Source organism: Pleurodeles waltl, chromosome 4_2 (genome assembly GCF_031143425.1).
Source record: "Pleurodeles waltl isolate 20211129_DDA chromosome 4_2, aPleWal1.hap1.20221129, whole genome shotgun sequence".
NCBI classification, from domain to species: Eukaryota; Metazoa; Chordata; class Amphibia; order Caudata; family Salamandridae; genus Pleurodeles; species Pleurodeles waltl.
In genome coordinates this window covers 197,726,440-197,870,618 of record NC_090443.1, presented here as the reverse complement: position 1 = coordinate 197,870,618, position 144,179 = coordinate 197,726,440, and positions in this window count along the sequence as shown.

Genomic DNA, 144,179 nt, shown 5'->3' with positions numbered 1-144,179 from the left:
TATACATCAGGCTTAATCATGTGATTACTGAGTTTCTTCAAATTATCGATTCCATTAAAGCAACAGTCAAGCAGAACAGAGGCTTCAAGTTATTCCCTGAAGAAATATCATCATAGTTTTGTGACCACTTACTGCATACTCAAATCTGATTGCTTAGCCCGGGAAAATACTGAGTAGATTCTATTCACTATTGCCAGAAGGCAAAGCTTTGATGGAGTCTAGACAAGAAGATACTACTCAGTTATCAAGTAGTGAGTGGTTGTTCAATTTAGCATTTTTCAACAGATCTGACAAAAAAATTTAATGTCTTGAACTGTAAGTTACAAGGAAAAAACAAGACAATCACCAACATGATTAGTTCTGTCAAAACATTCAAATCCAAACGTGACCTTTACATACAGCATGTGGCAAAATGGAAGCTGCAGTACTTTCCTTCTGTGCTTCAAATCCTTTAAAAAAACAAAGCTGAAACTAAGCTCCTGGACATTGAGAAAAACAGTAGCCTGCTGATGAGAGTTAATCAAAAGTTCAATAATAGATTTAGCAATTTGAGCAACTGGATCCCTGTGTGATATTTACTTTAAGCTTTTAGGGCAGTGGATATTAATGACATTTCTGAACAAATTAGTGTGCTGCTTAACTTTAACTCTGCCACTATGGAAATGGAGATTGTCAATCTTCAGAATGACACTGAATTTAAAGCAAGGCAATGCAACATTATTTTTTGGGGTCTAGAGGATGCTGAAAAGTACAAGAATATCCACCCAGCTGTGATGAAACTATTGTACCTGTTTGGATCTCCTTATCTTTGTGAATCAGCCTTCTTTGATATGAACTTTGTAAAACCCAAGTTTAGAAAACATCTGATTGACGAACATTTGAATGAGTACATCATAGTTGCCCTCCTAGACTATACCCCAGATAACATTGGTTTTGTCGATGTCAGGCTGTGTCAGGTTTCTCACTGATATGGTAGGTCTGTTTTTTTCAATACATCTTTGAAATATGTGTATGGGTTGAACAAGGGCAAAACACTGTTTACTCACTGACTCTAAGAAAAAAAGTAGCTGGAGAGACGAACATTCAGCATCATTCAACGTTTTGCATTAGTTGAACAAGAATAAAGCAATGCTTGCTGACCCCAAGAAAAACATAGCTGGAGGGAAGAATCTTCAGCATCATTTAAACTTTTGTATTAGTTGAATAAGAAAAAAGCAATGCTTACTAACACCAAGACAAAAGTAAAAGGAGCAATGAGAATATAATTACCAACATAACTGGTGCCATAACTTTAAAGGGAAATTTGTACCTTTTCAAAGACTGCAGAGTAGATGGGAGATGTAACACTTTTCTTCTTGCACTAAATAGCTGCATACAACAACTCTGAATTTGAGCTCAGCTGGACAATAACAAACAGAGGCGGTCATTACAACATTGGCGGTAAAAGCCGCTTACCGCCGTGCAGAAGACCGCCAACACACCGCAGCGGAAATCCGCCACAGCTATTATGACCCACATCTCGGAATCTGCCAAAAGTCAGACACCCACACAAGTCCGCCACACCAAAGGTCAGTGATAAACTGGCGAAAACAAAACCGACATCGCCACGCCAACAGAAATACACCCACACTATCACAACACACGAATCCACACGTCCACGAGTCTTTCAACCGCGGTATTCCATTGGCGGTACACACCGCCGCGCTTAAAATACACACACTCTTACAAAACACAGCCAAAACACAGCCACATTGGACAATTCCAAATACACACACCTGATACACATACACACACCACTCCCACACACCCTTTACAATATAAAACACACACCCACATCACCCACAAACCCCCACGACAAAAAATTCTGAAAGAAGGCCAGAGAGAGACACCACCAGCAAGAACAACAGCATCCACAGGCACACAACACCATCACCCACACAACTTCCACGCACCTCACACAACACACCACTACATATCACTACACTTATCACCACACACTCCACCCCACATATCACCTACACCACCCCATGGCAAAGACACCCTAGGTTCTGGGAGGAGGAGCTCATGGTCATGGTGGAGGAAATCGTCCGGGTAGAGCCACAGCTATTCGGATCACAGGTTCAGCACACCTCCATGGCTAGAAAGATGGAGCTATGGTGAAGAATAGTGGACAGGGTCAACGCAGTGGGACAGCACCCAAGAAATCGGGAGGACATCAGGAAGAGGTGGAACGACCTACGGGGGAAGGTGCGTTCCGTGGTCTCAAGACACCACCTGGCAGTTCAGCGGACTGGCGGCGGACCCCCACTTCCTCCCCCACAACTAACAACATAGGAGGAGCAGGTCTTGGCGATTCTGCATCCTGAGGGCCTCGCAGGAGTAGGTGGAGGAATGGACTCTGGTAAGTCAAAGCTTTACTATTACATCCCCCACCCTACCTGCATGCTATCACATACCCCCACCCTCAACCTCACCCCCAGCACCCAACTCCTCACATATGTCCCAACATCACAAACTACACATCCCAACACCAAGCCTCCATGCAACAACAAAGCATGGACACCCATCACCAAAGCATGGCCACTGCATATTTCCATACACCCCCTTAAACCATCATCACACAAGCTCCCACACAGGAATGCTAGCACTGGGGTACACAGTCACCCACCCATTGCACACCATTACACACACAGATTTAATAACCATCCTTTTATACCCCTGCAGGACCTCTACCCAACGTCACCGGACAGGAGGGTCCACACATGTCCACACCACCAACAGAAGAGGCCCACAGTGATGACAGCACCTCTGTCCAACTGGATCTAGATGACCAGCCCGGACCATCGGGGACCTCTGGACAGTTGGTTCCCCTCACACAGGCACAGGCCACCACAGACCTTCCCCCCTCTGGAAACACCAGCACAGCACCCACCCAGCGGGCCCATACCTCCGTCCCCAGGACACATCAATCAGCAGTGTGTCCACCACTACAGGGAATCCAGGATAACCCACCACCCCAACAACAACAGGGACCTGGGGAGAGTGGTAGTGGGCACATGGTCCAGGGGACGGAGGCCCAGGAACACAGGGGAACTGGGAGGGCTGCTGTGCGACAGGGGGCAGACAGGCCAAGGGAACCCACTCTCCATGAGGCCCTCTCCTCCATCATGGGAGCCTACCACCACTCCCAGGAGACGATGGCAACGGTACTGGCCATGTTTCAGGAGACCCAACACATGCAGGAGGAACAGTATATGGACTTCAGGGAGGAATTCAGAACCATCAGCTCCACCCTGGGCACCATCGTAGGGGTGCTGAAGGAACTACTCAACACCAGGAGGGACACTGTGGCACAACAAGGGGCCCCTGACACTAGCATGGCCGATGAACTGCCCACCTCCTCCGCCGGCGCTAGTGGACAGGATGACCCGCCACAGGACCACCACACCAGCACCCCACACCCTGCAAACGGTCCCTGAGATCCAGGACAAAGACAGAGCACGATGCCAAGACCCCCGTCAAGAAATGAGACCACCCTGATTGTCATCCTATTGTCCCACTTTGTCACCCTGTCCATAATTAAACTGCCCCAGCTCCACTTCCTATGCCAATATGGGCAATGCACCTGTGAGACTAATAGACTGGACTCTGCCATGGACACTCCTCCGCCATCACCCCTCACCATTTCACTACCCCCTCCAATATTGAGCATTTAAATAAACACACCTAAAGCACAAAACGATCTGGAGTCTGTCTGTGATTTCGAAATAGTGTTTTAGCAATTACAGTGCAAAATGTTTTTTAAATAGTAATGTCAACATACCTATGTCACACGGCTCTAGTCCATGAGGAATCTAAGCAGATGTCACACAGTGGGACCCACATCTGTGAAATCGTAATGGAAAGTGACAACTCAGTGACCATACACTGGGTGAAAATGACAGACAGTAGAGAGGTAGTAGTGTCAAAGTACATGTAGTAGGCAGGTTTGGATTCCTACCTGTGTCTCACTGGAAATATTGCAGGATCACTGAGTCCCTGTTGTGCATGTCTTCTTCCTCTGCTTCCTCCTCATCACTGTCCATAGGCTCCACAGCTGCCACAACACCGCCATCTGGACCATCCTCCTGCAGAAAAGGCACCTGTCGTCGCAAAGCCAAGTTGTGAAGCATACAGCAGGCCACGATGATCTGGCACACCTTCTTTGGTGAGTAGAATAGGGATCCACTTGTCATATGGAGGCACCTGAACCTGGCCTTCAGGAGGCCGAAGGTCCGCTCGATCATCCTCCTAGTTCGCCTATGGGCCTCATTGTAGCGTTCCTCTGCCCTTGTCCTGGGATTCCTCACTGGGGTCAGTAGCCATGACAGGTTGGGGTAACCAGAGTCACCTGCAAATGGCGAGGGACAACTGTTAGATACACAATAACCTGTAGGGATAACCCCAGACCCAGACAACCATTCCCAATGACTTGCTTCCAGGTGCTCACCTAATAGCCACACACTGTGCCTCTGGAGTTGACCCATCACATAAGGGATGCTGCTATTCTGCAGGATGTAGGCGTCATGCACTGAGCCAGAGAACATGGCATTCACATGGGAGATGTACTGGTCTGCCAAACATACCATCTGTACATTCATAGAATGATAACTCTTCCGGTTTTTGTACACCTGTTCACTCCTGTGGGGTGGACCAAAGCCACATGGGTCCCATCAATGGCACCTATGATGTTGGGGATATGTTCCTGGGCATAGAAATCACCTTTCAATCAGTCAATCAATCACTGCATTTGTAAAGCGCGCTACATACTCGCGAGGGTCTCAAGGCGCTGGTGAGGGGGGGTGGTACTGGTCGAAGAGCCAGGTCTTGAGGAGTCTTCTGAAGGCCAGCAGGTCCTGGGTCTGTCGTAGGATGGTGGGGAGAGTGTTCCAGGTCTTGGCGGCGAGGTAGGAGAAGGATCTGCCACCTGCGGTGGTTTTTCGGATGCGGGGGACTGTTGACGAGGGCGAGGTTGGCTGAGCGGAGGCTTCGGGTGAGGGTGTGGAAGCTGAGTCGGTTGTTGAGGTAGGTGGGTCCGGTGTTGTGCAGTGCTTTGTGTGCATGGATCAGGAGCTTGAAGGTGATCCTTTTGTAGACGGGGAGCCAGTGCAGGCCTCTCAGGTGGAGTGTGATGTGGCTGCAGCGGGGAACATCGAGGATGAGTCGGGCCGAGGCGTTCTGGATGCGTTGGAGTCGTCTCAGGAGCTTGTTTGTAGTTCCTGAGTAGAGGGCGTTCCTGTAGTCGAGTCTGTTGGTGATGAGGGCCTGGGTAATGGTTTTTCTCGTGACAAGGGGGATCCATTTGAAGATCCTGCGGAGCATACGGAGGGTGTTGAAGCAGGACGCGGAGACGGCGTTGACTTGCCTGCTCATGGAGAGAATGGAGTCGAGGATGACCCCCAGGTTGCGTGCGTGGTCCGTGGGTTCCGGGGCTGTGCCTAGTGATGTGGGCCACCAAGAGTCGTCCCAGGCTGATGGGGTGGGTCCGAGAATGAGGACCTCCGTCTTGTCTGAGTTCAGCTTCAGTCTGCTGTCCTTCATCCAGTCGGCTACAGCCTTCATTCCTCGGTGGAGGTTAGCTTTGGCGGTGTGGGGATCTTCGGTGAGGGATATGATCAGCTGGGTGTCGTTGGTGTAGGAGATGATGTTGAGGTTGTGTTGTCATGCGACGTGGGCGAGGGGGGCCATGTAGATATTGAACAGTGTCGGGCTGAGGGAGGATCCCTGTGGGACGCCGCAGATGATCTCAGTGGTTTTGGAGCGGAAGGGTGGGAGGCGGACGCTCTGGGTTCTGCCGGAGAGGAAGGATGTGGTCCAGGCCAGGGCCTTCTCTTGGATACCGGCGTCATGGAGGCGTGCTGATAGGGTGCGGTGGCAGACCGTGTCAAAGGCTACTGATAGGTCCAGGAGGATGAGGGCGGCTGTTTCTCCTTTGTCCATCAGGGTTTGGATGTCGTCAGTGGCGGCGATGAGGGCGGTCTCGGTGCTGTGGTTACTGCGAAAGCCGGATTGGGAAGGGTCCAGGATGTTGTTGACTTCGAGGTAGCGGGTCAACTGTTTGTTGACAATCTTCTCGGTCACTTTTGTCAGGAAAGGGAGCAGGGAGATGGGCCGGAAGCTCTTGAGGTCCTTGGGGTCTGCCTTGGGCTTCTTCAGAAGGGCGTTTATCTCTGCGTGCTTCCAGCTTTCTGGGAAGGTTGCTGTTTCGAAGGAACAGTTGATTGTTTTCCGGAGGTGGGGCGCGATGGCTGCGCTGGCTTTGTTGAAGACGTGGTGAGGGCAGGGGTCCGATGGGGATCCGGAGTGGATGGAGTTAATGGTTTTGATGGTGTCTTCATCGCTGACGCTGGACCAGACGGCCAGGTGATTGGTGCGAGTGGTAGTCACAGGGGTGGTGGACTCGGTGGTGGGTGCGGGGGGTTCGGGGTTGCAGCTGTCGTGGATGTCGGTGATCTTGCGGTGGAAGAAGGTGGCCAGGGAGTCGCACAGGTCTTGAGATGGCGAGATGTCGTTGGTGATGGAGCTGGGGGTTGGAGAATTCTTTCACGATGCTGAAGAGCTCTTTGGTGTTGTGTGCGTTGTTGTCTAGGCGGTCCTTGAAGGCGGTCTTCTTGGCGGTCCTGATGAGTTGGTGGTGTCTGCGGGTGGCGCTCTTGTGGGCTGTGTGGTTGTCTGGTGTTCGGTCGTGGAGCCATTTCTTCTCCAGCTTCGGACAGGTTTGCTTGGAGATCCGGAGGTCCTCGGTGAACCAGGCGGCTTTCTTGTTGGTGTGGTTGGTTGTAAAGGTCTTGAGAGGGGGGAGGGTGTTGGCGCAGTCGTTGATCCACTGTGTGAGGTTGGTCGCGGCGGTGTCTGGGTCGGTGGGTGGTCTCAGGGCGAGGGCAGTAGTCAGTTGGTCCTCGGTGACCTTGCCCCAGCAGCGGCGTGGTAGCTGTTGGGTGCGGTGGTGAGTGGTGGGTTTTCTGAAGGTGAAGTGGACGCATCTGTAGTCAGTCCAGTGGGGTTTGGTGGTGTGGTTGAAGGAGACGTGGGGGCTTGCGGAGAAGATGGGGTCGAGCGTGTGTCCAGCGGCGTGAGTGGGTGTCATTACGAGCTGTTTGAGTCCGAGGTTGTCGATCAGGGCGGTGGAGTTGTTGTTCTTGAGGTGGAAGTTCAGGTCCCCGAGGAGGATATAGTCCGTGGAAGAGAGGGCGTGGGTGCTGATGAGGTCGGCGATGGTGTCACTGAACTGTGGGCGGGGTCTGGGAGGTCTGTAGATGAGAGTTCCTCTGAGGGTGGTGTTGGGGTCGGTGTGGATCTGGAAGTGCATGTGCTCGGCGGTGGTGAGGGTGTCATCGGTGTTCGTTGAGATTTTGATGGAGTCTTTGTGGATGATGGCGATTCCTCCTCCCACTCCGTTGGTGCGGTCTCTGTGGGAGATCTTGTAGCCTTGTGGGATGGCTATGGCGATGTCTGGTGCTGAGGTGGCGTTCAGCCAGGTCTCCGTCAGGAAGGCGACGTCGGGGCGGTGGAGTCTAGGAGGTCCCAAAGTTCGATGGTGTGCTTGCGAGCGGAGCGGGTGTTGAGGAGGATGCAGCGGAGGTGGTTGGGTTCTCTGGCTGGTGGTGTGGAGGGTTGGATGCTGGTGAATCTGCAGTTCCGGCAGGTGAAAGGCCCCTGGGTGCGTTTCGGGGTGGCCCGGTAGCAGGGGTGGTCTAGTCTGGTGTTGAGTGCGTGGAGTGTGCTTGCATCATAGTGCAGTCTGGCATTGCGGGGGTGCGGGTTCCAGGGGTTCTGGTGCTGGGTGCGGTCCAGGCACGGACGGGCGCAGACAGGCTTTGCGGCCTCCATATGAGGGCAGAGGGAGGGAGGAGCAGCTGGGAGGTGGGAGCGGGCGGCCAATGGGAGTGAAGGGGGCGGGGCAGCAGGGGCTCAGCGGAGAGGGAAAAACCCGGGGAAAACAGCAGGAAAAGACGGTGGGAGAGGGACAACAGAGCACAGGGGTACAGAAGGCAAAACACAGGGGCACAGAATGAAAAAATGAAGTGGCACAGAAGCCAAGCGCAGGGGTACAGAAAAAAGGGAGCGAGTATTCAGGCGGCAAAAGCGGCAAAGGGAGGTTCAACCCACAGGGGGCTGCGTAGCAGATGGGGGGAGCGTCCTGCCTGGTGACATGGTCAAAGGCTGCTGTAGGCAAATCCTCCACCTGAGGGAAAACGATGTAGCAAATCCTGTAGGCAAATCCTCCACCTGAGGGAAAACCATGTAGCTCCGCATGTGTTTCAGAAGGGCAGACAACACTCTGGACAATACGTTGGAAAACATAGGCTGGGACATCCCTGATGCCATGGCCACAGTTGTTTGAAAAGAGCCACTTGCAAGGAAATGGAGCACTGACAGCACCTGCACTTGAGGGGGGATTCCTGTGGGATGGCGGATTGCTGACATCAGGTCTGGCTCCAACTAGGTACACAGTTCCTGGATTGTGGCACGGTCAAGCCTGTAGGTTATTATCAAATGTCGCTCCTCCATTGTCGACAGGTCCACCAATGGTCGGTACACCGGAGGATGCCGCCATCTCCTCACATGTCCCAGCGGACGGTGCCTATGAAGGACAACAGCGAGCACAGAGTCAACCAACTCAGAAGTACGTACCCACAGTTTACACAGAACACCATCCATACACAAAAGGTGGCCTGTATGTGTGTTGAGTCTAGGCCTGACCTCTAAAGTGGCACAATGGGATGTGAGGTAACTGCGCTGGCATTGTACACCGTCGCGGTAGGCGTTCCAAGACCGCGGCGCAAAGCTGCATTGGTTAACATTGGACCCTATGGGTCCCAGGAGCCAATGACGATGTACGCCGGCGGTGATGGTACGCACCGCCGCGGATGTGACCGCCATTTTCTATCTGTTCAATCACTCGATACCTGATCTTCAACAGGAGAGGACCTACACTGCAAGTGCTGCTGTGACCTCGGTCTGGAAGAGACAATGGCTCATGCGTCTGGGGAAAGGGCCCCTGCCTTCACTGCTCAGGAGTTTAGAAACTCGTGGGCGGGGTCCTCCCCCAGTACAACCTACTCTATGGTCCTCCAGACAAACAGGTGAGTACACAGGGAGCATGTTGTATGGGCTATGCCTGTGTGGAGAGGGCTGGATGTAAGAAGGAAGGGGACAGGGTGCTGCGTGCATGAAAGACGGTGAATGCATGTGCCACATGGCAAGGGTAGGGATGGGGGCCAATCACTTTGACGGTGCAGTTGGTAATGACTTCTCTTTTTCCCCTGTACATTTCATGTAGGTCAGCGCCCACCAGAAGAAAGATATTTGGCGTGCCATCGCCAAGGACGTCCGGACCCTGGGGTCTACCACAGACGGAGCACCCACTGCCGGAAAAGATGGGAGGACATTCGCAGCTGAAGCAAGAAGACGCGGAGGCTCAGCTGGGGATGGCCTCCCAACTTGGGAGGGGTGCCCGTCGCACCATGACCCCCCTGATGTTCAGGATCCTGGCGGTGGCCTACCAGGAGTTGGATGGGCGCTTGAGGGCATCACATCAGACACAAGGGGGTGAGTACACTCTCATTCTGCTGACTTTGCGCGCAGTGGAGGTGTCTGGGCGGGGGAGGAGGGCTGTGGGTTTCCCTAGGCCAGGGCGAGTTCCATAGACAAGGCCCCTCCGTAAGGCAGGGCATGTGGCACCCCACCCCACCTCTGTAGAGTGCCAAGTACAGCTATTCATGCCCCTGTGTCATCTATGTGTGCAGATGTCGTCCATAGCCTTCTAGGCCATTTCCCAGGAATTTAACAGTGGAGCCCAAGAGTGCGGCGTAGTGCAGGGGGCTTTTGTGTCTGTTGTGTCCGCCAACGGTAGCAGTAATCCATGCACTCAACATGTCTTTCTTCTGTCGTCCCCCCCTTTTTGTGGCCTCCCTATTCTTGTGTGCATTAGCATCACCAGACGGAGGAGCAGTGGCACCGAAGCACGAGGGAGCTGCATCCCACATGGCCCTGGAGGGCGAGACTACGGACTCGGAATTCACCACTGTGACGGAGGGCGAGGGGAGCTCCACGGCGGGGATAGGAGCTGACACCAGCGACACGGACTCGCCCTCTGATGGGAGCTCCCTTGTGGTGGCGGCAACATCTGTGCCCCCCGCATCTACAGGTACAGCCACCACCCCCCTACCAGCACCGCCCTCCCATCAGCCCCTCAGCCTTCGCCCCGTGCCCGCTCACCCAGGAGGATGGGCATCACCTCCGCCCCAGGCACCTCAGGCCCTGCCCCAGTCACCCATGCTGCCCTCAGTGAGGAGGCCATTGACCTCCTCAGGTCCCTCACTGTTGGGCAGTCTACCATTTTGAATGCCATCCAGGGTGTAGAAAGGCAGTTACAACAAACTAATGCATTCCTGGAGGGCATTCATTCTGGTCAGGCGGCCCTTCACTGAGCTTTTCAGACTCTGGCCTCAGCACTGATGGCAGCCATTGTCCCCGTCTCTAGCCTCCCCCCTCCAACTTCCTCCACCCAGACCCAATCCCCTGTACCTCTGCCTATCCCAAGCACACCATCAGACCAGCCTGCACAAACCTCAACACACAAGGGAAGCTCAGGCAAACATAAGCACCACACATACCACAGGCACTCACGCAAGCAACACACACATGCTGACACACCAACATCCACTGCCTCCACTGTGTCCCCCTCCTCATCGTCTCCCTCCTCCCTCCCAGTCTCGTCTACACTCACACCTGCATGCACTACCTCTACAGCCACTACGTCCCTCACCAGCAAACCCACCAGCACACCCCTCTCACATGCAGTCACCACCCCCACTACCATTCACACGTCCCCTGTGTCCTCTCCCAGTGTGTCTGTGACGCTCCCTCCCAAGATACACAAACGCAGGCACACACCCACCCAACAGCCACCCACATCACGACAGCGTCCAGCGCATGCACCTTCACCCAAAGTCACCAAATGTACACCTCCTACTACCACCACCTCTTCCTCCACTCCCGAACCCCCTCCAGCTACCCGTCCCAGTGTGTCCAAAAAACTTTTCCTGTCCACCCTTGACCTTTTTCCCACACCTCCCCCACCCCGTCCATCTCATAGGTCCCGAAGTTGCACCTCAGCCACAACATCTCTGGGACCAGTGGTGCCTGTAGTCACTGGTATGTGGAGTGCACTGGCCACCAGGACAGCCAGTGTGGCACGGAGCCACAGCACAGACAGTCCCCCACCTGTGAAGCATCAGAAGTTGTCCAGTGCCCGGCGGGAGAGGGGGAAGACTCTAGCCACCAAAGCCGCCCAGGGGTCCCGTTGGGAGTGTGGAGTCAGCTGTGACACCTTCCAAGGTGGGGAAGGGCCACAAGAAACCCGGCAAGTCTGGGAAGAGCAGCACGGCGGAGAAGACCGCCATCATCCCCGCGGCCCAGGAGGCCACCGCCAGCCCCAGCCCAGCTGCCCAGGAGGCCATTGCCAGCCCCAGCCCAGCTGCCCAGGAGGCCACCGCCAGCCCCAGCCCAGCTGCCCAGGAGGCCACCGCCAGCACCAGCCCCGCTGGGCCATGAAGGACCGCCAGCACAAGCCCCGCTGGGCCATGAAGGACTGCCAGCACAAGCCCCGCTAGGCCATGAAGGACCGCCAGCACAAGCCCCGCTGAACAGGGCACCGCCATCTCAAGCCCCGCTGAACAGGGCACCGACATCTCAAGCACCGCTGAACAGGGCACCGACATCTCAAGCACCGCTAGCCCATGAGCAGCAGGGGCACTGACGCAACTGGGTCTTTCACGGGGTGAGTGATGCACTCTGGGCACCAGTCCCCCTCCAGAACCAGTGGAGACTGTCATCCACTACCTCTGTCCTCAACAGGATGAAGCACTCTGGGCACCAGTCCCCCTCCAGAACCAGTGGAGAGATCCATCCACTACCTCTGTCCTTCACAGGATGAAGCACTCTGGGCACCACTACCTCTGTCCTTCACAGGATGAAGCACTCTGGGCACCAGTCCCCCTCCAGAACCAATGGAGACTGTCATCCACTTGAGAGACTGTGGCTTTGCACTCCCCAGGATTGAACAGTGGGCAAGCCACCCACTGTAGAGACTTGAGAGACTGTGGCTTTGCACTCCCCAGGATTGAACAGTGGGCAAGCCACCCACTGTAGAGACTTGTGAGACTGTGGCTTTGCACTCCCCAGGATTGAACAGTGGGTATGTGGCCCCCTCGTGGATTTGGTGTTGTGCACTCAAGCGGCTGAGGTCCCCCCCCTTTCCTTCCCCCTGAGGTGTCTGTTTTCTTGCTGTCTGATGCCCCTGCAGTGTTCCCTACGTCATGGTCGGGGATCTTGTGTGGGCCTCGCCCATACCGTGTGGTCCCAGTGTTCCACTGACTTTCTTTGTGCAGTACCTGGACTACTATGCCTGGTATTTATTTTGTACATTGTGTATATATATATATTTCTGCCTACTTGTTTTTAATATATTCCGATGGTTACACTCATTTTCTTTGGTCTTTGCATTCTTCCGTGGGGGTTTGGGGGCTGTAACTGTGATGTATTGATATGCATTAGTGTGTGTGCTGTGGTGGGTGGGGAGGGTGTTGCGTGTGTGTGTCCCTGTTTTTTGCCTCCCCTGTGTCGTAGGTGCTGTACTCACCGTGGTCTTCGCCGCCGGCATTCGTGCTCCTGGTAGAGGAGCAGGAAGACTATCACAGGTAAAATTTGGAGTTCCAGGTCCATGGTGTCCTCGTTCCTTGTGGAGTATGTAGAGGTGAGCGTTTTCCCTTCGAAATTCCAGTTTCCGCTGTGTTTTTATCCGCTGTGAATCCGCCCCGGAAAAGGTGGCGGATTGGTGGGTTGTAATAGTGTGGGCGGTACATTGTCTCCCACCTGTCTGTTGGCGGTGACCGCCGCGCTGTTTGTTTGTAACGCTGTGGCGGTCTGAGTGTTAAAGTGGCTGTCTTTGTTGGCGGTGTTCACCACAGTCGTAATTGCAATTTTTTTAGCGCCGGCCTGTTGGCTGTCTTACTGCCACTTTAACACCGTCCGCCAGGTTGTAATGACCACCAGAGTGTTCTTGTCAGAGCTGTAGTAGAAGAGTAATATTTATTTGAATCCATATACTTGTGATTCAGCACAGTTTTGCACCAGCATGACTGCTGCGTGCTTTGACTACTAATAGCTTCTTCAGAATTGCCCTTTCAAACTAGCAAATTACTCGGAATTTAAGGACAATTGTTTACTACCACATTGAAGGTAAAATTGATTTTCCAATATGTTTTTAATTGAGCTGCATTATAATTATTTCTATGAAATATGTTATCCTAAAGGTCGTGAAGTATAGTGACATCCCAAATCCAGTGTCATTCTTATGATTGTTTGAAGTCAGGGAAGGCTAAGTATTTTGTTCAAAAATAGTATCTGGCTCCATAGGCGTAGAGTCAATAAAGCTGGGTGTGAGGGTCTCTGGGAACAGTATGTGAGTTGCTTGGCCCTTAGTAACTCACAATGAATTTCACTGATAAGAAGTAGCTCCATTACAGAAAAGATTGGAGGCCTGATATAAAGACTGTTCCTTATGGGAGCTCCAGAAGACACCATAAAACCTCTTTGCAACTACAGTTGTCCAAAATCATGGATCACTCCAAAACTATAGGCTGTCTGAATACATTGTCACATTCAAATTTTTGAACATGCTATTGTCAATGCAACTAACTCTGCCTTTTTCTGGTTATATTCAGCAGATGTGTTGCTTCAGGGATTTCAGACATGGAACATGCTGGGTAGGAAGGCTTTAATGTTAATGGCTGGTCTCTTAAACTGGAGCCATCAACAGGCACAGTCAAATCCTCCATTTCAAGAAGATGTCCTCTTATATCTGGTCTTGGTTTGGCACATAGGCCCTCATTTCAACCCTGGCAGTCAGTGTTAAAGCGGCGGTAATACCGCCAACAGACCGACGATAAAAAAACTGGGATCACGACCACGGCGGAAACCGCCAACACAGACAGCCACTTTAACACTCCATGGCGGTAGTAACAAACTCAGCGGTGGTCACCGCCAACAGACAGGCGGAGGACAATGTACCGCCCACCACATCACAACCCGCCTATTAGCCAGCTTTTCTCGGGCGGTACCAATGCCATCAAAAGCACAGCGGAAACAGTACACAGAAGGGAAACCACTCACCTCTCGACACTCAACGAAGAACCAGGACGCCATGGAGCCTGAGCTGCAGGTCCTGCCGATGCTGGTCTACCTCCTCATCTACCAGGAATACCAAAGGTGACGCCGACAACCACGTGAGTGCTGCACCTAGCACATAGGGGAGGGGGGAGGAAAAAGAGAGTGACACACACACGAAATACGCAACACCCCCACCCTCACCTACAACACCATACACACAAACACATGCATCAACATTACTGTTACACCCCATAACCCCCTGGAAGTACGCAAGGACAAAAGGAATGGAGTTAAATCAGTGATATATGAGAAATAGGCAGATATACATAATAAATAGAAAAACAGTATTTACAAAAATATACAATATGTACATAAGGCCGTACATTTTCCATGCTAAATGTCCGTGGGCCACTGGGCCACAAATCCATGGGCCAAGTCCACACTTGACTCCTGCCTCAATACGGAGAGAACACTGCAGGGGCATCAGGTCGTAAACACACAGGCACCTCAGGGGGACGGGGAAGGGGGGGCACCTCACCCAGAAGATGGAAGAATGCCACTGCTCCTCGAGGGGGCTCCATGCCCACAGCGATGTCCTGGGGAGTGCAAAGACACAGTCTCACAAGTGTCTCTAGTGGGTGGTCTACCCACTGCTTGGTCCTGGGGAGTGCAAGCCACAGTCTCTCTAGTGGATGCCTTTCTCCACTGGTTCTGGAGGGGGCCTTGTGCCCAGTGTGCTTCATCCTGCCAAGGATTGGGTGGGTGGATGCCTTACTCCACTGGTTCTGGAGGGGGCCTTGTGCCCAGTGTGCTTCATCCTGCCAAGGATTGGCTGAGAGGATGCCTTTCTCCACTGGTTCTGGAGGGGGCTTTGTGCCCTGTGTGCTTCATCCTGCCAAGGATTGGGTGAGTGGATACATAACTCCACTGGTTCTGGAGGGGGCCTTGTGCCCAGTGATGCAGCACTTGGGGTGTGGCAGTTCACAGTCCCTCACCTGGGTGTCTGGGGCACGAGAATTGCAGGGAACAGGCTGCATTATAGTCCATGGAGGCAGGGCTGGATTCCATCCGGCAGCGGCTACGGCTGCAAACAGGTGGTAGTGCCGGTGCTGGTGGGGGTGCTGCCAGTGGTGGAGGGTGGCTTCAGCCCTTCTCCTGCAGCCTCGGACGGCTGCCCACCTCGGCTGCTGCTGCTGACAGTCGTGGGGCTAGCGGCGGTGCTTGCGGACGGGCTGCTGGTGGTGCTGGCCGCCGTACAGGTGGCAGGGCTGGCGGTTGTGCTGGTAGCCACCAGGCACTCAACTGCAGCCTCCGATGGATAATGTACCTTGCCTGGTATTTTCTGCCCCTTCCTCACCTTGGCAGATGGTGTTGTGTCCTTGGCTCTGGCAGCTGGAGTTTTGGAGGAGGCCTTGCTGGGTGGTTCGTGCTCCTTGGCCTTTCTGCATGCTGGCCCCTTCTTCACCTTGGCAGGTGGTGGAATGCTTTTGTCCTTTGCAGGGGTTGGAGGCGCACTGGCTGGGCTGACGGGTGCCCCCTTTGAGCCTCTGTGATTTGCAGGTACCACAGCGGACAGCAACTTGGTGGCTGAGGTGCTGGCATGGGTTCTGGACACCCTGGCCTGAGGGGAAGGATGGGGGGGAGGGGTAGGGAAGAGGTCAATGTTTGCCAGGAAAAGCTTCTTAGACACACTGGGGTGGGAAGAGGGAGAGGGTTTGGGAGTGGAGGAGGAGGGAGTGGTAGGAGGGGTTTGTCTGCTGAGTTTGGGTGCAGGTGCATGGGCTGGATACTGTTGTCAGGTGGATGGCTGTTGGGTGGGTGGGTGCTTGCGTTTGTGTACTTTGGGAGGAGGGGTCACAGACACACTGGGAGAGGCCACAGGGGACGTGTGCATGGTTGTCGGGGTAGTGACTGCTCATGAGGGGTGTGTTGTGATGGGCGTGCTGGTGATGGACGTAGTGGATGAGGATGTAGTGCATGCAGGTGTGAGTGGAGAAGCAACTGGGAGGGAGGTGGACGAAGAGGAGGAGGGGGACACAGTGGAGGAAGTTGATGTTGGTGGGTCTGCATGGATATGGTGCTTGTGTGAGTGCCTGTGACATGAAGTGTGGTGCTTGTGTTTGCCTGAGCCACTTTTGTGTGTTGATTTGGGTGAATGCTGGTCTGAAGGTGTGCTTGGGATAGGCTGGGGTTGGGGGAATTGGGACTGGGTAGAGGAAGTGGGAGGGGTGAAGCTAGAGACAGGGACAATGGCTGCCATCAGTGCGGAGGCCACAGCCTGAAATGCTCTCTTTTGGGCCGCCACGCCAGAGTGAATGCCCTCCAGGTATGCATTTGTTTGTTGCAAATGCTTCTCAGCACCCCGGATGGCATTCAGAATGGTTGACTGCCCAACAGTGAGGGATCTCAGGAGGTCAATAGCCTCCTCACTGAGGGCAGCGGGGCTGACTTGGGCACTGCCTGAGGTGCCTGGGACGAAGGAGATGCCCACCCTACTGGGTAAGCGGGCACAGGAAACACTCTGAGGGGCTGCTGGGAGGGCAGTGCTGGTAAGGGGGTGGTGGCTGTACCTGTTGTTGGTGTGGGAACCAAGGTGTCCGCCACTGCCAGGGAGCTTCCATCGGAGGAGGAGTCGCTGTCTGTGGTCTCCCCTCCTGTCCCCGTCGTGGTGCTCCCCTGGCCCTCCGTCCCACTGGTGCCCTCTCCCTCTGTGGGATTCGGCCTCCAGGCCGTTGTGGGATGCAGCTCCTTCAGTCGCTGGTGCCTCTGCTCCTCCACCAGATGATGCTAATGCACACAAGGACAGGGTGACAAACTAAAAAGGGGGGGAGAGACAGAGGATACATTTGGTCAATGCCAGCAACATCGCTACTGTTGGCGTACACAACACACAGGGAGCAGCCCTATGCACTAGGCCATGCACTACCAGTTACTAAGATAGTCACCAGCCCATGGGGTACATTGCCTAACACCATTAGCTGCACACCTGAAACCCACTGGACCCTCCCCAGTAGTAGATGGCCACTAACACAATTGGGGTAGGAGTGCTTCAGAGCCTGCCCAACAAGGGACCTACCCTCCCATCTGTGCCCTGGCCTAGGGGCACCCATAGCCCACATCCCCCACCCAGGTAGCTGTTAACACGCGCAAAGACTGGATTCAGAATATGTACTCACCCTCTTGTGGCTGCTGTGATGCCCTCAATCGCCCATCCAACTCCAGATAGGCCACCGCCAGGATGAGGAACATCAGGTGGGTCATGGTGCGACGGGAACCCCTTCCTCACTGGGAGGCCAGCCCCAGCTGGGCCTCTGCCGTCTTCTTTGCCCAGCGGTGCAGGTCTTCCCACCTTTTGCGGCAGTGGGTACTCCGCCTGTCAAAGACCCCCAGGGTCTGCACCTCCTTGGGGATGGCACGCCAAATATCCTTTTTTTCGTGGGCGCTGACCTGCATGGAAAAGACAGAACAAAAGTGAATTAGTCAACCGTCCAGATCGTCAAACTCATGGCCCACCAGATCCCTCCCATCCCCTCATGCACATACATTGACCACCTTACATGCTGCACTCTGGCCAAGATGCCTCTGCCCCCCCCCCCAACATGTGGCTTACACACACAGCACTCCATACATTCATGGCCCACGCATCATGCTCACAGTGTACTCACCTGTTTGGCTGGAGGACCGTAGAATAACGTGTACTGGGGTAGGACCCCATCCACCAGTTCCTCCAACTCCTCCGCAGTGAAGGCGGGGGCCCTTTCCCCAGACACATGAGCCACTGTCACTTCCAGACACAGGTAACAGCAGCACTTGCAGTGTAGGTCCTCTCCTATTGAAGGTCAGGTAGCAAGTGAAATACAACAAAAATTGTTTGATCTGTTGGAACATTGGCACTCTCATCACATGCTATCTAGCTCTGAAAAAACTTCTCTTTTTCTTCAATTCCCAACTATTCTGACCCTGTATCTTCTTCCCAAAATTCACAAAACAGGACACCCACCAAAGGGTAGACCAATTATTTCAGGAGTAAATTCTATATGTTCTAAATTGGGTTCCCTCATTGACAGAGAGCTTCAACCATTTATGACAAATCTATTTTCATATGTCAAAGACACTAAAGACATCTTGCAAAAACTTCAAGACATAGAGTGGCAACCAGATTTTTTTCTTGCAACCATTGATGTTGTTAGTCTTTATACGTCTATCAAACACAATGATGGTCTTGAAGCAGTGAACAAATGCTTATCCACTAGATCAGTGAAATTTTTGACACGGAATACTATGATTTTGGATTTTCTCAAATTCAGTCTTGAAAATAACTACTTTCTCTTTGATGGCAATTTCTATTTACAGCTACAAGGTACTGCGATGGGGGCAAAATTTGCTCCATCCTACGCATGCATCCTGATGGGAGCTGTGGAAAATTATTGGCTCTGGTCAGATCGCTCAGAACGTTTCATCAAACACATTATATTTTGGGGGCGATATATTGACGATATCCTGCTCATCTGGCAAGGCTCAGAAGCGTTTCTTCAACAATTCATTCAATCTCTTAAACCAAACCCCTGGGAAATTGATGTAACCTATCATATTTCTAACTCTTCAATTGAGTATCTTGACCTTTTGATCTATGTTGATGATAACAAACTTCAGACAAAGTTTTTTCGCAAAATGACATCAGCTAATTCAATTCTCCATGCCACTAGCTGCCACTCCTCCAGTACCATTAGAAACATACCAAAAGGAGAATTTACGAGCAAGGCTTAACTGTACCAACACTTTTGACTATGACAATACGTCCTCTGAAATGACCAAAAGATTAATATCTAGGGGGTACAAAAAGGCCTCCCTAGATACCATCAGAGATGAAGTAAGAAATATGGACCGGAACATACTGTTGAACACACCCAAAAAAACCAATAAGAACAATTTTATTCGTTTTATTACCACCTTTCATAATGGTCATAATTATATTCGCAAATCACTCAGAAAATTCTGGTTTTTACTTTTGAACAACTCTTCGATTAACCAACACATTACTAACTACCCCCAAATAGGCTTCAGGAGGGCACCTAACCTTCGGAATAAACTCTGCCCTTCTTTTCTTCAACAAAGACCTTCTACTACTTTTTTACCTTCAAAACCAAAAGGTTTCTTTACTTGCAGTAAATGCTCTGTATGTAAATTGGGTCGCTCCAAAACTACATCAGTCAATATCAACAATTACACTCATCGAATTTCTGACTTTATTAATTGTGCCAGCACCTATGTTATCTATGCCATTTGGTGTCCTTGCAACTTAACCTATATTGGCAGTACGACTCGCCCACTAAAAGTTAGAATTCAGGAACATTTTCGGAACATACAAAAATCTGACATTCAAGCACCACTGGTTGAACATTTTAATAACTGTCAGTCACAACAATGTACCTTCACTTTCAGTGGTCTACAACGCATTTCACCTTCTCCACGAGGTGGTAACAGGCCATTGCGACTACGTCAAGAAGAAAGTCGTCTTATTATCAAATATGATACAGTAAACAAGGGTCTCAATAAGGATTATGAATGGCATTTCTGGTTACTGTAGAAAAAATGACTTTTTCTTTTCATAATTATATATTGTCCCATTTTCAGTTCTTAGTAATTACTATGTACACAAAACAGTCTGTGTTCTAATCTTATCAGACATATGTTCCATTAAGCTTAATGTATGTTCTAATATTGTTTCTGATATAATCTTTTTAGCTATTCTTTCTCATTTCATTCATTTTTATTCTTTCTATTTTTCACTTTTACTTTTTCTTTTTCTGTTTCTCATATTTATAAGTTGGCCATCAGTCCCCATTCAGACTCACTCATTATGTATTTGTCGTTTTGAACCATAGTTCTAGTTTGATTTTCCTTTTCATCTTGTTTTATATTCTCTTTTCTCTCTTTTTACTTTAACTTTGTCCTATTTTTTACGTTTACTTATTTCACGTGGTGTGCTTGCTACTAAATATGGCATAGTAATTATGTATATACTCTCTGTGCTCACAAAAGATGTCCTAATGTCTGGTTTCTCGATCGTCTGTACCGTGACAAAATGGCGGTTACCGTTTTCCTCTTCTTCTTTATGTCTAAAATGATAACAGTCCGTCGTTTGTTTCTATTTGAAACTGAACGACGCTAGGAATTCCCTAGCCGATAAAGGTTTGCTCATTACGAGCGCGACGCTTAATGCGCCCGTCTCGGCTCTTTATGACTTTCCGCCTATATCAGTTGGCATTTCCGACACTAAATACAATCTCAAGGTAAGATAAAAGAGCGGCCCTTGCTATACACGGAGACTGTCTTTTTGATTTAGCGTACTATTTTAGTTAATTAATAAAACTTACCTCATTGTCATTAAGGTAGTACTTGCGACCAATGAGCCCCGTAAACATCGAAGATATGCTCTGATGGCTTAAATATAAAATGTGTGTGCTCACTCAAATTAACTATATTACAATTCACATTATGAGTATTATGACTACTTTTTCTAATATTAGAAAGGTTTCAAGAACTGTCAGTAATAGTTGTCACAAAAAGTAATTGACCTATATCACAAATGTATGTTTATGCTTACGATATGCCTTGTTTGGTTTAATTATTCCTTCACTTGTGTCTCATCAACTAACTTCACTTATATTTCTCAAAACCAACGGTTCTAGCACTGGTTCATTTTCTTTTCACTCTGGGATTTAAGCATTAGTTGCTTCACCACTATTTTATCATTGTTTTTGTATACCCCTTTGGTACTTACTAATTAATCAAGTGACCATGAAATCACTCGCAAAACGACTGCGTTTCTATATCGGTGTCATCTGTTGCACAATATCGGTGATCCTTTCCGCAGAGCATTCTGCTCTTTTGCTCACACTTCGGTGGCTTTTGGAGGCTTCTTGATATCTTTCTTTATTTTATCAATACTATCAACAAGTTTTTTTATTTTTCTTTCAGCCTTGAGAAAGCCCCGGCTTATAATGCCAGAGGGGTCGAAACACGTGTTGGCTGTTTCTTTTCTTCCTCTTGTGCCATTATTTTGGATGTTGCTTTCACTAAAGGAAATGAAGTGTCTTTCTTTGAACGTTTGGAAGTAAAATAATGATTGAAGAAATAATGCAATAAACCTTGAATTTGACTGCTCCAAGAATTTTGTGTGGGACCTTACCTCTCTTCTACGCAGGTAGCAAGTGAGTTAACAGGGAGAAAATGGCAGTGATGTCCGCAGCGGTGCATACCGTCACCGTTGGCGTACATTACCATTGGCTCCTGGAACCCATAAGGCCCAATGATAACCAATGCGAAGTTGTCCGGCGGTCATCGACCGCCTATGGCGACTGTGCACAAGGCCAGCAGAATTACCTCATTTCCACTTGTCCCTCCTCGCAGGTCAGGCAGCCGCCATTTCAGGGAGGCACAGGCCATGGCACCTAACTGCGTCACAGCAGACATTGGCACATCAACTGTTCACATACTGGTTCTGTAAAGGAAAAAAATCATTATCATCACCTACAGACTTGATCATGCCACAATCCAAGAACTGTGTGCCCAATTGGAGCCAGACCTGATGTCAGCTATCCGCCAGCTCACAGGTATTCCCCGTCTAGTGCAGGTCCTGTCAGTGCTCCATTTCAAGGCAAGTGGTTCCTTCCAAACAACAGTAGCCATGGCATCAGGGATGTCTCAGCCAATGTTCTCCAACGTGTTGACCAGAGTGTTGTCTGCCCTGCTAAAACACATGCGCAGCTACATCGTATTCCCCTAGGTGGAGGATTTGGTGACAGTGAAAGCTGACTTTTATGCCCTGGGACATATCCCCAACATCATTGGTGCCATTGATGGTACACATGTGGCATTTGTCCCACCCCCACCCCCCGGAGAAATTAACAAGTGTTCATGAATAGAAAAAGCTATCGCTCTATGAATGTGCAGATGGTGTATTTGGCAGAACAGTATATGTGAATGCCAAATACCGTGGCTCTGTGCATGACGCCTTTATCGTGAGGAATAGCAGCATCCTATATGTGATGGGCCAACTCCAAAGGCACCTGGTGTGGCTAATAGATGAGCCCAAGGTCCCCACACAGTATAACTTAGTGTCTGGGTGTGGGGTTGTCCCTAAGGGTTAGTAGGTGTCTAACAGTTGTCCCTCGATATTTGCAGGTGACTCTGGTTACCCGAACCTCTCATGGCTACTGACCTCAGTGAGGAATGCCAGGACAAGGGCAGTGGAACGTTACAATGAGGCACATGGGCGTACAAGGAGGATAATTGAGTGGACCTTCGGCCTCCTGAAGGCCAGGTTCCGGTGCCTCTATCTGACAGGTGGATCCCTGTACTACTCACCCAAAAAGGTGTGCCAGATCACAGTAGCATGTTACAAGTTGCACAACCTGTCCTTGACATGCCAAGTGCCTATTCTGCAGGAAAATGAGCCTGGAGATGGTCTTGTGGAAGCGGTGGAGCCTGTGGACAGTGAGGAAGAGGAGGCAGAGGAAGAAGATGTTGACAACAAAAGCAACATAATACAACAGTACTTCCAGTGACACACAGGTAAGACACTGTATCTTAACTTAACTTATCAGTTTTCTGTTGGACATTGTACATGGCAGCCTGATTTCCCTATGTCTATGGCCACTTACTGTACCCTTTGGCATCTCTATTGTCAGATCCCTGTGCCACACTCTGGCTCCTGTTATGTGTACTGCTGCCCACCAAAGGTCATTTCAAAGTATATTTGACTGTACATTTGACTTGCAATGCTTTGATAATGTTGAACTAATACATATTTGAATCATTTGACAGACTCCAGATTTGTATTTGTTCCCAGGGTGTTTATTTACGTGTTTATAAGTTGAGGGGGATGTGCAATGGGCTGGGCTGATGGTGGAGCAAAGTCCAGGGTAGGGTCCAGTCTATTTGTATCACAGGTGCATTGTCCTATGGAACATAGGAAGGGGAGCGATGGCAGTTCAAGATGGACAGGGTGACAGAGTGGGACAGAAGGGTGACAATCAGGAGTGTCCTATTTACTGGCAGGGGTCTTGGCAATGTTCTCTGGCTTCTGCCTGGATCACAGGGACCGTTTGCAGGGTGGTTCTCCTTCTGCAGGGGGTAGGGTGCTGGTGGCCTGATGTTCCTGTGGCAGGGCCTCCTGTCCACTAGCGCAGGCGAAGGTGGAAGGTTGTTCATCAGTTTGGCTAACATCAGGGGCCCGTTGGTGGGCCACTGCCTCCCTCAATGGTGTTGGCTATGTCACACAGCACCCCTGCAATGGTGACCAGGATGGTGTAGATGAGTTTGAGGTCCTCCATGATCCCCAGGTACTGTCCCTCCTGCAGCTGCTGGGTCTTCTGCAACTTGGCCAGTATCTGGCCCATCGTCTCCTGGGAATGATGGTATGCTCCCAGGATGTTGGTGAGTGCCTTGTGGAGAGTGGGTTTCCTGGGCCTGTCCTCCCCCTGTCATACAGCAGTCCTCCCAGCTTCCCTGTTGTCCTGTGCCTCTGTCTCCTGAACCATGTGCCCACTGCCACTGACCCCAGGACCCTGATCGTCCTGGGTTTGTGGGGTTGCCTGGGGTTCCTGTAGTGGTGGACACACTGCTGATTGACATGTCCTGGGGACAGTGGCATGGGCCTGCTGGGTGGGTGCTGTGCTGGTGTTTCCTGAGGCGGGAGGCTCTGTGGTGGGTTGGGACTGTGGCAGGGTAACCGACTGTTCAGATGTCCTTGATGGGCCAGGTTGGTCATCCTTATCCAGTCGTGCAGAGCTGCTGTCGTCACTGTGGGCCTCTTCCGGGGGTGACTGGATGTAGCTGGCACCTCCTCTCCGGTGAAATTGAGTAGGGCTCCTTTGGGGATGCAAATGCAGTGTTAGTGAATCTGCGTGTGCCATCTTGTGCATGGGTGTGTTTCCCTGTATGGTTGTGATTTCCCTGTCAGCTTTGCCTTGTGTGCATGGTGATTTTGTGGTCTGGGTGAACCTCTCTACTGGGCATGCTGTGGTGATGGGTGTCCATGCAGGTCTGCGATGGGTGTCCATGCATTGGTGTTGCATGCAGGGCTTGGTATTGGGATGGGTGGATTGTGATAGTGGGGTATATGTGAGGTGGTGGAGTGATGGGGGTAAGGGTAGGGTTAGGAGTTTGTGATGGCATGCAGGTAGGGTGGGGGATATAATAGTAAATAAATATTTGAGTTACCAGAGTCCAGTCCTCCTGCTACTTCTGCGAGGCCCTCAGGATGCATGATCGCCAAGACTTGCTCCTCCCATGTTGTTAGTTGTGGGGGAATGGGTGGGGGTCCACCGCCAGTCCTCTGTACTGCTACCTGGTGTCTTGCAACCACAGAACGCAACTTCCCCAGTAGGTCGGTCCACCTCTTCCTGATGTCATCCCTTGTTCTGGGGAGCTGTCCCACGGCATTGACCCTGTCCACAATTCTCCGCCATAGCTCCATCTTCCTTGCAATGGACGTCTGCTGCACCTGTGATCCGAATACCTGTGGCTCTACCCGGATGATTTCCTCCACCGTGACCCATAGCTCCTCCTCTGAAAACCTGGGGTGTCTTTGGGGTGCCATGAATGTGGTGTGAGTGATATGTGTGAGGATGTGTGGGGTGATGTGTGGGGTGATGTGTTGGGGTGTGTGGTGTGAGGTGCGTGGATGGTGTATGGGTGATGGTGTTCTGTAGCTCAGATTGAGTGGGTGCTCCTGGCTTGTGTCTCTCTTAGTTGACAATCTTTTTTTCCACTGTAAGGGGTTGTGGGTAATGTGGGTGTGTATTTTATAGTGGTGTGGGTGTGGTGTGTGCATGTGTGTCAGGTGTGTGTGGTTTGAATGTCCAATGTGGTGTAGTTTTGTAAGTGTGTGTGTATTTTGAGCGCAGTGGTGTGTACCGCCAAAGGTTTACCGTGGTTGAAAGACCGCCGCGGTGATTCGTGGGTCATGATACTGTGGGCGTATTCCTGTTTGCGAAACGGTGTGGGTTTTGCTATTGCCACTTTATCACTGACCTTTGGTGTGGCGGACTTTTGTGGGTGTCTGTATAGTGGCGGATTTCTCTGTGTGGGGCATAATACCCTTAGCAGATTACCGCAGCGGTCACGGTATGTTGACGGCCGTCAGCACGGCGGTAGGCAGCATTTACCGCCACAGTTGTAATGAGGGCCATAATTCTCTAACCTTGAAGCAGTCATGTTCATTAACGTCATCATCACCATCTCTGTTCTTGTTTTTATTAGGTGTGGGCAGAACTTGCAGAGTTTCACTGTGTGGAATTCCACAGAATTACATGAAAACTCTGCGAGCTTCCTCAGAGTTCAGTGAATGGAGGCAAATCGGCATGTTTTCTTAGCACCAGGAGCTCATTCCGTACTGAAAAATCAGCACAAATGGCACCACGCAGCAGGCCAGAGGGCGTTGCTGCTCAAGTAGATTTTGCTGCCGTTCTGGAGCAGCAGCTTTATCACTGTGAACAGTTGTGATCATCCGTGTGGAAATATCTCCCCGGGTGCCCTCCTTCTACGTGAAAATCGTGCAACAAGACACCAATTCTTGCTCGTACTTGCCAACTTACCATAGGTGAGCTGCACACACAAAAAACTCTGCCACAGGCAGTTGGTGGAATTTGGCCAGAACCCTGTATTAAAAGTGTAAAGTGGAGTGGCCAAAGTTCTGCCAACTCTGCAGGCAAAGCAAAATGTATTGCCCACTCCTAGTTTTCATACCTTTTGTTTGAAATAGGAAGCAATGTTGCTGGATTTAATGAAGTAGATATTCTGATTGAGATGTTTTCAGCTACCAGGTTGAAGTGTTCTTATCAGGCCAGATGACTGTTTATCATACACTGCGTTTGTGTACATCTAGGCAAAATCTCAACGGAATGTGGAACAAATACTATGAATGTATGTCCTGTGATCATCACAATCCCTTCACTTTTTTTAAATTGCAATGCAAAAAGCTGCAACTGATTTCAAACAACCAGGAAGGCTTACAGTCATCGGATCAGTCGACAAAATGCCTCATGATTCCTCCATGTCTTTGTGTGAGTATTGAAAGAGCATACACACCTTTTTCATGACTATAGAAATTCTAATTGCAACTTGGAATTCCAAGGGCGAGTGCTTTCACACAAACATTCTCGCAATACACAGAGAGGCTCTGAACATTCTTCTTCAAATGGTGCAAGATATTTTATATCACTATGGGTCAACCTCACTAAAGGGTTTGCAATCACAGAAACATTTAGAATCCACTTAAGAGAGTAGCCAACAATTCCAAGGAATAGAATCACCTCCCTTTGCGTGGTAGCAGCATTTATTTTCAGAACTGTAGAAATGTGTTATTTTGAGACTGTCCTTGTTCCCTTTTCAATATGATGACCAAAATAAATCACCTCCTTTTTACAGTACTGCATTTTTGTTGAGAAACCTTATGATCACTGTCAGCTAAATGATTTAACAAGGCAATTATTTCAAATTTACAATGTACTTTTGTGTTAGACAATCACCGCATCAATCAACGTAACGCGCCAACACTAACATACAATCTCAAACTTTGTAGGTTTTTCTTTAGGATACAACTGAAAATTGAAGGAATTTCATTACACTGTTGTGGAATCCTACTTGAATCAAGAACTTTATTTTGAAATTGAAATGCACATAAAACTGACTCTCATCATGGAGAGGAATAGCGAAAAAACTTGGCATAAGTCAATGACTGTATACAATTCTGTATCTAATAGAATTTCCAACAAGATTACTGCTGGATTCAGTACCACTGGACAACAAGGGGTTAGTATTGTATTTATTTTTCTTAAACCTGCAGTATTCTCCATTTACCACATGATCTCCTAAATCCCATCACAAGAGAGTTGCTGGGGTTACAAAGCCCTTCCTAAAGAATTTCCTGCTCAATCATTTTTTTCAATAACAGGTTTCATTTCTTCTTCTGCTTCTCCTGGAGGTCTATATTGTTTAATCAAGGGAAAAACAGCAATTGGATTTACAGTGATATTTACCAGCTTAGCTCTCTTTATTAGTCCTATCTTTTTAACAAAGATGTCATCAGTGATGTCATCAATGATGCCATGAATAATATAATGGAACATGTTATGAGTGATGTCAACTGTGAGGTCATAAGCATTAACAGAGGGATGCAAGTTATAGTTAGTGTTACTAACTATAACTGGTGAATTTCTTTGTTTTTTTAGTTCAAAACTTTAATGTTGTCACTGAGAGATTCACCTAACTATAATGTTACTTAACTTTTGTTTTTTCCAGTGAGTTACTTATATCTCAAACAGATATAAAGTTACTATAACCCTTGGTTTTTTTGTGAATGACTGTCAATCAATCGAACATTAGGGTCTCGGGGCGCTGGAGCTGTATGCTGCTGTGTGGAGGTATGATCATTCGAACATCGAGTTCTTTAGTTCTCTTAAGAATCGTCGGTGTGACGGTGCAGGGGAGGTTGTTCCAAGCCTTGGCTGCTAGGTGTGAGCAAGAGTGTACTCCGCTGCTGGCTCAACGGATCCGTGGGGTGTCTGTTGGTGGAAGGTCAGGCATTTGTTGATGTATGCCGGTCCTTCGTTGTGAAGAGCCTTCTATGTGTGTGTCAGCATCTTGAACTGGCATTTCTTATGAATCTGGAGCCAGTGTAGTTTCTTGAGCTGGGCTGTGATGTGGGTCCTTCTGGGGAGGTTGAGTACGAGTCTTGCTGCTGAGTTCTGTATTGTTGTATAGTCTTTTCAGGAGGCGTGCTATGATTCCCTCGTAGAGCATGTTCCCATAGTCCAGTCTGCTGCTGATGAGGGCCTGCGTGACGGTCCTTCTGATGTTTGCTGGGAGCCACCTGAAGATCTTGCAGACCATGTGAAGGGTGTGGAAGCAGGTGAATGAAACTGCATCAACTTGTTTCTTCATGGATCCCTTGTTATCCAGGATGATGCAGAGGTTACGGACATGGGCCCATATTTATACTTTTTTAGCGCAGTATTAGCGTCATTTTTTTACGCAAAAGCGGCACAAACTTGCAAAATACAATTGTATTTTGGAGGTTTGCGCCGTTTTTGCATCAAAAAGCGGCGCAAATGCGGCGCTAAAAAAGTATAAATATGGGCCATGGTCTGTTGGGGTGGGAGTTGTGCCGCGGTCTGCGTGCCACCATGTATCAGTCCAATGGCGAGGTGTTGTTCCCAAAGATGAGTGAGATCTTCAGTTTTTTTGGGTGTCAAGTTTGAGACAGCTGTCCTTCATCCAGTCCGCTACGTTCAACATGCATCTGTGGAAGTTAGCTTTTGTGGTGGAGGGATCTTTGGACACTGAGAAGATGAGCTGTATGTCGTAAATGTATATGTTACTCAGAGGTCATTTCTTTTCTTTCTGCGCCAGTCAGCACAGCTCCAGAGAGAGCTACCCTTAGTCTTTTTGACTGACGTTTTTCTAGACTTTTGTTGAGGCCCTTTTTTGAGATTTTCAAATTTTGTAGATATTTAGATCATGAGGGTTAATGGTTTTATTGTGGTGTTTTGTTTTTTCAGCCAACTTTTATTGGAAGCATAGTTCCCTTTTAGGACAGGTCAGCATGGAAGGGGCATGCTTCTCTTCCATATTGGAGCTTGGACACAGTGGTGTATATTTGAGCAGCTCTCATTATTTAGTGGTGGTCTTGATTTTGTTCGAGTATTTTTCCGCATTGTGCACTGTTCCTCTGACTGTGATGTTTTGCATGTTGCTCACATTGGCTTGGATTTCAGATATATTTGCATGTATATTACATGAAGAATTAGGTTACTTGGTGATTACACTAATTAGTTTAGTATGAAACCATGTGGTTTCAACACTATTAATCTTGTTTTAGATCACATTCAGGACCTATTGCATTAAACAGTACCCACATGGGTTTCAACGTCCCATATATTATATGACACAGTGGGTTATTGAGTATGCATCATTTTGCATATAATCAGGAATTTGCTTCATTCATTTACCTATTTAAGTCCTTTTCCGATTACTATTTTGGGAACTGTGCCCCATAGAGAATGTTAAGTGCCATGTTACACCAATTAACTATTGTTTCTAATATATTTGGGGTAATTACAAGATGGCACAGATGGATTTGGAATATCCACGGTACCTGATGCCTTCCACCCGGGCTGGCACTGTACAATGCTTTGTGAACACTGCACTTAGCTTTAAAGGTTACACTCCGCTGTACAGGAAGCCAGTGAAAGTCAATCAATCTACTTGAGACTGATACATTTTGGGGGATATCTAATTTTAGCCCATTCGCTGCATTTTGTACAAGTTGCAGTTTGGTCAGAGCCATCTTATTACCATCAAAGGTGCTTACAACAGTCAATCATGGAGGAAATAAGTGCTAAGGCTATCAGCTTATGAATAGAGGAGAAGATAAATGGCAAATTCTTCAGTAAGCTTTTAGTAATCCAAAAGCAGGTTGCCACAGTGCTATTGAACTGAAGATCCAAAGACAGATCACTGTCTAGGATAACTTTTAGATTTTTAGCTGAGTTTCTAGGGGTATGCAGCATCCCCAGACTGTCTGGCCACCAGTTCTTGTTCCAAATTGGTGGTTGGCTACTGAACATTAGCAGCTCCGTTTTCTCGCCAATCAAATTCATCCACATGGCCACTGCCTTCATCCAGTTACTGAAGTTGGCCGCCATGGCATCTGTGTCTTTTGAGATGAACACAATAATCTATGTATCATCCACATACGACTAGGCCTGTAGCCTGAAGGAAATAATACGCTTTGGCCAGGGGGAGACATATAGGTTAAACAATATAGGGCTCAGTGAGGAACCCCACATGGCAAGGAGAAAGGATCAGATTTAAATTAATTTATAATTTTCTAGGATCTATCCATAGGGAAAGAAATTTGAAGTTTTGAAGTCATATCTCTTATCCGCAGAGCCTGTAGTTGTTTAATAAGTATGGTAGGGGAGATGGTGTCAACGGCCACAGACAGATCCAGAAGGATCAGAGTTGCGGCCTGCCCTGTGTCAACTAGACACCTAATGCTGTCTCTTGCAGATACCAGAGTAGTTTCTTTTCCATGGTGGCATCTGAACCTTAACTGTGAAATATCCAACAATCCCTGTTCATGTGCCATGAAATAGTGAATAAGATGTTTCTCCAAGATCTTCACTGGATTAGGAGCTGCAAAATGGAATGATAGGGCTTCAAGTCATTAGGGTCAAGATTAGGTTTCTTGAGAAGAGGCCTGACCGCTGCCTCTTTCTACAACCATGGGTATCTCCCAAAACTAATTGCTCTGTTCATAATGGCAGTTAGCTTCCAGGTGGAGAACTTTAGGGGGACAAGGTTCCAGTGGAGATCCCTATTTTATATTCAGCAGATGTGTCTCAGTTTGATCAAGAGTTAGAAGAGGAAACCGACGCAAAATTGTGGTATGACTCTCCTCTGCCTCAGTAGTAACTAAGAGGCTCTGCCGCCGTAGGGCTGTGAGGAGGGAATCTGCGTTCTCTTCCTGATCACAGGATGTTGAGCCATCTATTTCAGAGGGGACTTGGGGAAACACAAGGTGATGAATAACTTTGAAAAGATCTTTAGAGGAGTTTGCAGATTCAATTTTATTAGTACACAAGTGAAATTTCTCTTCTCTAATAGCTCTTTTGTATTCTCTGATAGCATTTTTCTATAGAATTTTCTCCTGCTCTTCATAGTGTTTCCTTCAACTGTGTTCCAGCCAGCATCAGGCCTGTCTCAGTAGTCTTAGCCTTTTGGTGAACTATGGTGCTGTGACAACCTTTCTGCCAGTTCTAATTGCCCTAATGAATGCAACCATATATGAAGCTGAGCTCAGCCAAGCTGCAAATTCACCAGCTCCCATGTCCGCATCCTCTAACTGAGTGTACTCTTTACTTTTTAGGACAATAAAAAAATGATTCTGCTGAGAACCCCTTCCAGTTCCTTTGAAGTGCCATAGTGGTATCAAGTGTTCAACATGTTCAACTGACTCTTGGAGTTCACCTCTTCTGGTTGGGGCTCAGTGACAAAATTTCATTGAGCAGGGAACCACAGGCACAATCCTCTCTTTGGTAGCCCAGGAGAAACAGGTGCAATCCAGTCTTTGGCGCAGCCTCTCTTTGCCAGATCCAGGGGACAGCAGGGCATTCCTTCTTTGGCCCTCTCTCCAGGACAGATGTGACCTGAGGATTGGGTGCCAGGGGGGCCACTTTTTTGCTCACTACTTGCCCTGTGGGATGTGATAACTAGTAGCCAATAGGCTACCAAGTCTCCTCCTCCTGATGATGTTTTCCTGCAATGTGTCTAGCTAATCCCAGAGAGCATTATTCTTCCTGCTCCAAGATGGCAGAAACATTCTCTCAGTGTGTGAGGCATAGTAGCCTACCGCAGAGTTGTGGCTACCTATGGGCTACACAGCCTGTGGAAAACTGGTTTGGCAACTGTTCTCCCATCTCTGTCCCCAATGCCAACGTGTCTACCTGGACAGAGGAGGAGTCCTCTCATGTGTGTTCACCATTTGCCCTTCAAGGGCTGTTTCCCCTTTGAAGCTCGCCTTTTTGCTCACATTCCACATAGCTTCCTGCCCGGGAGAGGTAGCACCTCTTCCAACAGCAGGCTGGTGTGTCCTTTACTGGGAGTTCTGGGAAACTTCTTCCAGGTAGGATAGAAGGATGTATTGAGGCCAACATCTGCAAATGGCCACTGTAAAATGTGAGCAACAGAGTGGCAACTTTCTAAAGTTTGTATAAATTAAGTGTGCAGTTCTGATAAAAAATGAGAAGCCTAGCTGGCCATACTAAGGCTCATAGCGCTTCTTACTAGTCACAGAGTATCCTTCTCAGGATGCACAAGCCTCACTCATGAAGGTGGCATGCTTCATCATCGTGCTGTGCTTTTTATTGTGTGAATGCTGTATTGCCCAATGGGCCCCTCAGAGTGTCTCTTTGCTGGGGACCTTTTCTCCTTAAGTTTGCAAGACAGTGAATCCTCAACCAACAAATGTATGTCTTCTAGAGTTCTCTGGGCACAATGAAAGTAGATTGGAGAGGTAAATATTTAAAAATAAAAATTAACTAAATTCATAAAAATTCATTTTAATATCTCTGAATCTCCTTGTTAAGGTTGAAAACAAATGATTGTACCGAGCTGGCAATAATGTTCCTTGAGTTCAATATGAAGATGACCTGTTTCTTTTGTGAGAGTCCCATCTAGGATCAATGACAATTTATCAGAACCTTAAATGCTACTACTAATCTCTTTGCCGAGACTCCTGCACACTTCTAATGGTGCTCACCCACAGAGTTATTTATTTCAGACAATATGCCCAATTAGGTAAACACACATTACTTGCATGAGCTACTGATATTCCCAAATAGGGACCTTGTGAAAAAGAGAAATTAAGCAGGTGACCTGAAAATATAAATAACGGATAAAAGTAACTTTTATACACAGTAAGAAAATTAATTATGCATTGTTAGTAAATTGTTTGTGATAGTAGTCAGCAACCCTGCACCCTTCTTGTTGAGCATGCATCTGCGTGCCTTGTGTGGTCATACAGCACACAAACCGCACCAACACAAAAGTGACTTCAATCTTCTGAGCGTAATGTCATAGTTAGGATGTCAGACTTACCTGAAACCCTTGTGAATCAAGCCCATTGGGTAATCAAGGAATTGCAATATTCATTGATTAGGCATATGGTAGATAAATATGTCCATGGATTAGGACAGTAATATCAAGTATAGAGGGCCCACTGGAAAAGGAAATATGATACAGATCCACTTACTTGCCATTTTAGGGAAAGTGCTGAGACCTACTCGTGTCTACAACTCCAGAAGTAAAGGGCCTGCCCATGAGCTGCGGTACATATAGGCCAAGACAAAGGCATGCTTTGAGTCTCCATGTTACGTCATCACTTGTGCATGTAAATTACACATCAACACATTTGCGCAACTTGCTTCTCAGTGCTCCTACTTCATGAACACCACTGAAGGCCCAATGCAGTCACCATATTAGAGGAAAGGAAAGGAACATTCAGTCACGTTAAGATTACACAGAATCATGGTGAAGTGGTCATCTTAAGACCTGAGAAAAACCTGCAAGCCACATAACGGGTATTGTGGATAGCCCAACTCATCTGATATTTATTCATTTATGATTAAGTATAGTAATATATAAACATGAAGGTAATTAACTAATAAAAGTATGTTGAATGTATTTATTGTTTCTCATAAGAGGCATTAATTTTTAGGACAAAATGGAACAAGGGCCCATTTAGACTTTTTGATGCAAAATTTCACCGGCGCAGTTTTCCAACAAAAATATTAACGCCGGCTAACGCCATTTCGGTGCGCTGTGCGGGCGTCAAATTTATACTTTGACACACGGCGGCGCAAACCACAGGTGTAAGTCTTTTTTTTTTACGCACACTGCAGCGTCAAGTCGTAAAGCAAAATGAAATTAACACGGCGGAAAAGACTGTGGGTCGATTTACGACCCCGCACACTGGATATGTGGCGTTTTTGACCCAATAGCGTCAAAATTCCCTGCAAACACAGCCATTTCAGCAGAGGAGAGCCAAAATGGATCCCAGATGCCTGTACAGACCCCAGGAAGATGACAACAGACCAGGAACCAGCCAGGAGGACCCACACAAGACCCAGGACTGTTTGAAGAAGGAAAGAAAGTGTCGCTTCAGTGCAGAGGAAGAGGAAATTCTGGTTAAAGAGGTGACGGAACACCAGCACCAACTGTTTGTCACCTCAAAGTTGCCAATCAGTAGGAGAGAGGCAATATGGCAACAGATTGTTGACAAGATTAACAGTGTGGCAGAAGTACGCAGAACAGTCATCGAGTGCAAAAAACGCTGGCATGACTGCAAGCGCATGACCAAGGAAAAAATGGCCAGGAACAGGAAGGCAGCACTGCAGACTGGAGGTGGGAGTCCAACACAACAGGAGGACCTGGACCACATGGAGGAGATGGTCGCAGCCGTCATCCCTGAGGAGATCGTCACAGGGATTCAAATACAGGACAGCGCAGACTACCAGGAGACAACGCACATGCAGGGTAAGTCACATGGGGAATATAAATGCACTAATGTCAACTGTAAGCAGGGGGAGGGATACCGACCACAAAATGCATGGAAGTCATCATATAAATGGAGTGGCATGGGTAAAGGGGTGTGGCATGGGGGCATGGCCTGTACAGAGAGAAGTTGGGGCACACCATAACACTACACCAACAACAGTCCCATGGGGGCATGCTGCCATGCCACTGATGGAGCAAAGGTAAAACCACACCAGGAGGGAAGGGCACAACGTCAAACTGACATCCCGGCACACATCAGCCACTATACCCCCACATTAACTAGGGCCCAAATAACAACCTCTAGCCATACCGACAACTGGAATGTAACAGTGACAACAGTTGCCACTACCACCTCTGCTCTGTGTGCAGCTCAAGTTGCCAATGGCAGTAACGTCCCCATGGATCATACACACCTAAAGTAGTGGGTTGAGGATGACAACTTTAACAATCCCCTAAAACAAGACAAATGCTCCAGTCCTTGCAATTGTGAATGCCCATAGTTGCCGCAAACATCAGCCAATGTCATCAACATTAGGAGCTACACAGCACTAAGGACACACCCATGCTACATATGCCAGGGTCCATCCTGTGCCTGGGTCACAATGCAACATCCCAAATGTCATACTGCTCAGACAACAGCATTGAGGGGGAGGACACATGTAACTGGTCACTGAAATACACCTGCACAGTCAGAGGAGGAAATAGGACACTGCTACGATCAGGGCAATCCAATCTCCACACATTCCCAACATCAGCTGTACACATTACCAATGCTAACATCCATATTGTGCCATAACAATGCTATGCATAGGATATGCTACATGTCAACTACATATAAGTGGATGTGAAAGATCAGAGACTGAGGCAGGTCCAGATTGTTAAGTGTGCTGCTAGTGCCATAAGAACACCCACAGCCAGTGAAAGGCCTAGCCATTAGAATGGATGTAGATGGAGGGTTGAGTAGGACAAGAAGGTGGCAATTCACTATTTGGCCTAAAACAACACTACAGGAGATGATGCCGACAAGTCTAATAACGTACCACAATACATGTGACATGCAGGTGAGCCATAGGCCTGGGAGAATGCCCATCTGAAAGACAGGAGCAATGAACAGGAAACAAGATCACAATGTGAAAACATCACAAGGCAGGCATGTCACATCACAAATGCCACAACACAGACACACTAATTGTACCCTATTTCATTGCAGAGGATGATGGATCTCCTGTGGAAATGCCTGTTCAGGAATACCCTGATGACATGGATGACGAGCTGACAAACATCAGCCACCAGACCCTCCAAGATGTCCTTGGAACCCTCCAGACCCCACCTTCTGTCACAAGAAGGAGCTCAGAACAAGCAGCCATCACAGAGGACCCACCCACAACACCAATTGTAAGACCTGCCAGCTTCAATACAGCTGAGGACATGGATGACACAGGTACCAGCTTTGAGAGAACTGTAGTCGGAGTACAGCGGGAGCTGGCCATGGAGGTGCGGGTGGGGATGCAAACTATGGCAGCCAGCCTAGAGGGGGTGTGTTCGTGCATGATGTCATCTGCAGATCAGGCAGCAGCCATGCAAGTGCTAAAAACTGTCAAGGAATTCACCACTGCTGTAAGGGAGTTGCCACAACACCTCGCACCCCAAACCTTCCACTGCATGCACGAATGCAATCATGACCCCCTCAGGACTGACCTGGCTGCCTACCATTGTGATGTGGCTGCTATTCTTAAGAATCAGCAGATCCACCTTGCAGCAGAACTGCCCTTAAGATCTTCACAGGTAGCAGCGACTGGGATGTCTGACTCCACGTCGTCTAACACTGAGATGTGTGTTCCCCCTTCACAACCACCACCAACAAGGACAGAGGAGGCAACACACACATCAGAAGAAGAAGATATGGAATAGATCACCTTCACACGGAAAAGTACCCGGAAGCACTAGTCCCTGCCACATGGCCATCTGTTACCAAGGTCCTGCACTTTGTCACATGCCAGTCTTACAACAACTGTACTCAGTGACTGTTCTGCAAATCACTGTTTATCTTGTCATCCTGCCCAGTGATTGTCTCTCACTTACTCATTGGCAAATCCTGTCCCTCTGCACTGTCTGATACATCACCCCAGCATGTCAAATGCATTTTCCTTTACCACTTGTGTAGGTCACTATAATGGTCTCACAATCATATGTACATATACCACTACAGCACTTTTCAATAAATGGCACTTAAACAACCACTTTGTCTCTGTGTAATGTGACACATCAACTGTGCAGTAGAAAACTGAAATGTGCCTCTTGTCAAATTACATAGCTTGTCAATACAACTGTCCTGAAATTGTGTAGTCTGATAACTATGCACAGTGGCCTGGATTGCACCATACTCTGCCCTTCCTGAGGGTAATGTCTGATGAAAAGAGAAACCATACACCTTCATGCTGTGTTGGACAGAATAATACTTCTTCAAGGGATACCTAAGCCATCAAATAGTGGCAGCAAAATGTTTCCACCATGCAATACTAACACATATAACAGTGCCCACAAATCTAAGCAAACAGTCAACAAACTGCATTGATGAAGGTGTCTGAGTTTACATCCAAATAAGTAATCATGCTGAACAGTGTCACAAAGGATGTCTGTGAGTCATGAACACGATACTACAAGAATGCTTACGAGCACTCAGCTAATAAGGGTTTCCTTGAACATCACACTGCAGTCAGACATAAAACAGTTTCCCCAATACCAAATCTGGAAGCACTGTTTGTGACTTTGAAAACATACGCAATGAATAAAAGACGTTGGGATCCATAGTAACTGTGATTGGTGGTTCCTATGAATGGTGGAATCTTTGCAAGGTAGCTCTGGGGTAGCTGTCAATCTTACAGCTCAGTTGGGATTTGTTCGCAGCATAGGACACAAATGTAATAGAACAAAATTAATGTACACTTATGCCAAGGCCCTGATCAACAAGCATTTGACACATACTGTAAAGGGTTCACTACATATTTATTAACGTTAATAACAGAAGAGGAAACTCGGGGAAAAGTCTTACCTACCCTAATCTACCCTAACTACTCATTACCAACAACTGTCCCTAACTAACCTAAGCTACACTTACTTATCACATGTAACAAAGCGTTCTAAACATCAACCCCCCTAATGAGACGGGACACATGGAGGACAACAGATACTAACCTAAACACATACTATCCTACACTAAACAAATATATATATATTTTTTTATTTTTGGTTTTCTTTTAATATATATATTTTTTTCTAAACACACAAGAACCCCAACATAGCCCCCCACCCACCCACACACTCAAAAATAAAAAATTGAAATAATCAGGACCCCAACCCCCCACCCACTAACACTAACTAAACTAACAACCTATACTAACCTAACACTAAGCCCCCTAAGCCCACTAAGTATAAGAACAAGGAAAGAGGAGGGAGGGGAGGGAATCATGCCCATTAACAAAGTCTAGAGGTTGGCCCTCCGGAGGGTCCGCTTAATGGACTGCACATGCCTGTTCATATGGCGAACATCCCGGCTCAGGTGACTAATTTTCCGGAGGACACGGTCCATTTTGCGCTGCATGTCCTGAAAAGCAGCAGGGTCAATTGTTGCAGCTGGGATGGTCTGGGTACCAGCTGAGGACGTGTGTGGTTGTGTATTGTCAATGCCTGTGGGCTGCCCTGAAGGTGGTCCACTGCTAGGGCCTGGAGCTCTTGCAGACGTTGTTGGGACAACAGTCCCAGCTGTGGGTGGTGCGTGGGTGGTGCCATCTGGGTGGAAGTGGTGGTCGTGCTGGTGGTGGCTGTGGTGGGCAAAGTAGGGCCACCCTGTGGGAAAGCCCTCAAGGCTCCGGAGGCACGTTCGGTCCTGTATCTTCGGGCCATCCGTCTGTACCCCGACTCTACCAGCAGGATATGCTGGTAACGCATTGCCCGCCTCTGGAACTCACACACCTGGATGGGTGTCATGTTAGCAGCTGTGAAGACAAAGGCAAAACATTACATTAGGAACTGCATTGTGTGAAATGGCACAAGAGGTAAATCAGACAGTACATCTACTGTACTTGTAACAGCTCCTATTTTCATACAGATCATTGAATGTCCCTGAGGAAGTACATGGCAGGTCAGCCTACAAAGGTTGTATCACACATAGCACATCCAAACCCTACAAGATGGGTAACAACTGGCATGAATTTGGCATCAAAGTTCTGCCAGTTGTCAGCTAACAATCATGCAGCACATCCTCCGCCAATGACAGGGCTACAAATGTCAGTGTACGGGATGGAAATCAAGGGCCACATGATCTGCCAGTTGTAAATGGACTTGCTAGTATAGTACTCATGTGCTATACCTGAGTGTGTATACTAGGTTCCAACCAAAGATTCACTGATTTACATGTCTGTGTAACATACTTATATCATCTGTCCTAGGTACACTATTCACAAACCCATGCCTGTGTGTGAGGGTGGGGGGGGGTGGAGAAACAACTAACAATTTCAAACAACATGGACACCCAGGAAGCTTAGGAAAGCTGGACATGTGTTTGGCTCTACACAAACACCACAGGTAAGGTGTATCTACAAATAGGAGACAGCAAACCCTTGACCAATCCCAGTGCCACACATGTCTGGAAATGCAGACCTTTGTCCACATCATATACTTCCAGTAAGGCATGACTTACAACAGACACAGAGTTGCAAGAACACCCCTGGCTATGATTTGCATGCACACCTAGGCCATTGCACTCAAGTGCCACATACTTGTAGCACTACATGTGGAGCTACATGCTGCTAGGAAGTTCAGCCTACAGTTTCATTAGTACATTAGTGAATAGGGAAGCAGAAGTCCGTGGGTAAGCATTTTGCAGCCCCATTCTAGGAGATTGTGTGTCTGACAGGCAGACTAAATCTGAGATTAGGTCCAGTGCGACTTGTTAATACAAGTGTTATCCACATGTCTCACCCCAATTCACATTGCGGGGCCTACAGGAATGATCTAGAATCCCTAGATAAGACAATAGGATAAGCATTGGCAAACTCCAAAATGCTGAGATAATGAAATCCCACTCATGGAACAAGACAAATGATGGGCCAGCGCATCACACCTTGCTATGTGTTTAACACACAGGAGTCCGTCACACATCACCAGCAACCACAACACATAACAGACATATCAACACTTACTGGAGTTGTCGGGGTCCTCAAATGAAGCCACCTCGCCCACAGTGTAGGGTGCAGGTCCACTTGTAAGGCATGAAAGGAAGAAATGGGCTCAAACTCTGTGCACTGACCAACAATTCCAAAGACAAAAACTATGTGTAAGATGACATAAGTAAGTAAAGCCACTCAGACATGATGATACTGCATCCGATATAGCACGGCTAACATGTACATAGCATGGGTCTCCTGTGACAATTACACACATATCTGCACACATCCAGTGACCCTAACTATCATGTGGTGGCAAACATGCTCCTTCATTAGTGAGCAGACATAATAATGGCGTGTATTTGTCTCATCATGTGCATCCAAGAGAGACATCCAAAGCCTGTTTACTTGAGAAGTGCATTACCAGTCAAACAGCCATTGTGGCCATCACAAATTTATGACACATAGGTACAATGAACAGAGGGGCAGGGACATTTGTAAGCCCTCATGTTGTTACAGTTTATTAATTTGATGTGGCCCAGCTATGGTGATTTGCACCAACCATAAAAAACAAAGACAATATAATACTGGACAATAGTACACAATACACACTCAGACAGTATACAACAACAAATTTAGATAACAAACTAACAAGTAATGGAGCACACAGGAGACAAAAGCACAATTTCACTGGACAAAACTCATAACACAGCCACACAGTCTAGAAGAATCACAGACTTCAATGTGAAAGTGAAAGTACCCTCACTGTACATATTCTTTAAACAGGATATCCTATTACATCACTTCCTGGATAAAATGGCCGCCGTTTTTATCGTTATGCATCATAATTTTTGACACATACATTACGTGTGTCATTTTTTCGGTGCACAGGAGTAAAAATTAGGCCGCATCCATATATTTGGAAATAGTCTTAACAGTTAACCAATTTTAAGGGCATAATGCGTCGTTTTTCAGGCATGAGCGTCATTTTTTGATGCATGTGCGTCATTTTTTGACGCGTATGCGTCAAAATTTCAGGGCATTAACTGGGTTTGGGTAATTTTGCCATTTTAATGTAATGTTACATTTGTGACACAACTGAGATAGGCTGATTGCACCCACTTTGGTGTTGACGGTGTATGGTCACATGTGAGACATCATACTGCTGCAGACCATGATCCGCTATTTCCTTAACAGGATTCTCACGCTTGGCTGACTCACTAGATGGCCATATGTGTGGCCTACATATATACATTGCCCAAATTGGCCATGTCTGGCATCAGGAGAGGATAGCAAGGTGACGCACATAAGTACAATACCTCAATGCCTATGGCTCAATGTGTGTGCATTGGCTACTAATATAGTTGTCGACCCATTGTGTGTGCATCACAAGATGCATTATTGAAAATATGCTTGTATGAATGTGAAGTCAATGTGTCCAAACCTTAGATGCAAGTCAGTGTGGAAATGAGAGAGGACATGTGCTAGTCATACATGTAGCAACATCTGTTGTGTGCACTTCCAGGATTTTGGGTAACGTAGACACCACAAATGACAAAGCATGCACCGGATAGATGGCAGATGCTTGTTCATGTCAATGGTCCACAAGTTGCCCATCCCATGTCCTAGAAATTTGGTAACTGCTTCCTAGGCACTTGTTGGTGAACCCACCATGAATCTGGCACATGTACAGACTAAGTGGGTACCATGTTATTGGCACAGACAGCCAAAGGTGACCCCCAACTGTTATATCACGCCACAGTTGTGGTCATATGACTGAGCCACAACTCTCCAGTGGCAGTGGTGGACCAGCAGACGAGGCAGCACATGGCCACATATTTCCTGTGGCCAATTGCACAGAGGTGTCTGGTTCATGTATGTGGTCCAATGTTGATCCAGTATATTTTTAGGGGGGTATGTTGTCACAGTTACGTCCAGGTCTAATCATGAGTCAGTTGCTCCTATTCCTGTATCTACTGAGCTACCTTCGGAGATCAATGTGAGTAAAGTTGATGAGGACATGAGAACCTACATGGGGATGGTCCCGCCCTGTCACTGCAGACGTGTTATGAGACTGTCAACAGGGCAACCTTGGTGTGCTGAGTGAGATCATATGTCAGGAGTCATGTTCCGGCAGGTGTCCTTACAACATTTGTACACAGGTTGGCCTGTAAAGTTCCCACTGCATCTGGGAACATCATAGCCTCTGTGCTGATTAATTTTGCAGCTATTCACCACGCACAGCCCATCAAAATGTTGTGAGCAATGTGATTCTGCGTGTGAACTGTCGGGGTCCTAACATGTGTGGACTTTTCATGCACATTATCAGAGGTAGCTGGTTCTGCTGGAGGCACCGTACCCAATCCCTGCATACGGCCCTGGTACACTGTCACACCTTGTAGTTCATGAATACAAGAGACCCAGAGAAGGGATAGGTCATGATATTGGTATTCAAAGACAATTTTACTAATATGGTACAATAAAAAATCAGATGATGTTATAGAATGTATTTGGGTATGCAATGAGGAAGCACCTGACAAAATACCCCCTGAGGAATGTGAGGTTTAGTAACGCAAGTGTGGTACATATGTAGCCACAAGGGACCTTTATGGTAACGCACAGACAGGTGCCAGTCAGGCTGACAGGCTGCAGGGTCAATCAGGATACTGCAGTTTCACAAGGTACATACTCAGTGGTCTGACTAAGAATGGTCGGAGGAAGAACAATACAGTTGACAAGGAAAACTGTGTATGTCCTGTGTTCTTGAAGGTGACACATAAACCCAAGGACTGTGTCACACGGCTTAAATACTAGCAAAGCATAACAGTGTATTTGACTAAATGTCAAATTCTATGCTGTTCCAACCATCTGCATGGGCAGTGCATGTTGAAATGGGTGGTGTGCATGGAGGTGATCACAGGTGTGTGCTGCATCAGTTTCTCAGAAGTCCTGTAGGTGAGATCCGAGTTCAAATGGCCAATAGTACCTTTCACACAGGAAGCAATCTACAGGTGATAACAGGGCTTAGAAACTACAAGCCAGTGTATTAATTGACCGGACGTCCATGCAGTCAGGTGTACTATGACAATGGCATAACATAGGAAAGGGTGTAGCACACTGGATGATTATTGTTTGTGTGTGTAGAGGAGGGAATATCGGGGTACACACATTACCATTCCAGGGACCTCTTCAGACAGGTGGGTTGAGACAAGGGGCATGGGTGTGTCAGGAGTTAGGAAATGGGCTGACATGTACATGGAATGTCATGTGAGCAATGCTTGTCATAGGTGTGGCACTTGTGCTGTCTATGTTCTGCTTCTATGGAACTCTAGTCACAGGTAGTCCTTGCAAAGATAGGTGCTGTACGACTTACTGCTGTGAAGGGTCTGGTCACACATTCCTGTTACCAATGCAATTTCACATCCACTGCGTCATGTATTAGGCATTTTTTCCCTTAGTGACTGATGGTGTCTTAGTTGTGTGCCATATGCTGCGATGAACCATGTTGCCAACATGTATGTGTGAAATAGGTGTGGTCCTCTGCTATTGCCCTTCAAAGGTGAAACGTACAGGACATATGTCATTTACATTGTGTGTGTATGTGACTGTTGTATGATACGTATCACAATAGCTCAGGAAATTTCTGTGTCATGATCGGTATCTCAGCAATGCTCCATGAGGCTACACTATTATTCTGATAGTTGGAGATAAAGGAGAGCAAAAATGACTAGCCAGACCATGATATGGTAATTATTAACGGTGTTTATTTACATTAGTTAATACAGTGGTGATGGTGAGTTGGTTTGAAAGAAATTGTTCACAATATGTTGGCGCCTACGCACTCCAGCAGCTGTGTTTTGTTGTTCCCCCTCATGTTGCAGGCCAGCATCCTCCTCTTCCTCCTCTTCAGGCATGTGTGGCTCTGGTTCTAAGAGGGGAATGTTCCTTTGTATGCAAATGTTGTGCAGGATGGCACATGTTAGAATGATCTTACAGACCAGTTCTGGGGAATATAGGAGGCTGCCACCAGTGATGTCGATGCACCTGAATCTCAACTTGAGGATGCCGAAGGTCCTCTCCACTATGCTGCGTGTCCTCCTATGTGCATCATTGTAGGCACGCTCTGCTGCAGTGCTTGGGTTGCCAAATGATGTCATAATCCATGGCTGGATCCCACACCCCTGATCAGCTGAAAAAGAAAATGAATGGGATCATGTTGATGTAGCTTGCCACATTGATATCAGCTTGCATGGCAGTAGTTGTCTTATGTTGTCTGTGACTCTTTTGTATTATTGTGTTCCTTCCTAGGCTTGTAGGATGTACCATCTGCATTGGGTTGTTTCCTTGGCTGAACAAGTGTTTGCCTGCTGACCGGTTGTCAGCAGTATGGGTATTTGCAGGAGTGTGCACTCCCTAGCATTGTGACTTGTGATACAGGTGTCCCTGTGTCTTCACTGGGGGTGAGATGATAGTTCCATACACAGATTCATTTTGACAGTGGTGGTAACACGTTAGCATCTATGTACCCTGGACATCCCATACCTTTAGACTTATGCAATGGATGAATTTAAACATCAGTGAGCCGCTTACATTTTGCAAGGTGACAATTGGCCAAACCTCTCCATACGTTGTGATCATTGACGTCTTAACATTAGACTGTACACTAATTTCAGATCTGTGACAGGTTCACTGCAGACCTATGAAACATGGCTAGTGATGTCACGACCTCAGTGTGTTCCTGTCCACATGTTGCTGTCGTGGTGTATGTGTTGTGTGTCCTAGAGGGTTGCTGTGCAGTGTGTATATAAGTAGGTTTCTGTACTTACCAACAAGTAGTCAATTGCCATATCGTCCATCCTGGAAGTGTTGATTGATGGTAGTGATGGAAGATGAATGAGGCATGGACACTCCCAGGATACTTTGCCACAAAGTTGGTGAACAATCCTTGGTGATTAACAATGGCCTGCACATTGATGGAATGTGTGTGCTTCCTGTTGCGGTAGAGGTGTTCAGTTGCAGCAGGTGGCACAAGGCATACATGTGTGCAGTCGATGGCACAAAGGACGTGTGGGAAGTCACTAATGAGGTAAAACCCCTGTTTTGTCTCCTGCTGCTTCTGCAGTGTGTTTGGGAAGCAGATGTGGCGGGTGTGAGTCCAATGATGGCATCCAGTACTTTGGGCAAGAAGGGAGAAAATGATGGCTGTGATATTCCGGCAACCAGGATGCCAGTGCTTTGAAAGGAGCCACTTGCCAGCATGTGAAGTACAGCTAGCAGGCTGGTTTCTGTTGGGATGGTGCAGGGTGTCAGCAAGGTGGGTGCCAACTGTGGCTCTATGTTGCGCAGCAGCTGCTAAATGGCCGGCCAGTTCAACCTGTACCTCTGGATTATGTCATGTTCCCTGAGGCCATGAAGGGTTGTTCTGGTGCGGAATATTCTCTGCTGCCTTTGGGGTCCCTGCTGGTGTTGTGGTAGCTGCTGTTGTTGTTGCTGGCCTCTGCATGCACGCTGAATGTCTCCCTTTTGCTGCTCTGCTGTTGCTTCTGTGTGTCCTGATTAAATACAGGTGTGTTTGCCCCATTTTAACACCTGCCCTGACCCAGGTGTTAATTTGTGACGCAAATCAGGCTGTGCGTCATTTTCCAGCTCCGCCTCCCGGCCGTGCAGCATTTTTGCCCGGAAGCATAAATACGACGCACCGCCGTTTAAGTCATTTTTTGGATGGGAACGCCTACCTTGTATATGATTAACGCAAGGCGGGTTCCCGCATCCCAAAAATGATGCACACGGTGGGATTTTGACGTCAGCGGGCTCCGGCGTCAAAGTTTAAATATGGGGCAAGGTTTGCGCTGTATAAATATGCCTCAAGATCTTTTAAGTCCACCCTATTGAGAACATAGGTGTTACTATCATGAATGTGCTTTATCAGTGCTCCCATAGTATATTGTGATAAAGTAACTTTGTACTTGACATGATGATGTTTCTTTGATATTATGTGCTTTCTCCCCAAATAACAGCACAGAATTACTTCTAGTTGTTTTTAAATAAGGTCACATCCTAGAAAAATAGGGAATATCTGGTAATTCTCTGTCATCAAATTTATGATAATTTCTACATTTTTAATAGTTGTTGGAGTAATTTATTGAGAGAGTGCTGGGTAGTGAATGTGAGGAAAGAGACTCCTAAGAGTTGGTGATGAAGAATTAATTCAAATGTTGTTTACTACCTCGATCTTCATGCATTGTGTTTTCTTTCTCATTACCAAAGCCCAAGGGATTTCCTCATTCAGGCCAATTTCATGAGTGTGTGTACTACAAACTTCATCTAGGACAATCCATGTGATGTTGTCAGGTTTGTGATTTTTTTTCTACAAAATAATTTGTGTCTTTGGTCGGAGTACATCTACATTGGATGGTACTTCTGTGCTAATTAATCCTGGTCTTGACAGGTTTAATAGTCATCCCGGTGTATCGTGAATTTCAGGGGCACCACATACGGTATATGCAGTTCTTAGTGTTGAAGTTGGTGTAACCCTGAGTGCTCTGTTCAGGTTTATGTCCTTCACTGTTGTTGTTAGATGGCAAATATTGCAGTTGCAGCATGCGTAGTGACTTCTTATTCTTGGTAAACCCCAGCATGTGGTAGTTGGTTCTGGCTTCTTTTCTTTCATAGATCGTGTATTGATCAACTGATCTTGTAAATTTACATGCAAACTAGGCCTGGGTGGAACTAACAGAGTTTCACTCTGCAGAATTCCGTAGAGTTACATAAAACTCCATGAGATTCAGTGGAGTTCTACACATAGGTGGAATTTGGGTATGTTTTGCTGCTTGCGCTGATTTTTAGCACTGGGAGCTTGTTCTGCTCTGTAAAATCAGCACAAACCTCACCACGTGTCATGCCAGTGGGCACTGTTTCTTTCTGCTGCTCAAGTACATTTTCTACTCGAGCTGCAGCTTTCTCAACACGAACTATCAGGACCTTCCGAGCATACCCTCATTGAGAAATGTCACTGGGGAGGACCGTTCTGGCCCCTGAAAATCACGCTAGAGGATGCAAAGTCTTGCTCACCAACTCAACGGTGGTGAGCCACGCATAACAAAAACTCCACCACATGACGGTTGCTGGAGTTTTGCTGAGCAAAACTCCACAAACTCCGCTAGTGGAGCATTACTTTTCACCCCCCCCTTAATGCATACACTGATTTCTGTAAAGACAACTTGATGTATTCAGAATGTTCAATTTCTTACAAATGATCTTCTTAATATTATTGGAACTTGGTGTGTATGCCATAACACAAGTCAGTTTCTTGTCTTCTGTTTTAGTGAAGGTTTCTTAAAGGGCATCTCTGTTATTAACTCTGACTCTTCGGATGGTTTGTTCTGGACACTTTTTGTTCTGAAGTTTCTGAGAGAGATCTTGTGCTTGGATGTTGTATTCAGTGATATCACTACAGTTACAGCGCAGCCTTAACAATTAGTCATATGGTATGTTCACACATAAGGCCCTAGGATGGTAACTGTTGTAATTTAACAAATTATTTTGATCCTTTTCTTAAATGAGGCTTAGGTTTTAGTTAGCCCTCTTCTTTCTTAATGATGAGGTCCAGCAATGTAACTTCGGTTTCCGAGATTGTATGTGAAAACCATAAAAAGGAGTCCCGATTGTTGATCTGTTCCAAAAAAACATGAGTTACATGTTTGTTCCTTTTCATATGACTAGAATATCGTCAATGTATCTCCGTCATCTCTGGATGGTTCTTCTAAAAGGATTGCTTTCACAAAAGATGTGTTTTTTTGCAAAATATTGCATATGTAAGCCTGCTGCACAAGGGGTGCCTTAGGTGCTACCCATTGAAGTTCTCCTTCAAGGCTACGGTGGCATATTCATCACAAAATGTATGGGTGTAATTGAATCCCTTTCAATTGTACATTGTATAACCTCCAGAGTGGCATCCTGAGGGATGCTAGTATATAGTATCTTCACATCTAGGGCAATAAGGAAATTATTGGGACCTTCATCATTGATGTTGTTGACCAGGTTCATCACTTCTTTAGTGTCTTTCAAAAAGGAAGATGTATTCTCCACCAGGGGTCCTAAGAACAAATTGCACACTATCAAAAGAGGCTCTAGAAGGGAGCCTTTTCCAGCTAGTATATGACTTCCTGGAAGTGGACTTATGTCTTTATGAATTTTGGAAAGATATAAAAATATGGAGTAATGGGATGTTGGTTCAGTAACAAGACTACCTCATTTTCCAGAACCCATCCCTGATTTTCAGCTTCTTCCACAATAATAGAAATCCTCTTACTCAAATCCATAGTGGGATCTTCTGTAATCCTCCTGTAACTTGCTGTGTCATTCAAAAGTTGAAGGCATTCTTGTTTGTAGTCCTCTGTTCACTTGATTTCACCTTCTCCACCTTTGTCGGCTGGCTTGATAATAATAGTCTCATCTTTGGAGAGGGTCCAAACAGGCTCTTTTTTGTTCCACAGTGTATTCTGGTAATAAATGTTAGGTTTCAAGTTCTGGATCTCCTTAAAAATGTCCTGCTCAAAAGTAGAGATTACATTAGGTTTTGTTGACAAATGGGGGGTTGAACTTCGATGGATGCTTTTGTCTTGTGTTGATCGATATCTCTCCCAAGTCCTTGTAATTGAATAATGCTTGAATTCTTATTTTACAAAAAAAAATTGAAAACTTGCATTGTAATTTGAAAGTGTCTTATTTTGGTGTATGTACAAACCGGAGTCCATTATTCAAAATCATTTCCTCTGCATCAGTCAGAATTCTATCAAGAGGTTGACAATACATTGTTTTTATTTGTTTCCTTCCCCTTGCTCCTTGTCACCATTTGTGATTCCTCTGCTGACCACTGCACTTGTTGTTTGCCTCATGTTTTTTGCCAGCTTCTTCCTCTTCCCTAGTCTCTTCCTTGTAAAGGTTAGTAGAATGGTGGTGGTGGCCTTGGAGAAAAGGCATCCATCACTGGAATACATATTGGTTGTTAATACTGAAATGCAAATGGCTGATATCGACGTTGCATGTCTTTAGAGGCAGCTCCTAAGTATAAAACTAACCTGCTTGGTACAAGCGTTTCAGTTGTGTGGAAGTAAATACAAGCATAAGTCATACTGAATCGAGCACGCTGCGTCCCATACAGAGAAAGGGTAAGACGTTAACCTAAGAGAGTTTCTGGACAGGGTGGCTATTATCATGCATGATATACAAGATAACTTGGTATTGAGTGAGAATTCACTACATAAGTTGACTAAGCCTGGAATCACATCAGAAGATACTTGGATAGAGATGCTTTATACCATCTTATGCATTTGAGAATTTAAAGAGGAATGACGGTATACTAGTCACATTTCATAGTCAACTTGAATGGTGGCTTACGCGCAATCAGGAAACACAACAACTATTTATTTATTGAAGAATTAAGTCAGAACACTGACAGATGTTTGGTATAGAGCTATCCATTCACCAGTTTGAAAATTAAGATAGTTATTTGATGGCAGGTGAGCGCTTCTTCAAATTTAACAAGTGTGTTGTGGACAAATATAATAGACATATCTATGATAGAGATTGATTGAATGATGGATTTGTGACACTTTCTTTTCATCAACACTTTTATTCAAGTAAGTACAGAGTGGCCACTAACATATATGTGAGAAACAGGTGAATCAGCAGTCATTTTTGTTTTGTGTGCTGATCCATGACATGTGAAGGTTTGATTTGATTTGATTATTTCTGGAACTTGTTGCTTCTTAGTTTAATGTTGGCGACCCCCTGAAGAAGGACCAGAGTGGTCCAAAATGCAATGCGTTAAGAAATTGTAACAGGCCACTTCCTATAGACTTTGATTTTGAGAGCTGAAGGGAGTCTTGTGGTACCCATGACAAATTATTAGAAATGCCCACAAGTAAGTATGAGTATTATTTTACCAACTCTAATTTTCCCCCTTCAGAAACCAATATCTATGAGGCTTAGGGCCTCATTTAGAAGAAACTGTTGAATCGTGATCGAGGTACCGGTTTTCTTGCGTTGCCCTACACCCCCCTAACGATGCCATGGGAGCACTGTATTCACAGTGCAGTGCTCCATGTGTACAGTGTTCACAGCTGCGTCAGAAATTCTGAAGCAGTTGAGGCGCTAAACTGTAGCCTTGTCAGACTATCATCAAAATGTTGGCGCTAGTCCAGCAATGCTGGGGGGGGCATTAAAAACAGCACGGCGTCACTTTAACAAGTGCCCTGGGCAGGCGTTAAAAAATGACAGTGATGGCGCAGTGAAACCTTGTAAATTTCACTGCACCATTTCTGCAGCCCTTTTTGCAGGGGAATGCCTACCTTGCACACATTATACTGGCTCAAGTGCAGTTGCAAGCCAACTGGAAGATCTGAATGTAGAGAGCAGCTTAAATATTGTTAATGGCAACACTAGCTCTGATTTACTCCCGCAGCTGACCTTTAAAAGAGGTCTTGTGAAAACCACATTGATTATCTTGTGGTGGATCAGAATATAGGACCTTCCTTGGCCAACATGGCTGTAATCTCTAGAGTAGATAGCAACCACAATGCTTTAAGTGCTGCATTTGTTCCTGCCATGTTCACAAAATGTAATTTATCTCCATTTTACAACATGTGTCTGTTAGAAACAGTCAATAGTAGGAGGAATGTTAAAAGGGTAGAGGCTTTGGATGTCCAAATCGAAATTTATGAGCATTTTGTGAATAATCTAGTTGAGGTAACAGATTTGAGGGGATATAAGCCTGACGTGGTCTTGGTGCATTGCCAGTTAATCGTGCTGTTAGAAATGGGGTCTTTGATTGGCAGTCGAGTTACCCTCTGTCCAAGCAAGGACCCTCACTCTAGTCAGAGTAAAGGAGAATCACCCTTGGTTAACCCCCGCTCTCCCCTTTGGTAGCTTGGAACGAGCAGGCAGGCTTAACTTCAGAAGCAATGTGTAAAGTATTTGTACCAACACATACAGTAATTCAGTGACAACACTACAAAATGACACAACACAGGTTTAGAAAAATAGGTAATATTTATCTAAAAAAAACAAGAACAAAACGACAAAAATCCAACATCAACAAGACAAGGTATACATTTTTAAAGAACAAGAGTCTTAATCCCTAGAAAACAGCGAGAATGCTCATTTTTCACAAAACTTACTGTGTAGCGTCAAAATAAAGCCGCACGGGCGAGTGTGCGTCGAAAGAGGCCAACGATGCGTCGATTTCTCAATCGCAAGCGAGACCGTGCATCGTTCCTTCTCCGGTCAGGTCGGCATGCAACATTTCTTCTCTTCCACAAGAAAGCAATGCGTCGATCTGGACAGGCACCTCGGGTCCGGGCAGGCTTTGCGTTGATTTTTCACTCCCAGTGATATTGTATTGAAAATCCTGTAGCACGGTATCACAAAGCCGCACTGCGTGGGGTTTGCGTCGTGGAGTGTTGCGTGTCGTTTCTCCAGACGCAATGCAGGTGAAGCATTTATTTCAGCCGCTAAGCCGGCGGCGCATCGTTTAACAGCCGCATCACGGAAGGTGCGTTGAAAATTTCCCTGCATTGTGTGAGGGAAGGCACAGCCCTTTCAGGGGTGAGTGACCACTCCTCCCCTCCCTCCCAGCACAGATGGCTCATCAAGATATGCAGGCTACACCCCAGCTCCCTTTGTGTCACTGTCTAGAGAGTGGTGCAAACAGCCCAACTGTCAAATTGACCCGGACAGGGAATCCCCAAACAAGCAGAGTAACAGAATGGTTTTAGCAAGAAAATGCCTACTTTCTAAAAGTGGCATTTTCAAACACACAATCTAAAAACCTACTTCATTAAAAGATGTATTTTTAAATTGTGAGTTCAGAGACCCCAAACTCCACATGTCTATCTGCTCCCAAAGTGTACACTTGCCAAGTCAAATTGGCAGTTTAAAACTGCACACACAGACACTGCAGAGGCAGGTCTGAGCCATGTTTACAGAGCTACTAATGTGGGTGGCACAACCAGTGCTGCAGGCCCACTAGTAGCATTTGATTCACAGGCCCTGGACATCTCTAGTGCACTGTGCTGGGGACTTACTAGTAAATCAAATATGCCAATCATGGAAAGTCAATTTACACATGCAGCTCACTTATGCACTTAAGAGTAAGAACATGAAGGCTTTCTGGAAATTAGTTGCATCTAGCTCAAAGATAATAGACAATCACCTAGAAACGGTAGTGCAACCTGGTAGCTGGGTTGAACATTTCAGGGCCTTGTATAGTGAGAGGGGGCAAGAACATGTTGGGAGTGCAGTTGAGGAGTATTCTGAGGGGGATAGCTTGGTATGACCAGTGGCCATTCTTAACTCCCTTGAGGTGGTGGGGAATGAATGGATAGAGTGCCCATATTTATCCCTCACCAAAACTAGGACAGTTTGAAAGCAAATGAAGAAGGAAAAGGCCCCGGGGCTGGAAGGCATCCCTGGCAACCTTTTCCTATCGCAGCCAAATGTGTGGATTCATTATCTTAATGCACTGAGTAATGCTTTTTTGAGAGGTAAGAAAGTCCTGCCTACTTAGCTGGAAGGAAGAAGGGACTTACCCTCTAACTACAGACTTATTCGTTTGTTGGATAACTCCCAAATATTTTTTGTAGACAGGTCTTGGCGAATTTACAATCCTTGGCTACGGATAATCACATTTTTGAGGATGCTCAAACAGGCTTTAAGTGTAACACCAGCACCCTTGACCAAATCTTCAGATTCAAGTTGTTGTGCTGGAAGTATGTTACCCTGAAGAGGTATCATTTGTGTGTTGCCTTTACAGACCTTAGGGCGGCCTTTGACCTGGTCCCAAGGGATAGCTTGTGGAAGACTCTAGAAACTTATGGGGTCCCGCATGAACTAATATGGATCCTAAGAGTTCTCCACACATGCTAAAGTGAGTGGAACATGAGTGGGAACTTAACAGTCTCAATTCCCATTTGTCGGGGGTAAAGCAACGCTGCATACTGGCCCCAACACTTTTTATCTTCTATATCAATGGGGCAGACAAATGGCTAGCCCAATGTATGCATGATGCTCGTGAGTTAGCTGGAATGCACCTCCGATACTAATGGTTGCTGACAACATCTTGCTTATTTCTAGAACTACTATGGGACTTCAGGCAGAATTGGACTCCTTCTCTGCCTTTTGTAAGATGATAGGTCTTGAAATTAACCAGATGAAAACTAGATTCATTGGGATAAATACCCACAAGTTGTTTAGGGGGAGAATGACAACTGATGGCTCCAAAATTGATCAGGTCAAACACTTTGACTATCTAGAAGTCCGCTTGTCCGATACATTGACCTGGGCCCATCAGATGGAGAAGAGTAAAAATCTTCTCAAACAGAGAGCATATCAAATTAGAAGAAACAGAAGGTAGCTGGTAGAGGTGTAGTGTCCCCGGTCCTCCAGATTTATAAAGCTACTGCGTTATTGGCAGCCACCTACAGGGCAGAGATATGAGGTTTTGCTGATGCCACTGCCCTTGCAGTGGTAGAAAATTATTCCATCAAGGGTTTGCTCAAGTTACCAAAGGGCACCCACCTGGTCCCATTGAGGCTGGATCTAGCACTCAACCCTATAAATGTGGTGGTGGCGCTGAAACCCTTATTGTATTGGGTGAGGCTGTGGTCAACTGAGGAGCTGGCACCTTAGAGGGACTCTCTAACTGATCTCATCTCCTGTGATTCGACAGTAGACTCGTCCTGGGTGAAAAATATCAAAAGAAATTGAAAATGGTAGATCTCTGGAATTCGCCAGCAGTGGCTGCCAAGGGTGCCAGACAGATAGTGAAGAGAGCTTATTGAGACTATGATCTGGAACAGATCTGGTCGAACAGTGATCCTAAGAATCTGAGAGGGCAATATTTAAATGTTAAATGTTCTCCATCCTATGAAGATTTTATGGATGAAATCTATCCTCCCACTGCTAAGCAGCTGTGCCTTAAATTTAGGTATGGGTCTCTACCATTAAGACCCCTAACGGCTAAATGGGATTAGCTAGGCTCCTCAACCGTTTGCTATTTTTGCCTTCGAATAAAAGAAACTGAAGAGCACTTTCTTTTTTCTGCCCCCAGTACTCACAGCCACACAGGAAATTGATAATTGCTGTTAATAAGCTTTTGGGTGTTAGGCACTACTGGGGGGTTCTCAGAATCCTTAAATTTGTCTCAAAGGCGGTGATAGTTTTTGCAGTAGCACAATACCTTGAGCAAGCATGGCACATTAGACAAAGGGGTATGTCCCAAAGCAAAGCTTAATTAAGATGTCACACTGGCTGTTCAGGTTGTGATCCTAGGGATTACAGGGTTGCAACCCACATATATATATATAAAACTCCTCTTAATGAATGCTCCCTTGATTTTGTGACTCACATTGATAGGGCTGGGATTGGCCATGTGACACCTTGTATATTAATTTTAAAAAGAGCACTTTAATTGGAGTACATTGGGTAAAGGATATTACAATTTCCATTAACTGCCTCCCTGCTTGATGCTCCCTGAGACGAGAGAACAATTTTATTGGTTTAATATTTTATTCTTTTGTCCTGGGCATGTGTGCTTTTCATCACATGTTGTCCACCTGATGTTCCATATCCTCGGAAGGTTTATGGGCTGCTTAACTGTGTCGCAAGGGTAGGAAATGACCCAACCACGTCCAGGCATCTGTCCTCGGTGGGTGATTGCAGCCCAGGCAGCTCATGGATTTTTTCCATTATTGCCTTTTAAGCTTGTACCTGTTTTCTACACGCCCGCACATGCACTTTAAGATTTTGTTGTTTATTTTAAATCATGCCCTGGGTTGGTGATTGTGCTGTGGGCAGTTTGTGGACTTAAACTGAGTATTATTGTCTTTTACGTTTGTATTGTTTCCCACATATTTGCACATGCACTTTAGGATCATATTTGCTGACCAAAATATTTACTTACCTCCTTTTGATGGTACTATGCATATTTATGCTTAAATTTGTATGGATCGCTCTTTTTAATGTATTTTTGTGTACTTTTATGATTTTGTTTAACCGAAATAAAGTAATTACTACTACTACTGGCACAGTTATAGTGTGGCCCAAGGCTTTACAAACTGGCGCAATGGTACCACTGTGCCAGTTTGTAAATGCGGCGCAGTGTGGGAGCCTGTTTGCTCTGCTGTACCATAAAAAATGATGCTATGGCAGTGCAAGGGGCTTATAGATGAGCCCCTTAATACCTCTGGCACCTGTTATCATAATTTCAGTTTTTCTGTTATCTACAGAAAAATCATCATGTGCAAGACAAAAAGAAGCTAAAATATCAAGTTGCTTCTGTAAACCAGTAGGGGTAAGTGAGAATAATACTAAATTGCCCACGTACAACAAGATGGAAATCTCCCTTGATCCTAATTTAGGTGGGTCTGTAACAATGTGACTTAAAATGATTGGAAAATCAGACAAATACAAAGAAAATAACAGTGGTGCTAAAATACAACCTTGTTTGAGGCCATTATCAACTGTAATGTTAACATAATATACATTTATAGCACCCAGAAGGAATTTGATATAATTACCGGAATGAAGAGGTATCAATGGGAGTAACAATCAATCAATCAATCAATCAATCATTGGATTTATAAAGCGCGCTACGTACCCGTGAGGGTTTCAAGGCGCTGGAGGGGGGGGAGAGCTGGTGTTACTGGTCGAAGAGCCAGGTCTTGAGGAGTCTTCTGAAGGTGAGTAGGTCTTGAGTCTGTCGCAGGTTGGTGGGGAGGGTGTTCCAGGTTTTGGCAGCGAGGTATGAGAAGGATCTGCCGCCGGAGGTCTTTCTTCGGATGCGGGGGACGACGGCGAGGGCGAGGTTAGTAGAGCGGAGCTAACGGGTGGGGGTGCAGAAGCTGAGTATGTTGTTTAGGGAGGCTGGTCCGGTGTCGTGAAGCGGTTTGTGAGCGTGGGTAAGAAGCTTGAAAGTGATCCTTTTGTCCACGGGGAGCCAGTGAAGGTTTCTCAGGTGATGGGAGATGTGGCTGTGGAGGGTTACGTTGAGGATCAGCCGGGCGGAGGCGTTTTGGAAACGTTGGAGGCGTAGTAGGTCTTTTGCTGATCTTCCGGTGGAAGAAGGTGGACAGTGCGTTGCAGAGTTCCTGGGATGGAGGGATGTCGTTGATGTTGGCGCTGGGGTTGGAGAGTTCTTTCACGATGCTGAAGAGCTCTTTGCTGTTGTGTGTGTTGTTGTCCAGGCGGTCTTTGAAGTGGGATCGTTTGGCTTGTCTGATGTGTTAGTGGTGCTTGCGGGTGGTGTCCTTGTGGGCTGTGAGGCTGTCAGGTGTGCGTTTGAGGAGCCATTCCTTTTTTAGCTTCCGACAGTCGCGTTTGGAATTTAGGAGCTCGTCGGTGAACCAAGTGGCTTTTCTTCTGGCTTGGTTGTCCGTCGGTTTTTTGAGTGCCACGAGGGTGTTGGCACAGTCGTTGATCCACAGGGTGAGGTTGTTGGCAGCGGTGTCTGGGTCGGTGGAGTTGGGGGGTGGGTTCTGGGTGAGGGTGTTGGTAAGCTGGTCTTCCGTAACTTTGCTCCAGCTTCGGCAGGGAGGTTGTTGGGTGCGGTGGTGCTTGGTAGGTTTCTTGTAGGTGAAGTGGATGCAGTGGTGGTCGGTCCAGTGGAGTATGGTGGTGTGGTTGAAGGTGACGTGGGTGCTTGAGGAGAAGATGGGATCAAGCGTGTGGCCGGCGATGTGGGTTGGTGTGTTGACGAGTTGTGTGAGGCCGTGGTTGGTGAGGTTGTCGATCTGGGTAGTGGAGTTGGTGTCGTTGTTGTTCTCCAGGTGGAAATTTAGGTCCCCGAGGTGGATGTAATCCGTTGAGGTGAGTGCAGGGTGCTGGTGAGGTCAGCAAGGGATTCGCTGAACGGTGCTCGTGGTCCAGGGGGTCTGTAGATGAGCGTTCCTCTGAGAGTGGTGTTTGGGTCGGTGCGGATGCGGAAGTGTAGGTGTTCGGCGGTCTTGAGGGAGTCGTCAGTGAGGGTGTCGACTTTGAGGGAGGATTTGTGGGCGATGGCTGTGCCTCCTCCAATTCCATTTTTGCGGTCCCTGCGGATGATCTTGTAGCCGTCCGGGGTGGCTATTGCGATATCGGGCGCCGAGGAGTCATTCCACCAAGTTTCAGTAAGGAAGGCTACGTCTGGGGCGGTGGAGTCGAGCAGGTCCCAGAGCTCAATGGCGTGCTTGCGTGCGGAGCGGGTGTTGAGGAGTATGCAGTGGAGGTGGTTAGTTTCGGTCTTTGTTGGTTTCGTTGTTCTGTTGCAGGTGAATCTGCAGGTGCGGCATGCAAAGGTTCCATGGGTGTTCCTTGGTGAGGACTGGGAGCATGCTGTGATGCGGCCGGGGTTGAGGGCGATGAGTTGGCCGGCCGTGTAGCGGTGTCTGGAGGTGCAGGGGTCTTGTGGACCAGAGGGGGTGGCGCTGGGCGCGGTCCAGGCGTGGACGGCCCAGAGAGGAAGGCGCGCCAGCGGCTCGGCCGCGCTGCGGCTGGCATAAGAGGAGGGGCGGGTGGGAGTGGCCGCTGGAAGGTGGGAGGGCCTGTCCAATAGGAGGGCTGGGGGAGGGGCCGCAGGGGACGCAGCGGCAGGAAACTGGCTAAAGGAGCGGTGAGAAGGAGGGGGGAGGGGCCACAGGTGACGCAGCAGAGGGAAAAAAGGCAAAGCAAGCGGGGAGAAGGAGGGGGGAGGGGCCACAGGGGATGCAGCAGCGGGAAAAAAGCAAAAACGGGAGAAGCGGGATGGAGCGCGGGAAGGCAGACTGGGGAGCAACCTGCCTGCAGTAGCAGGGTCAAAGGTTGCTCCCTGTCGCCGCGGCTGGCATAAGAGGAGGGGAGGGTGGGAGTGGCAGCTGGGAGGCGGGAGGGCCTGTCCAATGGGAGGGCTGGGGGGAGGGGCCGCAGGGGACGCAGCGGCGGGAAACTGGCTAAAGGAGCTGTGAGAAGGAGGGGGAGGGGCCACAGGGGACGCAGCGGCGGGAAACTGGCTAAAGGAGCGGTGAGAAGGAGGGGGGAGGGGCCGCAGGGGACGCAGTGGCGGGAAACTGGCTAAAGGAGCGGTGAGAAGGAGGGGGGAGGAGGAGGGGCCGTAGGGGATGCAGCGGCTGCAAACTAGCTAAAGGAGCCGTGAGAAGGAGGGGGGAGGGGCCGCAGGGTACGCAGCGGCGGGAAACTGGCTAAAGGAGCGGTGAGAAGGAGGGGCCGCAGGGGACGCAGCGGCGGGAAAAAAGGCAAAGCAAGCGGTGAGAAGGAGGGGGGAGGGGCCGCAGGGGACGCAGCAGCGGGAAAAAAAGCAAAAACAGGAGAAACGGGATGGAGCGCGGGAAGGCGGAGCGGGGAGCGACCTGCCTGCAGTAGCAGGGTCAAGTAACAGGTCAGATTGGATGCCCAATTCCACAAGTTTATACCAAAGTGTTTTACAATCAACAAAGTCAAAGGCACTGCTAAGAACAACAAATGCTACATATAACTTAATTTTGCCCAACCTTGTATACTTTTCACAAATCATATGTAAGCACAGGAGGTTGTCAATAACTGAGCAGCATCCACCAAAGAATTTAAATTATGTAATAAATATGTGGCAAAGATCTTCCCCATCACAATTCAAAATGCAATTGGGCGATAATTTCTTGGGAGATTAAGATTGCCTTTTTTTATAAAGGGTATGATATAACTACCTTGGTAAGAATAGGTAACTGTATCTACCCTTAAACAAAAATCAAACAGCGGCTTCAGGATACCCTCCCATAATTAGGGATCGGGTCAACTTTATAAAGAGGGGAGGGTATACCCTCCGGTCCCTGTGCATGACTATTTTATTTTAAAATGGCACCGGCAATTTCATTCCGAGTATATTTGAGAGAACTAGAGGCTTAATTTAAAAATGACTGTCAACTGGAGTGGGAGTTTTGTTGGCATACCTACCCAATCTTTTGACAATTACAAACCAAAATGCATGTTGCGAGAGAGAACAGTAGACTGAAGATCAAGCCAGAGTGAGAAATGTCAAACTTCTTCGGAACCTCAGTAGGGGCTTTTAGTCTTATTGCAAATGTGTCCTGAAGTGAATGTGAAATTACTTCAAATTCAGTGATATTAAATAATGCAGGAAGCGCCTCTGACACATCCCACAGCCAATTTGTGAGTGTCTTTCAGCGCATGCTTCGAGACCTTATTTCATAATTGAGACCCTTACCCCTGCACCTTCTAACTGGACAAAAATCCAATGTAACATGAAGCTATGAAAGGTCGCTCCAGGAGTGAGGATGTATTTCAAGACCAGTAATAACATTAAAGCCTCAATATTGTAAAAAAATATAATCAATCAATGAGCAAGGAGGACCTCTCTGCCAGGTAAAGTTGTCAGTAAGTGAATTGTCAAACCACCCGTCTATCATAGACACGTTCATCTCCTAGGCCCAAGATAATAGAGTGGATGAGTGAACACAACAAGTCTTATTTGGAAAACAGGAGACAAGAGACCCCAGAAAGCATCCACTTAAAAAATCCTAAACTCAGAAGCAGTTGTTCTTGCATTAAAATTACCTCTGACAATTGAAATTGATTTTGGATACAAGACCAATAAACTTATTAGTGTCTTTTGGAACATAGATAATGATAAGGAAATATTAACAGTAAGCCTTAAATAGACATTACAAAGTAGACATTCATGAAATGAAACATCAGATTCAATATAGGAGCAATAAACAACCATAGCATAAGGGAGAGAAGCTAGTAGTTGAGATTTTTTTCTAACCAAAAGAACATCTCAATTATATGCCTAATCCACCACTTGGTTAAAATCTAATACAAGGAAGGGCTGGTGAACAGATAACAAAATAATTTTCAAAGCAATTTATTAACTAAGTTTCCTGAAGAGAAATAACAAAAACATCATTAAAATAAGAGCCAGAATCGGACACAGACAAAAAAGATTGAAACCCAGCTACACTCAAACAACATAGGGGCAGATTTAAGAGCCCCTAGTGCCTCCTTGTGCCACATTAGCATCATTTGTTTAAGCTAATGTGGCTCAAGGAGGCCAAAATCACAGCGTCAAATTTACAAAGTGGCGCAGTGCATGCATTGCGCCACTTTGTAACCCTTTGCGCTACATTATGCCTGCGCCAGGCCAAGGGCGGGCCCATCCATGCCTGTCGGAGGCGTGGATGGGCCACCCCATAAGATCGGCTGCTTCTACTAAAGGTACTGTGGGACGTAGAAAATCTGATCAGCAGAATGCTGTGCGGGCTGTCTCCCTCACAAATTTAGAAACATCTGCTGATCCGTTTGTGTAGTTTATTTAATGCCACTGGTATACTAGACCTGGCAAATCAACAGGGAGAATTTCCCAGGCTCCGCATATGAATAGTCGTGGGTGTGTATTGTTTCACAAACAAGATTTATATTCACTTGTTAAAGCATCCCTAAAATGTGAATGCCAAGAATGGGCAAGAGAAAGCACCCAAACACGAAACCTACATCCCCCCCAAAGCACACTCATCTATATTAAAATATAACTCAGGTGCTATGGGGCTGTTGATAAGCAAATCTCATGTGTGGAAGAAAGGCTGTTGACGTGTGGGGATTCCTTATTGGCTTCAACAACAAAGATCTGTTCTACAAATTCCGACCCCGACTGCCCGGTTGAGGTAACTGAGAGAATGACTATTGATAAAGATAGCAGCAGGCGTGAATAATTTACCACTGGCATAAACTCAGCCTCTGACGTAGATCCACCATCCCCACCTAAACGCACCAGAAACCCTCGGACGCATCTGGTGGACATTGATTTAAATAAAGGGAAAGTCCAGATTGAGAAGAAGAGTGAAACAAATAAACCACCTGCCAGACTGGCTTCAACTAAATATAGTACAAATAAAAATCCGCAAGAAACAATTGAAAGCACTTTAGAATTCCTCATAAATATTTAAGATATGGTTAAAGCTTTGGAATCCTCGGTTAAATCGTCACTGGACTCTTTGTCCAACTAACTAAGTCAGGTAGAGAGCAATGTTGCAAACGGCCTGGACTTATTAAAGAACTTGTCAGCAAAGACTTCTAATACAACTGCACAAGACAATGGTACAGGGCACTCAAACATAATGCACACATGTGGCGCGCAGTCCTTCTCAATGTGTGGCCCTGGAAGGCAACCTCAGGCCTAGACGGCCACTAAACAGGTACGCCCAGGCAGGGCGCTTTGGCCCACCATTGTAAACAAGAGCTCGAGTAATCCTGGAAGGAAAAACATGATCCATTTACCCTCAAACACATTAATTTCGCCAATCGGCTCCTTATATCTCCCTCCTGCTGCGACACCTTATGTAGTAATCCTGGCTAATGTTCCCACTCTACCTGACCACACTGGGGAAACATGGACCACACTGAGGAACAAGTCCTTGAACTGGATTGGAACAAGAATGGAAACTGGTATGGTTGGCCCCCTCTTTGAAGATATAAAGATGGTGAGAAGAGTCAAGTGGGTTGGCAAGCATTAGAAATCATTACCGGGAGATTGTTTTGTGCTTTCTTTCAAAACCACAGGTTTGGTAGAAAGAATTCTGCGAAAAGTTGGTGCGGGGCAAGTGTCCTTATATGACATTTCACTACTGCTGGTAGGTTACTTCTATCAAGCAAAAGCGAGTTGAAAACTACCCTGTCCTGGGTCACAATTATTAACTGGGAAAATAATTGAGATTTACAGTACTATACCTACTCATACAAGATACCAAACTTTGTCCTCCTTAAAAGGTATGGATTGACTGAGTAGCGATAATCCAGGGATTTATAAAAAGGAAGCAACTAGGGCAAACACGCACATCAGATATGATAGGATACTTGAAGGGCAGGCAGAGGGTGAAGCTGGTCGCCCATCTATTGTATCCACCGTCCCTGCACATGATGACGTTAAGATGGCTACTTTTAACATTCATGAAGCCAGATAAGTAACAACTGAATCGGGTTTTTTATACTGGAAAGTGCAGGACTCTGTAATAACATTAATAACACAGAGTGGGAGGAGTTTATAGGAGATTTTTGCTGCCTGTGTTTGCAGGAGACTTGGCACCTGAACCATATGCATTATAATGGATTCAGAACATACCACACACCAGCCATTGCTTCTAGATATGGTAGGCCAAAGGGGAGGGGACTATGCACATATATTTCAAATAAACTTTCATTAAGTAAGATAAACATGGTAACTTGCAATCCACGCTATCAAATGATTGTTTGTAATGTACGAGGATAGATCCAGCTAGTAATCATTAATTTTCATAATAAAGCTTCTTTGTGCGAGGCTCCTAGCATTATAAGGCAGCTGGGAAATGATTTAGAGAATGTCTGTGCCAGTACTAAGAGACAGACGATTATTTTATGGGGTAGCGAATTTAATATTCACTTATCCAAGGCATCTTCGGAAAAAGTTTGTGGTTTAACTGAAGGGGGCAACTGGGTACAATACCACTTTGCACATAATCAATATTTCAATGCTATGAATGAATTAACGCATACATTTGACTTTTCATTTCTTAATGAAATGTGTACAAATAATCCCACTTTTAATGGCAGAGATGCTCTTACTGTAATAGATTTTGTTTTAATGTCTAACCATTTCTTCCATAGTGTGCGTAACCATCAAATACATGACATAGCGATCAGTGATCATTATCCACAGAGCATACATTTTTCTTTATTTCCAGGCAAACGGTGCCAGAAGAAAACCCTTAAACTGGTTAATAACACTGAACTGGCAACACAAAACGGGTATTCTTTATGCTGGTCCCAGATCAAGCCACAAGGCTTCTTGAAACAAGTAATTAACGATCATACTGAAGATTTTGGGGTATGCATTGAGGATGACATAGATCCAATGAAGTGTATGAGTGCATTTACCGAAATTACACGAGGGGTAAGAAAGGGCCTTAGTTCGACCAGGGGAAGACTTGGGCAGCCCAAAATTAAAGGATGGGTTGCCTCTGCATGCACGAAGGCCCATAAAAGACTTAAGAAGGCCTTAGGTAAACAACTTAGATGTAAGAATGGGGACCGTGCACTTAAGCAAGAGTAAAAGAGTGCAGTAATAAAAAGAAAAGAACGCCTAAAAGAAGAGACTTGGGAATTACTGCATGTAGCGAGTCTTAAAAATGATAATACAGCATTTTGGAAGGTAGTTAATACACCAGTGATGAGGGAGATGGAAACCCCTAGAATGGAGATTGCCATAATGGAGGGAGAGTGGATTGTCCACTTTTCCAACATATATTCCTTTTCCTCTACCAAATCAGAAACAGATTGGCAGGCTCCCCTAGCGGGTGTAACCAGCTATAAAGATAATTCTTCTACTATCACACCCCCTTTCAGCTTGGAGGAAGTTGTTAGGGCCATTAATGCAAGCAAAAGTGGGAAAGTCCCAGTGGCTATGCATAAGGCCAATATACCATTATGGGTCCCCTTCCTGACCTTGGTCGTGAGAGCAAGTTGCACCTCAGGGTTTCTCTCAACTTGTGTAGAATCCATCATCATTCCCATATTTAAAAAGGGTGACCATCTTAAGTCAGCTTGCTTTAGACCCATTTGCTCCTCGACTCATTAGCTAAAATAGCCGATACAGGATTGGGGGAAACTAACGACATCCTGTCGGATCTGCAATATGGTATTTGCCCAGGGACAGTGGAACAGGGTCGAATTTGAGCATCTTTATTGGAAAGTATACTAAGCTTAAGAAAGGTAATTTATATTTGGCCCTTGTAGACTTGTCATCTGCATTCAAATGTGTTGGTCATGGCAAACTATGGACCATTTTGGAAGACCTGGGGGTAGACTCGACATTAACTTACTTCAAAGGGAGCTGTACTCTGGATGTGGAGTCAAGGTTAGATATGGGGAAAGTGGGGAGTGAAATTAGCCAAAATACAGTGATCATTTCGTTTTTTTAAAACAAATTGGAAAAAAGGGCTGCAGAAGAAGGCTTGTGTTTTTTTCCCTGAAATTGGCATCAACAAAGGGTTTTCAGTGCTAAAATCACCAGCTTCCCAGCTTTCAGGAACAGACAGACTTGAATCAGAAAACCCAATTTTTCAACACAATTTTGGCATTATACTGGGACATACCCCATTTTTACGATTTGTTGTGCTTTCAGCCTCCTTCCAGTCAGAGACAGAAATGGGTGTGAAACCAATGCTAGATCCCAGAAACCTAAACATTTCTGAAAAGTAGACAAAATTCTCAATTGAGCAATGGGTATTTTCTGTAGATCCTACAAGGGCTCCCTACAGAAAATAACAACTGAAAGAAAAAAATATTGAAATTGAGGAAAAAATAAACAGCCACTTTTCCTGCTATGTCAGATTTTTGAAAGCAATATACCGTTACGTCTCCTGGACTCTTCTGGTTGCGGGGATATATAGGGCTTGTAGGTTCATCAAGAACCCTAGGTACCCAGAGCCACTAAATGAGCTGCACCTTGCAGTGGGTTTTCATTCTATTCCGGGTATACACCAATTCATTTGCTGAAATATAAAGAGTCAAAAATAGGTATCAAGAAAACCTTTGTATTTCCAAAATGGGCACAAGATAAGGTGTTGAGGAGCAGTGGTTATTTGCACATCTCTGAATGTAGGGGTGCCCATATTAGCATGTGAATTACAGGGCATTTCTCAAATAGACGTCTTTTTTACACACTGTCTTATATTTGGAAGGAAAAAATGTAGAAAAAGACAAGGGGCAATAACATTTGTTTTGCTATTCTATGTTCCCCTAAGTCTCCCGATAAAAATGGTACCTCACTTGTGTGGGTAGGCCTAGTGCCCGCGACAGGAAATGCCCCAAAACACAGAGTGGACACATCTCATTCTCTCAAAGAAAACAGAGGTGTTTTTTGCAAAGTGCCTACCTGTGGATTTTGGCCTCTAGCTCAGCCGCCACCTAGGGAAACTACCAAACCTGTGCATTTTTGAAAACTAGAGACCTAGGGGAATCCAAGATGGGGTGACTTGTGGGGCTCTCACCAGGTTCTGTTACCCAGAATCCTTTTCAAACCTCAAAATGTGGCTAAAAAACACTTTTTTCTCACATTTCGGTGACAGAAAGTTCTGGAATCTGAGAGGAGCCACAAATTTCCTTCCACCTAGCGTTCCCCCAAGTCTCCCGATAAAAATGGTACCTCACTTGTGTGGGTAGGCCTAGTGCCCGTGACAGAAAATGCCCCAAAACACAAAGTGGGCACATCACATTTTCTAAAAAAAAACAGAGGTGTTTATTGCAAAGTGCCTACCTGTGGATTTTGGCCTCTAGCTCAGCCGCCACCTAGGTAAACCTATCAAACCTGTGCATTTTTTTAAACTAGAGCCCTGGGGGAATCCAGGACGGGGTGACTTGTCAGGCTCTCACCAGGTTCTGTTACCCAGAATCCTTTTCAAACCTCAAAATGTGGCTAAAAAACACTTTTCCCTCACATTTCGGTGACGGAAAGTTCTGGAATCTTGGAGGAGCCACAAATTTCCTTCCACCCAGCGTTCCCCCAAGTCCCCCGATAAAAATTGTACCTCACTTGTGTGGTTAGGCCTAGTGCCCGCAACAGGAAATGCCCCAAAACACAAAGTGGACACAAAACATTTTCTCAAAGAAAACAGAGGAGTTTTTTGCAAAGTGCCTACCTGTGGATTTTGGCCTCTAGCTCAGCCACTACCTAGGGAAACCTACCAAACCTGTGCATTTTTTAAAACTAGAGACCTAGGGGAATCTAAGACGGGGTGTCCTGTTGGGCTCGCACCAGGGTTTGTTACCCAGAATCCTTTGCAAACCTCAAAATTTGGCTATAAAAACACTTTTTCCTCACATGCTGGTGACAGAAAATACTGGAATCTGAGAGGAGCCACAAATTTCCTTCCACCAAGCGTTCCCCCAAGTCTCTCAATAAAAATGGCGCCTCACTTGTGTGGGTAGGCCTAGTGCCCCCGACAGAAAATGCCCCAAAACACAACATGGACACATCACAGTTTTCAAAGAAAACAGAGGTGTTTTTTGCAAAGTGCCTACCTGTGGATTTTGGCCTCTAGCTCAGCCACCACCTAGGGAAATCTACCAAACCTGTGCATTTTTGAAAACTAGAGACGTAGGGTAATCCAAGACGGGGTGACTTGTGGGGCTCTCACCATGTTCTGTTACCCAGAATCCTTTTCAAACCTCAAAATGTGGCTAAAAAAACACCTTTCCCTTACATTTCGGTGACAGAAAGTTCTGGAATCTGAGAGGAGCCACAAATATCCTTCCACCTAGCGTTCCCCCAAGTCTCCCGATAAAAATGGTGCCTCACTTGTGTGGGTAGGCCTAGTGCCCGTGACAGAAAATGCCCCAAAACACAAAGTGGGCACATCACATTTTCTAAAAAAAAACAGAAGTGTTTATTGCAAAGTGCCTACCTGTGGATTTTGGCCTCTAGCTCAGCCGCCACCTAGGGAACCCTACCAAACCTGTGTATTTTTTTAAACTAGAGACCTAGGGGAATCCAGGACGGGGTGACTTGTCAGGCTCTCACCAAGTTCTGTTACCCAGAATCCTTTGCAAACCTCAAAATGTGGCTAAAAAAACACTTTTCCCTTACATTTCGATGATAGAAAGTTCTGGAATCTGAGAGGAGCCACAAATTTCCTTCCACCCAGTGTTCCCCCAAGTCTCCCGATAAAAATGGTACCTCACATGTGTGGGTAGGCCTAGTGCCCCCGACAGGAAATGGCCCAAAACACAACGTGGACACATCACATTTTTCAAAGAAAACAGAGGTGTTTTTTGCAAAGTGCCTACCTGTGGATTTTGGTCTCTAGCTCAGCCACCACCTAGGGAAATCTACCAAACCTGTGCATTTTTGAAAACTAGAGACCTAGGGAATCTAAGACGGGGTGTCCTGTTGGGCTCGCACCAGGGTTTGTTACCCAGAATCCTTTGCAAACCTCAAAATTTGGCTATAAAAACACTTTTTCCTCACATGTTGGTGACAGAAAATACTGGAATCTGAGAGGAGCCACAAATTTCCTTCCACCAAGCGTTCCCCCAAGTCTCTCAATAAAAATGGCGCCTCACTTGTGTGGGTAGGCCTAGTGCCCCCGACAGAAAATGCCCCAAAACACAACGTGGACACATCACATTTTTCAAAGAAAACAGAGGAGTTTTTTGCAAAGTGCCTACCTGTGGATTTTGGCCTCTAGCTCAGCCACCACCTAGGGAAATCTACCAAACCTGTGCATTTTTGAAAACTAGAGACCTAGGGTAATCCAAGACGGGGTGACTTGTGGGGCTCTCACCAGGTTCTGTTACCCAGAATCCTTTTCAAACCTCAAAATGTGGCTAAAAAAACACCTTTCCCTCACATTTCGGTGACAGAAAGTTCTGGAATCTGAGAGGAGCCACAAATTTCCTTCCACCTAGCGTTCCCTCAAGTCTCCTGATAAAAATGGTGCCTCACTTGTGTGGGTAGGCCTAGTGCCCGTGACAGAAAATGCCCCAAAACACAAAGTGGGCACATCACATTTTCTAAAAAAAAACAGAAGTGTTTATTGCAAAGTGCCTACCTGTGGATTTTGGCCTCTAGCTCAGCCGCCACCTAGGGAACCCTACCAAACCTGTGTATTTTTTTAAACTAGAGACCTAGGGGAATCCAGGACGGGGTGACTTGTCAGGCTCTCACCAAGTTCTGTTACCCAGAATCCTTTGCAAACCTCAAAATGTGGCTAAAAAAACACTTTTCCATTACATTTCGATGATAGAAAGTTCTGGAATCTGAGAGGAGCCACAAATTTCCTTCCACCCAGCGTTCCCCCAAGTCTCCCGATAAAAATGGTACCTCACATGTGTGGGTAGGCCTAGTGCCCCCGACAGGAAATGGCCCAAAACACAACGTGGACACATCACATTTTTCAAAGAAAACAGAGGTGTTTTTTGCAAAGTGCCTACCTGTGGATTTTGGTCTCTAGCTCAGCCACCACCTAGGGAAATCTACCAAACCTGTGCATTTTTGAAAACTAGAGACCTAGGGGAATCTAAGACAGGGTGTCCTGTTGGGCTCGCACCAGGGTTTGTTACCCAGAATCCTTTGCAAACCTCTCAATTTGGCTATAAAAACACTTTTTCCTCACATGTTGGTGACAGAAAATACTGGAATCTGAGATGAGCCACAAATTTCCTTCCTCCAAGCGTTCACCCAAGTCTCTCAATAAAAATGGCGCCTCACTTGTGTGGGTAGGCCTAGTGCCCCCGACAGAAAATGCCCCAAAACACAACGTGGACACATCACATTTTTCAAAGAAAACAGAGGTGTTTTTTGCAAAGTGCCTACCTGTGGATTTTGGCCTCTAGCTCAGCCACCACCTACGGAAATCTACCAAACCTGTGCATTTTTTAAAACTAGAGACCTAGGGTAATCCAAGACGGGGTGACTTGTGGGGCTCTCACCAGGTTCTGTTACCCAGAATCCTTTGCAAACCTCAAAATGTGGCTAAAAAAACACCTTTCCCTCACATTTCGGTGACAGAAAGTTCTGGAATCTGAGAGGAGCCACAAATTTCCTTCCACCTAGCGTTCCCCCAAGTCTCCCGATAAAAATGGTGCCTCACTTGTGTGGGTAGGCCTAGTGCCCGTGACAGAAAATGCCCCAAAACACAAAGTGGGCACATCACATTTTCTAAAAAAAAACAGAGGTGTTTATTGCAAAGTGCCTACCTGTGGATTTTGGTCTCTAGCTCAGCCACCACCTAGGGAAATCTACCAAACCTGTGCATTTTTGAAAACTAGAGACCTAGGGAATCTAAGACGGGGTGTCCTGTTGGGCTCGCACCAGGGTTTGTTACCCAGAATCCTTTGCAAACCTCAAAATTTGGCTATAAAAACACTTTTTCCTCACATGTTGGTGACAGAAAATACTGGAATCTGAGAGGAGCCACAAATTTCCTTCCACCAAGCGTTCCCCCAAGTCTCTCAATAAAAATGGCGCCTCACTTGTGTGGGTAGGCCTAGTGCCCCCGACAGAAAATGCCCCAAAACACAACGTGGACACATCACATTTTTCAAAGAAAACAGAGGTGTTTTTTGCAAAGTGCCTACCTGTGGATTTTGGCCTCTAGCTCAGCCACCACCTAGGGAAATCTACCAAACCTGTGCATTTTTGAAAACTAGAGACCTAGGGTAATCCAAGACGGGGTGACTTGTGGGGCTCTCACCAGGTTCTGTTACCCAGAATCCTTTTCAAACCTCAAAATGTGGCTAAAAAACACCTTTCCCTCACATTTCGGTGACAGAAAGTTCTGGAATCTGAGAGGAGCCACAAATTTCCTTCCACCTAGCGTTCCCCCAAGTCTCCCGATAAAAATGGTGCCTCACTTGTGTGGGTAGGCCTAGTGCCCGTGACAGAAAATGCCCCAAAACACAAAGTGGGCACATCACATTTTCTAAAAAAAAACAGAAGTGTTTATTGCAAAGTGCCTACCTGTGGATTTTGGCCTCTAGCTCAGCCGCCACCTAGGGAACCCTACCAAACCTGTGCATTTTTTTAAACTAGAGACCTAGGGGAATCCAGGACGGGGTGACTTGTCAGGCTCTCACCAAGTTCTGTTACCCAGAATCCTTTGCAAACCTCAAAATGTGGCTAAAAAAACACCTTTCCCTCACATTTCGGTGACAGAAAGTTCTTGAATCTGAGAGGAGCCACAAATTTCCTTCCACCTAGCGTTCCCCCAAGTCTCTCAATAAAAATGGCGCCTCACTTGTGTGGGTAGGCCTAGTGCCCCCGACAGAAAATGCCCCAATACACAACGTGGACACATCACATTTTTCAAAGAAAACAGAGGTGTTTTTTGCAAAGTGCCTACCTGTGGATTTTGGCCTCTAGCTCAGCCACCACCTAGGGAAATCTACCAACCCTGTGCATTTTTGAAAACTAGAGACCTAGGGTAATCCAAGACGGGGTGACTTGTGGGGCTCTCACCAGGTTCTGTTACCCAGAATCCTTTGCAAACCTCAAAATGTGGCTAAAAAAACACCTTTCCCTCACATTTCGGTGACAGAAAGTTCTGGAATCTGAGAGGAGCCACAAATTTCCTTCCACCTAGCGTTCCCCCAAGTCTCCCGATAAAAATGGTGCCTCACTTGTGTGGGTAGGCCTAGTGCCCGTGACAGAAAATGCCCCAAAACACAAAGTGGGCACATCACATTTTCTAAAAAAAAACAGAGGTGTTTATTGCAAAGTGCCTACCTGTGGATTTTGGCCTCTAGCTCAGCCGCCACCTAGGGAACCCTACCAAACCTGTGCATTTTTTTAAACTAGAGACCTAGGGGAATCCAGGACGGGGTGACTTGTCAGGCTCTCACCAAGTTCTGTTACCCAGAATCCTTTGCAAACCTCAAAATGTGGCTAAAAAAACACCTTTCCCTCACATTTCGGTGAAAGAAAGTTCTTGAATCTGAGAGGAGCCACAAATTTCCTTCCACCTAGCGTTCCCCCAAGTCTCTCAATAAAAATGGCGCCTCACTTGTGTGGGTAGGCCTAGTGCCCCCGACAGAAAATGCCCCAAAACACAAAGTGGGCACATCACATTTTCTAAAAAAAAACAGAGGTGTTTATTGCAAAGTGCCTACCTGTGGATTTTGGCCTCTAGCTCAGCCGCCACCTAGGGAACCCTACCAAACCTGTGCATTTTTTTAAACTAGAGACCTAGGGGAATCCAGGACGGGGTGACTTGTCAGGCTCTCACCAAGTTCTGTTACCCAGAATCCTTTGCAAACCTCAAAATGTGGCTAAAAAAACACTTTTCCCTTACATTTCGATGACAGAAAGTTCTGGAATCTGAGAGGAGCCACAAATGTCCTTCCACCCAGCGTTCCCCCAAGTCTCCCGATAAAAATGGTACCTCACATGTGTGGGTAGGCCTAGTGCCCCCGACAGGAAATGGCCCAAAACACAACGTGGACACATCACATTTTTCAAAGAAAACAGAGGTGTTTTTTGCAAAGTGCCTACCTGTGGATTTTGGTCTCTAGCTCAGCCACCACCTAGGGAAATCTACCAAACCTGTGCATTTTTGAAAACTAGAGACCTAGGGTAATCCAAGACGGGGTGACTTGTGGGGCTCTCACCAGGTTCTGTTACCCAGAATCCTTTGCAAACCTCACAATTTGGCTTTAAAAACACTTTTTCCTCACATGTTGGTGACAGAAAATACTGGAATCTGAGAGGAGCCACAAATTTCCTTCCACCAAGCGTTCCCCCAAGTCTCTCAATAAAAATGGCGCCTCACTTGTGTGGGTAGGCCTAGTGCCCCCGACAGAAAATGGCCCAAAACACAACGTGGACACATCACATTTTTCAAAGAAAACAGAGGTGTTTTTTGCAAAGTGCCTACCTGTGGATTTTGGCCTCTAGCTCAGCCACCACCTAGGGAAATCTACCAAACCTGTGCATTTTTTAAAACTAGAGACCTAGGGTAATCCAAGACGGGGTGACTTGTGGGGCTCTCACCAGGTTCTGTTACCCAGAATCCTTTGCAAACCTCAAAATGTGGCTAAAAAAACACCTTTCCCTCACATTTCGGTGACAGAAAGTTCTGGAATCTGAGAGGAGCCACAAATTTCCTTCCACCTAGCGTTCCCCCAAGTCTCCCGATAAAAATGGTGCCTCACTTGTGTGGGTAGGCCTAGTGCCCGTGACAGAAAATGCCCCAAAACACAAAGTGGGCACATCACATTTTCTAAAAAAAACCAGAGGTGTTTATTGCAAAGTGCCTACCTGTGGATTTTGGCCTCTAGCTCAGCCGCCACCTAGGGAACCCTACCAAACCTGTGCATTTTTTTAAACTAGAGACCTAGGGGAATCCAGGACGGGGTGACTTGTCAGGCTCTCACCAAGTTCTGTTACCCAGAATCCTTTGCAAACCTCAAAATGTGGCTAAAAAAACACCTTTCCCTCACATTTCGGTGACAGAAAGTTCTTGAATCTGAGAGGAGCCACAAATTTCCTTCCACCTAGCGTTCCCCCAAGTCTCTCAATAAAAATGGCGCCTCACTTGTGTGGGTAGGCCTAGTGCCCCCGACAGAAAATGCCCCAATACACAACGTGGACACATCACATTTTTCAAAGAAAACAGAGGTGTTTTTTGCAAAGTGCCTACCTGTGGATTTTGGCCTCTAGCTCAGCCACCACCTAGGGAAATCTACCAACCCTGTGCATTTTTGAAAACTAGAGACCTAGGGTAATCCAAGACGGGGTGACTTGTGGGGCTCTCACCAGGTTCTGTTACCCAGAATCCTTTGCAAACCTCAAAATGTGGCTAAAAAAACACCTTTCCCTCACATTTCGGTGACAGAAAGTTCTGGAATCTGAGAGGAGCCACAAATTTCCTTCCACCTAGCGTTCCCCCAAGTCTCCCGATAAAAATGGTGCCTCACTTGTGTGGGTAGGCCTAGTGCCCGTGACAGAAAATGCCCCAAAACACAAAGTGGGCACATCACATTTTCTAAAAAAAACCAGAGGTGTTTATTGCAAAGTGCCTACCTGTGGATTTTGGCCTCTAGCTCAGCCGCCACCTAGGGAACCCTACCAAACCTGTGCATTTTTTTAAACTAGAGACCTAGGGGAATCCAGGACGGGGTGACTTGTCAGGCTCTCACCAAGTTCTGTTACCCAGAATCCTTTGCAAACCTCAAAATGTGGCTAAAAAAACACCTTTCCCTCACATTTCGGTGACAGAAAGTTCTTGAATCTGAGAGGAGCCACAAATTTCCTTCCACCTAGCGTTCCCCCAAGTCTCTCAATAAAAATGGCGCCTCACTTGTGTGGGTAGGCCTAGTGCCCCCGACAGAAAATGCCCCAAAACACAAAGTGGGCACATCACATTTTCTAAAAAAAAACAGAGGTGTTTATTGCAAAGTGCCTACCTGTGGATTTTGGCCTCTAGCTCAGCCGCCACCTAGGGAACCCTACCAAACCTGTGCATTTTTTTAAACTAGAGACCTAGGGGAATCCAGGACGGGGTGACTTGTCAGGCTCTCACCAAGTTCTGTTACCCAGAATCCTTTGCAAACCTCAAAATGTGGCTAAAAAAACACTTTTCCCTTACATTTCGATGACAGAAAGTTCTGGAATCTGAGAGGAGCCACAAATTTCCTTCCACCCAGCGTTCCCCCAAGTCTCCCGATAAAAATGGTACCTCACATGTGTGGGTAGGCCTAGTGCCCCCGACAGGAAATGGCCCAAAACACAACGTGGACACATCACATTTTTCAAAGAAAACAGAGGTGTTTTTTGCAAAGTGCCTACCTGTGGATTTTGGTCTCTAGCTCAGCCACCACCTAGGGAAATCTACCAAACCTGTGCATTTTTGAAAACTAGAGACCTAGGGTAATCCAAGACGGGGTGACTAGTGGGGCTCTCACCAGGTTCTGTTACCCAGAATCCTTTGCAAACCTCAAAATGTGGCTAAAAAAACACCTTTCCCTCACATTTTGGTGACAGAAAGTTCTGGAATCTGAGAGAAGCCACAAATTTCCTTCCACCTAGCGTTCCCCCAAGTCTCCCGATAAAAATGGTGCCTCACTTGTGTGGGTAGGCCTAGTGCCCGTGACACAAAATGCCCCAAAACACAAAGTGGGCACATCACATTTTCTAAAAAAAAACAGAAGTGTTTATTGCAAAGTGCCTACCTGTGGATTTTGGCCTCTAGCTCAGCCGCCACCTAGGGAACCCTACCAAACCTGTGTATTTTTTTAAACTAGAGACCTAGGGGAATCCAGGACGGGGTGACTTGTTAGGCTCTCACCAAGTTCTGTTACCCAGAATCCTTTGCAAACCTCAAAATGTGGCTAAAAAAACACTTTTCCCTTACATTTCGATGATAGAAAGTTCTGGAATCTGAGAGGAGCCACAAATTTCCTTCCACCCAGCGTTCCCCCAAGTCTCCCGATAAAAATGGTACCTCACATGTGTGGGTAGGCCTAGTGCCCCGACAGGAAATGGCCCAAAACACAACGTGGACACATCACATTTTTCAAAGAAAACAGAGGTGTTTTTTGCAAAGTGCCTACCTGTGGATTTTGGTCTCTAGCTCAGCCACCACCTAGGGAAATCTACCAAACCTGTGCATTTTTGAAAACTAGAGACCTAGGGGAATCTAAGACAGGGTGTCCTGTTGGGCTCGCACCAGGGTTTGTTACCCAGAATCCTTTGCAAACCTCACAATTTGGCTATAAAAACACTTTTTCCTCACATGTTGGTGACAGAAAATACTGGAATCTGAGAGGAGCCACAAATTTCCTTCCACCAAGCGTTCCCCCAAGTCTCTCAATAAAAATGGCGCCTCACTTGTGTGGGTAGGCCTGGTGCCCCCAACAGAAAATGCCCCAAAACACAACGTGGACACATCACATTTTTCAAAGAAAACAGAGGTGTTTTTTGCAAAGTGCCTACCTGTGGATTTTGGCCTCTAGCTCAGCCACCACCTAGGGAAATCTACCAAACCTGTGCATTTTTTAAAACTAGAGACCTAGGGTAATCCAAGACGGGGTGACTTGTGGGGCTCTCACCAGGTTCTGTTACCCAGAATCCTTTGCAAACCTCAAAATGTGGCTAAAAAAACACCTTTCCCTCACATTTCGGTGACAGAAAGTTCTGGAATCTGAGAGGAGCCACAAATTTCCTTCCACCTAGCGTTCCCCCAAGTCTCCCGATAAAAATGGTGCTTCACTTGTGTGGGTAGGCCTAGTGCCCGTGACAGAAAATGCCCCAAAACACAAAGTGGGCACATCACATTTTCTAAAAAAAAACAGAGGTGTTTATTGCAAAGTGCCTACCTGTGGATTTTGGCCTCTAGCTCAGCCGCCACCTAGGGAACCCTACCAAACCTGTGCATTTTTTTAAACTAGAGACCTAGGGGAATCCAGGACGGGGTGACTTGTCAGGCTCTCACCAAGTTCTGTTACCCAGAATCCTTTGCAAACCTCAAAATGTGGCTAAAAAAACACCTTTCCCTCACATTTCGGTGACAGAAAGTTCTTGAATCTGAGAGGAGCCACAAATTTCCTTCCACCTAGCGTTCCCCCAAGTCTCTCAATAAAAATGGCGCCTCACTTGTGTGGGTAGGCCTAGTGCCCCCGACAGAAAATGCCCCAATACACAACGTGGACACATCACATTTTTCAAAGAAAACAGAGGTGTTTTTTGCAAAGTGCCTACCTGTGGATTTTGGCCTCTAGCTCAGCCACCACCTAGGGAAATCTACCAACCCTGTGCATTTTTGAAAACTAGAGACCTAGGGTAATCCAAGACGGGGTGACTTGTGGGGCTCTCACCAGGTTCTGTTACCCAGAATCCTTTGCAAACCTCAAAATGTGGCTAAAAAAACACCTTTCCCTCACATTTCGGTGACAGAAAGTTCTGGAATCTGAGAGGAGCCACAAATTTCCTTCCACCTAGCGTTCCCCCAAGTCTCCCGATAAAAATGGTGCCTCACTTGTGTGGGTAGGCCTAGTGCCCGTGACAGAAAATGCCCCAAAACACAAAGTGGGCACATCACATTTTCTAAAAAAAAACAGAGGTGTTTATTGCAAAGTGCCTACCTGTGGATTTTGGCCTCTAGCTCAGCCGCCACCTAGGGAACCCTACCAAACCTGTGCATTTTTTTAAACTAGAGACCTAGGGGAATCCAGGACGGGGTGACTTGTCAGGCTCTCACCAAGTTCTGTTACCCAGAATCCTTTGCAAACCTCAAAATATGGCTAAAAAAACACCTTTCCCTCACATTTCGGTGACAGAAAGTTCTTGAATCTGAGAGGAGCCACAAATTTCCTTCCACCTAGCGTTCCCCCAAGTCTCTCAATAAAAATGGCGCCTCACTTGTGTGGGTAGGCCTAGTGCCCCCGACAGAAAATGCCCCAAAACACAAAGTGGGCACATCACATTTTCTAAAAAAAAACAGAGGTGTTTATTGCAAAGTGCCTACCTGTGGATTTTGGCCTCTAGCTCAGCCGCCACCTAGGGAACCCTACCAAACCTGTGCATTTTTTTAAACTAGAGACCTAGGGGAATCCAGGACGGGGTGACTTGTCAGGCTCTCACCAAGTTCTGTTACCCAGAATCCTTTGCAAACCTCAAAATGTGGCTAAAAAAACACTTTTCCCTTACATTTCGATGACAGAAAGTTCTGGAATCTGAGAGGAGCCACAAATTTCCTTCCACCCAGCGTTCCCCCAAGTCTCCCGATAAAAATGGTACCTCACATGTGTGGGTAGGCCTAGTGCCCCCGACAGGAAATGGCCCAAAACACAACGTGGACACATCACATTTTTCAAAGAAAACAGAGGTGTTTTTTGCAAAGTGCCTACCTGTGGATTTTGGTCTCTAGCTCAGCCACCACCTAGGGAAATCTACCAAACCTGTGCATTTTTGAAAACTAGAGACCTAGGGTAATCCAAGACGGGGTGACTTGTGGGGCTCTCACCAGGTTCTGTTACCCAGAATCCTTTGCAAACCTCAAAATGTGGCTAAAAAAACACCTTTCCCTCACATTTTGGTGACAGAAAGTTCTGGAATCTGAGAGGAGCCACAAATTTCCTTCCACCTAGCGTTCCCCCAAGTCTCCCAATAAAAATGGTGGCTCACTTGTGTGGGTAGGCCTAGTGCCCGTGACAGAAAATGCCCCAAAACACAAAGTGGGCACATCACATTTTCTAAAAAAAAAAACAGAGGTGTTTATTGCAAAGTGCCTACCTGTGGATTTTGGCCTCTAGCTCAGCCGCCACCTAGGGAACCCTACCAAACCTGTGCATTTTTTTAAACTAGAGACCTAGGGGAATCCAGGAAGGGGTGACTTGTCAGGCTCTCACCAAGTTCTGTTACCCAGAATCCTTTGCAAACCTCAAAATGTGGCTAAAAAAACACTTTTCCCTTACATTTCGATGACAGAAAGTTCTGGAATCTGAGAGGAGCCACAAATTTCCTTCCACCCAGCGTTCCCCCAAGTCTCCCGATAAAAATGGTACCTCACATGTGTGGGTAGGCCTAGTGCCCCCGACAGGAAATGGCCCAAAACACAACGTGGACACATCACATTTTTCAAAGAAAACAGAGGTGTTTTTTGCAAAGTGCCTACCTGTGGATTTTGGTCTCTAGCTCAGCCACCACCTAGGGAAATCTACCAAACCTGTGCATTTTTGAAAACTAGAGACCTAGGGTAATCCAAGACGGGGTGACTTGTGGGGCTCTCACCAGGTTCTGTTACCCAGAATCCTTTGCAAACCTCAAAATGTGGCTAAAAAAACACCTTTCCCTCACATTTTGGTGACAGAAAGTTCTGGAATCTGAGAGGAGCCACAAATTTCCTTCCACCTAGCGTTCCCCCAAGTCTCCCGATAAAAATGGTGCCTCACTTGTGTGGTTAGGCCTAGTGCTCGTGACAGAAAATGCCCCAAAACACAAAGTGGGCACATCACATTTTCTCAAAAAAAACAGAGGTGTTTATTACAAAGTGCCTACCTGTGGATTTTGGCCTCTAGCTCAGCCGCCACCTAGGGAACCCTACCAAACCTGTGCATTTTTTAAAACTAGAGACCTAGGGGAATCCAGGACGGGGTGACTTGTCAGGCTCTCACCAAGTTCTGTTACCCAGAATCCTTTGCAAACCTCAAAATGTGGCAAAAAAAACACTTTTCCCTTACATTTCGATGACAGAAAGTTCTGGAATCTGAGAGGAGCCACAAATTTCCTTCCACCCAGCGTTCCCCCAAGTCTCCCGATAAAAATGGTACCTCACTTGTGTGGGTAGGCCTAGTGCCCCCAACAGGAAATGCCCCAAAACACAACGTGGACACATCACATTTTTCAAAGAAAACAGAGGTGTTTTTTGCAAAGTGCCTACCTGTGGATTTTGGTCTCTAGCTCAACCACCACCTAGGGAAATCTACCAAACCTGTGCATTTTTGAAAACTAGAGACCTAGGGTAATCCAAGACGGGGTGACTTGTGGGGCTCTCACCAGGTTCTGTTACCCAGAATCCTTTGCAAACCTCAAAATGTGGCTAAAAAAACACCTTTCCCTCACATTTCGGTGACAGAAAGTTCTGGAATCGGAGAGGAGCCACAAATTTCCTTCCACCTAGGGTTCCCCCAAGTCTCCCGATAAAAATGGTGCCTCACTTGTGTGGGTAGGCCTAGTGCCCGTAACAGAAAATGCCCCAAAACACAAAGTGGGCACATCACATTTTCTCAAAAAAAACAGAGGTGTTTATTGCAAAGTGCCTACCTGTGGATTTTGGCCTCTAGCTCAGCCGGCACCTAGGGAAACCTAACAAACCTGTGCATTTTTTTAAACTAGAGACCGAGGGGAATCCAGGACGGGGTGACTTGTCAGGCTCTCACCAAGTTCTGTTACCCAGAATCCTTTGCAAACCTCAAAATGTGTCAAAAAAAACACTTTTCCCTTACATTTCGATGACAGAAAGTTCTGGAATCTGAGAGGAGCCACAAATTTCCTTCCACCCAGCATTCCCCCAAGTCTCCCGATAAAAAATGGTACCTCACTTGTGTGGGTAGGCCTAGAGCCCCCGACAGGAAATGCCCCAAAACACAACATGGACACATCACATTTTTCAAAGAAAACAGAGGTGTTTTTTGCAAAGTGCCTACCTGTGGATTTTGGCCACTAGCTCAGCCGCCACCTAGGGAAACCTACCAAACCTGTGCATTTCTTTAAAACTAGAGACCTAGGGGAATCCAAGACGGGGTGACTTGTGGGGCTCCCACCAGGTTCTGTTACCCAGAATCCTTTGCAAACCTCAAAATGTGGCTAAAAAAACACTTTTTCCTCACATTTCGGTGACAGAAAGTTCTGGAATCTGAGAGGAGCCACAAATTTCCTTCCACCTAGCGTTCCCCCAAGTCTCCCGATAAAAATGGTGCCTCACTTGTGTGGTTAGGCCTAGTGCCCGTGACAGAAAATGCCCCAAAACACAAAGTGGGCACATCACATTTTCTCAAAAAAAACAGAGGTGTTTATTACAAAGTGCCTACCTGTGGATTTTGGCCTCTAGCTCAGCCGCCACCTAGGGAACCCTACCAAACCTGTGCATTTTTTAAAACTAGAGACCTAGGGGAATCCAGGACGGGGTGACTTGTCAGGCTCTCACCAAGTTCTGTTACCCAGAATCCTTTGCAAACCTCAAAATGTGGCAAAAAAAACACTTTTCCCTTACATTTCGATGACAGAAAGTTCTGGAATCTGAGAGGAGCCACAAATTTCCTTCCACCCAGCGTAACCCCAAGTCTCCCGATAAAAATGGTACCTCACTTGTGTGGGTAGGCCTAGTGCCCCCAACAGGAAATGCCCCAAAACACAACGTGGACACATCACATTTTTCAAAGAAAACAGAGGTGTTTTTTGCAAAGTGCCTACCTGTGGATTTTGGTCTCTAGCTCAACCACCACCTAGGGAAATCTACCAAACCTGTGCATTTTTGAAAACTAGAGACCTAGGGTAATCCAAGACGGGGTGACTTGTGGGGCTCTCACCAGGTTCTGTTACCCAGAATCCTTTGCAAACCTCAAAATGTGGCTAAAAAAACACCTTTCCCTCACATTTCGGTGACAGAAAGTTCTGGAATCGGAGAGGAGCCACAAATTTCCTTCCACCTAGGGTTCCCCCAAGTCTCCCGATAAAAATGGTGCCTCACTTGTGTGGGTAGGCCTAGTGCCCGTGACAGAAAATGCCCCAAAACACAAAGTGGGCACATCACATTTTCTCAAAAAAAACAGAGGTGTTTATTGCAAAGTGCCTACCTGTGGATTTTGGCCTCTAGCTCAGCCGGCACCTAGGGAAACCTAACAAACCTGTGCATTTTTTTAAACTAGAGACCGAGGGGAATCCAGGACGGGGTGACTTGTCAGGCTCTCACCAAGTTCTGTTACCCAGAATCCTTTGCAAACCTCAAAATGTGTAAAAAAAAACACTTTTCCCTTACATTTCGATGACAGAAAGTTCTGGAATCTGAGAGGAGCCACAAATTTCCTTCCACCCAGCATTCCCCCAAGTCTCCCGATAAAAAATGGTACCTCACTTGTGTGGGTAGGCCTAGAGCCCCCGACAGGAAATGCCCCAAAACACAACATGGACACATCACATTTTTCAAAGAAAACAGAGGTGTTTTTTGCAAAGTGCCTACCTGTGGATTTTGGCCTCTAGCTCAGCCGCCACCTAGGGAAACCTACCAAACCTGTGCATTTCTTTAAAACTAGAGACCTAGGGGAATCCAAGACGGGGTGACTTGTGGGGCTCCCACCAGGTTCTGTTACCCAGAATCCTTTGCAAACCTCAAAATGTGGCTAAAAAAACACTTTTTCCTCACATTTCGGTGACAGAAAGTTCTGGAATCTGAGAGGAGCCACAAATTTCCTTCCACCTAGCGTTCCCCCAAGCCTGCCGATAAAAATGGTACCTCACTTATGTGGGTAGGCCTAGTGCCCGCGACACAAAATGCCCCAAAACACAAAGTGGACACATCACATTTTCTCCAAAAAAACAGAGGTGTTTATTGCAAAGTGCCTACCTGTGGATTTTGGCCTTTAGCTCAGCCGCCACCTAGGGAAACCTATCAAACCTGTGCATTTTTTTAAACTAGAGACCTGGGGGAATCCAGGACGGGGTGACTTGTGGGGCTCTCACCAGGTTCTGTTACACAGAATCCTTTGCAAACCTCAAAATTAGGCTATAAAAACACTTTTTCCTCTCATTTTGGTGATAGAAAGTTCTGGAATCGGAGAGGAGCCACAAATTTCCTTCCACCAAGCGTTCCCCCAAGTCTCCTGATATAAAAATGGTGCCTCACTTGTGTGGGTAGGCCTAGTGCCCCCGACAGGAAATGCCCCAAAACACAACGTGGACACATCAAATTTTTCAAAGAAAACAGAGGTGGTTTTTGCAAAGTGCCTACCTGTGGATTTTGGCCTCTAGCTCAGCCACCACCTAGGGAAATCTACCAAACCTGTGCATTTTTTTAAACTAGAGACCTGGGGGAATCCAGGACGGGGTGACTTGTCAGGCTCTCACCAGGTTCTGTTACCCAGAATCCTTTGCAAACCTCAAAATGTGCCTAAAAAAACACTTTTTCCTTACATTTCGGTGAGAGAAAGTTCTGGAATCTGAGAGGAGCCACAAATGTCCTTCCACCCAGTGTTCCCCCAAGTGCCCCGATAAAAATTGTACCTCACTTGTGTGGTTAGGCCTAGTGCCCGCAACAGGAAATGCCCCAAAACGCAAAGTGGACAAAAAACATTTTCTCAAGGAAAACACAGGAGTTTTTTGCAAAGTGCCTACCTGTGGATTTTGGACTCTAGCTCAGCCACGACCTAGGGAAACCTACCAAACCTGTTCATTTTTTAAAACTAGAGACCTAGGGGAATCTAAGACGGGGTGACTTGTTGGGCGCGCACCAGGTTCTGTTACATAGAATCCTTTGCAAACCTAAAAATTAGGCTATAAAAACACTTTTTCCTCACATTTTGGTGATAGAAAGTTCTGGAATCGGAGAGGAGCCACAAATTTCCTTCCACCAAGCGTTCCCCCAAGTCTCCTGATATAAAAATGGTGCCTCACTTGTGTGGGTAGGCCTAGTGCCCCCGACAGGAAATGCCCCAAAACACAACGTGGACACATCACATTTTTCAAAGAAAACAGAGGTGGTTTTTGCAAAGTGCCTACCTGTGGATTTTGGCCTCTAGCTCAGCCACCACCTAGGGAAATCTACCAAACCTGTGCATTTTTTAAAACTAGAGACCTAGGGGAATCTAAGACGGGGTGACTTGTTGGGCTCGCACCAGGTTCTGTTACACAGAATCCTTTGCAAACCTCAAAATTAGGCTATAAAAACACTTTTTCCTCTCATTTTGGTGATAGAAAGTTCTGGAATCGGAGAGGAGCCACAAATTTCCTTCCACCAAGCGTTCCCCCAAGTCTCCTGATATAAAAATGGTGCCTCACTTGTGTGGGTAGGCCTAGTGCCCCCGACAGGAAATGCCCCAAAACACAACGTGGACACATCACATTTTTGAAAGAAAACAGAGGTGGTTTTTGCAAAGTGCCTACCTGTGGATTTTGGCCTCTAGCTCAGCCACCACCTAGGGAAATCTACCAAACCTGTGCATTTTTTTAAACTAGAGACCTGGGGGAATCCAGGACGGGGTGACTTGTCAGGCTCTCACCAGGTTCTGTTACCCAGAATCCTTTGCAAACCTCAAAATGTGCCTAAAAAAACACTTTTTCCTTACATTTCGGTGAGAGAAAGTTCTGGAATCTGAGAGGAGCCTCAAATGTCCTTCCACCCAGTGTTCCCCCAAGTGCCCCGATAAAAATTGTACCTCACTTGTGTGGTTAGGCCTAGTGCCCGCAACAGGAAATGCCCCAAAACGCAAAGTGGACAAAAAACATTTTCTCAAAGAAAACACAGGAGTTTTTTGCAAAGTGCCTACCTGTGGATTTTGGCCTCTAGCTCAGCCACGACCTAGGGAAACCTACCAAACCTGTGCATTTTTTAAAACTAGAGACCTAGGGGAATCTAAGACGGGGTGACTTGTTGGGCTCGCACCAGGTTCTGTTACACAGAATCCTTTGCAAACCTCAAAATTAGGCTATAAAAACACTTTTTCCTCACATTTTGGTGATAGAAAGTTCTGGAATCGGAGAGGAGCCACAAATTTCCTTCCACCAAGCATTCCCCCAAGTCTCCCGATATAAAAATGGTGCCTCACTTGTGTGGGTAGGCCTAGTGCCCCCGACAGGAAATGCCCCAAAACACAACGTGGACACATCACATTTTTCAAAGAAAACAGAGGTGGTTTTTGCAAAGTGCCTACCTGTGGATTTTGGCCTCTAGCTCAGCCACCACCTAGGGAAATCTACCAAACCTGTGCATTTTTGAAAACTAGAGACCTAGGGTAATCCAAGACGGGGTGACTTGTGGGGCTCATATCAGGTTCTGTTACCCAGAATCCTTTGCAAACCTCAAAATGTGGCTAAAAAAACACCTTTTCCTCACATTTCAGTGACAGAAAGTTCTGGAATCTGAGAGGAGCCACAAATTTCCTTCCACCTAGCTTTCCCCCAAGTCTCCCGATAAAAATAGGGCCTCACTTGTGTGGGTGGGCCTAGTGCCCGTGACAGAAAATGCCCCAAAACACAAAGTGGGCACATCACATTTTCTCAAAGAAAACAGAGGTGTTTTTTGCAAAGTGCCTACCTGTGGATTTTGGCCTCTAGCTCAGCCGCACCTAGGGAAATCTACCAAACCTGTGCATTTTTGAAAACTACGGACCCAGGGGAATCGAAGACGGGGTGACTTGTCGGGCTCTCACAAGGTTCTGTTACCCAGAATCCTATGCATACCTCAAAATGTGGCAAAAAAAACACTTTTTCCTCACATTCCGGTGACAGAAAGTTCTGGAGTCTGAGAGGAGCCACAAATTTCCTTCCAACCAGCGTTCACCCAAGTCTCCCGATAAAAATGGTACCTCACTTGTGTGGGTAGGCCTAGTGCCCGCGACAGGAAATGCCCCTAAACACAATGTGGACACATCACATTTTCTCAAAGAAAACAGAGGTGTTTTTTGCAAAGTGCCTACCTGTGGATTTTGGCATCTAGCTCAGCCCCCACCTAAGGAAACCTAACAAACCTGTGCATTTTTTAAAACTAGAGACCTAGGGGAATCCAAGACGGGGTGACTTGTGGGGCTGTCACCAGGTTCTGTTACCCAGAATCCTTTGCAAACCTCAAAATGTGCATAAAAAAACACTTTTTCCTCACATTTCGGTGACAGAAAGTTCTGGAATCAGAGAGGAGCCACAAATATCCTTCCACCCAGTGTTTCCCCAAGTCTCCCGATAAAAATGGTACCTCACTTGTGCGGTAAGGCCTAGTGCCCGCGACAGGAAATGCCCCAAAACACAAAGTGGACACATCACATTTTCTTAAAGAAAACAGAGGTGTTTTTTGCAAAGGGCTTACTGTGGATTTTGGTCTCTAGCTCAGCCGCCACCTAGGGAAACCTACCAAACCTGTGCATTTTCTGAAACTAGAGACCTAGGGGAATCCAAGACAGGATGACTTGTCGGGCTCTCACCAGGTTCTGTTACCCAGAATCCTGTAGCAAACCTCAAAATGTGGTTCAAAAAACACTTTTTCCTCACATTTCGGTGACAGAAAGTTCTGGAGTCTGAGAGGAGCCACGAATTTCCTTCCAACCAGCATTCCCCCAAGTCTCCTGATAACAATGGTACCTCACTTGTGTGGGTAGGCCTAGTGCCCGCGACAGGAAATGCCCCAAAACACAATGTGGACACATCACATTTTTTCTAAGAAAACAGAGGTGTTTTTTGCAAAGTGCCTACCTGTGGATTTTGACCTCTAGCTCAGCTGCCACCTAGGGAAACCTAACAAACCTGTGCATTTTTTAAAACTAGAGACCTAGGGGAATCCAAGCGCTACATTATGCCTGTGCCAGGCCAAGGGCGGGCCCATCCATGCCTGTCGGAGGCGTGGATGGGCCACCCCCATAAGATCGGCTGCTTCTACTAAAGGTACTGTGGGACGTAGAAAATCTGATCAGCAGAATGCTGTGCGGGCTGTCTCCCTCACAAATTTAGAAACATCTGCTGATCCGTTTGTGTAGTTTATTTAATGCCACTGGTATACTAGACCTGGCAAATCAACAGGGAGAATTTCCCAGGCTCCGCATATGAATAGTCGTGGGTGTGTATTGTTTCACAAACAAGATTTATATTCACTTGTTAAAGCGTCCCTAAAATGTGAATGCCAAGAATGGGCAAGAGAAAGCACCCAAATACGAAAGCTACATCCCCCCCAAAGCACACTCATCTATATTAAAATATATCTCAGGTGCTATGGGGCTGTTGATAAGCAAATCTCATGTGTGGAAGAAAGGCTGTTGACGTGTGGGGATTCCTTATTGGCTCCAACAACAAAGATCTGTTCTACAAATCCCGACTCCGACTGCCCGGTTGAGGTAACTGAGAGAATGACTATTGATAAAGATAGCAGCAGGCGTGAACAATTTACCACTGGCATAAACTCAGCCTCCGACGTAGATCCACCATCCCCACCTAAACGCACCAGAAACCCTCGGACGCATCTGGTGGACATTGATTTAAATAAAGGGAAAGTCCAGATTGAGAAGAAGAGTGAAACAAATAAACCACCTGCCAGACTGGCTTCAACTAAATATAGTACAAATAAAAATCCGCAAAAAACAATTGAAAGTACATTAGAATTCCTCATAAATATTTAAGATATGGTTAAAGCTTTGGAATCCTCGGTTAAATCGTCACTTGACTCTTTGTCCAACTGACTAAGTCAGGTAGAGAGCAATGTTGCAAACGGCCTGGACTTATAAAGAACTTGTCAGCAAAGACTTCTAATACAACTGCACAAGACAATGGTACAGGGCACTCAAACATAATGCACACATGTTGCTCACAACCCTTGTCAATGTGTGGCCCTGGAAGGCAACCTCAGGCCTAGACGGCCACTAATCAGGTACGCCCAGGCAGGGCGCTTTGGCCCACCATTGTAAACAAGAGCTCGAGTAATCCTGGAAGGAAAAACATGATCCATTTACCCTCAAACACATTAATTTCGCCAATCAGCTCCTTATATCTCCCTCCTGCTGCGACACCTTATGTAGTAATCCTGGCTAATGTTCCCACTCTACCTGACCACACTGGGGAAACATGGACCACACTGAGGAACAAGTCCTTGAACTGGATTGGAACAAGAATGGAAACTGGTATGGTTGGCCCCCTCTTTGAAGATATAAAGATGGTGAGAAGAGTCAAGTGGGTTGGCAAGCATTAGAAATCATTACCGGGAGATTGTTTTGTGCTTTCTTTCAAAACCTCAGGTTTGGTAGAAAGAATTCTGCGAAAAGTTAGTGCGGGGCAAGTGTCCTTATATGACATTTCACTACTGCTGGTAGGTTACTTCTATCAAGCAAACGCGAGTTGAAATCTACCCTCGCAATGGGTCACAATTATTAACTGGGAAAATAATTGAGATTTACAGTACTATACCTACTCATAAAAGATACCAAACTTTGTCCTCCTTAAAAGGTATGGATTGACTGAGTAGCGATAATCCAGGGATTTATAAAAAGGAAGCAACTAGGGCAAACACGCACATCAGATATGATAGGATACTTGAAGGGCAGGCAGAGGGTGAAGCTGGTCGCCCATCTATTGTATCCACCGTCCCTGCACATGATGACGTTAAGATGGCTACTTTTAACATTCATGAAGCCAGATAAGTAACAACTGAATCGGGTTTTTTATACTGGAAAGTGCAGGACTCTGTAATAACATTAATAACACAGAGTGGGAGGAGTTTATAGGAGATTTTTGCTGCCTGTGTTTGCAGGAGACTTGGCACCTGAACCATATGCATTATAATGGATTCAGAACATACCACACACCAGCCATTGCTTCTAGATATGGTAGGCCAAAGGGGAGGGGACTATGCACATATATTTCAAATAAACTTTCATTAAGTAAGATAAACATGGTAACTTGCAATCCACGCTATCAAATGATTGTTTGTAATGTACGAGGATAGATCCAGCTAGTAATCATTAATTTTCATAATAAAGCTTCTTTGTGCGAGGCTCCTAGCATTATAAGGCAGCTGGGAAATGATTTAGAGAATGTCTGTGCCAGTACTAAGAGACAGACGATTATTTTATGGGGTGGCAAATTTAATATTCACTTATGCAAGGCATCTTCGGAAAAAGTTTGTGGTTTAACTGAAGGGGGCAACTGGGTACAATCCCACTTTGCACATAATCAATATTTCAATGCTATGAATGAATTAACGCTACATTTGACTTTTCATTTCTTAATGAAATGTGTACAAATAATCCCACTTTTAATGGCAGAGATGCTCTTACTGTAATAGATTTTGTTTTAATGTCTAACCATTTCTTCCATAGTGTGCGTAACCATCAAATACATGACATAGCGATCAGTGATCATTATCCACAGAGCATACATTTTTCTTTATTTCCAGGCAAACGGTGCCAGAAGAAAACCCTTGAACTGGTTAATAACACTGAACTGGCAACACAAAACGGGTATTCTTTATGCTGGTCCCAGATCAAGCCACAAGGCTTCCTGAAACAAATAATTAACGATCATACTGAAGATTTTGGGGTATGCATTGAGGATGACATAGATCCATTGAAGTGCATCAGCGCATTTACCGAAATTACACGAGGGGTAAGAAAGGGCCTTAGTTCGACCAGGGGAAGACCTGGGCAGCCCAAAATTAAAGGATGGTTTGCCCCTGCATGCACGAATGCCCATAAAAGACTTAAGAAGGCCTTAGGTAAACAACTTAGATGTAAGAATGGGGACCGTGCACTTAAGCAAGAGTAAAAGAGTGCAGTAATAAAAAGAAAAGAACGACTAAAAGAAGAGACTTGGGAATTACTGCATGTAGCGAGTCTTAAAAATGATAATACAGCATTTTGGAAGGTAGTTAATACACCAGTGATGAGGGAGATGGAAACCCCTAGAATGGAGATTGCCATAATGGAGGGAGAGGGGATTGTCCACTTTTCCAGCATATATTCCTTTTCCTCTACCAAATCAGAAACAGATTGTCAGGCTCCCCTAGCGGGTGTAACCAGCTATATAGATAATTCTTCTACTATCACACCCCCTTTCAGCTCGGAGGAAGTTGTTAGGGCCATTAATGCAAGCAAAAGTGGGAAAGTACCAGGGGCTATGCATAAGGCCAATATACCATTATGGGTCCCCTTCCTGACCTTGGTCGTGAGGGCAAGTTGCACCTCAGGGTTTCTCTCAACTTGGGCAGAATCCATCATCATTCCCATATTTAAAAAGGGTGACCATCTTAAGTCAGCTTGCTTTAGACCCATTTGCTCCTCGACTCATTAGCTAAAATAGCCGATACAGGATTGGGGGAAACTAACGACATCCTGTCGGATCTGCAATATGGTATTTGCCCAGGAACAGTGGAACAGGGTCGAATTTGAGCATCTTTATTGGAAAGTATACTAAGCTTAAGAAAGATAATTCATATTTGGCCCTTGTAGACTTGTCATCTGCATTCAAATGTGTTGGCCATGGCAAACTATGGACCATTTTGGAAGACCTGGGGGTAGACCCGACATTAACTTACTTCAAAGGGAGCTGTACTCTGGATGTAGAGTCAAGGTTAGATATGAGGCAAGTGGGGAGTGAAATTAGCCAAAATACAGTGAACATTTCGGTTTTAAAAAACAAATTGGAAAAAAGGGCTGCAGAAGAAGGCTTGTGTTTTTTTCCCTGAAATTGGCATCAACAAAGGGTTTTCAGTGCTAAAATCACCAGCTTCCCAGCTTTCAGGAACAGACAGACTTGAATCAGAAAACCCAATTTTTCAACACAATTTTGGCATTATGCTGGGACATACCCCATTTTTACGATTTGTTGTGCTTTCAGCCTGGATCCCAGAAACCTAAACATTTCTGAAAAGTAGACACAATTCTCAATTGAGCAATGGGTATTTTCTGTAGATCCTACAAGGGCTCCCTACAGAAAATAACAACTGAAATAAAAAAATATTGAAATTGAGGAACAAATAAACAGCCACTTTTCTCTACGTTTTACTCTGTAACTTTTTCCTGCAATGTCAGATTTTTGAAAGCAATATACCGTTATGTCTCCTGGACTCTTCTGGTTGTGGGGATATATAGGGCTTGTAGGTTCATCAAGAACCATAGGTACCCAGAGCCACTAAATGAGCTGCACCTTGCAGTGGGTTTTCATTCTATTCCGGGTATACACCAATTCATTTGCTGAAATATAAAGAGTCAAAAATAGGTATCAAGAAAACCTTTGCATTTTCAAAATGGGCACAAGATAAGGTGTTGAGGAGCAGTGGTTATTTGCACATCTCTGAATGTAGGGGTGCCCACACTAGCATGTGAATTACAGGGCATTTCTCAAATAGACGTCTTTTTTACACACTGTCTTATATTTGGAAGGAAAAAATGTAGAGAAAGACAAGGGGCAATAACATTTGTTTTGCTATTCTATGTTCCCCTAAGACTCCCGATAAAAATGGTACCTCACTTGTGTGGGTAGGCCTAGTTCCCGCGACAGGAAATGTCCCAAAACACAAAGTGGACACATCGCATTTTCTCAAAGAAAACAGAGGTGTTTTTTGCAAAGTGCCTACCTGTGGATTTTGGTCTCTAACTCAGCCGCCACCAAGGAAAACCTACCAAACATGTGCACGTTTGAAAACTAGAGACCTAGGGGAATCCAAGACGGGGTGAATTGTGGGGCTCTCACCAGGTTCTGTTACCCAGAATCCTTTGGAAACCTCAAAATGTGGCTAAAAAAACACTTTTTCCTCACATTTCGGTGACAGAAAGTTCTGGAATCAGAGAGGAGCCATAAATTTCCTTCCACCTAGCGTTCTCCCAAGCCTCCCGATAAAAATGGTACCTCACTTGTGTGGGTAGGCCTAGTGCCCGCAACAGAAAATGCCCCAAAACACAAAGTTGACACATCACATTTTCTCAAAAAAACAGAGGTGTTTTTTGCAAAGTGCCTACCTGTGGATTTTGGCCTCTAGCTCAGCCGGCACCTAGGGAAATCTATCAAATGTGTGCATTTTATTAAACTAGAGACCTAGGGGAATCCAGGATGGGGTGACTTGTCAGGCTCTCACCAGGTTCTGTTACCTAGAATCTGTTGCAAACCTCAAAATGTGCCTAAAAAAACACTTTTTCCTTACATTTCAGCGACAGAAAGTTCTGGAATCTGAGAGGAGCCACAAATGTCCTTCCACCCAGCGTTCCCCCAAGTCCCCCGATAAAAATTGAACCTCACTTGTGTGGTTAGGCCTAGTGCCCGCAACAGCAAATGCCCTAAAACACAAAGTGGACACAAAACATTTCCTCAAAGAAAACAGAGGAGTTTTTTGCAAAGTGCCTACCTGTGGATTTTAGTCTCTAGCTCAGCCACCACCTAGGGAAACCTACCAAACCTGTGCATTTTTTAAAACTAGAGACCTAGGGGAATCTAAGACGGTGTGACTTGTTGGGCTCGCACCAGGTTCTGTTACCCAGAATCCTTTGCAAACCTCAAAATCTGGCTATAAAAACACTTTTTCCTCACATTTTGGTGACAGAAAGTTCTGGAATCTGAGAGGAGCCACAAATTTCCTTCCACCAAGCGTTCCCCCAAGTCTCCCGATAAAAATGGTGCCTCACTTGTGTGGGTAGGCCTAGTGCCCCCAACAGGAAATGCCCCAAAACACAACGTGGACACATCACATTTTTCAAAGAAAACAGAGGTGTTTTTTGCAAATTGCCTACCTGTGGATTTTGGCCTCTAGCTCAGCCACCACCTAGGGAAATCTACCAAACCTGTGCATTTTGGAAAACTAGAGACCTAGGGTAATCCAAGACGGGGTGACTTGTGGGGCTCTCACCAAGTTCTGTTACCCAGAATCCTTTGCAAACCTCAAAATGTGGCAAAAAAAACACTTTTTCCTTACATTTCGGTGAGAGAAAGTTCTGGAATCTGAGAGGAGCCACAAATTTCCTTCCACCCAGCGTTCCCCCAAGTCTCCCGATAAAAATTGTACCACACTTGTGTGGTTAGGCCTAGTGCCAGCGACAGGAAATGCCCCAAAACACAAAGTGGACACAAAACATTTTCTAAAAAAAAACAGAGGTGTTTATTGGAAAGTGCCTACCTGTGGATTTTGGCCTCTAGCTCAGCCACCACCTAGGGAAACCTATCAAACCTGTGCATTTTGGAAAACTAGAGACCTAGGGGAATCCAGGACGGGGTGACTTGTCAGGCTCTCACCAGGTTCTGTTACCCAGAATCCTTTGCAAACCTCAAAATGTGGCTAAAAAAACACTTTTTCCTCACATTTCGGTGACAGAAAGTTCTGGAGTCTGAGACGAGCCACAAATTTCCTTCCAACCAGCGTTCCCCCAAGTCTCCTGATAAAAATGGTACCTCACTTGTGTGGGTAGGCCTAGTGCCCGCGACAGGAAATGCCCCAAAACACAATGTGGACACATCAAATTTTCGCAAAGAAAACAGAGGTGTTTTTTGCAAAGTGCCTACCTGTGGATTTTGGCATCTAGCTCAGCCCCCACCTAGGGAAACCTAACAAACCTGTGCATTTTTTAAAAGTAGAGACCTAGGGGAATCCAAGACGGGGTGACTTGTGGGGCTCTCACCAGGTTCTGTTACCCAGAATCCTTTGCAAACCTCAAAATGTGCCTAAAAAAACACTTTTTCCTCACATTTTGGTGACAGAAAGTTCTGGAATCCGAGAGGAGCCACAAATATCCTTCCACCCAGTGTTTCCCCAAGTCTCCCGATAAAAATGGTACCTCACTTGTGTGGGTAGGCCTAGTGCCCGCGACAGGAAATGCCCCAAAACACAAAGTGGACACATCACATTTTCTCAAAGAAAACAGAGGTGTTTTTTGCAAAGGGCTTCCTGTGGATTTTGGTCTCTAGCTCAGCCGCCACCTAGGGAAACCTACCAAACCTGTGCATTTTTTAAAACTAGAGACCTAGGGGAATTCAAGACAGGGTGACTTGTCGGGCTCTCACCAGGTTCTGTTACCCAGAATCCTATTGCAAACCTCAAAATGTGGCTTAAAAAACACTTTTTCCTCAACTTCGGTGACAGAAAGTTCTGGAGTCTGAGAGGAGCCACAATTTTCCTTCCAACCAGCATTCCCCCAAGTCTCCCGATAAAAATGGTACCTCACTTGTGTAGGTAGGCCTAGTGCCCGAGACAGGAAATGCCCCTAAACACAATGTGGACACATCACATTTTTTCAAAGAAAACAGAGGTGTTTTTTGCAAAGTGCCTACCTGTGGATTTTGACCTCTAGCTCAGCCGCCACCTAGGGAAACCTAACAAACCTGTGCATTTTTTTAAACTAGAGACCTAGGGGAATCCAAGACGGGGTGACTTGTGGGGCTCTCACCAGGTTCTGTTACCCAGAATCCTTTGCAATCCTCAAAATGTGCCTAAATATACACTTTTTCCTCACATTTCAGTGACAGAAAGTTCTGGAATCTGAGAGGAGCCACAAATATCCTTCCACCCAGTGTTTCCATAAGTCTCCCGATAAAAATGGTACCTCACTTGTGTGGGTAGGCCCGGTGCCCGCGACAGGAAATGCCCCAAAACACAAAAAGGACACATCACATTTTCTCAAAGAAAACAGAGGTGTTTTTTGCAAAGGGCTTCCTGTGGATTTTGGTCTCTAGCTCAGCCGCCACCTAGGGAAACCTACCAAACCTGTGCATTTTGGTCTCTAGCTCAGCCGCCACCTAGGGAAACCTACCAAACCTGTGCATTTTTTAAAACTAGAGACCTAGGGGAATTCAAGACAGGGTGACTTGTCGGGCTCTCACCAGGTTCTGTTACCCAGAATCCTATTGCAAACCTCAAAATGTGGCTTAAAAAACACTTTTTCCTCAATTTCGGTGACAGAAAGTTCTGGAGTCTGAGAGGAGCCACAATTTTCCTTCCAACCAGCATTCCCCCAAGTCTCCCGATAAAAATGGTACCTCACTTGTGTAGGTAGGCCTAGTGCCCGAGACAGGAAATGCCCCTAAACACAATGTGGACACATCACATTTTTTCAAAGAAAACAGAGGTGTTTTTTGCAAAGTGCCTACCTGTGGATTTTGACCTCTAGCTCAGCCGCCACCTAGGGAAACCTAACAAACCTGTGCATTTTTTAAAACTACAGACCTAGGGGAATCCAAGACAAGGTGACCTGTCGGGCTCTCACCAGGTTCTGTTACCCAGAATCCTGTTGCAAACCTCAAAATGTGGCCTAAAAAACACTTTTTCCTCACATTTCGGTGACAGAATGTTCTGGACTCTGAGAGGAGCCACAAACTTCCTTCCAACCAGCGTTCCCCCAAGTCTCCTGATCAAAATGGTACATCACTTGTGTGGTCGGCCTAGTGCCCGCGACAGGAAATGCCCCAAAACACAATGTGGACACATCACATTTTTTCAAAGGAAACAGAGGTGTTTTTTGCAAAGTGCCTACCTGTGGATTTTAGCATCTAGCTCAGCCGCCACCTTGGGAAACCTACCAAACCTGTGCATTTTTTAAAACTAGAGACCTAGGGGAATCCAAGATGGGGTGACTTGTGGGGCTCTCACCAGGTTATGTTACCCAGGATCCTTTGCAATCCTCAAAATGTGGCTAAAAAAACACTTTTTCCTCACATTTCGGTGACAGAAAATTCTGGAATCTGAGAGGAGCCACAAATTTCCTTCCACCCTGTATTCCCCCAAGTCTCCCGATAGAAATGGTACCTCACTTGTGTGGGTGGGCCAAGTGTTTGTGACAGGGATGAGCCAAAAACACGTCAAGATTGAGGGGGAACGAAAGTGAGTCCAAGAGGGCAGTACGAACAAAAAAATTTTAGGCTGACAAGTGCAGCAGAAATTTTGCAGGTATAGATTAGACAATGCTGGGTGGTAGGAATTTTGTGGATTCCTGCAGATTCCGGAAGGTTCCATCACAAAAATGTGGGGAAAATGTGTGCTTTCCAGCAAAGTTGCAGGTTTGCAGGGCATTGTGGGTAAGGAAATGATGCGGGGTGCATGTGAAGCACACCACCCTGCAATCAACTAGATGTTTAGTTTTCAGATGTGTCTAGGTCTTGTGGATTTTTCTACATGGCAGCTTCCCAAAGTAATAAGAAAGTGCAGCCCTCACCATTCCAAGTGGAACGATTTTGAGAGTTACCAAGCTCTCATGGCCCAAATGTAAAACAAAAAACAAAAATAATCAAACGTCCTCTTGCTTGCCGTGGGATAAGATGTTTTAGTGTGCGGGGGAGAGCTGAATTACTGTTAGCCCCTTCAGTTCGGGTGGGGGCATAACCAGGCCCATACTGGCTGGTAGCCACCACCCCACTATTTTCTTTTATTGTTTTTATTCCCTGGCATCTAGTAGACTTTCTGTCCCCCCGGGGTGTGGATCGAGGGCAATTGCCCAATCAGCCCACTGGTGGGCAGAACAACTTTGGCCCCATTTATTTGGGGTGGGTGTATGGCCATACCCCCAACCTCTTATTTTGAAAAAAAAATCTTCCCTGGGCTCTGGTGGGCTTTCTGCCCCCCTTGGGGGCAGATGGGCCTTCCGAAAATAGGCCAATCTGCCCCCAAGGGGGGCAGTTATGGCCAACAGTAATGTGCCCCATGGGGAGCGACCGTTGCCTAAGGGGCTGCCCCCCAAAACAAAACACACACACACCAATCCATGGTGGCTAGAGATTTCTGGCCCCTTTGGGGGCAGATTGGCCTAACACAAATAGGCCGATCTGCCCCCAGGGGGGCAGAAATGGCCTAATAATAATTCCCCCCCCCCCCGGAGCGACCCTTGTGTAGGAAAGTACCATCTTGCCTGGCATGTTACCCCCATTTTTACTGTATGTATGTTTGTTTTTGCCTGTGTCACTGGGATCCTGCTAGCCAGGACCCCAGTGCTCATAAAGTATGCCCTGTATGTGTTCCATGTGTGGTGCCTAACTGTACCACTGAGGCTCTGCTAACCAGGACCTCAGTGTTTATGCTCTCTCTGCTTTTAAAATAGTCAGTGCAGGCTAGTGACTAATTTTACCAATTCTGATTGGCACACTGGAACACCCTTATAATTCTCTTGTATATGGTACCTAGGTATTGGGGTTCCAGGAGATCCCTATGGGCTGCAGCATTTCTTTTGCCACCCATAGGGAGCTCAGACAATTCTTACACAGGACTGACACTGCAGCCTGAGTGAAATAACGTCCACGTTATTTCACACCCATTTTACACTGCACTTAAGTAACTTATAAGTCACCTATATGTCTAACCCTCACTTAGTGAAGGTTAGGTGCAAAGTTACTTAGTGTGTGGGCACCCTGGCACTAGCCAATGTGCCCCCACATTGTTCAGGGCAAATTCCCCAGACTTTGTGAGTGCGGGGACACCATTACACGTGTGCCCTACATATAGGTCAATACCTATATGTAGCCTCACAATGGTAACTCCGAACATGGCCATGTAACATATCTAGGATCATGGAATTGTCACTCCAATACCATTCTCGTATTGGGGGGACAATTCCATGCATCCCTGGGTCTCCAGCATAGAGCCCGGGTACTGCCAAACTAACTTTCCGGGGTCCCCTCTGCAGCTACTGCTGCTGCCAACCCCTCAGACAGGTTTCTGCTCCCTTGGGACCTGGGCAGCCCAGTCCCAGGAAGGCAGAACAAAGGATTTCCTCTGAGAGAGGGTGTTACATCCTCTCCCTTTGGAAATAGGTGTGAAGGACCTGGGAGGAATAGCCTCTCCTGGCATCTGGAAATGCTTTGAAGGGTACAGATATTGCCCTCCTCGCGTAAGCCAGTCTACACCGGTTCAGGGATCCCTCCAGCCCTGCTCTGGCGTGAAACTGGACAAAGGAAAGGGGAGTGACCACTCCCCCGACCAGCACCTCCCAGGGGAGGTGCCCAGAGCTCCTCCTGTGTGTCCCACACATCTGCCATCTTGGATGCAGAGGTGTGAGGGCACAATGGACACCTCTGAGTGGCCAGTGCCAGCAGGTGACGTCAGAGACCCCTCCTGATAGGTGCTTACCTTTCTCTGTAGCCAATCCTCCTCTGTGGGCTATTTAGGGTCTCTCCTGGGGGTATCTCACCAGATAACGAATGTAAGAGCTCATTAGAGTTCCTCTCCACTTCCCTCTTTGACTTCTGCCAAGGATCGACTGCCGGCTGCTCCAGGACGCCTGCATAACCGCAACAAAGTAGCAAGAAGACTACCAGCAACATTGTAGCACCTCATCCTGCCGGCTTTCTCAACTGTTTCCTGGTGGTGCATGCTCTGAAGGCTGTCTGCCTTCACCCTGCACTGGAAGCCAAGAAGAAATCTCCAGTGGGTCGACGGAATCTTACCCCTGCCAACGCAGGCACCGAACTTCTGCATCACTGGTCCTCTGGGTCCCCTCTCATCCTGACGAGTGTGGTCCCTGGAACACAGGAGCTGGGTCCAAGTGTCCCCGACAGTCCAGTGGCCCTTCTGTCCAAATTTGGTGGAGGAAAGTTCTTGCCTCCCCAAGCCAGACAGTAATCCTGTATACTGTGTGAACTGCAACTGCTCGGGCTTCTGTGCACTTTTGCAAGACTTCCTTTGTGCACAGCCTAGCCCAGGTCCCCAGCACTCTGTCCTACATTGGCCAACTCACTGAGTTGGACTCCGAGGTCGTGGTACCCTCTTTTGTTGTTCTGAGTCGACTGTCATCCTCATTTCTTCTAAGTGCCTGTTCAGGTGCTTCTGCTGGTGCTGTCTGCTTCTGCGTGGGCTCTCCATCTTGCTGAGCGCCCCCTCGGTCTCCTCCTCCAAGGGGCGACCTCCTGGTCCTTCCTGGGCGCTGGTAGCACCCAAAATTCTCAAACACGACTCTTGCAGCTAGCAAGGCTTGTTTGTAGTCTTTCTGTGTGTAAACAACTCTGCGTACTCCAGCACACCATGTAACATCTTCTGACCAAAGGAGAAGTTCCTGGCACCTTCCGTTATTGCAGAATCTTTGGCTTCTACCACCCAGAGGCAGCCCTTTTGCACCTTCATCCGGGGTTCAGTGGGCTCCTGCCCCCCCTGGACACTTGCATGACTCTTGGACTTGGTCCCCTTCCTTTACAGGTCCTCAGGTCCAGGAATCCGTCTTCAGTGTTTTGCAGCCAGTTGTTGTCCTTGCAGAATCCCCTATCTCGACTTTACTGTCTTTCTGGGGTAGTAGGGTAACTTTACTCCTACTTTTCAGGGTCTTGGGGTGGGGTATCTTGGACACCCTTAGTGTTTTCTTACACTCCCAGCGACAATCTACACACTACACTAGGCCTGGGGTCCATTTGTGGTTCGCATTCCACTTTTGGAGTATATGGTTTGTGTTGCCCTAGGCCTATTTCTCCCTATTGCATTCTATTCTGTTCTACAGTGTTTGCACTACTTTTCTAACTGTTACTCACCTGATTTTGGTTTGTGTGTGTATATTTTGTGTATATTACTTACCTCCAAAGGGAGTATATCCTCTGAGATACTTTTGGCATACTGTCACTGAAATAAAGTACCTTTATTTTTAGTAACTCTGAGTATGGTGTTTTCTTATGATATAGTGCTAAGGGATATAAGTGGTATGGTAGGAGCTTTGCATGTCTCCTGCTAGAGCTGCTAGAATACCTCTATTCTACTAATAAGGGATAACTGGACCTGGCACAAGGTGTAAGTACCACAAGATACCCACAATAAGCCAGGCCAGCCTCCTACACCTTGCCCAAGGGGTCGCTCCCCAAACCTAGAAAAATAAAAATAAGCAAAAAATCAATTATCCCTTGTGTCTAGTGGTTTTCCGCCCCCCCTGGGGGCATATCAGCCTAATAATTTTAGGCCGATCTGCCCCCAGGGGGGCAGAAATGGCCTAAAAATCACTTGCCACCCTGGGGAGCGGCCCTTGCCCAAGGGGCCACTCCCCTTATGCGCAAGTACGAAAAAAAAAAAATGCCTGGTGTCTAGTGGTTTCTGCCCCAAATGGCCTAATAATAATTTGTCCCCTCCGGGAGCGACCCTTGCCCAAGGGGTCGCTCCCTAAACATAAAAAAAAAAAAAAAAAGAAAAAAGAAATTAGCCCTGGTTTCTAGTGGTTTTCTGTCCCCCCCTAATAATTTTAGGCCGATCTGCCCCCGGGGGACAGAAATGGCCTAAAAGTAATTTGCTCCCATGGGGAGTGGCACTTGCCCAAGAGCACTCCCCTTCTGCGCAAGTACAAAAAATAAAAATCCCTGATGTCTAGTGGTTTCTGCCCCCCCGGGGGCAGATCGCAAGGCCGATCTGCGCCCGGGGGGGCAAAAATGGCCTAATAATAATTTGTCCCATCCCGGGGGCGACCCTTGCCCAAGGGGTCGCTCCCCAAATATTTAAAAAAAAAACAATAAATAAAATTATTCATGGTGTCTGGTGGATTTTTAGGCCGATCTGACCCGGGGGGCAGAAATGGCCTAGAAATAATTTGCCCCCCTATGAGTGGCCGTTGCCCAAGGGGCCGCTCCCCTTATTTCACATAACAAAAAAAATAAAAATTGCCTTGTGTCTAGTGGCATTTCGATCGGGCACCAGAAATGCTCAGAGAGACATAAAAGGAGAGGAAAAGCCTATCCTCTCCTTTCATGCCTCTCTGCCCCCTCCACGTGATCGGAGGAGAAATGCTTTTGCATTTCTCCTTCGATCGGGCGTGGAAGCTGAGCTTCCAGCGCCGGGGGGGAAGGCCTCTGATGAGGTCAGCGACGCCACAGGGGTCACGGGGGGACGGGGGTGGAAGGGGGACCGATTCCCCTTCCATCTCTGCCAAGGGGAAGGGGGTGCTTGGCCATCGGGGGGATCGCTAGCCCTCCCCCCAGGGGCCCATAGCCGGACGAGGTGGTCTTGTCCTCGGTGCCGAGGACGAGACCACCTCATCCGGGGCACCCAAGGGGTTAAACTGCAAGTTGATGAACGAATAATGATCTGTAAATAATGTGTTTGTACTGTATTTTTAGGATATATTTTATGGGTCTATACAATCAGTTTTATGTCACTCTTTTAATGACTGTGCTTTTATGATTTTTATTCAAAAGAATTGAATAAATCTTTACGTATCTAGCGGGTCAACGGTTTTCAGCACATCATTCCTGGGAGTCAAAATATCCCTGCATTTCAGTGAGGAACCAAGGCTGCTCTTCTGGAAATCGATGCATCACCTTGCAGCGTGGAAAAAAACAAAGCATTGTCTGTGCCGCGCCAGAAATTCTGATGCTGTGCCTTATTTTTTAACACATCTCTTCCTCTGCGACCCCTGTGCGTCGTTGTTTTTGACGCATCCCAGATACTATGGTGGTTATTACAACCCTGGCGGTCGGTGTTATAGTGGCGGTAAAACCGCCAACAGGCACGGTAAAAAAAAAATTATCACGATCGTGGCGGAAACCGCCAACATAGACAGCCACTTTAACACTCAGACTGCCACGGTGGTACAAACACCATGGCGGTACTCGCCAACAGAGAGGCGGAAGACAAGGTTCCGCCCACTGTATTACAACAGTCCAATCCGCCACCTTTTCCGGGGTGGATTCACCGTGAACAAAAACACGGCGGAAACAGGACTTGGAAGGGAAAATGCTCACCTCTACACACCCCACGAGAAATCAGGATGCCATGGAACCCAAGCTCCAGATACTGCCAGCCTTTATCTTCCTGCTTCCCTACCAGGAACAACAAAGACGGCGGCGAAGACCACGGTGAGTACTGCACCTACGACACAGGGGAGGGAGGAGGGAAAAAAGAGTGACACACACACGCAACACACAACACTCCCACTCCCACCCTCACCCACTACAACACACACACAAGTACATGTTGATACATTACATTACCAACCCCCAACTCCCCCTGGAAGAATGCAAGGGCAAAAGGAAATGAGTCGAACGTTTGTAATCTATTCAAAAACAGTAATCAAAAATATATACATTCATATACATATATTTACACTAGAAACAAATATATACACCAAGAACACAAGTCCAAGGTATTCCACCATCATAGTCCGTGGACCATTAGGCCCAAAATGCATGGGCGAGGCCCACACTCAATACCCGATCAAAATGGAGAGAACACTGCTGGGGCATCAGATAGAAATACCACATGCACCTCAGGGGAAAGGCAAGGGGGGGCACCTCAGCCGGATGAGTGCACGACGCCAGATCCACGAGGGGGCTCCATGCCCATTGATGTATCCTGGGGAGTGCAAACCCACAGTCTCTCAAGTGGGTGGTTTGCCCACTGCTGCATCCTGGGGAGTGCAAAGCCACAGTCTCTCAAGTCCCTCAAGTGGGTGGTTTGCCAACTGCTGCATCCTGGGGAGTGCAAAGCCACAGTCTCTCAAGTCTCTCAAGTGGGTGGTTTGCCCACTGCTGCATCCTGGGGAGTGCAAAGCCACAGTCTCTCAAGTCTCTCAAGTGGGTGGTTTGCCCACTGCTGCATCCTGGGGAGTGCAAAGCCACAGTCTCTCAAGTCTCTCCAGTGGGTGGTTTGCCCACTGCTGCATCCTGGGGAGTGCAAAGCCACAGTCTCTCAAGTCTCTCCAGTGGGTGGTTTGTCCACTGCTTTATCCTGGGGAGTGCAAAGCCACAGTCCCTCAAGTGGATGCCTTTCTCTACTGGTTCTGGAAGGGGCTTTGTGCCCAGAGTGCTTCATCCTGCCAAGGACTGAGGTAGTGGATGCCTTTCTCCACTGGTTCTGGAGGGGGCTTTGTGCCCAGAGTGCTTCATCCTGCCAAGGACTGAGGTAGTGGATGCCAATCTCCACTGGTTCTGGAGGGGGCTTTGTGCCCAAAGTGCTTCATCCTGCCAAGGACTGAGGTAGTGGATGCCTTTCTCCACTGGTTCTGGAGGAGGCTTTGTGCCCAGAGTGCTTCATCCTGCCAAGGACTGAGGTAGTGGATGCCAATCTCCACTGGTTCTGGATAGGGGTTTCTGCCCAGAGAGCTTCATCCTGGTCGTGGCGCCCTCAGCAGCATCGGAATCATTGGCGCTCACTGGCCTGCGGTGCTTGTTGCGGCGGTGTCCTATTCCACGGAGCTGGCGGCGGCGGTGTCCTGTTCAGCGGTGCTGGTGGTGGCAGTGTCCTGTTCAGCGGTGCTTGTTGTGGCGGTGTCCTGTTCAGCGGTGCTGGTGGCGGCAGTGTTCTGTTCAGCAGTGCTGGTGGCGGCGGTGTCCTGTTCAGCAGTGCTGGTGGCGGCGGTGTCCGTGGCAGCGGTGCTTATGGCGGCGGTGTCCGTGGCAGCGGTGCTTATGGCGGCGGTGTCCGTGGCAGCGGTGCTTCTGCCGGTGGTGTCCTTGGCAGCGGTGCTTGTGGCGGTCTTGTCTGCCGTGCAGGTTTTCCCAAACTTGCCTGTTTTACTGTGCACCTTCCCCACCTTGGATGGTGGTGCAGCTGTCTCCACACTCCCAACTGTACCCCTGGGAGAGGCTTTGGTGGAAGATTTCTTTCCTCTCTCCCGCCGGGCACTGGCCACCTTTTTGTGCTTTTGAGGTGGGGGACTGTCCGTGCTCTGGCTCCTTGGCACACTGGCTGCCCTGCTGCCTGGAACACTCCAGAAGCCGGTTACTACTGGCACCACTGTTCCCGCTGGTGTTGTGGCTGAGGCGCTGGGTTGGGACCTGGTGAGGCGGGCCCTAGGAGACTGAAGGGGTGTGGAGGTGAGGGGAAGAGGTCAAGGTTGGACAGGAAAAGTTTTTGGGACACAATGGGACAGGTAGATGGAGGGGGTTTGGGAGTGGAGGAAGAGGTAGTGGTTGTAGGAGGTGTACGTTTGGTGACTTTGGGTGAAGGTGCATGGGCTGGAGGCTGTCGTGAGGTGGATGGCTGTTGGGTGGGTGTGTGGCTCCGTTTGTGTACCTTGGGAGTTGGGCTCACAGACACACTGGGAGAGGACACAGGGGATGTGTGAATGGTAGTGGGGGTGGTGACTGCATGTGAGCGGGGTGTGGTGGTGGGTGTGCTGGTGATGGAGGTAGTGGCTGACGATGTAGTGCATGCAGGTGTGAGTGGAGACGAGACTGGGAGGGAGGACGGAGACGAGGAGGAGGCGGACACAGTGGAGGCAGTGGCTGTTGGTATGTCTGCATGTGTATGATGTTTGTGTGAGTGCCTGTGGGATGTGTGGTGCTTATGTTTGCCTGAGCTTCCCTTGTGTGTTGACATGTTTGCATGCTGGTCTGATGGTGTGCTTGGGATAGGCTGTGGTACAAGGGTTTGGGTCTGGGTGGAGGAAGTTGGAGGGGGAGGCTAGAGACAGGGACAATGGCTGCCATCAGTACTGAGGCCAGAGTCTGAAAAGCTCGCTGATGGGCTGGCTGACCAGAATGAATGCCCTCCAGGTATGCATTGGTCTGTTGCAACTGCCTCTCTACACCCTGGATGGCATTCAAAATGGTAGACTGCCCAACAGTGAGGGACCTGAGGAGGTCAATGGCCTCCTCACTAAGGGCAGCAGGGCTGACTCAGGCAGGGCCTGAGGTGCCTGGGGCGAAGGAGATGCCCACCCTCCTGGGTGAGCGGCCACGGGGCAAATGCTGAGGGGCTGCTGGGAGGGCGGTGCTGGTAAGGGGGTGGCGGCTGTACCTGTAGATGCGGAGGGCACAGAGGGGACCGCCACCGCAAGGGAGCTCCCATCAGAGGAGGAGTCTGTGTTGCTGGTCTCAGCTCCTGTCCCCGCCGTGGAGTTCCCCTCTCCCTCCGTCCCACTGGTGAATTCTGACTCCGTTGTGTCGCCCTCCAGGGCCATGTGGGATGCAGCTCCCTCCTGCTCCGGTGCCACTGCTCCTCCGCCTGATGATGCTAATGCACACAAGCACAGGGAGACCACAAAAAGGTGGGGGAGACAGAAGAAAGACATGTTGAGTGCATCCAATACCGCTACCATTGGTGGACAATACAGACACAGAAGCCCCCTGCACTATGCTGTGCACTTGGAGTTCCCTAATCAATCACAGGGACATGGGTTACAAGGCTATGCCCGATTGCTGCACACATGGAAGTCACAGGAGCCTGACTAGGTGTAGTTGGCTCTGTACACAGGTGGGGTGGGGTGCCACAGGGCCTGCCTTAAGAAGGGACTTTGCCTACTAAACTCGCCCAGGCCTAGGGGAACCCACAGCCCACCTCACCCACCCAGACACCTACAATGTGCGCTGAATCAGCTGAATGAGAGTGTACTCACCCCCTTGTGGCTGCTGTGATGCCCTCAAGCGCCCATCCAACTCCGGGTACGCCACAGCCAGGATCCGGAACATCAGGGGGGTCATGGTGCAACGGGCACCCCTCCCATGTTGGGAATTTAGGCCTGCTCCAGCTCCAGTGGCGAACGTCCTCCCATCTTTTCCGGCAGTGGTTGCTCCATCTGTGGTAGACCCCCAGGGTCCGGACTTCCTTGGCGATGGCACACCAAATATCCTTCTTCTGGTGGGCTCTGACCTACAGGAATAGTACAGGGGAAAAGGAGAAGATATAACCGTCTGCACCATCACAGTCATTGGCCCACATCCCTACCCTTGCCATGACGCACATGCACTCACCATCGTTTCATGCACGCGTCATTCTACCCCCCCCATCTTTCATCCACACCACTCCAAACGGGCATTGCTCACAGTGTACTCACCTGTTTGTCTGGAGGACCGTAGAGTAGCGTGTACTAGGGGAGAACCCCATCCACTAGTTTATCCAACTCCTCCGTGCTGAAGGCAGGGGCCCCATCCCCAGACACACGAGCCATTGTCTCTTCCAGACTGAGGTCACATCAGCACTTGCAGTGTAGGTCCACTCCTGTCAAAGATCAGGTATCAAGTGATTGAACAGACAGAAAATGGCGGTCACGTCTGCGGCGGTGCGTACCGTCACCGCCGGCGTACATCGTCATTGGCTCCTGGGACCCATAGGGTCCAATGTTAACAAATGCAGGATTGCGCCGCGTCTTCGACCGCCTACCACGACGGTGTACAACGCCAGCGCAGTTACCTCATATCCCCTTGTCCCACATTACAGGTCAGGCGGCCGCCATTTCAGGGAGCCACATGGCATTATTTTTGACTGCGTCAAACATATCTAGGCCTTGCTTAAACACTAATACAGCCATATGTCGATTTTAAAACATTTTCCGATTAAGTTGTGTTTACGTACCTCAGTGCTGGTTGACTGTCTGCTCGCTGGTCTCCTCCATAGAGCACGTCCCCTGGGGCAGGTGAGGAGATGGCGGCATCCTCTGGTGTACAAACGGCTGGTGGACCTGTCGACAATGGAGGAGCGACATGTAATTATCACCTACAAACTTGATCGTACCACAATCCTGGAACTGTGTGCCCAGTTGGAGCCAGACCTGATGTCAGCTATCCGCCATCCCACAGGAATCCCCCCTCTAGTGCAGGTGCTGTCAGTACTCCATTTCCTGGCAAGTGGGTCTTTTCAGATGACAGTGGCCATAGCATCAGGGATGCCTATGTTCTCCAACGTGTTGTCCAGAGTGTTGTCTGCCCTGCTGAAACACATGCGCAGCTACATCGTTTTCCCTCAGGTGGAGGATTTGCCTACAGTGAAAGGTGATTTCTATGCCCTGGGACATATCCCCAACATCATAGGTGCCATTGATGGGACACATGTGGCCTTGGTACCCCCCGCAGGAGTCAACAGGTGTACCGAAACCGGAAGAGTTACCTTTCTATGAATGTGCAGATGGTGTGTTTGGCAGACCAGTACATCTCCCATGGGAATGCCAAATTTCCTGGCTCAGTGCATGACGCTTACATTCTGCGGAATAGCAGCATCCCTTATGTGATGGGGCAACTCCAGAGTCACCGTGTGTGGCTATTAGGTGAGGACATGGGCCCAATACAGTGTGACTAGGTGTCTGGGGATGTCCCTAAGAGTTAGTGTGTGTCTAACAGTTGTCCCTCGACATTTGCAGGTGACTCTGGTTACCCCAACCTGTCATGGCTACTGACCCCAGTGAGGAATCCCAGGACAAGGGCAGAGGAACGCTACAATAAGGCCCATGGGCGGACTAGGAGGATTATAGAGAGGACCTTCGGCCTCCTGACGGCCAGGTTTCAGTTCCTCCATATGACAGGTGGTTCCTATCAGAGTCACCAGATCCTCGGGGTCTGTGCACGTTCCCAACACGTCCACCACTGAACAGCTCCAAGACTCTGATAGATAAATCACAGAGACTGAGAGAGTTCAAGAGGGGAAGAGGGGATTAGGAAGAGAACAGCTGGGAAGGAGACCTGTAGTGAAAAAAAAGGTAAGAACACACAATATGAAAATTATATCTCCTGAAATCAATACTAGACTATGATTATAAGCCTAGTCACTCTGAAAACATGAACAATCTAACAGTTAAGTTTAAAATGACTAAGTTTCAAGATGGCCAATACCTGTAGGGGAATCAAGATGAATTAAATGAAAACTTTCTTATTCAAGTACTTTCCTTTACATGAGAATCAGAAAAAACATTGACTAAATTTTAAACCAGTCATATAAATCCTGTTTTGAGAATGTATACTAGGGCCATACAATATTGCATCTAGAAACTCTGGCCTTCTGTGTACTCTTAAAACGTTTCAACTCAAATTGCGCATATTGCAGCTATATATATATATATATATATATATATATATATATATATATAGTAAACACCATAAAATGATTGTGCACCATGAATAACACAATATGGATTCAGGAAACAAATCACATAACTTGTCAACTCGAATATTACATAATAAATATCTTAGAATAGTGGCATACAATAAACAACATGAATTAAACTCGAGGAGAGAATCGTGCGTCTTGCCAATTCGAGTGTTACCATGTTAAATACCAAGAAATGGTAGCACGCAATGAATATCAAAGTCAAATCATCATTAATCGAATCGAGCTTCTTGCCGATTCGTAAAACACGATGTAAATGTCAAGGAATAACAGCTCACAATAAATAACAAGATAAAAGTACAATGAAACGAATCCCGCTTCTTTTGCCGAATCTTAAGCCACCATGTAAAATGTCAAGAAATGGTAGCGCACAATGAAGAACAAAGTTAAATGCTCATGAAACGAGTTGTGCGTCTTGCCAATTCATAAAACAGCATGTAAATGTCAAGAAATAATAGCGTGCAATGAACAACAATGTTTAAACACCATAAAACGAATTGCGCGTCTTGCTGATTCTTAAGCCACCATGTAAATGTCAAGAACTGGTAGCACGCAATGAATATTAAAGTCAAACCTTTATGAAATAAATTGCGCGTCTTGCCTATTTGTAAACTACCATATAAATGTCAAGAAATGGTAGTGCGCAAGTAATCTGTTACTCATTTAAGAATTTAAACCAAAAATATGAGAATTCTAAATAACGGTGTTGGGACAGTCCAACCACCGTTTTACCGCCTGGAACAATGATCACCAATGAAGGATTAGGGCAGAAGACTGGAAGAACCAAATAGACCGCCAGGACAGGAGCTCATGAAGAAGCTGCTGCTCTGCACCGGGACCTCTGAATAGTGAGCACTGGGAGTTGGGCTGGCTCTCTTTTATAGAGTCTTGGCCCAGCCCAGAACCACGCCCAGGCATGTTGCAGGGAAAGTCTCTGGAAGGCCCTGGAAAGGGGCCACACCCTAACACACTCTGAAAACCTGCAGCATTACATTGCAAAGGAACAGTATTTGTAAGCATATTAAAAATAGGTTTTCAGGATTGAACTCTGCAATGCAAAAGGTTAAACCACAACATATCAGCACAATGCATAAATTACTTTGTTTTGAGAGTGCTGGGTTTTTGCATTTTTGTCGCCAATAAAGCGCGTACTGCTCTGGTGTTGACAGTTCCCTATTCTACTCACCAAAGAAGGTGTGCCAGATCATCGTGGCCTGCTGTATGATTTGCAACTTGGCTTTGCGACGACAGATGCCTTTTCTGCAGGAGGATGGTCCTTATGGAGGTGTTGTGGCAGCTGTGGAGCCTGTGGACAGTGAAGACGAGGAAGCAGAAGAAGAGGACATAGACAACAGGAACACGGTGATAAAGCAATACTTGCACTGAGACACAGGTAAGAAGACAACACTGCCTGCTACATCCGATTTAATTCTTCTACCTCTCATCTGTCTGTCATTTTCACCCAGTGTATGGACACTGAGTTGTCACTTTCCCTTTCGATTTCACAGATGTGGGTCCCACTGTGTGACCTCTGCTTTGTTTCCGCATGGACTAGAGCTGTGTGACATAAGTATGTTGACATTACATTGGATATAGCATTTTGCCACTGTTATTGCTAATACACATTTTCGAAAGCACAGGCTGACTCCAGATTGTTTTGCGATTTAAGGGTGTTTATTTAAGTGCAAAATAGTGGAGGGGGTTGTAAAATGGTCATGGGTGATAGTGGAGGAATGTCCATGGCAGAGTCCAGTCTATTCGTGTCACAGGTGCATTGTCCAAAGGGGCATAGGAAGTGGAGCTGGGGCAGTCGATGGATGGACTGGGTGACAAAGTGGGACAGAAGTATGACAATCAGGGTGGTCTCATTTCTTGGCGGGGGTCTTGGCATTGTTCTCTGTCTTTGTCCTGGATCTCAGAGACCGCTTGCGGGGTGGTTCTCCATCTGCAGGGGGTAGGGTGCTGGTGTCTTGGTCCTGTGGCGGTGCCTCCTTTCCACTAGTGCCGGAGGAGGTGGTGGGCAGTTCATCGTCCAGGCTAGTGTCATGGGCCCCTTGTTGTGCCACAGTGTCCCTCCTGGTGTTGACGAGTTCCTTCAGCACCCCTACAATGGTGCCCAGGGTGGAATTGAAAGTTTGAGTTCCTCCCTGAACCACAAATACTGTTCCTCCTGCAGCCTCTGGGTCTCCTGAAACTTGGCCAGTACAGTTGCCATCGTCTCCTGGGAATGGTGGTAGGCTCCCATTATGTTGGAGAGGGCCTCGTGGAGAGTGGGTTCCCTGGGCCTGTCCTCCCCCTGTCACACAGCAGCCCCCCCAGTTCCCCTGTTTCCCTGGGCCTCTGTCCCCTGAACCGTGTTCCCACTACCACTGCCCCCAGGTCCCTGGTGTTGTTGGGGTAGTGGGTTAGCCTGGGTTCCCTGTAGTGGTGGACACACTGCTGCTTGACGTGTCCTAGGGACAGAGGTATGGGCCCACCGGGTGGGTGCTGGGCTGGTGTTTCCAGAGGGGGGAGGCTTTGTTGTGGCTTGTGCCAGTGTGAGGGGAACCGACTGTCCCGAGGTCCCAGATGGGCTGGTCATCTAGATCCAGTTGGACAGAGCTGCTGTCATCACTGTGGGCCTCTTCTGTGGGTGGAGTGGACATGTCTGGACTCTCCTGTCCGGTGACATTGGGTAGGGGTCCTGCAGGGGTGTAAAAGCATGATTATTGCATCTGTGTGTGCTATGGTGTGCAATGGGTGGGTGACCCTGAAGCCCAGTGCTTGCATTCTTGTGTGGGACCATGTGTGGTAATGGTTTAGGCAGTGTATAGGTATGTGCAGTGGACATGCTTTGGTGATGGGTGTCCATGCCTTGGTGTTACATGCCAGGCTTGGGTTTGGGTGACATTGGGACATATGTGAGGAGTTGGAGTGATGGGGGTGAGGGCGAGGGTGGGGGTATGTGATAGCATGCAGGTGGATGGGGGATGAAGTAGTTAAAGGTTTGACTTACCAGAGTCCATTCCTCCAGCTACTCCTGTGAGGCCCTCAGGATGCAGTATAGCCAAGACCTGCTCCTCCCATGTAGTGAGTTCTGGGGGAGGAGGTGGGGGTCCGCCGCCAGTCCTCTGAACTGCAATCTGGTGTCTTGAGATCACAGAACGCACCTTCCCCCGTAGGTCGTTCCACCTCTTCCTGATGTCATCCCTAGTTATTGGGTGCTGTCCCACTGCGTGGACCCTGTCCACGGTTCTTCGCCATAGCTCCATCTTCCTAGCTATGGTGGTGTGCTGCAACTGTGATCCGAATAGCTGTGGCTCTACCCGGATGATGTCCTCCACCATGACCCTGAGCTCCTTCTCAGAAAATCTGGGGTGTCTTTGCGGTGCCATGGGGTGGTGTGGGGGATGTGTGGGGTGGTGTGTGTTGTGATATGTGGGGTGATATATAGAGGTGTGTTGTGTGAGGTGCCTGGATGTTGTGTGAGTGATGGTGTTGAGTGACTGTGGATGCTATTGTTCTTTCTGGTGGTGTCTCTCTCTGGCCTTCTGTCACAATTGTTGTCGAAAGGGTTTGTGGGTGATGTAGGTGTGTGTTTTATATTGTATTGAGTGTGTGGGAGTGGTGTGTGTATGTGTATTAGGTGTGTGTATTTCGAATTGTCCAATGTGGTTGTGTTTTGTAAGTGAATGTGTATTTTGAGCACGGAGGTGTGTACCGCCAATGGAATACCGTGGTTGAAAGGTTGGATTCGTGGGTCGTGATAGTGGGGGCGCATTCCTGTTGGCATGGCGGTGTCGGTTTTGTTATCGCCAGTTTATCACTGACCTTTGGTGTGGCGGACTTGTGTGGGTGTCTAGATTTTGGCAGATTCCGAGCTGTGGGTCATAATGGCAGTGGCGGTATTTTGGGGCCGCGGCAGCGTGTTGGCGGTCTTCTGTACGGCGGTAAGCAGCTTTTACTGCCAATGTTGCAATGACCCCCTATGTGTTTCAAGGATACAACCACTGTTTCGTATGTAGGAGGCTGGCTTGTAGTGAATACCTTAGGTAATTACACCTTATACCAGGTCCAGCTACCCCTTATTAGTGAAATGTAGTAGTGTTCTAGCAGCTTAGGCTGTTAGAGGTATCTGTAGCAGAGCAGCTTAGGCTTAACTAGGAGACAGGCAAAGCTCCTGCAATACCACTATAGTTACACAGTACTTATACACAATAAAAGACAATGATCAGTGTTACCAAAAATAAAGGTACTTTATTTTAGTGACACAAGGCCAAAAATATCTTAGAGGCAATACTCCTTCTGGAGGTAAGTATCATACACAATATATACACTAGAGACCAAAACCAGGTAAGTAAATAGTCACAGAATAGCGCAAACAGTAGAAAATACCATAGAATGCAATAGGAAGAAATAGGCCTAGAGGCAACACAAACTATATACTAAGAAAGTGGAATGCGAATCATGAATTCCCCCCTAGGCAAGTGTGGTGTGTAGAGGGGCATTGGGAGTGTAAGAAAACCACAAAGGTGAGTAAAATACTTCACCCCAGAGCCCAAGAAAGTAGGAGTAAAGTATTGCAAGTTTCCTAAGGACACACAACAAGTTATGATAAGAGTTATTGCAGAGTTATGCGGGTTCCTGCGTGATGCAAAGAATGTCCCACATCGAGATGTTGGATGCAGGCGGGTTGCAGCTCTGGATTCATCCAACAAGCTTTGGTTCAAGCAATGTCGTGGATTGCGTCAAAATGGCACTGCCTGGACCCAGGAGGGACCTGGGGGCCTCAACTCAGACTGAGGAGGCAGAGGGGCTCCCAACACTAAAGGGAACTCAAAGATGTCCAGGCAGCACCCACAGAGGTCCCAGGACACGGGGACAAAGAAGATGCAAATTGCGGTTGCTGCAGCACTACAAAAGAAGGTCCTGTGTCGCCGGAGAACAACTCAGCAAGTTGAACGTCGCAGGATAGAGTGCTGGGAACCTGGTCCAGATTGTGCACAAAGGATTCTTGCAAATAGTGCACAGAGGCCTCAGGAGCTAGAGATGCCGCGGTGCACAGGGGTACTGTTGCAAACCGGGAAGGCAAGCTCTTACCTCTGCCAAATTTGGACAGCTGGACCTTAGGACAATCTGGGTCAAAGAGATCCACCACCTGTGTTCCAGGGAGCATGCTCGTTGTCAGGAGAGGAGTCTCAGAGAACCGGTCATCGTCTTAGAAGGTGCCTGCTGGAGCAGGGAAGTGACTCCGTCACTCCACTGGAGATTTCTTCGGTCCTTCTGGTGCAGGGTGAAGACAGGGAGTCCTCAGAGCATGCACACCTTGGAAACTGTTGCTGGCTGGAGCTGAAGTTGCAGGGTCACAGTAACCTTTCTGGATACTTTGTTGCAGTTACAGTGGTTCCTAGAGCAGCCTGCGGTTGATCCGACGGTCAGAGGTTGAAGCAGGAGTTGCAGAGGATTCCTGGTGGAATCTTGCAAGCTGAATCTGAAGAGGAACCCACAGTAGAGACCCTAAATAGCCCTGAGAGGGGGATTGGCTACCTAACCAGGCATGCACCTATCAGGAAGGGTCTCTGATGTCACCTGCTGGCACTGGCCACTCAGAGATCTCCAGAGTGTCCCCACACCTTGGAAAACAAGATGGCTAATGCCAGGGACACACTGGAGGAGGTCTGGGCACCACCCCTGGGGTGGTGATGGACAGGGAAGTGGTCACTCCCCTTTCCTTTGTCCAGTTTCCTGCAAAGCAGGGACTGGTGGTCCCTGAACTGGTGTAGCCTGGTTTCTGCAAGGAGGGCACCATCTGTGCCCTTCAAAGCATTTCCAGAGGCTCTGGGAGCCTACCCCTCCCAAGCCTGTAACACCTATTTCCAAAGGGAGAGGATGTATCACCCTCCTCCCAAAGGAAATGCAGTGTTCTGCCTTCCTGGGACTGAGATGCTCAGACCCTGGGAGGGCAGAACCCTGTCTGTGAGGTGGCAGCAGCTGTAGCTGAAGTGCAAGCCTCAGAGAGCTGATTTGGCAGTACTCGGGGTCCATAGTGGAGCCCCCAGGATGCATGGGATTGGCCCCAATACCAGATTTGGATTGGGGGGACAATTCCATGATTTTAGACACCTCACATGGCCATATTCGGAATTACCATTGCAAAGCTACATATAGGTATTGGCCTATATGTAGTGCATGAGTATATAGGTATCCCTGCATTCACAAAGTCATGGGAATTGGCCCTGGGCAGTGTGGGGGCACATTTGCTTGTGCAAGGGTGTCCTCCTACACAGTAACTTTGCACCTAGCCTTCAGTAAATGAAGGTTAGACATTTAGGTGTTTTAAAAGTTACTTAAGTGCAGTGAAAATGGCTGTGAAAGAGTGTGTGCACTATTTCATTCAGGCTGCATTGGCAGTCCTGATGAAAGGTTTGTCTGAGCTCCTTATGGGTGGCACATGAAATGCTGCAGCCCATAAGGATCTCCTGGAACCCCAATGCCCTGGGTGCCTAGGTACCATATACTAAGGACTTATAAGGGGAGTCCAGTGTGCGAAATGGAATTAGAATATGAAGTCACTAAACTATAGTGACTAATTTGGAAGGACAGAGAGCATAAGCACTGAAGTTCTGGTTAGTAGAACTTCAGTGACACAGTTAAGCACTACTGACAACACACACATTAGGCCACAAACTATGAGCACTGGGGTCCTGGCTAGCAGGATCCCGGTGATACAGGTAAAACACACTGACAAGTAGGGTTTCAACTATGAGCACTGTGGTCCTGGCTAGCAGGATCCCAGTGAGACAGTAAAAATGCACTGACACACACTCACAAACTGGCCAAAAGTGGGGATAACCATACTAGAAAGGGGCTACTTTCTCACACTTAAGTAGAGACTCTTTGGAACCTTAAAAAAGTGATATATCAACTTGTGCACATTGGATTTAGGTTGTTTTCTTCTTATTCTTTTTTCATATAAATATTATCTATTTTTCTAAACCTGTGTGCTATGAGTTATTGCACGCATACCTTTCACAGTGCCTTCTATGTTAAGCCTGTCTGCTCTGTGCCAAGCTACCAGAGGGTGAGCACAGGAAATTTTGGGTTTTGTTTTTACTGACCCTGTCTAGGATTGTGGTCCCTACTTGGACAAGGTGCATATCTCTGCCAACTAGAGACGCAATTTCTAACATTGGTGAGCAGTGGTGAGGTTAGGATTTGTGTTTGTGCAGTGCCATATAATAGCTACGTGTACACTACCTACCCACAGTTAAAGGTCAGTTTTGAATTTTTCTTCTTCTATAAGCTTTCTCTGCTTTACATTTTAAACCAGTCCTATACCTCATGTCCCTGGCTGGGTGCACAAGTGGAGCTGGAGAGTCTGACCTGGCTAAACCTGAGGATTACACAGTCACCGAGCTGAAGGGCTTTTGCAAGGATATGGGGGTACCTGACCGTGGAGCTTCCAAGAAGGGAGAGTTTCAAAAGGCGCTGAGCGCCATGGAAGAATCCCGCACCCAAGAGAATGATAAGTTGGCGGAGCCTGAGAAGGACTGTTCCGAGGAGCTGCCAACAGCAGTGAGGGATGACACCCCTGGATTAGTTCCTCCTGTGAGACCAGGAAGCAGTTTCTCCAGTCATGGTCTGACCACAGAGGAAAGGAGAGAGGAAAGAGAATTCCAGCTGCAGTTGGCAAGATTAAAAATAGAGGCAGAGGAAAGTGGAGCTGATGCTGAAAGAGCCTTAACTGAGAAGATACTTATATTGGCTCATGAACGGAGTCTGAAAGATCTGGAGCTCAAGGCTAGGCAGTCTGAACCCAGCAGTTATGGTGGCAGCATACATGCAGGACCTGCCGGAGACAAGAAGGTTCACAAGGCCAAAGATTTGGTGCCAAGTTATGTGATGGGAAATTACATTGATAACTGTTTCTGTGGTTATGAAGTTGCACTGATGGCACATGGGGTTCCTGAAGAGCACTGGGGGGCGGGACTGTGGAAAAGCATGCTTACATGTGGGAGGGACACACTTCTGACAGAAGTTGGGGACCAGAACAAGTGCACTCCCATGAAAGCCATCTTGATTGCCAAATTTAGACTGAGCCCCTGAGAAGTATCACCAAAGATTAAGGGACAGTAACAAGCTCCCAAACCAATCCTGGGTAGAATTTATTGATTACTCCAGTAAGGCACTGAATGGCCTGGTGCAGGGCAGCAAAGTCAATGATTACATTGAGTTGTACAATTTAATCCTCAGAGAGAACATGCTCAGTATTTGTTTTTTGTAGTGTTGTGCCAGCACCTAGTCGACAGTAAGCTGACTGATCCCAGGAAGCTTGCTCAGAAAGAGGACCTCTACGCTAGCACAAGAGGATTCTAGAAGGTATCAGGGGGGCTACCCACAAAGGTGGTCAGGGTTCCCAACACAAGAAAGAGGGAGGAGATAAACTTAAAAATAAGGAGTTCTCCAAAGGCCCCCAAAATAATTCCCAAGGGTATAGTGGTAACCAGTCCCAGTCTGATCCTAGGAAGAAAGGGCTCTTTGATCACAAGACAGGGAGGTGGGTTTTCCAATGTGCAGAATGCTCCAAGTATGGTGACTCTAAGGGCGACTCCAAGTGTCCAAAGAGGGCTCAGCCCCCCACTGGGCGAGTGCAGTGCTTGGGGAGGAGGTAGTCTCAGATAGCTTTGGGGGACAGACAGAGGTAACCCTAGTGTCTGGGGGACACGAAGATGGTGCCAAAATCCCACATGCCTGTCAATGCTTCAAAGAATAGGCAGTGGGTCACCATTAATGGGCAATGGGTTGAGGCTCTGCATGACAAGGGAGCCAGCATGCCTACTGTCAAGGGTCAGGTGTTGTCAGCAAAACAAGTCCTACCGAACACATTCCACCAAGTCATAGTCACAGACAATCGTGAGAGCCATCTACCGGGAGCTTTGGTTACCTCTGAGTGAAGAGGGGGGTCTCTGGTACTCTGAAAGTATCTGTGAGTCCCGCCATACCTATGGATTGCCTGTTAGGCAATGACCTAGAGCACACTACCTGGAGGATGGTAGAGCTCAGGTCCCACTTGGAGATGATGAGATTGCCTGAGAGGGTCTGTATGACCACACAGTCCATTGCTGCCCTGGAGGAAATTCAAGGGCATCTGGAGCCTGGAAGAATGGTCCAGACAGATACCAAGGAGAGGGGAAAGGGACTCAGGAAACCGTTCCCAGAAGTCCCCACTGTGGAGGTTGATGGGTTCCCTAAGAAGGAGGCTCCTGAGCCAACCGGGGAGGATATTGCACCCTAAGTGACCTACCCGAGTTTTCTGGCTGGCAACTTGAGGGTGAGCCCACGAGGGAGGAATTCTTCAAAGCGCAGAAAGAGTGTCTCCCTCTTGAGGGCTTGAGGCAACAGGCTTCAGCCCATGCAGAAGGTGAATCCTTTGGGGATCACCTGATTTACCTGGAGAATGATCTCCTATATAATGAGCCTAAGGCTCTGGGTACTGGGGCAGCACGTGTGCTGGTGGTTCCCCAGTGTTACCGGGCCTTCCTACTGGGATTGCCTCATGACATACCCCTAGCAGGACACTTAGGGCAAGACAAGGCCTTTGTCAGGCTTCTCATCCACTTCTATTGACCCAGAATGAAGAAAGCCTCAGATACTTTCTGCAGGGCCTGTCCCACCTGCCAGGCCAGTGGGAAGTCAGGGAAAAGCTGTAGACTCCTCTGATACCACTTCCCGTTGTTGGCATCCCCTTTGAAAGGATGGGCATCAACATCAGTGGTCCATTGGTACCCAAGACAGCCCTAGGCAACAGGTTCATCCTGGTCTTGGTGGACCATGCCACACGCTACCCAGAGGCAATCCCTCTGAGGATGGTGACTGTACCTGTGATGAACAGAGTGTTGATGGGGATCTTTACCCATGTGAGGTTCCCCAAGGAGATAGTGTCTGACAGAGGCGCTAATTTCATGTCTGCATCCATGAAGTCCATGTGGGATGCGTGTGGTGTAACTTATAAGTTCACCACACCCTATCACCCTCAATCCAATGGTCTAGTTGAGAGATTCAACACGACCTTGAAGGGCATGATTGCAGCCTACCTGAGGTCATGAGGTATAAATGGGAAGTCCTCTTGCCAAACCTTCTCTTTGCTTACATAGAGGTGCCACAGAACGGGGTAGGGTTCAGTCCCTTTGAGCTTCTCTATGACTACCCTGTCAGGTGGCCCCTAAGCATTGTCAAGGAGGGGTGGGAGAAAGCTCCCAGGAAACACTCCCTGACCCTAGAGCAGAGGGCTTAGTGTTACCAGTTGCTGGGACGGTTTGCCTCACTGTTACCCCTCACCCCAGGACTCAAACATCTGTGTGTTCCTGACATTGACACAGGAGACAGTCCCCCTGTGAAGAACAACATTTACAGGTTGTCAGATAGGGTGAAAGTCAGTATTAAGGAGGAAGTTGCCAAGATACTACCTTTAGGGGTGATTGAAACCTCCAAAAGTCCCTGGTCCAGCCCAGTGGTACTGGTTCCAAAGGCGGCCCTGGCGGCACCAAACCAGAACTTCGATTCTGTGTGAACTACAGAGGCTTCAATTCTGTCACCAAGACTGATGCACACCCCATCCCCGGAGCTAGTGAGCTCATTGAAAGCCTAGGTGCTGCCAAATTCCTCAGTGCCTTTTATTTGACATCAGGGTACTGGCACATCGCATTGACTGAGGGGGCAAAAGAGAGGTCAGCATTCTCAACTCCTGAGGGACTTCACCAATTCTGGGTGATGCCCTTTGGCTTGAAGAATGCCCCTGCTATTTCCAACGGTTGGTCAACAGGGTCTTGCCTCGTAAAGAGGCGTTCTGTGCCGCCTACTTAAATGACATTGCCGTCTACAGTGCCAGATGGGAGGAACACCTGATTCACCTCCAAGAGGTGCTCCTGGCCCTGCAACAACCAGGCCTGACAATCAAGGCCAGTAAGTGCCAGATTGGGCAGGGTTCGGTAGTGTAGCTGGGACACCTGGTAGGTGGTGGCAAGGTGCAGCCCATACAGGCCAAGCTTGAAACAACCATGGCTTGGCAACCACCTAGAGCCCAAACTGAAGTGAGAGCCTTCCTCTGCCTCACTAGCTACTACAGGAGATGATGCACTGTGGTTGTCCCCTTAAGTGAGCTAACTTTAAAGAAGCAGCCCAGTTTTGTGAACTGGACAGAGGCTTGACAGAAAGCCTTTGATTCCCTCAAGGAAGCCATGCTCACAGCATCTGTGCTCAGGGCTCCTGATTACTCCAAGGAATTCATAGTGCAGACGGACACTTGTCATAGAGGCAGTCTTAGCACAGCTGAATGAGGAGGGCCTAGACCAACCGGTAGCCTTCCATAGCAAGAGGTTACTTCAATGGGAACAGAGGTAGAGTGCCATTAAAAGAGAAGTATTTACTGTGGAGTGGGCACTGAAGATGCTGAAATTATACCTGTTTGGGACTCACTTCCGGGTTCAGACAGACCACAGGCCCCTCAGATGGCTCATGCAGATGAGGGGTGAGAATCCTAAACTCTTGAAGTGATCCATCTCCCTGCAGGGAATGGACTTTACGGTGTAGCATCGCAAGGGGACTGACCATGCCAATGCTGATGGTCTCTCTTCCGCCTTAGTGATGAGAGCTCGCAAGGGGTTGGGTAGTTCTCCCCACTTTCAGCTGGGGGACACATGTTAGACCTGACAGCCTTAGGGTGGTCATCCCCCAACTTTTTGCCTGCCTCCCTCCATTTCCTTGAACCTGTTTTTGCTGGTTTTAGGACTCTGTGCACTTTACTACCTCTGACTAGGGCTAAAGTGCATGTGCGCTCTCCCCTAAACATGGTAACATTGCTTCCTAAACATGGTAACCTTGGTTCCTACCCAATTGGCATACTTAATTTACCTGTAAGTCCCAGGTAAAGTTCACCACCTGTGCCCAGGGCCTGTAAATTAAATGCTACTAGTGGGCCTGCAGCACTGATTGTGCCAACCACATGAGTAGCCCTTTAATAATATCTTGGGCCTGGCATTGCAAGGCCTGTGTGTGCAGTTTCACTGTCAAGTCGACTTGACATTTAAAACTACCTGCCTATCCTTACACTCCCCTTTTTCTAAATATAAGTCACCCCTAAGGTAGGCCCTAGGTAACCTATAGGGAAGGGTGCTATGTAAGTAAAAGGCAGGACTTGTACTTATGTGTTTTACATGTCCTGGTAGTGAAAAAATCACCAATTTGTTTTCCACTACTGTGAGGCCTGCTCCTCTCATAGACTAGCATTAGAACTGCCCTCATATACTTTTAACGGGTAGATTCTGATATGGAAGGAGTAGCCATGTCAAGTTTCGTATTGCCAGAATGGTAATAGTAAATCATGCTTACTGATGAAGTTTAGTTTAATATATACTATTTTACAAATGCGACTTTTAGAAAGTGGGCATTTCTCTGCACTTACTCCAATCCACGTCTGGTCTGTGCTAGCTGACAGCTCCCCTTGTGCATTCCACCCAGACAACCATGAACACAGGACACTCAGTCACATCTGCATTCATCAGCATACTGAATAGTTCTTCCTGAGCAGGAAGGGTGGAGGGGCTCTCTCTTATACTTCAAAGGCCAATGGCCTGCCCTCATACGTAGGACTGATAAACCCCCACCGGGATCCTGACAGACAGGACTGGGCTGAAAGGGGAACTTGTGCACTTCAAAACCACTCTTTGAGGTTTCACCCACTTCAAAGGCATTTTGGGGTATATAAACTGGGTCTCTTACCCCACCAAATCAGATGCTTTTGGACCTACACTTGGCCTCTGTCAGGGAGACTGACTAGCTGCTGAAAGGACTCATCTGGACTTCTTTGCTGAAGGACTGCTTTCCTGTTTGTTGCCCTGCTGCCTGGTGCTCCTGACTCTGCTGGAAGAACTCTGCTTTTCTCCTACAGTGCTCTCCAAAGGCTTGGATTGAGCTTGCCTCCTGTTTCTGAAGTCTCAGGGCTAACAAAGACTTTACCCTTTCAGGGAATTACTGTGCGGCAGAAAATTGACGTAACGTCTGCAGAAATTGACGCAGCGCCTGCCTCGTAGCTGAAGTTTAGCCTCCTCACCTACCAGATCGACATAGCGCCAGCGAGTCAAGGATTTTCAATGCATCATCCCTGGGCATCAAAACATCCCTGCATTACAGTAAGGAACCAAGGCTGCACTTCTGGAAATCAACACATCACATTGCAACGTGGAAAGAAACAATGCATCATCTGTGACATGCTTGAAAATCCGAACAAGAGCCTTATTTTTCACTGCATCTCCTCCTCTGTGGCCCCCGTGCGTCGTTATTTTTTACACATCCCAGGTACAAGGATACAACCACTGTTCCTTATGAACTGAGACTCTAGAACCTTTAAAAAGTGATATCTCGACTTGTGCATATTGGATTTATGTTGATTTGGTCTTATTTTATTCAGATAAATATTATCTATTGTTCTAAACCTGTGTGGTGTATATTTGTGTTTTTTCACTGTGTTGCTGTGTGAGTTATTGTACAAATACTTAACTCATTTCCTTCTAAGTTAAGCCTGCCTGCTCTGTGCCAGGCTACCACAGGGTGAGCACAGGATAATTTGGACTGTCTTGTGACTTTCCCTGTCTGGGATTGTGGTCCCTACTTGGACAGGGTACATACCTCTGCCAACTAGAGACCCAGTTTCTAACATCTGGGAATGGTCTATGGGGATTTCTTTAAACTCCTACTCTCAAAGGAGGAGATAAGGGCCCTCATTACAACCCCGGTGGTAAATCCCGCTTACTGTCATGCCGACGGCCGCTAACATACCGTGACCGATGCGGCAATCCACTCCGGGTATTGTGACCCACACTGAGAAATCCACCACTATACAGACACCCACACAAGTCTGCCACACCAACGGTCATTGATAAACTGGCGATAGCAAAACCCACACCGTCACATCAACAGGAATATGCCCACAATATCACGACCCGCAAATCAATGCAGCAGTCTTTCAACCGCGGTAGACTATTGGCGGTACACACCGCCGCACTCAAAATACACACATATTTACAAAACACAACCACATTGGACAATTCAAAATACACACACCTGACACACACCACACCCACACACTAACACCACTATGAAACACACACCCATATTACCCACAACCCCTTACATGCAACAATTTTCAAGCAGAGAGAGAGAAAAGCAAAGACCACACCATCATCCAGAGGCACAGAACACCATCACACATACACCATTCACGCACCTCACACAACACACCCAACACATCACCCCACACATCACATTACCCATCACCTCACACATCACTCACACCACATCATGGCACCTCAAAGACACCCCAGGCTTTCTGAGGAGGAGCTCAGGGTCATGATGGAGGAAATCATCCGGGTAGAGCCACAACTATTCGGATCACAGGTGCAGCAGACCTCCATTGCCAGGAAGATGGAGCTATGGCAGAGAATTGTGACCAGGGTCAACGCAGTGGGACAGCATCCAAGAACAAGAGATGGCATCAGGAAGAGGTGGAATAACCTACGGGGCAAGGTAGGTTCCATGTTATCAAGACACCAGGTAGCCGTACAGAGGACTGGCGGTGGACCCCCACCTCCTCCCCTACAACTAACAACATGGGAGGAGCAAGTCTTGGCAATAATGCATCCTGAGGGCCTCACAGGAATAGCAGGAGGACTGGACTCTGGTAAGGCAAATATTTACTACTATATCCCCCCCACCCTACCTGCATGCCAAAACATACTCCCACCCTCACCCTCACTCCCATGACTCCACCACCTCCCACACACCCCACCATCACAACCCACCACTCCCACAACCAAGCCCTGCATGCAACAACAATGCATGGACACCCATCACCAAAGCATGTCCAATAGAGAGACTCACCCAGGCCATAAAATCACAACTCACACAAGGGCCAAGGCGCTAGTGCAAGCACATCAATACAGGGAAACACACCCATTGCACAAGATGGCACATAAGGATAAAATAACAATGCATTTACATCCCAAAAGGACCCCTACCCAACATCACCGGACAGGAGATGCCAGCCATATTCAGTCCCCTCACAGAAGAGGCCCACAGTGATGACAGCAGCTCTGCACGCCTGGCTCAAGATGACCATCCTGGCCCATCAGGGACCTCTGGACAGTCAGTGACCCTGCCACAGTCCCAAACCACCACAGAACCTCCCCCTCAGGAAATACCACCACAGCACCCACCCAGCGGGCCCATGCCACTGTCCCCAGGACACCATCCTGGTCACCATAGCACGGGTGCTGGCTGACATAGGCAAGACCATGAGGGAGGCAGTGGCACAACAAAGGGCACTAGCCAAATAGAGGAACAGCTCTCCACCTCCACCGGCGCTAGTGGACAGGAGGCCCCGCCACAGGACCAACAGGCTACCAGCACCCCACCCCCTGCAGAAGCAGAACCACCCCGCAAACGGTCCCTGCGATCCAGCAGAAGACAGAGAGCATTGCCAAGACCCCGCCAGGAAATAAGACTCTCCAATCTTATATTGTGTGGGGAAGGCGATTTTAACATACACCTGTGCCCCAGCTCAACTAAGGGCTACTGCCCCCACGCCCCTCATGGTGAAAATGATTTATTACATTTCATACACAACAACTCAGGCAACTCGTTGAATGAAGTTCTATTTAGCCTTGACCTCATCCTATGCAACTGCCTCACTCAGGGTAGGCCACAACTGAAACCCACCTTTAACGGTAGGCAAGCCAACACGATAATTGATTTTATTTTATTTTCCAACAATCTCTTTCCTTATGTACTTGATTACAACATTCAAGACACCATATTCAGCGACCATAACCCTCAAATCTTAGGCCTTACATTTCCCCAACACGCCTTTATACACAGGGACACGGAAGAGATAGTAGGAAATATTGAATTAGGAGCAAAAAATGGTTACACCATCCGGTGGTCAGATATTGACCCTATAGGTTTTACGAACCAACTAGTGACCAATTATGCTAACAAATTTAATACTTGCCTTGCAGACAACACGTGTCCACGAGACCGTATTGAGGCCTTTATGGTAATTACGGCTGGTATAAAAGTCTCTTAAGGCAACTTTTAGTAAACCGAAAGCGAAAGAGGGCAAAGGCTGGTTCAACGCTGAATGCATACAAGCTCGTAAGAATTTAAAAAGTTACTTACATTCACAAAACCCGGATAAACGCCAACTAAGTTTAAAGAGGAAGGAGTACAAAAATGCCATAAAGAAAAGGAAAAAGAACTTAAAAAATGAGGCATGGCAATCCCTCTATGATGCGAGTATCCGGAACGATAATGTAAAATTCTGGAAAATTGTGAATTTCCCGCTCCTATGTGATGAAGAAATACCCAAAATTGAAATTGCCATCACGGAAGAAGAGTGGGTTGCCTTCTTCTCCGCCATATACTCCTCAGAAAATTTGGCACTAGAAATAAATCACCCTAAACTAGACTCCTATGACCCCATCTTACCATTTACTCTAAATGAGGTCACTGACGCTATTAACGCAAGTAAAAGTGGAAAAGCCCCAGGCCCAGATGGAGTCCCAGTTGATATCAATAAATCTAATATCTCTCTTTGGGGTCCACTATTGACGCAGGTGCTACGCGCCTGTTGTTCAACTACTTTCATCTCGACCTGGGCTGAGTCAATAATTATTCCAATCTATAAAAAGGGAGATCACCATAATCCCGCATGTTACCGTCCTATTTCACTGCTTGACACACTTGCAAAATTGCGGGACGTATCATCCTAAATAGACTACAAGATTGGATGGAGGAAAATCATATCCTCTCTGATCTACAATACGGGTTTAGGGCTGGCATAGGGACAACGGAACAGGCTCATAACTTAGAGATCATACTTGGTAAATATACAAGTGTCACGCCGCGGCCGCCGTGGCTCCTACGGCGGCTGCGGGCTCGGGTCGCCGCAGCGCGGCATTCCCTTCATGCCGCGGTCTGTGTGCGAGCCTCGGGAGAAGCCGCGGCTTGCGTACAGGCCGCAGGGAAAGCCGCTAGTTCGTAAAGGGGTCGCGGCACTCGCCGCGCCCCCTTCTTTTGTCTCTATTGGAAAGACAAACGCGGCGGGAGAAAGACCTCGAGTTAGGTCTTGATCCTGTCACGCACAGCGCATTCGTGCGCTTTACATTTCTTACAGCATGTACTTTGGGCACTTACCAATGTCTCCAGGCAAAAGCCGAACCCTTGCACATGGTGGTGTTTTTATGCCTGCCTTTTCCTTTCCCAGCATGCTGCCCACTTCCTCTCTTCCCAGCATGCATTGTTTTTCTTTGTTTGGACGCATGTACCTGATTCACTATTATACTCTTTTCCCCAATCCAAGATGGTGGTGTTTCTACTTCCTGTTTCCTACTTCCTGCCTAGAGGTATATAAGGGGAATCCAGGTGCTTGTTCATTGCGTTGCAACACTCCTTGGTGGTAGTCACGCTCTGACTGGTTTCTTCCTGCGAATCCAGTATTTTCCTGACCTGTCTACGTTTCCAGTCTTCCTGTACTCCGGATCTTCAACTCTAACGCCTTGGTGTCCTCCTTTTGTTTTAGGGAGTTCCCGTTGGAGGTTTTTTACCCTACTGGGGTTTTTCCTCTGGGACTCCTTCTGGAGGGCACGGACTGTAGTGGCTTGCTATTGTCAAACAGCACCGTGGCTACCGGAAGGGGTCACCCCTACCTCGGCCAGAGCAGAACCTGCCGGAACCGGGGTCGTTCCCCAACTCTTCTCAACTTCGACGGTAAGCCCATTGAAAACCGTGACAACAAGGGCCAAGCCCGGAGCATTATACCTTGCATTTGTCGATTTAACTTCTGCATTCGATTGTGTGGTGCATTCAAAATTGTGGCCCATTTTGCTGGAGATGGGGGTCGATACCACCATAGTCCATTTTATCAGGGAATTGTATGCTGGTGCAAACACTAAGGTTCGCTATGGGTGTCAAGGGGAATGTACTTCATCTTTCCCCATCGAACGAGGGGTGCGTCAAGGTTGCGTGTTAGCTCCCCTATTGTTCGCTTAGTATATTAACAGCTTAGAGGGGACCCTTTCTGATGCCTGTAGTGATCTTCCAGAAGTAGAGGTGTAAAACTAGTCAACACAGGGACATTTTCATACTTCGGTATTATGTTCAATGATAAAGGTACATGGGTACAAGCCATAAAAGCGAGAACATTTTTATTTACGAAAACCGTTATGGCGGTAAAAAACTTCTCTAAAAGGGTGGGGAGAGTAATTCCCAAAGACATGATGACTCTTTACAACGCGAAATGTGCCTCAGTAGCACTGTACGGGGCCGGACTTTGGGGATATCGAGACTGCACTATTTTACAGCTGACAGAAAACGCTCTCCTGAAAACAGTCCTAAGTGTCCCGCAATCAACATCAACAGTAGTATGCCATTCAGAAATGGGAGTAACATACCTTACAGATCTCATTCGTGTTCAACCAATCCTACTTTGGCATAAAGTATGGACTTCAGATCCTGCGAGGTTGAATGGGACTATCATAGTAGATGCCCTAGCACTTACTTACTCGTCCAAAATTCCATGGCTAAATTATATAAAGAACTTTCTTATTAAATTAGGCCACCCTGAGCTGTTTTTTACCCCAGATGAATTGAAAACAATCTCCAGGAAAGACTTGAAAAATACTTGCCTCACCCATCTGGCTGAATTGAGATGGGACGTGGAGGCAAATAAATATAGTGTCAGGAGAAACCATATGATACAACAAACGAATGGCATGAAAAAAGTCACAGACCCAAGACATCGGTTTGTCCTTACGCGTTTGAGACTAGAGTCCTTTCACCGCCTCGTTAGTTTCCCCCTGATTAATGATTGGTCTTCACAATTGGAAAAATGTCCCTGTGAAATGTCTCTGACCAAAATACAATGCACACACTTTTCTTTTGCAAATATTATTCAACTTTTAGGAAAATGTTTGTGATACCACTTTTAAAATTAATGCTTTTTAAACAATGTCGTCCAGCTTTCTTGTATCTTTTATCCCTTCCATCTATCATGGTTTGTAATGGATTAGCCTTGTTCCTGTGTTCAGTGATTAAGGCCAGAAAATGTCTTGAGGCAAATGGGTGAGATTTCCAAGTACTATATTCGAGGCCTTTTTTATTACTTCTCTTAATCAAACTGTTCATTAACTTTTATTTCTTTTTTAAATTTTACCTGTTTATATTCATATTCATATTTATATGTATTTTACTCTTTGCATCCCTTCTCCTGCTGAAAATTGTTTTTTATGTATAATGACTTTTATGATTGCTAAAAACAATTGAATAAAGTTTCTTTTGATTGATTGATTGATTGACTCTCCTGATTGTCACCCTTCTGTCCCACTATGTCATCCTGTCCGAACTGAACTGCCATTACCCCCGTTCCTATGCCCCATTGGACAATGCACCTGTGATACCAAGAGACTGGACTCTACCCTGGACATTTCTCCACCATCACCCCAGCCCCTTGCACATACCCCAATACTCATTAGCCCCTAAATAAACACCCTTTAATCACAAACCATTCTGGAGTTAGTCTGATCTTTCATAAATGTATAATGACAACATTAGTAACAAATAGCAATGTAAATGTTCATTTACTCATACCAATGTATGACAGTTGTTGGGCAACAGTACATATAGCAGAAGGCAGAATAGGGTACTCAGATCTGAAAAATGGAAATCCAAAGTGAACTGTCATTGTCCATAGACAGAGATTAAGAGGCTGACTTTCACATGAGAGATGCACTGGTCCGCCAAACACACCATCTGCCCATTCATCGAATGGTAGCTTTTTCTATTTCTGTACACTTGTTCATTTCTGTGGGGAGGGGGGGACAAATGCCACATGTGTACCATCAATGGCACCAATATTGTTGGGGATATGTCCCAGGGCATAAAAGTCAGCCTTTACTGTGGGCAAATCCTCCACCTGGGGAAACATGACTTAGCTGTGCATGTGTTTCAGCAGGGCAGACAACACTCTGGTCAACACGTTAGAAAACATTGGCTGAGACATCCCTGATGCCATGGCCACTGTTGTTTGAAAGGAGCCACTTGCCAGGAAAAGGAGCACTGACAGGACCTGCACTAGAGGGGGGATTCCTGTGGGATGGAGGATAGATGACACCAGGTCTGGCTCCACTTGGGCACCCAGGTCTTGGATTGTGGCACGATCAAGTCTATAGGTGATTATGATGTGTCTGTCTTTCATTGTCAACAGGTCCACCAGGGGTCTGTACACCGGAGGATCCCACCATCTCATGATCTGCCCCAGCGGTTGTGGCCTATGGAGGAGAACGGTGAGCAGAGGGTCATTTACCACATAGGTTGCACTAGTGTGTCTGCAGTAATGTTAGTAAATCCGTGTGTGGCGTAGTTAGTCCGTATATGTGCCAAAATGTGCTGTGACACAGTTAGGATCATGGCCTGTGCCCCCTTGAAATGGCGGCTGCCTGACTTGTGAGGGGGGACAAGGGAAAATTAGGTAACTCCACTGGCGTTGTGCTGCGTCACGGTAGGCAGTCGAAGAATTCAGCATTAGTTATCATTGGGCCCAATGGGTTCCAGGAGCCAATGGCGATGTACACCGGCGGTGACAGTACGCACCGCCACGGACGTGACTGCCATTTTCTATTGGTTTGCTCACTTGATACCTGACCTTCAGCAGGAGAGGACATACACTGCAAGTGCTACTGTGACCTGTGTCTGGAAGTCACAATGGCTCGAATGTCTGGGGCAAGGGCCCTGCCTTCACCTCGGAGGAGTTGGCCAAACTGGTGGATGGGGTCCTCTCCTAGTACACGCTACTCTACGGTCCTCCAGACAAACAGGTGAGTTCACTGTGAGCATGATGCGTGGGCAATGCCTGTTTTGAGTGGTGTGGATGGAAGATACATGTTGGGGGGGCTGAGGGCTGCATGTGAGGATGGTCGGTGTATGTGCGTCAGGGCATGGTTGGGAACTGGTGGGCAATGAGTCTGACGGTCCCGAAAGGTGAGTAATGTCCTTTCCTCCTGTACCTTTCCTCTAGGTCAGCGCCCACCAGAAGAAGGGTATTTGGCGTGCCATCGCCAAGGAAGTGCGGACCCTGGGGGTCTATCACAGATGGAGCACCCACTGCCGTAAGAGATGGGAGTACCTGCGCCGTGGGAGCAAGAAGACGGTGGAGGCCCAGCTGGGGCTGGCCTCCCAACGTGGAAGGGGTACCCGGTGCACAATGACCCGTCTGTTGTTCCGCATCCTGGCGGTGGCCTATCCGGAGTTGGATGGGTGCTTGAGGGCATCACAGCAGCCACAAGGGGGTGAGTACAGTGTCATAAAGCTGCATCTGCGCGCTTTAGGAATTATCTGGGTGGGGGATGTGGGCTGTGGGTGCCCCTAGGCCAGGGTGAACATGGCAGTGTAGGTCCCTTGTTGGGCAGGCTCTGAGGCACTCCAACCCCAATAGTGTTTGTGGGCATCTACTACTGGGCAGGCTCCTGTGGGTTTCAGGTGTTCAGCTAATGGTGTTACACATTGTACCCCATGGCCTGGTGACTTTCCTACTAACTGGTAGTGCATGGCCTGGTGCATAGGGCTGCTCCCTGTGTGTTGTGTCCACCAACGGTAGTGGTGTTGCTGGCATTGACCATGTGTGTTCTCTGTCTTTCTTTCCCTTCTTGTTTTGTCACCCTGTCCTTGTGTGCATTGGCATTATCTAGCGAAGGAGCAGAGACACCGGTGTCGGAGGGAGCTGCATCCCACATGGCCCAGGAGGGTGAATCCACGGGGGTGAAGGCACCAGTGGGACAGAGGGCGAGGGGAGCTTCACGATGGGGACAGGAGGGGATACCAGCAACAGCGGCTCCTCCTCTGATGGAAGCTCCCTGGCGGTGGCGGACACCTCTGTGCCCACCCCAACAACAGGTACAGCCACCACCACCCCCCCTACCAGCACCGCGCCCCCATCACCCCCCCAGCGAGTTTCCCGTGCCCCCTCACCCAAGAGGGTGGGCATCTCCTTTGCCCCAGGCACCTCAGGCCCTGCCCCAGTCAGCCCTGCTGCCCTCAGTGAGGAGGCTATTGACCTCCTGAGATCCCTCACTGTTTGGCAGTCAATCATTCTGAATGCCATCCAGGGTGTCGAGAGACATTTGCAGCAAACAAATGCATACCTGGAGGGCATTCATTCTGGCGTGGCGGCCCAACAGAGAGCATTTCAGGCTCTGGCCTCAGGACTGATGGCAGCCATTGTCTCTGTGTCCAGCCTCCCCCCTCCAACTTCCACTACCCAGATCCAATTCCCTCTACCTCAGCCTATCCCAAGCACACCATCAGACCAGCATGCACACACATCAACACACAAATGTGGCTCAGGAAAACATAAGCACCACACATCCCACAAGCACCATACCCATGCACACATACCAACATCCACTTCCTCCACTGTGTCCCCCTCCTCCACCTCCCTCCCAGTCTCGTCTCCACTCACACCTGCATGCACTACATCATCAGCCACTGCCTCATCACCAGCACACCCATCACTATACACCGTTCATGTGCACTCACCACCCCCACTGCCATTCACACATCCCCGGTGTCCTCTCCCAGTGTGTCTGTGAACCCTCCTTCCAAAGTACACAAACGCAGGCACACACCCACTCAACAGCCATCCACCTCACAACAGCCTGCAGCCCATGCACCTTCACCCAAACTCAGCAGATGTACACCTCCTACAACCACTACCTCCACTCCCACACCCCCTCCATCTTCCCCTCCCAGTGTGTCTAAAAAACTTTTCCTAGCTAACATTAACCTCTTCCCTACACCTCCCCCTGCATCCTTCCCCTAGGGCCAGGATGTCTGGATCCCAGCCCAGCACCTTTGCCACCAAATCTGCATTCACTGTGGTCCCTGCCAGTCCGGTACGATCGAAGGGGGCACCCGTCAGAGCTGCCAGTGTGCACCGACAAATATGAAGGACCACCCTATTCCGCCACCTGCAAAGGTCAAAAAGGGCCCGGCTTCCCGCAGGGGAAAGTCACACCACCCACCCAGCAAGGCCTCGCCCAAACACAGAGAAGACAGTGCCAAGGTACCTGCAGCGACTGCCAAGGTGGGGAAGGGCCACAAGCCAAAGGGCAAGTCACCTCAGGGCACGATGTCTCCTGGTGAGGGGCTGGTGACCACCATATCATCAGGGATGGCAGCCACCTGCACCACAGTCACCACCGCCACTCCGACCGCCACCTGCACCGCTGCTGCCACAACGTCAGGCTGCAGCATCCTTCCCAAGGATCAGCCATCCGAGGCTGCCGGAGACGGTATGGTGTCTCCATCCACCACACCAGACACTTGCACCACGGCCAGCACTGGCAGCATCTCAGCCACCGCCGCCTGCACCACCATCAGCACCGCCACGTACACAACTGATACCACTCTGTTGGACGTCAGCACCATCCCCAGTGGGCAGCCGTTCGAGTCTGCAGGTGACTTCCTCGACCCTGAACACGCCACTTGAGACACCACCTCCAGCACTGACACGAACCAGCAATTGGCAGCATAAGTCGCCACAGGATAGAGTGTGGCTCTGCCTCCATGGAGTATCATGCTACCTGTTCCAGGTACATTGCGTGGCTAAGACACCCAGGTGAGAGGATGCCAACTGCCATACCCCAGGTGCAGCATCACTGGGCACAAAGCCCCCTCCAGAACCAGTGGAGAAATGCATCCACTCACCCAATCCTTGGCAGGATGAAGCACTCTGGGCACAAAGCCCCCTCCAGAACAGGTGGAGAAATGCATCCACTCCCCCAATCCTTGGCAGGATGAAGCACTCTGGGCACAAAGCCCCCGCCAGAACCAGTGAAGAAATGCATCCACTCCCCCAATCCTTGGCAGGATGAAGCATTCTGGGCACAAAGCCCCCTCTAGAACCAGTGGAGAAATGCATCCACTCCCACAATCCTTGGCAGGATGAAGCACTCTGGGCACAAAGGCCCCTCCAGAACCAGTGGTTCTTCCAGGGGGTGACGGGGTGTATCTGTGATGTTGTTGGATATGTGTGTGTGTATGTTGTGGTTGGGGGTGTTGTGTGCCGTGTGTATGTGGCACTCTCTTTTCCCTCCTACCCTGTGTGCTAAGTGCAGTACTCTCCATTGTCGTCGTCGTCGCCTCCGCCTTCTTTCTACTTCGTGGTGTATTAGTAGATACACCAACATGGGTAGGATCTGCAATTCAGGCTCCATGGCGTCCTAGTTCTTCCTTGGGTGTCGAGAGATGAGTGGTTTCCCTTCTGTGTACTGTTTCTGCCTTGCTTTTGATGGCGTTGGTACCGCCCCGGAAAAGCTGGCGGATTGGTGCCTTGTAATAGTGTGGGCGGTACATTATCTTCTGCCTGTCTGTTGGCGGTTACCGCCGTGGTGTTTGTTGCTACCACTGTGGCGGTCGGAGTGTTAAAGTGGCTGTCTGTGTTGGCGGTTTCCACCATGGTCGTGATCCCATTTTTTTATCCCCGGTCTGTTGGCGGTATTACCACCACTTTAACACCGACCGCCAGGGTTGTAATGAGGGCCAAAGTCTGTTATGGTTCTCTTCTTAGGTGTGGAGATAGTTCTTGGAACCTCTTGAGAAAGAACCAGGAGTATCAGTGATGCTAGTTTTTCCAAACTAGAAGTTTGATATGAAATAGTTCTTTTCCGTAATTCTTTAGAACACAGAGACACATCCACTGGTGTTTATAATCCAGGTAACCTCTTCCGGTCACAAGAATGAACAGAACAAAAACATCCAGCAGAAGCAGGGAAACACCACCCTCCCCAGAAAACAAATAATTTACCAACTGAAGTTGGCCAAGGCTGGGATCATTGCAGTGGGCCAAGCACATCGCCTCCCTCCCCATATAGAAAGAGAGCAATCTCAAACCATACCACAACACTGCAGCAATACATCTCACTCAAAGAGAAAACCCCAAATTACCCTCACAAAATGTCAATATGGACACAAGGCACCCAAAAAGCACCCAATGGCACCAGTAGCACCCAAAAGGCCTGTTGGAGCTAAAAACAAAAGTCTATGCCATTTAAATTTAAGGGCCTCATCTACAAGAACTGACGCATCGCTGTGTTATAGCAATGCATCAAAATGATTTTCACATTGCTACGTCAATATTAAATGCCATGGATGGTGTGTATTTACAGTGCAGCCGACCATGGTGTAAAGCCTGAGTTGCGCCATAGAAGGTTGAATCATCCTTGGGCGAGAAGTTGCAGTGGAAATGGATGCATCGGGAGCAAAAGTGACATAAGCCAGGTTTGTTGCACATAGTGTGACACAAACCATCTTGGCGTCACTTTTCAGTGCATGATGCATCACAAAACTACAAAAAATGATGCATCTGGTCAAAAAATAAAAAACACTTAACAGAAGGCAGGCATGGAGCAGGGATCGGAGAGCAGAAGCCAGATCAACAACCACAACTACCCCCAGCACCAGCCCGATGTCCAGATAGACTCCCAGTGGAAGAGGAGAGGAAATGCCATTTCAGTGAGGAGGAGAAAGACATCTTGATCACTGAGGTGACAGATTACTAACATTAGCTCTTTGTCACCTTTAAATTGTCACTAGGAAAGAAAGAGGTCATTTGGCCGTCCTTAGTGGAGAAGATCAACAGCGTGGGGCAAGCGAAGAGGACAGTCACCAACTGTAAAAAACGCAGGCACAACTACAAGCACCGGACAAAGGAGAAACTGGCCAGCAACCTGAAGGCAGTTATGCAGACTGGAGGAGGGAGCCCAGTGCACCAGGGGGAGCTGGATGTCTTGGAGGAGCAGGTGGCAGCTGTCATCCCAGATGAGTTGGTAGCTAGAGTACCATGACAGGACAATGTCCACAAAAAGGTCATGTTGTTCAGTGCAGCTAGCTATGTCCCAGTGCTCCACTGCACTGTGTGCAGGGCAAAGAGCAGGAATCTGGCTCATGTCCCGTTAAATGGCAAAGAAATGTTAGTCACACTGGCTAGTTACATGTTGCACAGCTCAGTCCAGCTCTGTTATGTTTCTCCATTCCATGTGTGAAGGGCAGCACCAGTCCAGGTCCACCTTTGTATACTGGCATATGTAGTGAAATGGCATACATGAGTCACCAGAACTACAAGTCCCACAATACAAAGTAAAAAACATGGACTAGAGTAACACATCATGCATGGACACTGCCCAACCTGATGGTGACAATGCAGGCCACCTTGCACAATGAGGTAACTGTGTCTTACTTGGTCTCATTCACACAAATGTGGACTGTAAAGCAATGGAATGGAATGGGCATGTCAGAGGAGAGACAGCTCACCTGAGACAGGGGAATCTGTTGTGGGGCATGTCAAGTATCAACACATAGGAACATGCCAAGAGCCCTGTGTTTATTAGCTGGCATGAAACTACACAGCACGCAGCTGTCCCAACATACAGGTTGAGACCACACAGGTGTCAGCTGCCATGGTATGGGCCACCAGACGTAATACCATATGCTAAATTAGACTTGGTTTAGGGTGAATGCAAGTGATGCGCACCAGAGGACCATGTGTGCTGAAACCAGTTATTGTGTGGCACTATGGGGCCCCTGGTTGTGCAGTGCTTTATAAGCGCTGGCTGAATATGGTGAACTGCTACTGTGTCTGAGTAGTTAGAGATTGCATAGAAAGGAGGTCAGAACGGATATGTGTCTTGCAAGGTAGCCTGACCAATACACATGCATTGCTGTATCTGACAGTGTCACACTTGTATTGCAGCTGGGAAGGGATCACAGAGAAGAGCCAATTGGGGTACAACATCTTACATGTGATGTGGACCTGGGTGAAGATGTGGCACAGGGAGTCAAGGAAAATTGTCTCAAAATGCCACATATGTCTAAGTTGAAGGATGTGAAACAGTGATCTGTCAAGGTACAGGAAGAACTAGTTTGCCACCACAAAAGACATGAGGCAGGGATGGCTGGAGATGGCAGTGGATGAGCCCAATTATGTCGCAAACCTGGGGAGGTACATGTCACCAATTCCAGCACTACTATCATGTGGGTTAGAGCTTGTCACATAGTCCTCAATAACACCCTACCATGTCAGTCCCTTGGATATGGGCACGCATATTATTGGTGTTGTAGGCCCATGAGAGTCAATGTATAACCTGGGTATCATCATGGCAGTAAGTTGAGTCCCTGGCACAAAATGAGGAGTGGCAGAGGAACAATGTACATGCATAAGTGAGCAGGCCTGAGTCAAACGATGTGTGGTACTATGCAGATAACCAACTCTGGTAATGCTCAACTGGGGTAAGCGTCAATGCTAAGAATTTGACAGGGCCCATCTCTTCAAATTTGGCACACAGTGCCCACTTGCCACTAATATGGAGCAAACTCTGTATGCAATGGACTCATATGACTATACACAAATAGGAAATACATGATAGGTACTTGCCCTCACATATTCCTGCAGTGTATGAATGTTGGAAGGTGTGTAGAGGTGTGCAGGATATGTGTGAAAAACTCAACCCTTGGCCACATGAATGAACAATGTGCATCCAAGACATCACATGAAGGCAGAGTGCCATAGTGTACTGTGTGAGAGACAGACGGCCAGATCATAAATAAAGCACAACCAGAGCCATATCACCTGTACATGAGCTGTGGGCTGAATACTGGCCACAGGGAATGCAGGCACCCTGAGGACTAGATGCAATGTGCGCAGTAGTGGTGTCAATATGTCAAAACACACAGTATAGGCATCATGAAAAAGAATGCAAAACACCATTACAGATGTGGACCTTACCTCATATTATACGTGCAGCAATGGTAGGCCCAGTGAGCTGTGTAACTATGTTTCAGTATGTGTCATGACAAAATAAGTCATCCTTGTCACACAGTGGTTTTATGAAAAATGCAGAGATACTGCCATCTGAAAGGCAGCTGTAGAAGTCAATTCTGTCCATGGGGAATCAGGATACAAAACCACAGACCAGCCTGCTCCTCTAAATAAATATATGCTTTAATGATAATCACAAAGATACGTGTACGGAAAATGCAAACCATGCATGAACAGTCTGAACAAGGAAGTAATACATGATCTTTTATAGAATTAAACCGCAGACACATTAATACATTTCATTGGTTCTTGATATTTACGTATGACAAATTTTGCTATACAGCACGCGTGATTTATCATTTATTCTTCATAATGCTCCATATAAGGGTTAGAATCATAGACAAGAAGCTTGCACAATGTCCTCTGAATCAAATGTCTTGTGATACATCTATATGTGGAGAAAGAGGAACCATAAGTGCATACGTTAGTACTTTTAGTAGTGAGGATTTGGCAAGCCAGCATGCAGTGGTGTCTTGTGATGGCCGTCAGTTTAGCAAGCCTTGCAACATAATGCGTTTCAAGCACAATAGACATTTCTTCAAGGTCTAGCTAATTTAACATTGTAAGGTGTTCAACAGAAGCAGGCCTGTATTTTCATTGTGTATCACAGGGCCCACTAGGCCCAAGATGGATCCAGGAAAATGTGATTTCACATTCGCCCTCTGAGACCCAATGAAAACACTCAATGACAATCTAAATATTATGATAGACAGGTGTCATTTCAATAGCATCATCTTTCCTGGCCTCCTCCTCATGCCTTCTCTTGCGATGGTTCTCAGTGTCCTTTTGACACATTTTCTTCATTAACATGGTCAAACAGGAAGGGCACACCCTTATCAGCACACAAAGTGTTATTAATCCCACTATTCCCACCACCAGTACTTCTATCAGCCAGGCTCCCCAACCACGGAACCATGCTGCAATGTAATTTAGTATTCCTCCTACGTCCGTCACATCCGCACTTTCATTGCTCCCTCTTCTACCTTCTTTATTTCCCCTATTGCCTTCCTCACATTCCCACTGTTGTCCGGCATATATACACAGCATTCCTGGTGAATCACGTGACATACACCACCGGCTCTTGCTAGAATGATGCCTAACGCAAGTCTGTTCTGTATTACAACAGCTCTTAAGTCTGTAAGTTCTTCAGTAATGTTACCTAGGGCTGCTGCTGTAGAACTTGCTAATGTTTCCACCAATTCTGCCAATTTGTGTATTTGATATTCTGAATGCGCTATCCCTAATGACATCACAAATACTCCTTCCACTGCTATGAACCTATCCAACCAAGTAGGTGTCCTTCTTCTTCGTACCCTTCTGGGTGACCCTTTTGTTGCGTTTGTTAAATTGGTTATATGCAACAGTCGGGGTAGTACGAACGCCAGGTAGCAGGAGCCCTGCCACCCTGCAGGCAGTCTAAAATATGCTGATGTCCCACATACAATGAATATTCCCCTTGGAGCTGAGAGACCTATAGACAAACCTTCCTGGCCCTTCCGTATTTTATCCAAATCAGAGTATTTGGAGCAGGTGCTATCCCCTACCTCTATGCTGCTATTGTTATGTTGGGGAGGTATATGCTAGGGCATTTCATTAATGGTGTAACAATTCGACACACCAAATCATAAAATGTATTTGGCCTTGGGATGCTGCCTTTGAGGTATCGAAAACACCATGACCCCTTTTTCTCCTTATGTATAGAAAGGGACATTCTTGATATATTTATGTTCTTCTCACCCTGTGCATAACCCTCATCTCTTCCTATGTTGAATGCTTCCAACAGCTCTTTTTCACCTTTTTCCGGTACTAGTTTTCCACACACACCTATCCTACCTCCTCTTTTACTTTCTCTTCTCCCCCTTCTTTTTCCCTTCTTTACTCTCCCTTTTCCAACCTTCCTCTTCCTCTTAGGTGGCCTTCTTTTTATGGTCCCATTCACTTCCTTTGCAAACATGCTGTTTAGTATGTGACATGTTACGTACTGGGGAAGAGGAATCTGGGCGTAATCTGTCCTTCCCTGGGTAGAGGTGGGTAAGTGTGTACAAATATAGCAATCCAACACATTTGCTAATTCTTTATAAAATTTCACCATTTGCACAAATGCATTATCCTTGTAATTGTTCCCATCTTCCTCCCACTTTGTAAATTGTATCCACTGTGTCCTGTTCCACACCCTTTCTTCCACACTAGACTTCTCCCCTTATTCTCTTTGCACATCAATGGTAATCCCTATTTCATTTACACTTTTATTGATATAGGGGTCATTCCGACCCCGGCGGGATGCGGGAGCACCGCCAACAGGCTGGCGGTGCCCCGCAGGGCATTCTGACCGCGGCGGTTTGGCCGCGGTCAGACAAGGAAAACCGGCAGTCTCCCGCCGGTTTTCCGCTGCCCTGGGAATCCCCCATGGCGGCGCAGCTTGCTGCGCCGCCATGGGGGATTCCGACCCCCTCACCGCCATCCTGTTCCTGGCGGCTCCGACCGCCAGGAACAGGATGGCGGTGAGGGGTGTCGTGGGGCCCCTGGGGGCCCCTGCAGTGCCCATGCCAATGGCATGGGCACTGCAGGGGCCCCCGTAAGAGGGCCCCACTTTGTATTTCAGTGTCTGCTTTGCAGGCACTGAAATACGCGACGGGTGCCACTGCACCCGTCGCACATACCCACTCCGCCGGCTCCATTCGGAGCCGGCTTCCTCGTGGGGAGGGGTTTCCCGCTGGGCTGGCGGGCGGCCCTCTGGCGGTCGCCCGCCAGCCCAGCGGGAAAGCTAGAATGGCCTCCGCGGTCTTTCGACCGTGGAGCGGCCATTTGGCGGCTCCCTCCAGGCGGGCGGCTCCCGCCGCCCGCCGGGCTCAGAATGAGCCCCATAATGTTCTTGGTCTAGATATGGGATATGTATTTCTTCTTGATATATAATAATCAGCATGGTGATAATTATCGCTGGAACTGGGGCACATATGGCAGTTAGTACCATAGGCCACTTTTTCACCTCTCTTCTTCTTCCAGGCATTATTATACTTCTAGGATACCAAGTGTCACAAATTGTACTCTTTAGTCCTTGCCTGTTACTCTCTTATTCTTGTATCTTCTTGTTGGCACTTTACAGAGTGGTGTCAGAGGTTACTATCACTTTAAACCACTTGCGTTATATATGTAGATATTCAGATAAGACCCGCTTGCACCCTTTCCTCTCCTGAGGTGTGCAGCACGAGCAGTCTATGAAGAACTCCTTGATGGACCCGCTTGCATCTCCTGACTCCTGTAGGAGCGCAGCACGAGCAGTCCCTTGTAGACTCACCGCAGGACCCGCTTGCACCTTCTGACTCCTGCAGGAGTGCAGCACGAGCAGTCCTGTCAGTGTTGTCTGGTGTTGCTTGTTGATCGAAGGTTGTACCCCTGCGGTGAGGGTGTGATCTTCATGGGTACCGCAGGTGGTGGCTGGATGTCCTCAGGTCCAATGGCCCTCTTGGTGTGTTAGCTGTGGATCCAATATGTGAGACCCTCACACTTGACTGCTGTGGCTGTTGTCAGTAGGACCTGGTAAGGCCCTTTCCACCGTGATTGAAGGCAATGGCGTATATTGTTGGCCTTGACCCAAACCCAGTTGCCAGGCTGTAGTCTGTGTTCTGGTGGTGTTCCTCCTTCTGGCAAGGCCTGCAGCACCTGGCAGTGAAGACAGCGTAATGTCTCTGTTATTTTCCTGCAATATTGTAACAAAAGATCATCTGTTATTGCCAATAGGGCAACTGACATGTGGCCTGGAATGTTCATGGGGCGCCCAAATAGCACCTCATGGGGACTCAATTTTGTGACTCTATCAGGGATACTTCTCACAGCAAGGAGCGCTAATGGTAATGCATCAATCCAAGATAGTTCAGTCACTGCGCACATCTTCCCTATTCTGTTTTTCAACACCCCATTTTTCATCTCTACTGCCCCTGCTGCGGGTGGATGGTATGCTCAATGCAACTTTTGTGTTATTCCCAGCCCTTTGCAAAGGCCCTGAATAACATGTAAAATGCATCCTGGTCCATTGTCTGAACGTGGTATTAACACTTTTAAAAGGCCCTTAGCCACAGTTTGTGCATCACAGTTCCTGATGGGGTATGCCTCAGTCCATTTGCTGAACATGCAAACTATTACCAAAACATATCTTAGCTTGTATACCAGGGGCATCTCAATTAAGTCCATTTGGAAGCTTTCAAAGGGTCCATGTGGTGGTGGGAAGTGGCCTGAAGCAGCTGGTGTACCTTTGCCAGTGTTGTACTGTGCACAAACGGTGCATCTCTTACATAAATGTTCTGCACATTGCAGAAATTTGGTATTAAACCAACACTGTGAAAACCGTTGTATCATTCCATCCTTACCCACATGTGAGGGACCATGGAAAAGGCGTGCCATAGAGGACAGTAACGTGGATGGTAGACCTATTTACCTTTGGGTCCCACCCACACACCCTCCCCATCTTTCTTGCAACTGCCCTCTTCCCAATCTGTTAGTTCTGACTCGTCAGCCTGCTGTTGAACACTTTTTGGATCAAAATATGGACTTTCCTCCTTAGCTATTGTAGTTTGACCCGGACCATTTCATATTCACACCCACTGAGTGCTATTCTTTGTGCCTCTTTGTCAACAAAAGCATTGCCCATGGAAACATAGGTGGTCATTACAACCCTGGCGGTCGGTGTTAAAGAGGCGGTAAGACCGCCAACAGGCCGGCGGAAGAAAAATTAGAATTAAGACCGTGGCGGAAACCGCCAACAAAGACAGCCACTTTAACACTCCGACCGCCATGGCGGTACAAACAAACAGCATGACGGTCACCGCCAACAGACAGGCGGAGGACAATGTACCGCCCACAGTATCACAACCTACCAATCCGCCACCTTTTCCGTGGTGGATTCCCCGCGAACAAAAACACGGCGGAAGCTGGACTTCGAAGGGAAAACGCTCACCTCTACACACCCCACGAGGAACCAGGACGCCATGGAACCAGAGCTGCACATTCTCCCTGACCTTATCTTCTTGCTCCTCTACCAGTAGCACGAATGCCGGCGGCGAAGACCACTGTGAGTACTGCACCTACGACACAGGAGAGGGGGGAGGGAAAAAACAGGGACACACACGCAACACCCCCACCCTCACCCACTACAACACACACACTAATACAGCATGAAACATTACAGTTACACCCCCCAAACCTCCCGGAAGAATGCAAAGACAAAAGGAAATGAGTGTAACCATTGTAATATATTAAAATCCAGTACGCAAAAATATATATACACTATTCAGAAATATATACACCAAGAATAGTAGTCCAGGTATTGCTCCATTGAAGTCCGTGGAACACTGGGCCCACACGGCATGGGCGAGGCCCACACTCAATACCCAAACATGACGGAGAGAACACTGCAGGGGCATCAGATAGCAATAAAACAGGCACCTCAGGAGTAAGGGAAAGGGGGGACACCTCAGCCGGTTGAGTGCACGACGCCAAATCCACGAGGGGGCCACATGCCCACTGTTTAATCCTGGGGAGTGCAAAGCCACAGTCTCTCAAGTCTCTACAGTGGGTGGGTTGCCCACTGTTCAATCCTGGGGAGTGCAATGTCACAGTCGCTCAAGTCTCTACAGTGGGTGGGTTGCCCACTGTTCAATCCTAGGAAGTGCAAAGCCACAGTCTCTCAAGTCTCTACAGTGGGTGGGTTGCCCACTGTTCAATCCTGGGTAGTGCAAAGCCACAGTCTCTCAAGTGGATAACAATCTCCACTGGATCTGGAGGGGGCTTTGTGCCCAGAGTGCTTCATCCTGCCAAGGACAGAGGTAGTGGATGACAGTCTCCACTGGTTCTGGAGGGGGCATAGTGCCCAAAGTGCTTCATCCTGCTAAGGACAGAGGTAGTGGATGTATCTCTCCACTGGTTCTGGAGGGGGCCTTGTGCCCAGAGTGCTTCATCCTGCTAAGGACAGAGGTAGTGGATGCCTTTCTCCACTGGTTCTGGAGGGGGCTTTGTGCCCAGAGTGCTTCATCCTGCTAAGGACAGAGGTAGTGGATGCCTTTCTCCGCTGGTTCTGGAGAGGGCTTTGTGCCCAGAGTGCTTCATCCTGCTAAGGACTGTGTGAGTGGATGTATCTCTCCACTGGTTCTGGAGGGGGCTTTGTGCCCAGAGTGCTTCATCCTGCTCGTGGCGGACACAGTAGCGTCAGTGCCCTTGGCACTCATGGGCCAGCGGTGCTTGTGGCAGCAGTGTCCTGTTCAGCAGTGCTTGTGGCAGCGGTGTCCTGTTCAGCGGTGCTTGTGGCGGCGGTGTCCTGTTCAGCAGTGCCTGTTGCGGTGGGGTCCTTGGCAGCGACTCAGCTGCTGGCGGTGCTGTCTGGCCCAGCGACTCAGCTGCTGGCGGTCCTTTCTGGCCCAGCGGGGCTGGTACTGGCGGTCCTTTCTGGCCCAGCGGGGATGGTGCTGGCGGTCCTTTCTGGCCCAGTGGGGCTGGTGCTGGCAGTCCTTTCTGGCCCAGCGGGGCTGGTGACGGCAGTCCTGTCTGGCCCAGCGGGGCTGGTGCTGGTGGTCCTGTCTGGCCCAGCGGGGCTGGTGCTGGCAGTCCTATTTGGCCCAGAGGGGCTGATGGCAGTGGCCTCCTGGGCATCGGGGATGATGGCGGTGGCCTCATGGGCAGCGGGGATGATGGTGGTGGCCTCCTGGGCAGCGGGGATGATGGCGGTCTTCTCCGCCGTGCTGCCCTTCCCAGACTTGCTGAGTTTCTTGTGACCCTTCCCCTCCTTGGAAGGTGTCGCAGCTGACTCCACACTCCCACCTGTACCCCTGGGAGCGGCTTTGGTGGCTGGAGTCTTCCCCCTCTCCCGCCGGGCACTGGCCAACTTTTGATGCTTGACAGGTGGGGGACTGTCCGTGCTGTGGTTCCTTGCCACACTGCCTGCCCTGCTGCCTGGTGCACTCCAGAATCCGGTGACTACTGGCAAAACTGGGCCCAGAGATGTTGTGGCTGAGGTGCTAGGTTGGGACCTGGAGAGTCGGGCCCTAGGAGACCGACGGGGTGGGGGTGGTGAGGGAAAGAGGTCAAGGGTGGACAGGAAAAGTTTCTTGGGAACACTGGGACGGGTAGCTGGAGGGGGTTTGGGAGTGGAGGAAGAGGTTGTGGTTGTAGGAGGTGTACGTTTGGTGACTTTGGGTGAAGGTGCATGCGCTAGAGGCTGTCGTGAGGTGGATGGCTGTTGGGTGGGTGTGTGCCTGCGTTTGAGTATCTTGGGAAGTGGCATCACAGACACACTGGGAGAGGACACAGGGGACGTGTGAATGGTAGTGGGGGTGGTGACTGCACGTGAGCGGGGTGTGGTGGTGTGTGTGCTGGTGATGGAAGTAGTGGCTGTAGATGTAGTGCATGCAGGTGTGAGTGGAGACGAGACTGGGAGGGAGGAGGGATACGAGGGGGAGGGGGACACAGTGGAGGCAGTGGATGTTGGTGTGTCTGCATGTGTGTGATGTTTACGTGAGTGCTTGTGGGCTGTGTGGTGCTTATGTTTGCCAGAGCTTCCCTTGTGTGTTGACGTGTGTGCATGCTGGTCTGATGGTGTGCTTGGGATAGGCTGAGGTACAGGGGTGTGGGTCTGGGTGGAGGTAGTTGGAGGGGGGAGGCTAGAGACAGGGACAATAGCTGCCATCAGTGCTGAGGCCGGAGTCTGAAAAGCTTGCTGAAGAGCTGGCTGACCAGAATGAATGCCCTCCAGGAATGCATTTGTTTGTTGCAACTGCCTCTCTACACCCTGGATGGCATTCAAAACAGTAGACTGCTCAACAGTGAGGGACCTGAGGAGGTCAATGGCCTCTTCACTGAGGGCAGCAGGGGTGAATGGGGCAGGGCCTGAGGTGCCTGGGGCGAAGGTGATGCCCACCCTGCTGGGTGAGTGGGCACGGGGCAAAGGCTGAGGGGCTGCTGGGAGGGCGGTGCTGGTAGGGGGGGTGGAAGCTGTACCTGTAGATGCGGGGGCACAGATGTGGCCGCCACCACAAGGGAGCTCCCATTAGAGGACGAGTCTGTATCACTGGTCTCAGCTCCTGTCCCCGCCGTGGAGCTCCCCTCGCCCTTCATCCTACTGGTAAATTCCGAGTCCGTTGTCTCTCCCTCCAGGGCCATGTGGGATGCAGCTCCCTCGTGCTCCGGTGCCACTGCTCCTCTGCCTGATGATGCTAATGCACACAAGAACAGGGAGACCACAAAAAGGGGGGGGGGGGCGACAGAAGAAAGACATGTTGAGTGCATGCATTACCACTACCGTTGGCGGACACGACAGACACAGAAGCCCCCTCACTTGGGGTCCACTCTTCAATCCCTGGGACATGGCCTACAAGGCTATGGCCGACATCTGAACACATGGATGTCACAGGAGCCTGACTAGGTGTAGATAGCACTGTACACAGATGGGGTGGGGTGCCACGGGGTCTGCCAGAAGGGGACCTAACTAGCACACTCGCCCTGGCCTAGCGGAAACCCACAGCCCACCTCCCCGCTGCGCGCTGAATCAGCTGAATGAGAGTGTACTCACCCCCTTGTGGCTGCTGTGATGCCCTCAAGTGCCCATCCAACTCCGGGTACGCCACCGCCAGGATCCTGAACATCAGGGGGTTCATGGTGCGACGGGCACCCCTCCCACGTTGGGAGTCCATCCCCAGCTGGGCCTCCGCCGTCTTCTTGCTCCAGCAGCGAATGTCCTCCCATCTCTACGGCAGTGGGTGCTCCGTCTGTGATAGACCCCCAGGGTCCGGACGTCCTTGGCGATGGCACGTCAAATGTCCTTCTTCTGGTGGGCGCTGACCTACATGATTTGTACAGGGGAAAAAGAAAAGTTATTACCAACTGCACTGTCACAGTCATTGGCCCCCATCCCTACCCTTGCCATGTGGCACACGCACTCACCGTCGTTACATGCATGCCTCAATCTCCCCCCCCCCATCTTTAATCCACCCCACTCCACACAGGCATAGCCCATACAGCATGCTCCCAGTGTACTTACCTGTTTGTCTGGAGGACCATAGAGTAGCGTGTACTGGGGGAGGACCCCATCCATGAGTTTCTCCAACTCCTTCAATGTGAAGGCAGGGGCCCTTTCCCCAGATGCACAAGCCATTGTCTCTTCCAAACTGAGGTCACAGCAGCACTTGCAGTGTAGGTCCTCTCCTGTCAAAGATCAGGTATCGAGTGATTGAACAGATAGAAAATGGCGATCACGTCCGCGGCGGTGCGTACCGTCACCGCCGGCATACATCGTCATTGGCTCCTGGGACCCATAGGGTCCAATGTTAACCAATGCAGAATTGCGCCACGGTCTTCGGCCGCCTACCGCGACGGTGTACAACGCCAGCGCAGTTACCTCACATCCCATTGTCCCACTTTACAGGTCAGACAGCCGCCATTTCAGTGGCCCACATGGCTTAATTATTTACTGCGACACACATACCTAGGCCTTGCCTCAACACTCATACATGCTTATTTCGGATTATGAATCGTGTAGTGTGTAAGCTGTGGCTACGTACCTCTGAGTTGGTTGACTCTGACTCTGTGATCTCTGTTGTCCTTCATAGGCACCGTCTGCTGAGACATGTGAGGAGATGGCGTCATCCTCTGTTGTACAGACTGCTGGTGGACCTGTAGACAATGGAGGAAAGACATGTGATCATCACCTACAGGCTTGATAGTGCCACAGTCCTGGAACTGTGTGCCCAGTTGGAGCTAGACCTGATGTCAGCTATCTGCCATACCACAGGAATCCCCCCTCAAGTGCAGGTGCTGTCGGTACTCCATTTCCTTGCAAGTGGGTCATTTCAAACAACAGTGGCCATAGCATCAGGGATGTCCCAGCCTATGTTTTCCAACGTGTTGTCCAGAGTGTTGTCTGCCCTGCTGAAACACATGCGGAGCTTCATCGTTTTCCCTCAGGTGGAGGATTTGCCAACAGTGAAAGGTGACTTCTATGCCCTGGGACATATCCCCAACATCATAGGTGCCATTGATGGGACACATGTGGCCTTGGTTCCCCCCCCGCAGGTGTAAACAGGTGTACAGAAACCAGAAGAGCTACCATTCAATGAATGTGCAGATGGTGTGTTTGGCCGACCAGTACATCTCCCATGTTAATGCCAAATTTCCTGGCTCAGTGCATGACGCTTACATTTTGAGGAATAGCAGCATCCCTTATGTGATGGGGCAACTCCAGAGGCACTGTGTGGAGCTATTAGGTGAGCACCTGGAAGCAAGTCAGTGGGAATGGTTGTGTGGGTCTGGGGATATCACTACAGGTTAGTGTGTATCTAACAGTTGTCCCTCGTCATTTGCAGGTGACTCTGGTTACCCCAACCTGTCATGGCTACTGACCCCGGTGAGGAATCCCAGGACAAGGCCAGAGGAACGCTACAATGAGGCCCATGGGCGAACTCGGAGGATTATAGAGCGGACCTTCGGCCTCCTGAAGGCCAGGTTCAGGTGCCTCCATATGACAGGTGGATCCCTATTCTACTCGCCAAAGAAGGTGTGCCAGATCATCGTGGCCTGCTGTATGCTTTACAACTTAGCTTTGCGATGACAGCTGCCTTTTCTGCAGGAGGATGGTCCAGATGGAGGTGTTGTGGCAGCTGTGGAGCCTGTGGACAGTGAAGACGAGGAAGCAGAAGAAGAGGACATCGACAACCGGAACGCTGTGATCCTGCAATACTTCCAGTGAGACACAGGTAAGAATACAAACCTGCCTACTACATGTACTTTGACACAACTACCTCTCTACTGTCTGTCGTTTTCACCCAGTGTATGGTCACTGAGTTTTCACTTTCCCTTACGATTTCACAGATGTGGGTCCCACCGTGTGACATCTGCTTTGTTTCCTCATGGACTAGAGCTGTGTGACATAGGTATGTTGACATTGCAATTAAAAGAGCTTTTTGTCACTGTAATTACTAATACACTATTGCAAAATCACAGACAGACTCCAGATTGTTTTGTGCTTTAGGGTGTTTATTTAAGTGCTCAATATTGGAGGGTGCTGTAAAATGGTGATTGGTGATGGTAGAGGAATGTCCATGGCAGAGTCCAGTCTATTAGTCTCACAGGTGCATTGCCCAAATGGGCATAGGAAGTGGAGCTGGGGCAGTTTGAGGATGGACAGGGTGACAAGGTGGGACAGAAGTATGACAATCAGGGCGGTTTCATTTCTTGGCGGGGGTCTTGGCATTGTTCTCTGTCTTTGTCCTGGATCTCAGCGACCGTTTGCGGGGTGGTTCTCCCTCTGCAGGGGGT